Below are 126,190 nucleotides of genomic sequence, written 5' to 3'. Positions count from 1 at the left end.
ACTGAAAATGAATCATAAAACATTTACAATTTTTTTTGTGTAATGCAATCAAAGTTGTGCTTGATTGGTTCTGCTTTCTTGTGATCATTTCTTTAATTTTTTTCATCAGTGATTCATTTTACTCCCTAACAGACTAAAGAGCCAACTGATGTCTCTGGCGCTCAGATGACTTTCTATCGTCCTTCGCCACAAACCTACAGATTTCTACAAAGTATTCTTTGAAAGTAACCTCTGTTTTCTCTCAGAATATATAAAAGAACATAAAAACAATCTTTTCACCATTAATTGTAGTTCGTAACAAATTGCTTAACATTATTATTGATGGTTATGTAATGAGAAATTTCATGATTGTGCTCTAATGTTGTTCGGACTCTGATGACGATTACTGATGACATTGGAATTTTCCTCATTGAGCATGAAGGCTCGCATCTTTTCTCCATCTCAATCCAGCCTCATTGAAGGCCATCACTGAAGGAGAAGTTGTGATGGACAATACTGATGACTTGCCAAAAGTTATGTGCATTCTGTATGGACTTACACACAGCATCTCAACTACCCTAAATCTATGAAAAACACATTCCAGTTCATGCATCAGGTACTGCTCATGATAAAACAGCTTACAATGTAAGGACATGCATGAAGCTGCCTTGAGAAGCCACTTGTGTTTTGCTGTATAAGACATTAAAGTGAGTTCTGTCACTGCATATTAGTGCTGTTAGTGCTCAGTTAATGTGTGTTCACACAACTTTTCAAGGGATATACCATATACAGTATTGTTCAAAATAATAGCAGTACAATGTGACTAACCAGAATAATCAAGGTTTTTCGTATATTTTTTTATTGCTACGTGGCAAACAAGTTACCAGTAGGTTCAGTAGATTCTCAGAAAACAAATGAGACCCAGCATTCATGATATGCACGCTCTTAAGGCTGTGCAATTGGGCAATTAGTTGAATTAGTTGAAAGGGGTGTGTTCAAAAAAATAGCAGTGTGGCATTCAATCACTGAGGTCATCAATTTTGTGAAGAAACAGGTGTGAATCAGGTGGCCCCTATTTAAGGATGAAGCCAACACTTGTTGAACATGCATTTGAAAGCTGAGGAAAATGGGTCGTTCAAGACATTGTTCAGAAGAACAGCGTACTTTGATTAAAAAGTTGATTAGAGAGGGGAAAACCTATAAAGAGGTGCAAAAAATGATAGGCTGTTCAGCTAAAATGATCTCCAATGCCTTAAAATGGAGAGCAAAACCAGAGAGACGTGGAAGAAAACGGAAGACAACCATCAAAATGGATAGAAGAATAACCAGAATGGCAAAGGCTCAGCCAATGATCACCTCCAGGATGATCAAAGACAGTCTGGAGTTACCTGTAAGTACTGTGACAGTTAGAAGACGTCTGTGTGAAGCTAATCTATTTTCAAGAATCCCCCGCAAAGTCCCTCTGTTAAAAAAAAGGCATGTGCAGAAGAGGTTACAATTTGCCAAAGAACACATCAACTGGCCTAAAGAGAAATGGAGGAACATTTTGTGGACTGATGAGAGTAAAATTGTTCTTTTTGGGTCCAAGGGCCACAGGCAGTTTGTGAGACGACCCCCAAACTCTGAATTCCAGCCACAGTACACAGTGAAGACAGTGAAGCATGGAGGTGCAAGCATCATGATATGGGCATGTTTCTCCTACTATGGTGTTGGGCCTATTTATCGCATACCAGGGATCATGGATCAGTTTGCAAATGTTAAAATACTTGAAGAGGTCATGTTGCCCTATGCTGAAGAGGACATGCCCTTGAAATGGTTGTTTCAACAAGACAATGACCCAAAACACACTAGTAAACGGGCAAAGTCTTGGTTCCAAACCAACAAAATTAATGTTATGGAGTGGCCAGCCCAATCTCCAGACCTTAATCCAATTGAGAACTTGTGGGGTGATTTCAAAAATGCTGTTTCTGAAGCAAAACCAAGAAATGTGAATGAATTGTGGAATGTTGTTAAAGAATCATGGAGTGGAATAACAGCTGAGAGGTGCCACAAGTTGGTTGACTCCATGCCACACAGATGTCAAGCAGTTTAAAAAAACTGTGGTCATACAACTAAATATTAGTTTAGTGATTCACAGGATTGCTAAATCCCAGAAAAAAAAATGTTTGTACAAAATAGTTTTGAGTTTGTACAGTCAAAGGTAGACACTGCTATTTTTTTGAACACACCCCTTTCAACTAATTGCCCAATTGCACAGCCTTAAGAGCGTGCATATCATGAATGCTGGGTCTTGTTTGTTTTCTGACAATCTACTGAACCTACTGGTAACTTGTTTGCCACGTAGCAATACAAAATATACTAAAAACCTTGATTATTCTGGTTAGTCACATTGTACTGCTATTATTTTGAACAATACTGTATATAGTACACAACCCAAGGGTTAGGAGTCAAACTCTCTAACCACTGGGCCACGACTTCCCTATATTTTCCAACTATCTATCGTTGGAAAGATCTAAGCATCCCAAAAATATATTTTACCAATGTTTTTTGTTAAAAATTATGTAGGAAAAGTAATAGATTAAATTATGACAAGAGTGCACCCCTCAAAAATCTACATTATAACAAGAGTTCTAAATTTGTTAAAAATAAAGTTTCTTTGTTGCCTTTTTTTTCAGAAATTATTTATCAAATGAAAACTTAAAATCTCAAAATTCATCCTTTAAAACCTTTCATTCATTAATTATACAAATTTTAGTTTGAAACATGCACTATAAAGTCTAGTTAAGGGGTTTTAATTAATATCTTTATTCAACTGTAATCACGTTAAATACAAATTCAGTCCAATTAAGCTGGTTTTTTATTTATTATTTTTTTTATAGCCTACATGACACCCATGTCTTGTTCTTGCCTAAACATATGGGTTTATGATGTTTAATACATTTGGCTGCTTTTAGCCTTACCCTGGAGTTAGTTCACCCTCGGCCTATGGTTGCATTGATAATCTCTAAAAGACATAGACAGTTCATCGCAATCTCACAAATCTCTGTTATAACCAAAGCCGTTGTTGTGGCCAATTTTGATACCCTGCCAAATTATTACCCCCCCCAGTATTGGTCGGTTTAGGAGTGGGTGTGGGGGAGGGGTTAGGATTAGGGGTGGGGTTAGGATTAGGCAATCAGATAGCGATTTGAACAAGGGGGGTAATAATTTGGCAGGGGGTCGAAATTGGGCACAACACCGGCGCCAGACCATACCTAACAGGAGTACGCAATCAGCAACAATAACTTGCAAAAACAAGGCATAAAACCAACCACAACAAATACAATGCAAGCGCGCACACATAGGCTACAACTGGTACAAACTGTCAGTTTATTTTCCAAGTGAAGAAGAAAATCACAAACTAATCAGTATTACCACAATCATGTCGCAACACAAACGAAACAGATTGATAATTATATGTTGTTAACGTTTTAATAGCCACATTTCACATTTAAGCTTACGTCAATTAAATAAACGCATAACTAACATTTTTAAAAAGATGAAGGTGATGCGTTTAGATTTGAAAAATCTGCCTCATTAGCCCTAATCTCCGAGTTTGGGCCAACCAGATGGAGTAGGCGGTCCAGGATGAGAAGGCCTTAAAACACATTAACGTAAACAGCAAAAAAATAAAAATAAATTCACCGGGACAGACCGCGAGTGACCCCTCTTGGTGCCGGCCCCGGTTATAACACAATAAACATATGTATAATAAATCTTTCATAATGTCTACAATTCGTGTGTTGTGATGAGATGATTTGTGAGCACGCAAAATTTCAGCACTGCATTGCTCAACGCTGCAAACACGTGTTATAGAAACTCTGCATAGGATTGTGCCTGTTAATCGTTTATATTAGTTCATATTGCTTTTGGGCATAGATGAATAACAATTTATTTGAGATATTTTACGTTTAGTTATTTCTATTTTGTGAAGTCCCGTGGTCATTATTCCTCTGCATTGCACACCATGTATGTGTGTCTACCCGCTTATATTTTATTATTCTATGGTATTAATCAATTCAATTATGTTATTCTGTTATTTACTGAATATGGTATTATCTTTCTTATAATATTATGCATGACTATGAAAGTAATCAATATACTGTTTAATAGGCTTATTCTCAAATACTTGATGTCTTATTGAGGGTTGGATGTATAAAGGCCCTCCCAGTGGGCAGTACTGGTAGAGTTGAAGAGGATTGAAGAGTATGTACTAAAATAACCCCTGTGTATTGCACCTGTGAACTAAACTAACCCTGTGAACTTTAGGTGATTTCCAAATGCTGACATCAGCAGTAAACAGACTTTGTGGATGGCTCACGTGACCACAGGCAACCAATAGGGAGAGGCGATGTTTTAATCGTTGATTTGGTCGAATTCCACCATTAAAAAATGGACTAGGAGGACTATTGATAAAGTGCTGAAAACTTGGCAGGCAGTGCCAATTAATAACCGGAACTACCAACTTTGGTAAGAGATAATAATAATAATAATAATAATAATTCATTACATTTATATAACCAATGCTGCGTGAACTCAGCCAATCAGGAAGTTTAACGTCCAAGTCCCGCCCCAGAAAGTTCCGGAACTTTGAAAAATCTCACCAGCAGGGACTTTCTGAGGGGCATTTCTTTACCCGGAACTTTATTTAGTTCCTGGTTCCTGCGGTGGAAACAAACCTAGTACCAGACCAAAGTCCCTAGTTCCTGGGTAAAGTTCCTGCGGTGGAAACGCGGCATTATCCACTGGCTCTTGACTCTACAGTGCATGTGCTACATCCTTTTTAAAACCTCTAGATCAGGGGTTTTCAACCTCTGGGCTGCGATGGTATTGCAAGTGGGCTGCCAATTACTATTAAAAGAAATAATAATATTGTTAATATATGTAAAAATTTCTAAGTCATAACATAACACAAGTTCATATATATATATGATTATTTCCTGTTCTTTGCCAGTTCATTCAGTAAATACAGTTAACAATCTAGCTTCCGAGTACTAAGTTATTAACCCAACAATAGCGGGGTCAGTTAATTTTTTTTGCAGTGGGCCGTGCAAACATACATGTTTGGTTGTGTGGGTCACGAGTTGAAAAAGGTTGGGAACCACTGCTCTAGATTATAAAAAAAAAAAATGCATTCTGTCAGCAATTTAACACAGCAGTAACATACAAGCCTCGGCTTGTAATTATACTGTAATTACTATTTTGAAAATTATTAAATTATTCCGTTACTAAAAAAAGTTATAAAATTACTGTAACGTGTTAAGTAATGTTACTGCCCAACAGTGGATCTCAGGGTAGCAAACATTTAAACATTTAACCCATCTGAAATAACTGTATAAATAAATTTGACAACATTTTGTAAAAAGGTGTATCCGTAACAATTTATTTACAAGAATGCACAAAACATATGCACAAAACATGTCAAAACATAAGTTTACATAAAAAAAAAAAGTATCAGTATCAAAAGAGGTAGCTAACAATGTTTTCTAAAGGCACCTTAACTGCATTTGATGGCCGATTTCAGCTCCATTGTTGAAATTCAACTTATTCAGAAGTCAAAATCAGTTTAAAGTACATATCTTTGAATAGAACTTCAGTCTTTTCTCTGTCCTTAATATTTCCAGGGCATGACTTCTGATGTTTTACAGTTCATTCAGATAATTAGGGGCATTTGAAAACATTCTTCTCTAATGTGCCCAGGAGTCTGTGGTTTCCTCTGATCTGGCTGTGTTTACTACAGATTGTGGAGATGCGCCATTTGATGGTGAGATGTTTAGACTTGTAAAAACCTCGTGCGCTGTTTTTCCAAGCATTCCTTGGACGTCACAAACGAAGCGGTAGACGTAACGCTTTCCCGCCGTTTTGTGAATTATGTTTTTGTGGTAGTAGTAGCGTAGGCCACGACTCAACTTCTCATAATTCATCTTTGGCTTGTTCTTACACTGGCCCCACCGCTTTGCCACCTGGAGGATACAAGGGAAACGGTAAGTAACTTCAACCAACAAGACTACTTCAGAACAGAGAGAATGTGAAAATGCCAGATGTGAAGATAACAATTTTTTTTTTGCTTTTTTGTGTTTTAGTTGAACTATGAATCTTACCTCTGCAGGATCTGACATTTTAAACTCCCAGCCATCTCCAGTCCAGCTAATAAACGTGTGGCAAGCAGAATCTAGCAGAAGTTCTAGAAGAAACTGCCAAAGCTGGATGGGTCCGGATCCTATATGCAAAAACAAATTTGAATTATACATCTCGAAAAGAACAAATTATTCTCACTCTCTGTTCTGATAAGTAATCATACTTTAAGAGCCCCTGTAACAATGCCTCACCTGGATAGGCTGACATGGGTGTCATTTCCCCCTCTCTGTCTGATCTTTGAGATGGTGCATTACGCCTTTTGGCCACACGGGGACAGAACTGCTCAGAGGATTTCGTAAGTGGAGGTGATGAAGATGATGCTGGCTGTCCAAGCATGGAAGTGCAGTAACTGGGTGAGGGATAATCAGACCAATATGAAGGTCTGTTCTGCTGCTCTGCCTCATACAAGACATATGTTCTCTCAGTATCACCTACACAAAAAAGACATGAGTTAATACTGACAATATTAAAAATATTAAAGAATTTAAAAAAATACATATGCTACAATTTAAGAAGAATAAATAAAATAATTAAAAAAAAACTATATGCATGCATATTTTCCACAAGCCTATGCGTCTCTAATAAAATGCCTACCCAGATGGTCCAGACTGACGGTACCGGATGCTCCTCTGTGATTTGGACCTTTCCCAGGTTGGTAATGGCTGCTGGTGTCCATCCCTGGGCTGAATGGACTGCTTTGTGCTGGAGTGCATAGAGGAACAAGGTTCTGGTAGGTTTGATTTGTTTCCTGAAAGGCAACCTGCTGCCGGTCCGCTACCATTCCTTCTGGAACTTTGGAGAAATTGCATCGTATGAGGAAATGGCAAATAAAAAAGGATTTCTAACATTTTAAGAAGAATGGGAAAAAATTGAGTGTTGTTATTGACACTTACTGTTAGTATAGGATGCCCAACAGCTAAACTCAGGAAAGGAATCCAGATTAAAGAGTCCAGAGTCAGTGGAGTTGATTGCAAGAGTATGACCTATTAAAACCACACCAGTTTTTTGTAATCATTAAAAGTACTTGTCTGCATTGTGATTTAATATAATAAATAGGAATATGTACATCATAAGATGGTTACCTTTAGAACTGTGCAAATGCTCCTTCTGGGACTCTGAAAATGTTTCTGGATACTGCTGTTGGCCAGGTCCTTTGCTGTCTAATAAAAATGACAGGTCTTCACCACTGCAGTCTGGAGGTACATTATCAAAGATGTCAAATGAATGAGAGCCAAGAGAGACTGTATTCTAGAATGAACAATGGATGGGACCTGGCATAAAGTTTTCTACACCTAGTCTGAACTGTGCTGGAAAAGAGGCTGTGACAGAGTGGTGAAGAAGTGGATAGGAGAGGGAGTGCTAAATCTGTTTGAGGAGGAAGTCTGGAGGAAAGGATTAGGAAGAGAGGGAGGGAGCAGAATAAAAAAAAAAACGGGTGTCTTTAACCAGACCACCCCTTTTTTTCAACATCCCTGGTTGGGACATTCCTAAATCTCAGAGCATGCATATCCTGACATCCCCTCTTCCTGATGAGCTTTGAATTAGTGCACACAAACAAGATGTCAAGGTCTGATTTTTATGGTTTTGACAGGGGTGTTGCAATGCTGGCTTTGCAGCTCAAGGACAACGGAAATGTTTTGCACGGACATTCAGGAAACAAAGCCGGAGAAATACTGAATCCCACAAAATCTGACAGGCTTTACCCTTGAGGGCAAACTAAATGTGATCACTGCAAATGTGGACTTTGATGTTATCATTTACATACTGAGAGTGAGAGATAACTGAAGATTTCTGTTTGGAGAAAAGCATGTTGAAATAAGATATTACCATATGAGCTGAAGTCAAATCCGCCAGGAACCTCCTGAGTTCTGAAGTCTTCTGTGTAAAATCCAGCTTGATACATTTCCATATCTGAAGGAAAAACAGCATAATTTAGATAATTACCCTAATACAATATATTGTTTCACTGAGTTAGTTTTTGTCCTTGTGTCGGCCTAATTATTCCATTAAAAACAGTCTAATTCTCACACCCTGTAGTATAATTTATTAAACATTTCCATGTGTGTAAAACAGTCTATTATTTTCAATGGCAGCCAGTGATTCAAACACTGATTAGAAATCTCAGCTCGAAAATGACGGATTAAAATCTTACTGATTGGAAAACCTCACCTTAAAGTTCTCAAAGTCCTTATGCTACAGCTTCAATCTCTGCCTTCCAGCTCTGTTGACTGTTTCTGCTGGACTCAGGACCGTTATAAAGAGGCCGTGCGCGATGGGGTGTGTCCGCGCGTCTCGTGAAGGAATGCGTCGTGACTGCGGTTCCCTCCTTTAACTCCTCGTGACGTCAGACAGGAGTCACGACCACAGATTTGTTACCCTTCCATTCATAGAAAAGGTGTCCATGGGGAGTAGAAAAACATCACTAGACGGGTTTGACAGACGTCCCTTCAGATTTTTTTTTCTTGAACACGAGACCGTTTGACCTAAATGTTTTGATTAGATAGAAGATTAAAACGGCTTAAACATAACGATTGGTCTAGGAATCTTTCGAGTTTTCGTACATTAAATGAAGTTACAGTCCGTTCAATTGGGCCTACTTCGGTTCTTTAGATAGCCTAATTTTAATGATCTTCACACTAAAAATGGGTCTTTTCTTTTTTTTTAATAACGGTTGACTAAACGATTTTTTTGGTTGTCCCAAGCGGTTTTTCTATGGCATTAATGCGAAAACTCTTATTTGGAACCTCCGAATGTATCGATGATTTAGCTTATTGGTGACAAGAAACTCTGGAAATAACATTGAAACATATCCAAAACAACATTTAGTGACAAGGAACTCTGCGAAACGTGATCAAAATGTGACATTTGACAATCATTAAAAAAAATAAAAAAAAATAATAATCGTTTTGATTCATAAATTTAAAAATGGAATCTACCCTGAATGAAGTCTATAACCAAAAAAGGTAACACTTTAGAATAAGGTTCCATTAGTTAATGTTAGTTAATGTATTAATTAACATGAACAAACAATGAATAATACATTACTGTATTTATTCATCTTCGTTAATGTTAGTTAATGAAAATACAGTTATTGTTAGTTCATGGTAATTCACAGTGCATTAACTAATGTTAACAAGCACAACTTTTGATTTAAATAATGCATTAGTAAATGTTGAAATTAACATGAACTAAGACTTATAAATGCTGTAGAAGGATTGTTCTTGCTTCATGTTAACGAAAGTAGTTAACTAACATTAACTAATGGAACCTTATTCTAAAGTGTTACCCTAAAAAAATTCTAAAGTGTTCCAATTTCCTAATAACTTTTAAAACCAAACCAATTTGCTAGTCCTAATAAAGCTAATAAAACAATTACTAACATTATTATAATGATGATGTGACAGGTCATATTTTGTAAGCTTATAAAATGGAAAAGTAGACTAGCCTACAACAATTTTTAATTTTGGATTGCGTGTAGCCTATCTTTTTTTTTTTTTTTTGAACGAAATGAAATTGGCTACGTAAGAATATAAATTACAGGCTACATCTGCATTAAGTCCATATCTGATGTTACATTAATAAGTGACAGTAAAACAGTTGATGCTAATTTGTTGGGGTCTATATATCACTTACCGATCTAAACAGAACATTTCTCCTCTCGTCACTTTTGTAGGTCTAACTGGGATTTAGGAATGAGATCAATCTGTACCAGCAACTTTGCCTTTATTGAGGAGTTCGTATCTTTAAAAGCTATTCAAGAGAACAATGGCCTGTTAAATTCCGAGTCGAGGAGGCCTGAAATCACGGCGTGAGTGCTTTGGATAGATAAGACCAACCCAAGAGTCTTGTATAAACAAACACCTCAGGCCATTTTCCTCCGGCGCGCAGAAAAAATACATCTGGAAAAGTTGCCAAATCGTGCAAGGCTTGAGTCGTGATTGATGAAGAGGATACAATCAGTGTCAAATTCCCATGGCACCTCTACAGACGCACGCCCTGTCTCCAAATCCACACGAAGAAATGTTAAAAAATACTTTTTTATAGCATAAAAATATTTAAACACTAACATCTCTTCGTATTACAAAAATACTGTTTCAGAATAATTAATTAAACGATTAAGTAATGTTTACTGACTGGACAATCTAGGAACCATTTGCTTTTATTCTTAATTAAAGGAGTACAAAACTATAGGCTATGTGCATAACGCAATGCAATGGATTCTCTTCAGTTCCGAGAGTTTTGAAGAGCTTTTATGCAGCTGATGATTTAGGATGTTGATACAGTGTTGGCTTGTGGTCTGAGAAATCTAACTTAAGGCGCCATTTCCTGCATGTTTATTTTTTATGTTTGAAGATAAGGTAAAATGTATATCTATAATCAAGGTAAATAACATATGTATTAATGCCTGTTATGTTCTTAAATGCTTATCAAAAAGAAATGAAAAGGGTAAAAAAAAAGATATAGCCTATATATAGGCCTACATAAATATATAAACATAAGGGCAATAACCTAAAGGATTAAAAACAAAGATTTAGGTTTAAATGTTCTCACGTAGCTTATAAATTAAGGTTGCAGATAGATTGTCACGGCTAATAAAGAAAAAATAAAACCGTTCTATATTGTTCTTAAATGGAGAGAGGTCAGATTTGAATAGATTCATTACATTACTTTTTAACTGACTGCAAAATCTCATTATAATCAGAGAATTTAAAACAGGAGGTTTTGGTTTCACAAATATTCCGAGGAGTTAGTGCAATAAGAGTTCACCAATAAGGAACAGAGCTAGATGCTTTTGTGTGACTTCACTTCCCAATTTTAGAAAGGAGAGCTCAAAAGAAAAAAAACCGTTGCCATCCGGTTATGGTCTAAGCGAAAATAGTATGGTTTACGCCGATGACTGAATGCGCCTGTGCACACAAGTCGATGAGTTTCAGCTGGGTTATCAAAGCACCTGGGTTTACATAGCTTAAGTTTACCAAAGTATTTTCTTCATGAACTCCACAGAAATCTGCAATGGACTGTACTATTAAGGTAGGCGTTTGATCTGGTTTATTGTCTTGTTCTGAATATGAGTAGCGAGTGCGCAAACACCCACACGGTTAGCGCGACTACTGGTGAGAGAGGCAAGGCGGTGATGCAGGTCCCCACTCTTTCCTTCTTGTACAAAATTTCCTCTTCCTTCCCGTTCGTGGTTGAATGTCGGCTCTTTAATAACAAGAAACCACTACAACATTTAGACTGCGATAAAAACGAAATGGTGTCCACAGCGCGCGAGAGAGGGTATGCACAAATTTGTCTTTACTTTTGTTTTAACAAAAAAAAATGTAACAGTTCTAGGACGCAAAATGGCATATCATCCAAGTCAAGTAAGCTAAGTACATGTAACTAACTTACTTTCTACTTACCATCTTAAGAACGAGGAAAACTCACGCAAATGCAAACTGGAAAACAATGTACCGAATTTCACATATGGCACAATTATGGCGGGGCGCTCTCGAGGCAGGTGGCTTTATGGCGCCAACAACAAGGTAGACTGTAGAGACTTTAAAAAAAAAACCCCAAAACGAAAACGTCTAGTATTTTTTGTTCTTGCATTCTTTCGATTTTTTAAATCTGACATGGCACTTTGCAATAACTAACAGGCTATATTAATGCATATCAACTGTGATAAAAAAGCATATGCTATTTTTTTGTTTTTGTTTTATTTGGATGGTAACGTCATGGCAAGCAACAGTTCATATTTTTATTAATAGATTGTGGCTAAGTGTTTTGTTGGTGCTGAAAAAATTCCAGTAAAGCTACATAAATGTTGATTATTATGAAGATTAGCTACGTTAATTATTCTAGAACCTCGTTTAATTTAATATAGCTACATTCATTCAAAACAAAACAAACAGAACAAACAAACACAGGGGCTAATCACAAAATTATGAAATCCCAGTCGTTATCTGCCTGCTGAAATTAATTTCGATTATAATTAAATAGGCAATAATACTGTTTGCTAGTTGCTGTATTATATTTGTATCATTTACATAAATATTTGAGCTTGCACTTTATTTTAAGGTGTCCTTGTTGCACATGTACTCACTATTAGCTATAATAACAACAACGATAAATTATGTATAATAACATGCAAGTAACTCTAAGCCAAACCTAATCCTAACCATATAGTAAGGACAAAATAGGCTAGTATTGTCCAAATGTGTAATTATACACTTTAATAAGGCCACCTTAAAATCAATTAAATAAAGTGTATCCATATTTTGAAATAACTAGGCCTTTTTTTTTATAGACATGCTCTTAAACGCGTAAAATAATATTTATTTATATAATATTAGGCCTATTCTAATTGCTCACTATATTTGGTGAACAGCTTTGAATGTGACGCATTGGGGTTGTTCTTTTTGTTCATTCTGCAGAAACTGTGTTGGTTCATCTTGTCCTTTTACGCAATGATCCCCCCCCCCCCCCCCCCAAAAAAAAGCTAGAGCAGACGGGTAGCCTGTTGCATTCCTGCATTTCGTGTTTGTAATTATTCCATGCCTGATTTAGTTCTTTAAGGAATAATTTATAGCAAAGTGCTGGGCGCTTGTCAGGTGTCGTTATCAGAGCAGAGCAGGCTTCCGGTCTCAAACCTCAGACTTTCCGCACACACTTCCGCAGTCCCTCCTCGAAAAAAGGCAACAAAGACTGACAAAACAAAATTGCTTCGATAGATGTGCGATGCCAATGCATTGTTCTACATTTCAATTAAATTAGCCGGAGAGTAAACTAAAGCGAATTGGAACGCACTGCGGGTTTTGTTAATGCAGGTTCTCCTCACTGAAGCGCCCATCTCCACTTGCAAGATGTTGCTGATTAAAACTTGTGAAAACCACAAAGTGTTGTTGCAGCTCAGAGCGCAGCTGCGTGTCTCTTTGCAAAATCAGCATGCCTTAACGTCAACTTCTGCTTTCCTTCACTCTCGCAAACTGAACATGACTAACATCATAACTGTGAAAGTTCTAGCTCGAATATGATTCATTAAGCAAATTCTCGTGCGTTAAAGCTTTTAATATATGCGCTCTTTAAAAAAAATAACATGATTAAATGAAATTAGAAATTATAACCTGCTTATAAATATAAAAAAATGTGGTATAGCACTTTTTTGGTTCTAATTTATTTTTATTATATTGGCAAAATTGGGTAGTAACGAATAATTTAACAATATAAGCTATGAGTAGTTAAACGAACAAACGAAAAATACAACTTTATTTCCTCAGTCGTGACGGTTCCTGCGGTTAAGTATATCAAAGCTGGAGGCCTATTTTTGTTTCTTAGAATGCAGTGACTGCAGTTTTATCAGACTTCATGAGCTAAAACCAAAACGAAAAATTACACATTATCTGGTTGGCACATTAAAAATTCTTTCTTGATTATCGAAACAAGCAGCAGATTCACTCAACCGTGTGGAGAGAGAGAGAGGGAAAACTCTTGGGTTAAAAACAGACATTACAAAACATAAACGTAAAAATATTTTCTAACTTTCGTTCATAACTGAAGTGGTGTTCACCATCCCCAGGTTGTGGGGTTTGTTTGCACCCTGTTAAATGAGAAAAAGTGGTTTTAAAACCAAACTAAAATGACATTTTTGTACTATTTTTTTTGTAGTCATTTCGATCATGTAATAGGAGTAGGCTACTATATATTTGTCCACCTTTACGAATTGTCTTATTTAACATTTATACTCTTTTCATAAATTGCCATCATTTATCAGTGTTTAAAATACAAATATAAAGTTTCCATATCTATTAACTGATATTTGAAATATTTCTACAAGTTATTTTATAATAATTTAGTGCTAAATGTACAATTATAATAACCCTGTCTTCCCTAATACTGTGCCTTGATGATATTTTTATATAGTTATTTAATGGGTTTATATGGCAAATAGCAAACATTTTATAAATCATTTATGGATAATAATACTAAGTTAATGTAGTTAAGGAATTGCACAATTAGGCCCCATTCATTATATTTAAAATGATGAAAATAAATAATAAATTAAATCATTGTCAATCGTGACTACATGGTATGTGCATAGTATTTATGCAGTAACAGTATTTTTTTGCATGTCTGATTTCCGCATTTTACTGTGATTTTCACTCTAGTACTTCAGACCAACAAAATAGACTTCACAGCAGCAAACCAACTAGAATATAATAAAGCCAATTGTGACTGAGAAAGAAATATACAGATCAGTGCATGTCTCCCATATTACCCAATGTCCCATTATGATAATAAGCAAAGGGACATTTCATAACCTGATTTCATTACCAAAGATTGACCACATTGCATTTCAGTGCTTCCTGTACTAGCATGCATCAGATTCAAACCTGTACACCTTTAAAAAAAATAAAATAGACTTATTTCTAGATTTACTAGTGGTAATCTAGTAAATCTGTTGGATTATCACAGAATAAGTTTGCAGTGAACTCCGCCCTTTGAGGGTGATAAACTGTGTGATTAGTTTTTGTGCAAAACCTCTGAAACCTAAAAGCACCTAGGTTTTTTTCTGTGCAGCGTTGCTCTACCACAAGTTCTGAGAATTTCTTTCACAAGACCAAATGGAGGTCTGTTGCAATTGACTTGAAAACACTGCACGCATGTCACAGGCACCCAGTGGTGCCAAAGGACGGCACAACAATAGCATGACTGTGTTTACGTGCATCTCTGCGTGTTGTTTTTGATGTGAGATGCACATTAATCTCACTGACCTCGAGTCGACATTTTGCACACAGCATGCAGTTTGTTTGCTAAAATATTGCGTTTGGTTTCTCAAGCAACAGAGACCGATATGAAACTCATCGAACAGGAAGTCAGTTGTGGCCAGGGTAGAGTATGTTTATGTTCATCACTTTGGAGGAGAGAGAGCAGTACTATGTGTGTTGGGTTGCGGTTTAAAAGGTGCATAGGTGCAAAATAATTTTAACTGCAGAATGAAATACCAGCTGTTTCACTGGCGGCAGTTTAGCTTGCTGTAAAAAAAGATGCAGAATACATCATTTATCACTAGCACATTTGCTTTTTGTATACTGATCCAAATTAATGGTTTGAAGTAAGTGAGTGTTCAAACGGTGTTGGACAATGCAATGCAATCTTAGTGCATGTCATCTCTCCTACACAGAGCAGCATCAAGTTCAGCCTCATCTGTGCCACAAGTTAGGGCTTTCAAATGCACATAAACTAGGTGGTGAAAACTGTTTGCGTTGTCAGCTTGGCCTTTGCGCTTTGCTCGCTTTCACTTCTCTACAAGAGCTACAAGTTTTCATGGCCTTTTTAATGGTGTGTGAGAGATAGCTAGTGCTCTTCACAGCTAGCTCAATAGGAATCACTGCAGTGAATTATTACTAGCAAAATTAAGATATCTTAAGAGAAACCAGTAATATTGACTTGTCACTCGGGTTTGGCAATTCACACTGCAACAACAAATCCATCCATTTGCAAGCCCTGTAAAACTGCAAAGCTTTACAAACTTTCAAACAAAGATGCCAACATTCATCTTAGCTTATCTTTTCTGGTTAAAAATTGGTCATATGAATTTCTTTGAATTTGACGTCACTGTAATTCTACTTCCTTACAATTCAAATTCTTATTCTGCTAGTTCAATTAAAATTCAGGTTTTCTTAATTTCTGAATGGACAAAACCCAAAGTAGCTGGTGTTTGTTTGGGCCATAAGAGAACATTCTTTTCTGGCAGTCTTGACCTGAAATATGAATGATATAAAATCCTTTGAACTTTCATCGTCAAAAAGCAATTTTATCAGTAAATGCCAGTCACTTAAATGAAACACCGAAACAGATTCTTGTTACAAATGCGCAAGACTTCTGATCAGGTGAATGCACCCTACAATGCTGCCTCCTCCCTGTTTGGTGACCCTCATCAGCATTCAGAACAAATTTGTTTTTCAGCTTTAAATGACCCACATTTCTACCACTCCTCTGTTTCCTATCTCATACCCCATGCCAAAAGGTTTCACTGCACATGGGGGCCAGATTTCCTGTGAGCCACCGAAAAAGCTCAGTGCTGACGTATTTCAGCTCTAAAGACAATACTAAAACCCTCTAAACAAGCTCACTGAATTCAGCTATAACACAAACATTAATGCACAAACACATACATTTGAATGTTTAAAGCGTCTTTTTGAAGTTTCAAATGGACACACCTAAAACAGAGTGCTCGAGAGCAGACTACCAACACTATACACAGGAAGAATATGCACAGATGTCTCAATTTCTAATTTGATTCTTGTGCCAAGTCATATCTACCTGGGAGTTAAACGCCTTAAACTATTCCGATAAACTTATTTTTCAGTTTCAAAATTAATACCCCCCTGCCCCTGTAGCTGAACAGTAAGAGAGCATATAAGTAATTTTAGTACTAATTTTATAAGGTTTTGGACTCTAGCTAACATAGCTTTTGAGTCAAAAGACTGAATTAAATGATAATTTCTGTCAACTCTACACTCTTAACCTGTTAACTGTCACCCCGTCCCGAATACGGGGTGCCTACGTTGACTATACTATATTACAATCAAATCTAATCTAATCTTGACAAACTATATATCGTTGGAAAGGTCTAAGACTCCCAAATATATATTTTACCAATGTTTTTTGTTAAAAATTATGTAGGAAAAGTAATATATTAATTTATGACAAGAGTGCACCCTCAGAAATCTACATTACAAAAGGAGTTTTGACCTTTGTTTAAAAAAAAAAAAAAAAAGACTTCCTCATTGCCTTTTTCTCTATCACATTTTAGAAATCATCAGAAGTTATAGATCACTTGAAAACATAAAATCTCAAAATTCATCCTTTAAAATCCATTTTAAAATCAGACGTTGCATTACCATGTAAATGGCACATCAAAATCATGAATTATAAAAATTTTGGTTTGTATCATGCACATTCAAATCTATCTTCAAAAACATGAGTGACAGTTAAGGGGTTAAAAATAAAGGTTCCAAAATGGGGTTTTTGCAGTAATGCCATAGAAGAACCATTTTTGGTTCTACAAAGAATCATTTTCATAATAAAAAACACATTTTAAAAACCTAAAGAACCTCTTTACACCATGAAGATCTTTTGTAAAATGCAGAGGTTCCATGGTGTTAAAGTTTCTTTATGGAACAACAGACACCAATAAAGAACCTTTATTTTGTAGATCGTAGTTCCTCCCTAGAGTTTTTTTTTATTATTGTCCAGATAAACCTTAAGTTTGTACCCCAAATCAATTCTTTTGACATCAGTTGCTGATTAGAAAGTCATGTTATTGCGTTAGTAGCGGAAAACCGTAACATCCCTGTTCTGGAATTACTGACAAAATGCTTAAGTGTTATTTCTATTCTTACGCTATGGCTTGTTGTTCAGCTAAATCAAGGACTTTAAGTGTTTTGTTTACATAACCAGTGTGTGTTCTATACTTCACAGGAAGCTCTTTCGGTGGTGAGTGAAAACCAGTCCATATTCGAGTCGCCCTTCAGTGGTCCCCAGGCCATGCACATGAAGGGAGAGATCACGTCACCTGCAGTGTTCAGACAGGGTTCTGAAGAGAGCGTAGAACCCACTGAGCCAGACTGGACCGGATCGGCCACACAGAACCCTGCGAAGAGAGCAGAACACATCAACGGAAACAGGTGGGCCAACAAACTTTGACGTCAGAAGATCCAAGTCTCCATTTATAAACCCTTAAAGTAAAAGGGTCTTTATTGGCATTAATGGTTCCAAGAGGAAACGTTTCAATGATCAATCACTGATCAAATCCGTCAATATGCATTTCCAGGAGGCATCTGAATTTTGAGTTATACTATTCTTTCAATACCATAATGGTGAGCATTTAGAACCAAAACATTTTAGCTCTCCGTTTCTTATTTTCTCTCATGCATGCCACAGCCGTGAGTCCCCAGTGGACTGCAGTGTGACTAAAAGGACCCGACACATGAGTAACAGTGATGGGGGACCATTGGCCTACCAGGCCTCTTACCCAGAGCCACGGAGCAGCCCGCAGAATGCCACCCCACCCAGCAGCACCACCACAGAGGAGAAGAGGGTCATTGTACCAGCGGGTGAGATCTATTGTGAAAGTGTTTCACTGTCATTTCTACAGAAAAGATGCATTACTACTTGGTCTACTAGTTGTATAATTACTCCGTTTATTCAGCACAGAGGCATTCAATCAAAATTGAGAGTAAATCCATGAATTTTGATTTCATATTGACTGTTTTTGTTAAGCCTAAAACATTAAAATGATCAAAAATTAAAACCATTAGTCTTTGCAACTAAAAATGTTGCCTTTGCAATACAAGTACTAAACTAAAAATATAAAATTAAAAGCCAAAATATGAATAAACAAACAACAGTATATAGATGATACTTAACACCTGTTGACTGTAATATGTTCATAAAAAGGGAAGCATTTAAGTACCTGACAGATTTAGTCTGCAGTTGACCAATTTCTAAAACTAGAGGATGTATAGATGTCTAAACAAAGATATGTGGTAATTATGCAGTGGCCACAGGCTCTTGCATCACTTAGGAACTTGTGCTTTGTGGTTAAAAAAAGGTTAGTTTGAAATACAAGTAGTGTTAAAGAAAGAAAAAGCACTAATGTGCTTCCTTCTGGTAGATCCCAGTAAACCAAGTAAACTACAGATGGTTGCACAGATTCTAACAGAGATGATAACTTCTTTCTCCCAAACCAATTAGGAAGTTGAGTTATCTTCAGTGAGGTGTTTTGAACATTATTAAAAGGGCAGAGCGGTGGAGTCGCTCCATGCATTGTGCGACAGAGAGTGTATGGGATACCTCCTCATGAGTCACCCAGCCCAAACAATTATAATGCTCATAATTCTCGGATATGGCGTCATATTTCAAGGACAAATAAGAGAGTATGATGGCTTATAGAAGGAGAACTGTAATATGCAGAGAAGCATTTCCGATAGCATTCCGATTAATCTCAAAGGCAGCTGAACTGTGGCGTCAAAAAGGCAGAGAAAAAAATCCTCTAAAAATAAACCAGGCATTGGTCAAGAATATAATTAGTATATAACACACTTACATATCTATTCAAATATCAAATAAACGTCAATGAATGAAGAAACAACATGCATCCACATCATCCAAACCATGACCCCTTGGCCTAAAACCCTTACTGAAGAACAAAAAAATGTATTAGCCCTAACTTACAGACTTTAAGAGTAGTAACCGAGAGTGCACTGACTCTTTTACCTCATGTTTGAACTCTGATAAATACTGTCACAGCTGAAGCACTTGTTCCTCATTTTATCCTTGCTTCTGTCCTGTTTTAGACCCAGAAGTATGGACACAAGATCATGTGCGGCAGTGGGTAGAGTGGGCAATAAAGGAATACGGCCTTTCCGATGTGGACGTGTCCCTATTCCATACTCTGGATGGAAAAGCACTCTGCAAAATGACCAAAGAGGACATGATGCGTCTCACTACCGCATACAACACAGACATCCTGCTCTCTCATCTAAACTACCTCCGGGAGAGTAAGGAACTTTGCCCATAATTCCATATGAATAATCCATTAATAATTGTTAATCTGGTCAAGAAAACATAAGGAAAAACTATAAAACAACTTTAATCATTTCCATTTCTAAAATTGTGGAAAAGTTTATGCATATTTAAATATATGTAAATTAAGTATACAGTAAATATAAATACAGTAAGTTAAGAGGTCTTATTTTCTTTACTATTGTTTACTCAGGTAGCCCCACTTTTTCCTACCCTGCAACCCCTACCAATACACAACCACAGCCTAGACTACAGGTTAAAGCTGGTAAGTCAAACATTTTACTTCTATTTAAGATAAAATTGGATGAGCTGATTTTGCAACCCCTGTCCGAATGTACACCACATTTTATATAAGTGCCCCAAAATTAGATGTTTTTTGTAACGAATGATCCTAAAGTTATTCCAGTGAACTAAAAGCAATTTTGTGCCTAATGATCTTCTTATTTTATCCAATGCAAATGACATGTACTAAACACTTATTGTATCATAACGTGGTTGAAGCCCTATGATAAGTCACAAGGTTATTTTTAGCTATACTAAAATTCTTAAAGGGGTAGTTCAACCTAAAAGATGATATTTAATTCATTAAAATTAAACAATTTACTCACCCTCAAGTTGTTTCAAAACTTTCTTTCTTCGTTAAATACAAAAGATATTTGGAAGAATGCTGGTAACCAAACAGTTGCCAGAATCCATTAACTTCTGTAGCATGGAAAAATACAAAGGAAGTCAATGGATACCGGCAACTGTTTGGTAGCCAACATTCTTCCAAATATATTTTGTATTCAACAGAAGAAAGAAACTCATACTGGTTTGAAACAACTTGAGGGTGAGTAAATGACAGAATTAATTGTTTTTAGGTAAACTAGATCTTTAAATCTCCCATTAAATAGCCATTGAAAATTTTTATATATATATATATATATATATATATATATATATATATATATATATATATATATATATATATATATATATATATATATATATATATATATATATATATATATATATATATATATATATATTTCTTCAATGAATTTTGCCCCAAGTGTTGCAAGGTTTTTGAATCGTTGCACTTTCAGACAGGAAACAGCTGCATCAGGACAGGAAGTAAGGGGTGTAGAGCTCAGGTTAGGATACAATTGACTATTCTCTGGTAAAGAGAATCAGTTAGAACAAAAGGACAATCACCCTGAGGAATTGTGTGCCATCTTCAGGCCTTCTTACCATTTTGCTGCTGGCTTTGTTCTACCCTGCGTTTCTCCTAAGGGATCTTTAATGCAGGGCTTCCTTCCTTCTGAGGCTGCGCTTCTCCTTACTCTATAAAGCCATCCTTTCCTGTAAAATCTCCCTTGTGTAAACTGCTCCTATCTGACTTTGCCTCGGCACAGAAAACAGCTTTGAGGAGATCGGCAGAAGGAATAGTTGGTCCTCAAGCGCCTTACCAGCTGTCCCAAAAGGTTGCTCTACATTCACAAAAACATCATAATGTTACATAATTATATTGCATAAATATGAAATTAAAAAATAAATAAAACCCACCTTTTTTTATTCTTTTAAATATCACAGGTTCTCCAATCGAACATCAGCACAACACCAGAATTACAGAGCCTCCACCAAGACTTCCACAAGGTCAACAAGTGCACCTTTAAATTGAATACTCTATGAAACTGATTTTAGTTATCTTTTTGTTAAACTACACCTCAAAATATATAATCCGTATTTTACATTTCCATCTTTGCAGACCCCTACCAAGCATTAGGTCCCATCAGCAGCCGTCTTGCAAATCCAGGTAAGTGATTAAACAGAAAACTGTACAAGCATCACTCTCAAATTAACAACAAATGTGGCCTTTTTGGGGTATGTAATCTTTGGATGCACAGACAGGGCACAAAGTTTTGCCCTTTTATAATAAATGAGATTAGACCATATACGTGTTCAGTTATATCAGTTGTATGATAACTGAATAACTGTTGTTAATATATTCTGGACAAATGCATAAAACTGAACAAAATTATATTTTTATTACAATAATTTTTAATATGATAAATTTATCATAAAAAAGTTTGGGGTCAGTTAAACAAAGACATTAAAAGACCAAATGTGACGGTAAAACTAACATTTGGGAAAATAAGAAATCTATTGCTGCACAGTTTCCACGATATATAAAATAATATGCACCTAATAATAATAATAATAATAATAATAATATGTACCAAATCATCAATTTCTGAAGGATCATGTAACTGAAATCTGGAGTAATGGCTGCTGAAAATACAGCTTTGCCATCACAGAACTAAAATGAAACTGTAAGATGCATTTCAATAGAAAACCAATATTATAAGTTGTAATATTTAAAAATATTAAGTTTTTTATTGTATTTTTGAACAAACAAATACAGCCTTGGTGTGCATAAGAAACTTTAAAAACAAAAACATAAAATAAAGAAAATCTTACTGACCCCAAACTTTAGTTAAATTTTTTTAATATTAAGATTTAAACTCCTGTGAAAAAAGCACATGATTAGTATGACCATTAGCATGACGTTTGCCCGACCTTCTTTACACAGAAACGAAACCAATCCACACCAAGATCCGACCGACCAAACACAATTCTAACAACCTGCCCGTCACCAGCACTGACAGGACTGTGGGTAGGTGTCTGACCGACCCACATTCTGTTTCTGTGTACAACATACATTAAAAAGGTCACATTTGGAAAAAACAACATGCCCTAAAAAGCCCTTCCGGGCACTGCTGAAAACCTCTTAACACTTTATTTTCACACAGGCTCTGGTCAGATCCAGCTGTGGCAGTTCTTGTTAGAGCTGCTGTCTGACAGCAACAATGCCGCCATCATCACCTGGGAGGGCACTAACGGAGAATTCAAGATGACCGACCCTGACGAGGTGGCCAAGCGCTGGGGCGAGCGAAAGAGCAAGCCTAACATGAACTATGACAAGCTCAGCCGGGCCCTCCGCTACTACTATGACAAGAACATCATGACCAAGGTGCATGGAAAACGCTATGCATACAAATTCGATTTCCAGGGCATCTCCCAAGCTCACCAAAACCATCCTCCAGAAGGGGGTGTGCTCAAATTCCAGCCTGAAGGGCCATATGTGCAAAGCTACCACAGCCACCAGCCAAAAATGAACTTCATGGGCACTCATTCAACCCCTATGCCCGTTTCAACAGGGAATTTCTTTGGGCCTCCAACCACCTACTGGAACTCTGCAACAGGAGTGGTGTATCCCAGCTCACCCATGCCACGACATCCCAGTACTCACTCGCATTTGAACTCTTATTACTAAATCAGTCTAATTATAAAGCCCTGGATTATATATGAGACAGAGTATAACAAGACATCAACTTTTCAGGAATCCTCATCCAATGCAAATCCTTTGTAGCAATTCCAAACAGTTCTCCATCTCAATGCATGCACATCAAAACAAAGCTGTACAACTTCTGGGCTAAATTGTAAATAGGCCTTGCATGTTTCATACAAGGCATTGAAAAGACTGGTCTGACATTCCCCAAAAGCATGCATACGTATCGGTCTAAAAATGTAATATTCCTTTGTAAGCATGTGCTTTGTACAGTCTTTTTTTTTATCAAATAACTTCACTCTTCTTAATATGTAACATTATATTTCAAACCAATAAAACACGTAGCTCACTTAATGCACCTGTGAATTTTATTATGGTCTTTGAATTGACAATACCAACCATCCATTTACTACAAAGAATATCCTTTTCAACATTTTTGTGCTCAACTATTTTCTTTCTTAGTTTGGAGAACATAAAATAACCTTTTTTCACTACTAAAAACCATCGTGTTTTGCAGTTTAGTGTAGTTTTTTTTTTCATATATTTACAGTAGCTATTCCCAAGGGACAATGGTCTCACACCATATTAGTGATACATTATCAAAACAATGACACTGCAAAAAGCTAAACGTAAAGGGAAAAAAAGCTAACTTCAAAAGTGTGCATCATGTATTTATTAACAGATCAATTGCAATTTAACTGAAAACACTAAATCAAAAAATGTCTTTTTAAATCCTTTTTGTTTAGTCCAATCCAAATACCTCCTCAAATATTCTACGTGGCTCCACAAATTTGTCGACTTCCTCCACCACAGGCACAAAATGTTGAGGTCCAATCTCAGCTGTCTGTGTGGTTATTACATCAACAAAGCCTGTTCCCACCTCTTCTGTCATGAATGGAGATGTTTGCTCTTTCTCGACCATCTCCAAATCAGACTCCATGATCCAGGGCTCACTGGTGATGACCTTACTGGACACTGTAAATTAATTCATAAAATATGGCTTGACGCAAATCTGAGATTCAAAAGTCAGAGAACAGGTTCACTTAAATCTAATAAAACCTCCATGATGTGGCAAGACTTTCCTGACAACTAAACAAGCAATATTGCACTTACTCTCAATGCAGTGCTATGAAAAGATATACAATATATTCCAACAACAACATACCCTGCCCTAAATTGTCCTAAAATCACTTGACATTTCTTACCAGACAGGTCAGAAGACAGACATGTGGAGTCACAGCAGAAGCATGCATCATTTGAACCGTATAACTCTTCCCATCTGAGGAAATGATCCAAATTAGTACTAATTCGGTTCTGAAAACTGCACTCACATCACACCCAAGATTCAATATACCGTTCTGTTGACTGGTTGTAAGTGCAAGACTTTGCACTTGATGTTGGTTTGAAACTTCCGACGGATATTTCACAATGCATGTAAAGATGCTGAGAATAAAATGAACAGGCAACCTCAATAAATTGACTCAACTGATAAGTCAATCTTTCATCAAAAATTATCAGCATGCCATTATAGCTCATTATTTCACCTCGCCCAGCATCCCATGAAACAGAAAAGCATCCAAGGAGAACCGCAAAACATTTCTGTGTCCACTTTGGATGAATTTGGACCACCTACTGCTCTTGCTATCAGTCATGCACCTGAAATAAAAATAGCACACATGTAAAGCCTGGCATGTAATAATAAATGATAATTAGAAAAGTACACCACCCCCACAATGTTACCATTTATTTTACATTTAGACAAAATATAAAAACAAATACAAAAAATTTTGCATGAACATTGTGTGTTACATTAGTCTTATATGGCTCATATAGTACAAAATAGGAAAATATACAGCAAATACTTGAAGGAAAAAAAGTGTAGGTGCAGCTGCTGTTATTTATATGGCCAAAGAGTAAAATAACATTTTGAAAGCTTGTAATGCAAGTCAAAAAAAGATTTGTAAAAGTATAGCAGACTACCTACATAATACAAATAAATACAGGCCCGGCGCCAGAGGGGGGTCCCTCAAACATGCCCCTTCAGACCGAGGTGAATGGTCGGACTTGAGTTTAGCATATATTATAGTCTTACTTATACAAGCGCCTGCTGTTGAATCTGCTTTCATTTAGATGCAAAAGCAGCACACAGCCTCGGTTTTCTTCGTAATAATAGCGTAACAAAATAGATTTGGCAAACAAACCAGTGTATCTTCTTCTTTGGAAAGCATCAAATAATTTTACCGTGCATTTAGGCGAGCAAATGTAGCCAAACAAATGTTTGTTGACTTCTAAAACACAATGGCCAATCAGAAGTGTTTAAGTTGGAATCCACGCAATCACTGCTCCAGTCACAGTTTTTTGTCCAGTGCTGGGCTCTAAAAATCATTTAAAAGTTTCATCATGTAGTCATGTTCATTGAATTTTTATTTAAAATTTTTCTACTTTGTTAGATCGTGATGAATGAGTGAGTTTTTAATTAATTTAAAGGGAGCAGTCTTCGCATGCTGTATAGCCTACAATGTTTTATTCAGAATTTAAATAAAACTTCATGCTTGACAGCCATGTATGACACAGAGAAAGCCAACTACTATACTATATAGAAAAAGATAATTTCAGAAGCATGCGACTCTGCAACCGATCTGGTCCAAACGCAGGATTTAGGTAAGGAAACGGTTATTATTTGTATTGGCTGCCACGCCAAACCATGCACACTTAAAGAGCCAGTAAGATGAAAATTCTAAGCTTCCTATCACTGTTTATAAGTCATGTACGATAGGTTTATATCCATCCAAGGTTAAAAAACATTGTCATTTTGTCAAAATATCATTTTAAAATTACCTCAATTCTCAGAGATCCCCAAACGGTTCGTGCGAAGCTGTTCAAAAGATTCAGTTTCCTTAAACCCCATCTTTCGGTTGCATACTGTGTTCTGATTGGTCAACTGACAAAGTTTTGATTGGTTGTTCCGCACACAACTTCACGGTAAACAATGCGTTAGCATCTGTTTGGGGTGAATTATGTCTTATTCCTCTCACCGCGAAGCAAACAGTAAAATAAAAAACTTGAACAGTCTCACTGCTTTTTCTTCTGTGTGGGTGTATTCAATCCGCGCGCTTCAATTTGAATCTGCTTTTCTGTGTTTCTGTGAAATATACACACACACATTTTTTAACAAGTAATTGTAACACTTTACAATAAGGTTCGATTAGTTAATGTACTACAGTCTATAATTATTGTAAAGTACTACCTAAAGAATGTATTTCGAGCTTTCACTTGAAAAATATTAACATTAATTTCAGGCCCCCTAAAAAAACATAAAAGCTATATATGTCCAATAGTCTCAGCCTCAGACGTCCCACCCACAGAGGTCGTTCTGAAGGTCTGGCTATGTGAGATTATCTCTCCAATAACAGGTCTTAAGATGATATTTCAATGCTTTGGCATATAATTAATCTTTGTAGCTTATATTGTGGGAGTAACACACAATGCAATACAGTGGTGTAAAACTAAACATTCTACAATTATACCATAAGGCATTTTACTTGCTAAAAATGTATAGACTATCATTTACACAACAGAAGGCATGTTAGTAGATTACTGAGCAGTTTTTCCATCCAAATTTTCATTATGTTGAGAATTTGAAGGCCTTAGAAATTTGCTTATCAAAAATAACACAAGTAGGCACTATAAGGGCTTAATATACAAAGTGTTACCCGTAGTTTTCAATGACTGTAAATCTTGGCATGGACAAATGAGAACTGCTGCTGGTCACATAACAGGAATCCACAAACAGCCTCTCGTCCCCAGCAAGAGGGGGTCCGTCTGCCTGGAAGTACATGGGGTGACCAATGGTATACTCTTCGGTGGGCGATAACCGTCTCCACAGCTCTAAAAGACCAGATGATGATGAAGATGATGATTCATTGACTGATATAGCAATGAGTACTCATCTTATTAGTCAAACCTTGCTTACCATCACGGGGTGTGAGTACAACACTGTCCACAGTTCTCAGGGGTTTGAAGTAGTTCTGATATCTGATTTGTGGTATGTAGCCAATTTTGTACGAGTAATGATATCTGGAGAAACAAAAAACGGCTTAGATGGTTAAAAAAAGTAAATCAGCAATTAAAATGCACACAAAGTTGAAACAAAAAGGTCTCGCAAGTAGAACACATTCACATACAGAGTTTATCTTAGTATTTTTGTCTAGTTTCTAGTCAAAATATAAATTCGAAAGACACAGATTTACCTGTTAAAGTGACACTCGACAGGTAGTGAGAAAGGCATGGCACGGCGGATTGGCCCCAGGTCCGTCACTGGAGAGTAGTGCAGTATGTTGGAATATGTTACTCTATTGTTTATTAACTGCATTCAAAAAGACAAAGATCATTTCACAGCAAAGTTTATAAAGTGAAGCCCTGAGTTGAACGGAGCAAAATTATTTTCTGCACCTTGGCGCTATCATGAGTCTCCTTCCTTTTACATTTTTTACCATAACATTCCATCTATACAGTAGTCAACAATTAAAGTGGATCAAAAAAGTTAATCAAAGTTGTCCTAAGACGAGAACTGGTATTGTTCCAGTTTTAGGACAACTTTGACACACACAGCACGCATTTTTATTGTTTTGCTGTAAGATTATAAAATGTTTGCAAAGACTTATTGTGAACGTACTATTTGAAATTATACAAATTAAAAAGCAACAGATAACACACATTAGCTACATTTTGAATGTAGCCTACGTATCCAAATTATAGTTATTATTTAACGTGGTGCGTTATGCTACTTACAGTTTACTGTACTTTGTTATTTAAGATGGAAAAGGGGGAAAAAGACAACTAAATAAATATATATAAGCCAAGCACACCTTTTTCTTACTTCCACACTTGTCCATGTCGTAAATAAACACGTGATAGTATTTTGTAGTCTTGCTGATGTCGCATGTTCCCAGTTTTAACTTTGAATGAAGGCCGCCGATGCCTAAAATGTGTTTGTGAACTTTAACGATCATTTTTTTCATTTGACAAACGACGTTTACTCCTTGTGTTCGCCCGCTGCGGCGGGAGGCCTCCGGTAACGTTACCGCGGTGCGCGGGACGAGGACTTGTTTCGTCTCCTCGGGCAGTTGTTCACGGCCTGTTCCATGCATCGGAGAGAACTGCTTTTTGTCCAAAAGTGGGGTTCTTGAATGCTGGAAAACGGGAAGTTGTAAATATGGCGAGCCGAGACTCTCGACAGCAGATCCGTCGAAATCTAATCCAAATATTTCGTCCAGTGCTGAGGTCGAATTGCTCGCGTGCTTTGACGCAGATCGTGCGGGGTACACATACGTGGAGGACAAGACCAGTAAAGTAAATATTACTGGGAAATAGAGCTTCATATCTTTAAACTGCATCAAAGAAATGGTATTAGTCGCTATTTTACTCAAACAGTGTTGGTAACCATGACATATTTCAGAGCTGAATGGCTAATTAATGCACCTGTCGCCTGTTTCACTAGAAGTGATGGCAGACTGATTCATTTCCACGAATCGGTTCTTTCGAGCAGGTCTCAAAACAGATTCAGCGCATTTTACTTTAAGACGTCATCCCTGAAGGAAATCGGTGACGGAAAGTTCTTTATTTATTGGGTTAACAACAAACATTTTAAAACATAAATACATTTTGAAACAATTTTTCAACTTCTATCAAAAAATAAATAAATTCATACATATAATACATTGATTAAGTTTAGTGCTTTTTAGTGCTTCGGTAAATTCGTGCATTTATCTTTTGCGAGATAGAATGTTTTTAGCTTCCCAAGCTCTATTGCTGGGTATATCATTATTTTAGATCAGTATTTTTTTTTCTGTTTGTGTTTTACATTTCTGAATGTTTTAAATAAATACACCAATAAAATGTAGTTGCTATTAAGATTTGTTGGCATTAGTAGCCATATTCATTCTGGTGATGTCTAATCTTAGTTTTCTCATAATCTAGAGCACATTGGTTTGCTGTGAACACATGGAGACATACAGCAGAGTTGCGTAATCCGACAAGGCATCATAGCCTTGAGGTTACCAAAATCTGTTACCCTTTATTTAATAAAGAATGGCTTTAATGCTCCTCAAATTTACTCTGGTGATGTCTAAACTCCTACCCTAGAAAGCATACTCTACTTTGAACAGCAACAGACATACATCATGATCATCAAATCCAAAAGCAAAGTATTATAAAGTTACCAAAATCTATTACCCCTTTTTATTTTTACACAGAATGGCTTTAATTTTACCTAAATTCACATTGCTGATTTCTGACCTTCTTGGTTTTATATAAGCATTGTTGTCTTATAAGAACAGATGCGGATACAGAGGATTCACCAAATTGGACAAGGCAGTCTAGGTTACCGAAATCTGTTACCCTAAAAATGTCTAAACCTTTTATCTGTATTTTAAAAATGCATTTTCATCTGATGTGAGCAGATACACAGCATGGCAATCAAATTCGACAGTACATAAGAAATTGCCGAAATCTGTTACTGCTTTTTTATTTTCAAATGAGTCTGTTCTCCATATTCATTGTCTAATCTCATCAAGGAATTCTCTTTAGATTTTATTCCTGTGATTTATGAACGCATTTAGACAAAAGATCATAATGCAAATTTTCTTTGTGCATTTTTTTTTTTTTTTTTTTGTAAAATATGACATTTAAGATTATCTCTTTAAGAATAAGTCATTCGAGGCATCTAAGAGGGCAGAGGACTTTCTTTTCAATACAAGTACAGAAATTGTGACCACTTGTATATTGCATTCAGTTGAATCCATAAAGTATGCAGAGACCAAGGTCATTCAAGGTACCAATAAAACGGAAATAAATAAACACTTGAAATTATAAAATGACAACTTTATTATAAATCTTACCTTGGAGACCCTGGAATGACTGATAGTCTCTGATATTTCCTATTTACAAGATTATTTGTAGGTGGTCGTGTTTCAAATGCTGTAATTTCTACACATTAAAAATCCCGGGAGTTAAGAGTGACAACTAGCCCCATTCTCTCCTTTATATTGACACATTTAAGAATGAAAACATTACCGTGTCAGTACCTTGAGGGAGGCATTGACTGGAAACATTATAATGTTTGACTGCAGTGTGTTCATATTTTTTATTCTCCCCTTTCAAAAGTTTTTCTGTGTTAATAAAAGCAGAGTGCTCCAAATCACGTACCCATGATTACAAACAACACTGTGTTGTGGAACAGACTTCGGGTCTCTTGATGCTGTTGCATAACAGGAGTCAACAAAAATCCTTTCGTCCTCGGATATATGTTTATGCACTTCAAAATACATGTGTTCGCCAAGCACAAACCTCCCATTTCCCTCGAGTCTTTCCTAGTGTTCTAGAGTTCACACACGATTAAACAGACCGACGGGCACCAACACTATATGAGAGGTCAAACAAAGCAGGAAATTATACAGAAGGAGAGGAAAGCTTACCATAACACACATAAAGACTAAACATGGCCCTGCGTTCAAAAATCTTGTGAAACATGTGCCAGAGGCAGGAAGCCCAATTTGTAGGAATAATGAAATCTAGAAATAAAAAATAAAAAAGGGATGAGATGCATTTTATATCCAAGTCCTATCTAAACAATTAAATATCACTTTACTAGGATATATTATTGGGAAATATAGAGTGATAACCGCTATGTATATGCATTTTCTGTAAATAGTCTGCTAAACTGTTACAAGTTATTGAAATTTGATCTTCCTTTTTGGCCACATAAATGTCAGCAACTGCACACATTGCATTTCTGCTCAGTTTGGGCCTCTAAATAAACGGGAGCTGTTTTTTCTTCATGGAGCATGAAAAACATGATATATAAAATGTGATATGTTTCAATGGTTGTTGTTTTGTTTTTTTTTGTTTTTTTTTTACATGAAGAGTTCATACATAAAAGCCTCTAGTGTAGTCTGAAATTTTCTTCTAAAATTAGCATTTTCCCTCTTTGTTTATGATCAGTTATTTCACTTTAATGCCAATGAAAAGAACATTGCCACTGATGTGAAATTACTGAACCTAAACACAGGATATATAATGATAAAAATACTAATTTCATATGGCATTTAGAGGCTTTTGCAAATAGAGAACTGCATTTTTATTATTTCATAGCCATTATTTTCATGTTTAAATTTACAGGGTTTACTAGAAATCCAATAAAAGTTCATTTTTATTTCACCGTCCTTTCTATAATCTATAGCTTTCCATGTCTATGCATCTGACAATACAGTGGGTTGAAAAAATGTGAACATATATACATATATACATACATACATATATATATATATATATATATATATATATATTAAAATGTATATTTTATAAACTCCTGACATGCCCATTTAAGACTGGGTTTAGCTTACATAACTGCTTACTGTTAACGAGCTGTCGCAGTCATTGAGGTCGTTATGAAAATAAAGTTTTTTTGTAGTTTCTCGATTGAGCGAGAGACAGGACACGTTCCCAGGTGAAATGAATACGGTGGACTTCTGAAGCAGCAGATTCTTATTTATGCGCACTGAGATCTTATTGTAACCACACCACGAGCATTACGCACTGGAGACACTTGGATGAGCTGAGGGTTCATTTGAGGAAATAGAAGGATAGTCAAACGGTTTTGTAACTGTCTCCTCCCGGACACAGGTCTGAACAGCTCCATGTCAGCGAGAGAATCTGGAGTATGCTGGAACATTGGGAAAACGCGGTATGGTCGCAAAACCGCAGAGTTCTTGATAAACGCACTGTCTGTCCACGGCCTGACCGCGCCCGCCATGGGCTGCAGGTCATGGACTTTCTGCTCAGTGGAGACGATACTGCTATATTCTAGATGAACCCCGGTCTCATACGTGTAAGCTCAGGTGATGTGCAGCATGACAAGAAAGTACAAAGAGACAAACTCATGCGCTCCATAATAACAAGTCTTAAATCAAATGTTACTTGGGGGAAGTGGATAAAACGCAGCTAAGAACGCAAGACGCGCGCCGCAGCCACCTGTTGACTGATGACGTGACGACTACTGATTACTCCCTTAGAGATGACAGTCAGTTCTTTCGAATAGTATATTTCAATAAATCAGATAAAATATACTAACGTCATCACGTAATTCTGCGTCGGCGTACGCAATGCTGTTTATTATGTGGTTTTATAGATTATTTTTTAATTGAAAAAAATATATTTTTTGCGAATAATTTAATAGGCACACACAAAATAACAATAAACTAAAAAAAAGATTAAGCTAATATCGATTTACATTAAATAATACTGAAATTCGTTACTTAGATGCTATATAGGCTACTTTTCCCCGTCTTTTCTATATGTTTATTGTTAATTTGATTTCCTATTTTGAGTGTATAAAACTGTTTTTGTTTGTTACACGTTTGCTATTCGATTATTAAATTAACTTACTTTTCGCCTGGTCCTCGGTACGCTCAGTTTATGATTCACTGAGTCGGTTCGATTCAACCACCACAGGATCCGAGTCAATAAAAGTCTTAAAAGAGTCGAACTATTCATTAAAAAGATCCGAATAAATAAATAAAAAAACTTAAAATAAACTCAGTTGCGGGTTCCTGCATTAGGCTTGATATTGTTTTAAGATTTAACACAAAATATGATTTATAGCTTTAGTTAGAAGCATGTACATTTAAGATCTAAAATAGAATTAAGTGATTGTTTTGGCAGAAAATACGAACTTTATAGGATTTTCTGACTGACTTGTACTTAATGAATCGTTTTTTTTTTTCAATCATACACAGTGATTCTTGTTGTGAGACTATACACTTATCTTCTTCAACAAAATGTGATACAGTAAGTCTAATTCATTCAAGTGATTCATAAAAGACCAGCATTACACATTTTAGATGCAACTTCCAGTAACTTCCGACTTGCAGTACAGCCATTAAAAATTGCATCAGCCAGCTTGTGAGTGTAAGCTATTACATCTACCAAACCAAGAAGTTCCCAATAACATCTGAATTAGCTTTCCCTATGGAATGGTAGTTAAAAATAATCAAACTGATCTTGTGATTATTGCAATTAAAAAATTTGGATGCTCCTCCACTTCAACAGAGGTATTGGCTTGTGTGAGGGTTTTCAAGATTTATTGAGAGGTGACAGAGCAACAAATTGTCCCGGATACTGTTCCCCGCAACCCCTCCTTTCTATATAGATAGATATATTTCCTATACTCTTCAATAATAACTGAATAGACACAAAAATCTGTTCTTTTTTTTTTTTTTTTTTACAAGCAGCTCGGAAACATCTGCATTTTCAAAGTTTATCAGTGCTCAAAGTTTCTGACAATGCATGGTGAGTGTGACATTTCTATTGTGACCAAGGTCTGCTTTAAACAGAACAAGATTGGAGGACCTACAGAGGCAACTCTCTCTTTAATAGAGAAACCAAAACCGATGAGATCATAATACTTCAGACATTATGCTTTCATGAAGGATGGTGTTGAAAAAAATGACAAAGTAAAAAAGCCAGTGAGGCCAATTACAAGTTTTAACTGGTTATTAAGAACATAAAGGACAGCAGTCATCATCACTGATCTGAGCAGAATAAGGTAGTTTGCAGGTCCTGACGCCTCGAAGGTGGCAGGTTCGAATCCCAGTCAATAGAATTAACCTCGAAAATGACATTTCACCCTAACATTGCTTTAACGTTAACTGGATGATGCATGGATGCTATGTACACAGATTACAATGGATGAAGATGTCATCAGTTAATTAAATATATGGTATCGGTCAGTCATACTGAATGACGCTCGCGTCCAATATGAAGTTCTCACATGATGTTTGAATTGTCATGGATTTCTACACAGTTGCATGAGGCTTGAATTTTAGCTATACATATAATAAACCTTGATCAAACTCCTATAATCCTCTTCTGTTCAATTCCGTCCAGTGGCTGATCAATAAATCGAGGCACTTGTTTAATACCATGTTTCCGTTACATAATATAAATGTCAAGCTTTAACCTGTACCAAGAAAGAAAGCGAACAAAAAAACAGCAGAAAACAGATTTTTCTTTTTTTTTTTTTTTTTTTCCTTGTTAAATAGTAATAAATACATGAGATGCAGTGGTTTATTTGTCATTTTTCTGAAGCAGGAGGGTTAAAAAGTTCTCATTTTTATTTATTTATTCATTTATTTATTTATCTGTCTGTTTTCTTTAGCAGCAATCCGAACATGGTTGAGAGTGGAGATAGCAGCCGAGAGAGAAGTAGTTCACTTTTTTTGACTTGATGGCAAACAGCACTCACAGAGTGTTGTGAAGGAGGAAGGAGAGGAGGGGGAGAATAGACAAAATGAGAGGCAGGAAATGAAGTCAGAGTGAGAGGGGCCTCAGTCAGGAGGGCGTGACAGTGTCCCTTCGAAACGAAGTATTCCGCCCTCCCGCTAAATCTCGCCCCAGACTCTTCCTTCCAACAGAAACATGGGGTAAGTATGAAAATAAAGAGAGAGAGAGAGAGAGAGAGAGAGCTACAGCAAGATTTGGCTTAGCATATCCAGAATTAATACAAATGTATTTTCTGTCCAAAACAAAGAGAGTTAAAAAAAAAGAGAGAGGAACCAAAGTAAGAGAGAGGGGTGAGAATCTAGTGAGATGTTGAAGAAGGCAGACTATTTTTTGAAACGAACAACAGGGAAGCATTTTGGTTTTCCTTCTGGCAAAATGTTTTGATGTTTTCCAAGACTTTCCTGCATCACTTCCTCCTTTATATGAAGTCGAGTTATGTTCCCCCTCTCCTCGTGAAAGCGGCTCATGGTTCAGCCTCCTCCTCTAGTTGTTGTTAGTTGGTGTTGCTCACTGTGTGGCGACTAAAAACAGTTTCTGTCATTTGCTTTATTTCATTCGTAGGATTTGTTTCATAGTTTGAGATATATAAGCCAGTGTGTCAAGCGAGATAAAGACTGGAAACATTAAAAAAAAAAAAAGTAACAAAAGTGTGTTTGTGTATGTCTTGCCTGTGTGTTTGTTTATATGTGTGTGGGTTATGCTCAACTAGAAAAAAGCAACCAAAAACACCAAAATGAAGCCAAGAAAGAAAACAAAAAAACCTCAAACCCAGTTTGTTTGTTGTTTTCTATGCATTAAGTATCATGTCTGACCAAAAAAAAAAAAAAACCCACAACTGTATAAATAAAACATTGAATAAATAAACCCACCTCTCAATTTAGATCTCTTTCTAACCCCTCTCCTGTCACTCTCCTTATGTAGTGATTCTTAATAAATTAAAAATATACATATTACGGCAAAACCTCAGGAAAAAACAAAACAAACCAAAAATAAAAAAAGCATAAGGTACTCTCTCCCGCTGCTGTCGTGTTGACAAAAACATTCAATTTTTTTCAACCAAAACTCTCCTCGCCTTAATAAAAATCTCTCGCTGCAAACCTGTCCTGAAATCACAAAGTCAAACAACAATATAAGAATGGTAAAAACAAACGTTCTGAAACCTTCTGTTGCAACTACTTCAGCCGCCGCCCTTCTCCTTCGATAAAAAGAAAAACAAACCAACAGAAAAATAATGATAAAAATAGCTTCAAATCCCTCCCTTGACCTTCTCCCCATGCAAAACCAAAACAACGAAATGAAAAAACGAAACTGACTGTCTGATATTTCACAAGTTTTTCTCTGCGATTCTGTTACGTGTGGCCACACACGCGTATATGTGTGTCGTACGTTTACTACGTGTCACGCGGGCGTGTGTATGTGTACGTGTGCCGCTTTTGTCACCGTTATGTTGTCGTTAAAATTTTCGTATGGCTTTTGGAATTTGTTCAAGATTTATCAAGAGTTGGCTGCACTCTGACCGCTCCCACTCCCGCTGCCGCACACTGCCATCATGGCAGACTCCTCGGAGTCCGGCCGCCCCCCAGCTCCCCCGACTCCCCTGGGTGGAGGCCCCCCGGTGAGCACCCCCCCAACCCCGACGCTTCCCTGCGGTGGGTTGTTATTGTTGTTGCTGCCGGCGTAGCACGGAGGGATGTATCCCAAACCGGAGGCAGCGACCATGCTGTCCTGGGAGGCTGGGGCCTGGGGCAACTGTTGCTGGGAAGCAGAAGGGGGCTGCTGGGGGGCCATGACTGTCCTAGTCCGAAAGGCAGAGAGGCCCAGGTGGAGGTTGGAGGAGCCGTACTGACTGGAGTCCAAGCTCGACGGGGGCGGCTGCATGATGGAAGACTGACCCAGGTGGTGGTGGTGGGTGAGGCTGAGCTCGATGCTGTCCTGCATCTGCGGGGAGGAGATGGGCATCAGTGCCTGGCCCTGCTGGCCCTGCGAGGCCTGGCCCTGCGGCTGGTTCTGCTGCTGTTGCCGGAGCTGTCTGCCGTTGCTGTGGTGGCTGCCGTAGATGGGGTGGGGATGGTGCGGCTCCATCATGCCCCCAATGTTGCCCAGGAAGTGGCGCGAGTGCTGCGTGGCCGCCGGCTTGTGCAACAGCAGCTGCGGGTAGGAGGAGTCACTGCTGCTGTTGGACAGCTGACCCATGCTGCTGTCCCCTCCCGGCCAGATGCGCAACTGCTGTTGAGATGGAGCCTGGAAAGAGAAGAGGCGATCAATATGAGTCGAAACGACTCATGTTACCCAGGAGCTGTGTGGTGCTCTGCAACGATTGCTTACTTGTGGGCTCTGCATCTCGTAGTCCGTGTGAGTGACAGCACTGTTGTAGTACCGGTTGCTGTACCGGTAATTTCTGTTGTCATTGGAAGAACCGCTAGATCCACCTGGATTGGGAGCAAGGACAAAGAACTGATGTAAAACGTGTCCCAGGAAATGCAAGATTATATGAATTTGCATTCCAAAGTTCAAGTCTAGTGAATTTGAAGACGTGTGAGACTCTTAACTGAATTTAAAGAACATAAACTTTATATCTGCAGCGTTGCAGCAAACTGGAATAGAGTGCATGCTTTAATAGTGGCAAACTGGAATAGAGTTTTAGGGGTGTAACAATACACTCACGTCACGATTCGGTTTAATACACAATACTGATCTCAAGAGATTTTGAACATACAGAAACAAAAATGAAAAAAGTGTTTTTTATTAATAAATATATTTTTAAAAAACGTATTGTAACGCATATGGAATATACATATATACAACAGTTAATAAAAAGTACTTCTAATAAAAATAGTACATTTGGTATCATATCAGGAATTGATATGAATCGTCCTATTCCCCCGTGCACAGAAAATTCATGATTCTGAGTTATTATTTACACATTCTTAGTCTCAGACTACATAAAATTGCTAATTATGTATTTATTTATTTTTTTATTAATAATAATTAGTACACAAGGAAGATCAAATTTGCGAACATCTGAGACTACATTATTTGATGTCCCATTACCATATCTGATGCAAAATATGAAATATTACTACATATGATTTTGGCAATACATATGATTTCGCAATACATATCATTGCATTGTTGCATTTTTGTATTGCAATATATTGTGACACAGTTTATTGCAACACCCCTTTTATATGTTTTAAAAAGATGCCACAGAGTGTGACATTGCCAGGTTCATAGAAATGTTGCGAGCTCAAACTCTAGTGTGACCGCTGCATTACACACACTTACCAGAGCTGGAGACGGAGCTAGTGGTGGAGGTGGAGTGGCTGTGGTCCATGGCAGGGCTTGTGGAGGTGGAGCTGCTGGTGTTGGTGCCCTCATCCGTCGTCTTCTTGAAGAAGTTGTGCTGCAGCGCATAAAAGGGTGTGATGCGCGTCTTGGGGTCATAGTCCAGCATGCGCAGGATCAGGTCCTTGAACTTCAGGTAGTCGCAGGGCGCGTGACCCTGTTCTCCAGCTCGCCTCCCCCCTGGACCTCCCGTCTCCACCCCCAGGATCTCGTGCAGTCGTCGTGTGGCAGGTGGTTTATATTCCTGGAGGGACAAAACAACACAGAGGAAGGGAAGAGAATGAGGAACAAATGTGTAGCATTTAGTGCAGATAACAGTTCAAACGTTATTCATTTATATACATTTAAGGAAAATGGATGATGAACTAGACTAGAAACATCTTACATTAATAACAACCAATTTTAGGATTAAGAAATACATAAATCTACTAATATTATTACTTTAATACTATAAAGTCAACATGAAATGTCATTTGCAACCCACTTCTGATTAAAACTTATATGCGTTATTTTATTGGTAAAAAAGTAGCATTCAGCTTGAAATTCATCCTTTGGGAAGTGACTAGAACATGAAAAGTGTGTTCCACATTTTTAATGAAAGTTACATACCCAAATGGAGTATGATGTGAATGCAAGTTTGTTCACGTTAACATTCACCAGCATTAGATTAACATGTTAGCTAGAAAAAAAATATAGCAGTAAATACATTCTTAAAAGATTATTGAAATTGGGAAAACGTTTTTCCTCTCTGCGCATTAATAGACAGAGCACATGTGTACTGCAATTTTGATTTCATGTTGACTTTAATAGGAAACTCGGTCTCAGAAATCATTACTGAATGCAGGTGATGGGGGGCTGAAAGTGAGAGATGTTTGTGGTTTTGTGGGTATAACGACGGTTGCATAGGAGCTCTCAAGAGTCGTATAGGGTTCAACAATGGGACTTTTTGAAAGAACTTCAGTTGAAAGAACTACACACAATCACAAATCTCCATAACCTCCAACTATTACTACAAAATTACAGCATAAAATGTTCAACTACTTTGTTATTATAGTAAGCGCAGTTTATTTTTCTTCCTTAATCATTAATATAAAAAAAGTTTGTGAGAACATTTTTGTGTTGTAGCCAATGAGATTGTTTGTCAGGTCAACCAAAGAAACTTGGTCATCAGAAAATAAAAACCCTTATTGTTGAACCCCGTCATAAACAAAGCTCTGGCCCTTTGAGTCTGACCCTAATCTGTGCCATTTAAATTATACCATGGTCCATAAATACTATAAAAAGACTTCAATGTTCCAGCACCTCCACTGTAAAAGAGTACAACGTTTTCAAATGTTTTAACCTTTTTCTTTATTGTACACACGGAAGCACAGGAGCATTTGAGGTGAGTCTCTGGATGAGTTGGCATCAAGTGCCAGACATTAATCCTGAAAAACAAAGTGTACTAGGACCTCATCCAGACTTTTACCCTTCACCTGCTATCACCTTTTCATCTTAATCTGCGGCCACACACACACACACACACACACACACACACACACACACACACAAACACACTTTCTACAGAATTAACCTGAAGCTACTTTCACTCATCTTCACAGGAAACAGGGTCATTCTAGCTACTGTCTGCACTCACTTAACCTGCGACCCAATGCGTGTCACTGCCACACTAAGAGCTGCTAACAGGTAAAAGGTAGTGCTCTACCAATGCAATATATACATATCAATATATAGGGATTCTTTTCATGAAATATTACATTTATATTTTAAATCTTTACATTATTTTAGCAGCACTTTACAATAAAGTTTTATTTGTTAACATGCAAGTTGATGCACTACTAACTAACACAAATTAACTTTTAATTAACATTAACAAAGATTAATACAGGTAAAATATTATTAACACATGGGACTTCATTATAAAGCCTAACTTTTTTATTAACACTATCGTTCAATTGTTTTGGGTCAGCAAGATATTTTTGTTTTTACATTGATATTGATATTTTATATGCACCAAGGCTGCATTTATATTATCAAAGTAGTATTACAATTTTAAATGACTGTTTTCTATTTTGATATATTTTATTTAATATATTTTTCATCAGCCATTACTCTAGTCTTCAGCGTCACATGATCACTCAGAAATGATTCTATTATACTTATTTGGTGCTAAAGTAACATTTCTATTATCAATTTTGAAAATAGCTGTACTTATTACTTTTTTTCAGGATTGTTTGATGAATAAAAAGCTCAGTAAAACAGCTTTTTGTAATCAAAATATTTTGTACTTCCCCTCTCACTTTAGTGTATTAATATTGCACTGGTATTACTAATGTATTATTTTTTTCTAATATTTCACAAAATATTCATACCGACCCCAAAGTTTTAAAAAGTAGTGTTTGGCCAAAAGTATCTGGACACCCAATCAGATACAGTGTACTTAATGAGGATTTCATTTCAAAACCACTAGGTGGTCCAGTTTTCTAGGATTATATGCTGTCATTGCTTGCTATTGTATATAGTATTTAAAAATGGGTTTCCACATATTTTGGGGCTTTTATTTTACATATCTTGATGTATACTGTACTATAAGCACATCTTCAGAGACCGAATGTGGATGGTTGTGAAAACGACTGTGATGATGGCAATGATGAGGAGAACAGATGCTGTAGGTTGGGGTCTTGATTGACCTCGTGCCTCTGTAAGCAGAGGGGGGTCAGCGGAGAGAGGAGGAGGTTCACTAGCATACAATATAGCCTTGCTTCAATTCCATCCCCAAACTTTTTCTACATCCTCCTACATTTTAGCCCCAGTTTTCTCTCTTCCTCTCTCCATGAGGATAAGGTGAGTGTCTGCGTGGAGCAGGTGATAGTGAGGGATGGGGGTCTTTGGGAGGAAGGCAAAGGTTAAGTAGAAGCAGAGTTTTACTCACGGAGGCTGAAGGATAAAGTACCTTCTTAATGTCCTTGTTCTTCTTGACGGTCCACAGGCCGTCGGACAGCTTGTCGAAGTACTTGCGTGCTTTAGGGGCCTGATCCAGCATATGGTTGGGCGGGACCCCCAGCACCTCCACTATTTTATTCATCTGGTCCACCTGAGAAGGATACAGTACAGTGTTAGAGCAATAACCATATGGACTTTGTTGCAACTGACATTTTAGCAAGTATGCATCCTTTGATATCATACGTATACCAGATGAATACATTTTGAAATGCATTAGGGATATTTCACCCAAAAATGAAAATTCTGTCATTAATTACTCACCGTAATGTCGTTCCAAACCTGTAAGACCTTAGTTCATCTTCAAAACACAAATTTAGATATTTTTGATGAAAGAGAAAGAGAAGAAACTGTTGAATAAAGTCGTCATTTCTTTGCGCACAAAAAGCATTCTCGTAGCTTTGTAACATTAAGGTTGAACCACTGATGTCTATTTTAACAATGTCCTTACTACCTTTCTAGGCCTTGAATGTTTTAGTTGCATTGTTGTCTACGCAGGGTTAGAAAGCTCTCGGATTTCTACAAAAATATCTTAATTTGTGTTCTGAAGATGAACGAAGGTCTAATTAATAACAGAATTTTAATTTTTGGATGAGCTATCCCTTTAAGAAGTTGATTAAAGGGCGTACAGATAGGATCTTGTGTCTAGACCAATATTAATTTCATTTGAAAATAACTAAACCTGGCTCTCGCCATAAACAGCCACAGAAGCTGATATGGTGATCAAAATGTAGAAAAAATATTTTAATAATGGATACATTTTGACAAGGCTGAGAACAATAAAATGTCTTAGCTCCTGTTTGTATGCCTGTTAAAGTGCAATTCTTACACGTGGATGAACGTCAAAAAAAAAAAAAAAAGGCGTACTATAAAGCTTTGCACAGTCATTGTGTGACTAATCCCAGAGCCGTACCTCATTGGAGCCACTGAAGAGCGGTTCGCCCGTGTGCATCTCCACCAGGATACAGCCCAGGGACCACATGTCTATAGCCAGGTCATACGGCATGCCCAGCAACACCTCAGGAGAGCGGTAAAACCGACTCTGGATGTACTGGTAAATCTAATACAGAAAGAAGACAGTAATGAATGACCTGCACAGACAAAGCATGCACAAGTTTATTATAAGCAGACCGAGCTCTCATAGTGACTATTGAGTACATTTACACTTTTCTCCACTAGGGGGCAGTAAACTCTACATGGTAAAAAGGGTGCAGCACTGCTACTAGGAATTTCAAGCAGTAAAATCCATTTCAGCTGTGGGAAAGTCCTCTAGAATGTGCTCTGAATGCACATCCCATCAACTAAGACCACTGCGTTTTTCTTTCTCTCTTACATTTACCATTAAATGTTCAACAAAATTGACATGCAATGCTGAAAATGTAACCATTAAATGTTTACCACTGCATGTCAATTTTGTTTGTTTAAATGCAAGTTCACCAATTACTACTGTTTGTGACTTCATATAAGCCTGCTGTTAACAAACAAGGCTATCTCACCCTCTGTCCTAGTTGGCAGGAACTGCCAAAGTCCACGATCTTGATGGCACTGCGCTTGGGATTGCAAAGGAGGATGTTCTCGGGCTTGAGGTCGCAGTGGATGATGCTGAGCTCGGGCGTGGCCAGGAAGAGCAGCGCCGTGCACAGCTGCTGAGCGAACTTGCGCGTCAGGTTGAGCGAGACGCCGCGGAAGTTGGTGTTACGCAGGAGGTCGTACAGGTTGTAGGAGAGAAGCTCGAACACCAGGCACAGGTGGTTACGGAACATGAAGTGCCTCTTTAAGTGGACTGAATAAACCAAAATGAGAAAAAGAAGTGTGTTAGGGTGGCTGCTTGGCAGCAGTTGGCAAAATGCAGTTCGTAGCAATTCAACTAGACATCCAGGAGATCCAGATCATTCATTACACTCTGTGAAATAGCCTCATGTACTACTTTTAGTCTTGTTTACTTGTTGCTTTGTGGTGGGAGGAAATTCTCTTGCCATTAGGTCAGGGTTATACTACAGAAGACTAAAAGTAGAGTAACAGCTGCTTATATTCATAGTCTTGTGTCTGGTTTTTACCTATGTAGTACTTCATCTCAGTGTCGTGTTTGTTCATGAGCTCAAGAAGCCGCAGCTCAATCTGGGCCTGGTTCAGGAAGGCTTTCTTGTTCTTGATGATCTTGATGGCCACCCACTCCTGCTCGTGGTGGTCATAGGCTTTCACCACCTGCACACAGACGACCATGTTATAGTTTTACAACAGTAAATGACAGTATCAACATATTGTGTGTATAAAATTGAACATTTTAAGTTTCTGTACACAGAGCTATAAATTCTCTGCATTCACTGTAAAAACAATCCTTCTTCTGCCATTTATTAGACCTTTAAAGTCTGGTTTGCTTATAAATAACGCATTAATCGAGAACACAAAGCAGCTTACATTATTTTCATAATTGTATTAGTCTGACTAATGTAACAAAACATCACCAGGGCTTACATTTATGTTTGGTTTGGAGGAGCATATTAAAAACTATTGTTATACAGAAAGCGTTATTGGTTCTCCACCAAAAAGTCCTGAGAGATGAATTTGACTAATTTCACCAATGAATATTAAAATAAAGAATATTATGATACTTCAAAATTGTGTCACTATATTATCATACTTCAACTGACTGTGTGAATGTAAAAAAGTAACTGAGGGCACAGCTAAAACCAAAAAAGTAGATCCAGATTAACTTTCAAATCCGGATACAATACAAAATAGAGTCACATTAGTTCACTTCTTGGTCAATTAGTTTGGAGACAAAACTTCACTTGCTAGTTTGCCGTTTTTAATGCACCCTACTGAACATGAGCACCATTGTTTCGGTTTGATTTTATGCCTGTATTCTTTTAGACTTAATATCTAAGTAGCAGCAATGAGATGTTTGACCAAATTATGTAGTCTTAGCCAATTCTATTCTCATCTCCAGAGTTAAACTAACCTGTCCGAAGGAGCCCTTGCCAATAAGCGAGTCGATCTCGTAGCGGTCCAGCCACTTCTCCCCGTTCTTCACAATGTAGTCATAGTTGTCGTCGTCGTAGCCGTCGTTGTACACCTTGCGCTCTTTTTTGGTGCTAGAGTCCTCGGGGGGAACCTGCTGGGCTCGCCGTTTCTTCTTCGTGTAATATACCTGGAAAGCAAGAAAAAGACTTCATATTTGCACCTCTGTTGCTACTTCGCTAATCACTGGAGTTTGTATGACTGATCTTATTGGGAGTATAAATCTGAAAAGGCCTGCTGGCTCACCTCATTGATGTGCTTGTATGTCTTGATGAGATCGACTGAGAGTTTTCGTAGCGGGGCGCTGGCGGGATCTCGAAAACTTGGGGGAATCCTCCTCTGCAGGATGGTCATATCTGACAGCACCTGGGGAAAAGAAAGTGACACCGAGACGATTGTATGAAAAAAGGAGGGAAAACTGAGGAACCACCATAACAAAAACCACAAGGTTAGAGGGTGAGTGTGTGTGTGCTATATATATATATATATATATATATATATATATATATATATATATATATATATATATATATAAATATGTCATGGTACCAGGTTTCTTTAAGTACCGGTGGTACCGAGGAACCCGATCAACCCGGTTCTTAACGCATACAGCGATATGATTTCCGCGAAGCAAAAAACGCGGACAGATTCTCAAAATCCAGTCATGAAAATTAAACTTACATTTGAATTTGTCAAAGTTAGCATAAATTAATCAAATCAAATCTCCAAATGGACCAGTATCTGTAAATGTTAAGCCACAAAAGTTGTTTGAAATTTGAATCCTGCGTGTTCTTTGTGAATGAATGAATGAATGGCAGAGACGTGCGGGTTTGTTTACTACATAGACTGAAGCACGTGACCCTTGCAGTTATTTCAGGATCTGCGTCTCAATGAGGACATAAATACATAAACAACATCACCAGAACTGTTCTGAGTCACTTCACAAGCATTTTACTGTAGCATTTGAGTAAAACCAGTGTCAATTTAAAAGTATTCACAGTAGCCCATCAAAATAAATGTTCATTTTTACATAAAGGCATTGTGCTAGAAATATAACTATTATTTAGTAGAATGTATGTGATACTGTAACTACTGTTGAAAAAATTGATAAAACTTTATTTTTAAAGAAATAAATCACAATATATCTTCCTTGTTTTAATTTTAATAGCAAATCCCCTTTATTTACCAAGAAATAAAATGTGTTTAAATTTCACATAAAAATTTGACAAAAAAACAAACTTATTTACTGTGAAACTTATTTACTGTTTTTCATAATTATATTACTTGTAGAAAAACTTCAAACAAAATTGTAAATAAGTATAAAGAATGGTATTGGTTTTATTTTTAGTGATAAAAGGTTTTTTTTTTTTAGCATATTTTTGTGATTTGCTTTGGTACGGGAATTGGTACCGAGAACCGTGGATTTTCACTGGTATCAGTACAGAATACTGAAATTTTGGTACCGTGACAACACTATATGGATGTATACATAGACCAATAATGAAACATTGCAGAGTATAAGAACCTGTATCCTGGATAAACAACCCATTACTCTACCTCAGGCAAATAGATAAACTCAACTCAAATGCATAATTTAACTGTGGACTGCAGGCCAGTAACAGACAATTTTATATAGATCCTTATACTGCCTTCTGCAGTCACTTGTTGTAATGTCTATGCAATGATTTAATAGTCAAACACAATAATGTCATCTTCATTTGAGGCCTTTCTCAGCAAGTTTTTAAACACAGTGTATGCAATTGCAATTAACCTTTTAAACACCAAGTAATTGTGTTTATTTAAGCTTATTTTTTGTTGCTATGACTGGTGAAATCCAACCACACAATGACAATGATGCTTTGAATATGGGTTATATCATAGAATTTAATTGCAAGGAAGCATGATTCTGGTACCTGCTGCTGGTCGGCCATGGAGTGGATGTTACCGAAGGAGGGGTGGCTGTGCTGGCTCGACATGGTTGGCTCAGCGGGGGAGAAGCCCAAGGCGGCAGGCTGGCAGAGGGTAGAGGAGGGGGGCTTGCATCCTGAGCTGCTTCCGCCTACATAGAGAAAATGGGGAAAAAACGAGAGAGGTTTCAGAAGACACATTGCTAAAGAGCCTCACACATGCCAAGCAAATACTGACATGGGTGTGGGGAGAAACACTGCACTGCAGGGGGAAGTAGAAATATGAACACACACACACACACCATATTGGAAGTCAAACTGAAGGCATTTTCACAGTCTCCAGCTAAAAGATCTTTGAAATCTCCTATAATAGGACGGAATAGTGATAAGAATGATCGGCTTTCCTCTCAAGAAGCTCCAGTTCATTTTGGCTGAGAAATTACAGCACTGTTCCTCAGGTCAGCATGACAAGCGTGCGTTGGAGGTGGGAATACACTGCTATACACCTTCAAAGACCTGAGAATGGTTTCCAAATCTGAATAATTCTCTTAACTTTCTAAGCAAGATGTGTTTTTCCGACAGCTACCAGCAGACAATATACAAACGCCAGAAAATCATTGCACTATATGTCACTGCCAACCCAGTGGAACAAAGAAAAACTGCTGTATGACATTGCACAGCAAAATCTCTGTGGATGATGGGAGTGACTGGGAGGCAAGCAGAGCTATCCATGGTCCTGTGCTGCCACTTGTTGGCCAAAAATATGCTTGCTGCTATTGCTTTCAAAAACCGGCTGCACATTAGGCTGCCTGCTATAGTAAGGTCCTCAAATTATAGGTACATCATGGTGAAAATGTCCCATTTCAATTCCAATATCCAAAGAAAATATATTTTGCATATTTATTTATTAATTTTTTTGTTAGTTCACGATGCATTTTCAGCTTTTAGCATTAATTTTCATTTCCTTTGTATTGTGCCCAAACATTTTACTTATATACATATAAATAATAATAATCTATATTGTATTATATGAAATAATTTTACAATTTTATTTTAAACAGCAGTACAATGAATAGTTTATTATAATAGTAAATCAATTATTTAAGCAATACTTAATATATTATATATTATTATATTTAATATATTATATAATAAGTAATTATATATATATATATATATATATATATATATATATATATATATATACACACACACATACACACACATATAATACTACACACACACACACACACACACACACATATATATATATAGTAATTTATGTAACGAGAATGAAAATTGTTTGCATGAAATAAATTAGTAAATTCGTTTTTGCACACAATAATCCACTAGAACATTGAACATTCATAATGCACAAAGAAAGTAACAGACATCCCGGGAAAGAGGCAAGAATGTGTAGAGAGTACAGTAATTAAGTAAGATTGCTGAGGACGGAAGCAGGGACGTGAAATATGAAATGGATGAGCTATTCCACGGTGAATGCTTTTATTGCTGCTTTCAGGGGCATGTGACATGTGAGGAGTAATGGGGGGTGAAATTTATCAATGACACATTACAACTTGAAATAGCCGTCCGATCAATGGCCGTAGCTTAAACAAAGTGCAAAACGACACATCTGAACATAATCAATCCCACGGAGTGATGGCAAGCATTGCTGTTACATGCCCATAGGAGGAGTCCCAGCACCAACTCACGGACAGGAAACCTGCCTGGATATACATATGTGACTCATCTCCAACTGTTTTCAGTTTTTCTCAGACCCTGTTGCAAATGACTAGACAACTCAATCAATGCCCAGTACTGCAAAACATTTTCAATTCATCTGACAAAACGACGAACCCACACAATGATCTCATAAAAAAAAAAAAAAAAGGGGCTTGTTTATTTCAATTCATTTCCTCCTCCTCGTTTTAAGAGGGAAATGATGACTAAAAGAGCGTGCGACCTACTGAGCACCAGGAAAAAATGTCACACTGTGCCTTTAAATGCTGAAACGATCACATTGAGAACTTCCTGAGTGTGACACCCCCCTTCCTCTGCTCTGATTGGCAGAGGCCACCTGCCTCTCTCCTTCCCGATTGGCTGCTGGTATCCAAGGGCTGGGCGGCGAGGTCTCTATAAATAAACCTGGTAGCTTGTGCTGTATCAGCAACCCTTCCCACAATGCCGCTCTCACCCTCCCTTTCCCTGCCTGTTACCTCTCTTCTTTTCCCCCTTCTCGCTCTCAATCTTCGCCGATAAAAGCCATCCCCGAAGGTGTGAATATTAACAAAATATAACAGGACACATGCTCCTCTATAGACACAAAGGTGCCTGGGTAGAATTTACTGTCACATACGCAAGTGTCACATGGCAGCAGTTAAATATATCAGGTGGTGTATGAAATAATCATCCACTGCAATTAACCATGCAAAGACCCCCCCTCCCACCTCATTCCACATCCCCACAGCTGACCAAACACAGCTGCCAGCTGCCAATCACAGTGTCACAATAGCAACAGACCAGCCTACTCCCTGTCTCTAAGGCACAGGAAGAGGATGGTTTTGTGTGCATGCGAACAGCTGAACAGCCCCCCCCCCCAATCACTCCCACCTCACCCTTCCCATGTCCGTACTGACCCCCTATCTTATTCCCTGTTAGGGTAATGGGAACACTGGTGCTACTGAGCCAAAGTTGGACACACCATGATTGGCATGAAGGGAAAAGAGGACAGGGAGGAAACTCAGGTTATTATCCACAACTTATCTGAAAAAAGAAACAGGTGTTGAACAACCACCGTAAACGGTGACTCGAGAGGCTCCGTAACTCCTGTTCATCATAAAATCAAGTATCCAATGCAGGAGATAAAATCTGACCTTAGTATGAAGCAACAAGTTGGTGTTGCTTGAGCGCGTGTCGGATAAAGGACACTGTAGACATACAGTACATAGAGGTGAATAAGGCGAGGATGTGTGCGTCACATCATGCCCCCAGTCTAATGTGCGCTTGCGTGCCCGCAGATGACACGGTTAACATGGATGTCATGCCCCACATTAGAGGACTTCTGGTTTCAGAAGCTCTGAAACTCTGCCCAACAATATTATGGGTCATTGTGAGCAGGTATGGGATTTCCAATCTCACATGAACCTGAAAGAATTAACATGCGGGCACATCTTGCTGGCAAAAAATCTTCTGTCAGTATTGCAGAACTCAACCTAAAAGTCACTTTCAATCCAAGCAGTTTTCTGTTGGGCAACGTGGGAAATTTGTTTGACAAACATGACCATTTGCAATACCTTTGGCCCTCAAATGAGGTTTCCAATCGAGTCTGATCCTATTGAAATTAATCTATAAAACAACAACAACAACTAGGGTTGGGCTGATGCCGATGGCGATTCACAATCTCTTTTTAGTTTCAGTAACATCTAACATGGACATCGCCCAACCATACACCAAACAATGTTAAATGTGACTATAACTTTAAGTCTTCCCAAAATCAAGTTTGATGAAAGATTATTTATTTAAGGACTGAATGATCTTGTGCCCACTTTTGATTCTCAGAACTCACTTCTTTGCAAGAGAACACCATCCTCAGTGGGGTTTCTGCAAAACTTTCAACCTTTCCACTAAGTTCAGCACCTCTCACAGTGTTATGCGATATAACCCCGTCCAACCTTTCCTTGGCTGCCAAATCCCAAACAGTACCACGGAATACTTTAAACAGTCAGGCCCCCATAGCTGAGTCAGACTCCACACTATTAATAAAAAGCCATCTGGGTGGACGCCTCATACAGTGACACTGGTAAACTGAGAGCTCACACTGGGCATTAAAAATAAAATAATCCCCCTACCTCAAAATACATCATTAGCTAGATGTACAACGACTGTCCAAAACAACAGCCAGCACTAAAACAAGCACATTACTGTCTGAACGTTGGTATTCAACCAATGCTGATATGGACTTTTCAATTGCTTCTAAATTCACTTAAAACATTTGGCTGACAGTAGATTTTGCACAAGTCAAAATTTTTGGCCAATCAAAGATGGATCTGAAAATGGTAATATAGGAAAGGCTATTATATGAGTCAACCACTAAAACATTTGCCATTTCTCAACACCAACTGCCTCTAGGGCAATGCGCTGACATATAGTGCCGTTGGGCTGTCCTGAGTTCGAATCCCAGCTTGAGGACCTTTCCTGATCCCACCCCCTGTCTCTCCCCAACTTCCCTTTGTGTCATCTGTACACTGTCCTGTCATAATAAAGGCAAAAGCACCAACAATAAATCTTTCAAACAGTTACCATTTCTTTCTAATCACCATTAAGTTTCAAGTCCGCTTGCCATAAACAGATGCACGCTGACTGCTGTCATACACAATGCTGAATCTCCACCCTTCTTTATCCTTGCGTTTTAAACATGAGCCATGGGACTCTAAGGAGCTTACGTACTGATCTCTCGGTGAGACTGTACCTTCACAGCTCAAAGCGACTGCGAGCTCACATTAACACCAGACTGGCTAATCTAAAGTGACCAGCACTAATCAAGCGCCCCTTGAGTAATGAGCCACTTGCTCCAGTGGAGGTGGATGTTGACACAGAGCGAGGAGTGTAGCCCTATTCGCATTGTTTACTTTCTTTCTTGGAAAGACCACAGCAAGGATGATGTGAGAGTGAATCAGGAGACACAAATACAGAGAGAACGAGAAATGTGAATATCTGAACAAAAATTTATGTGAAATGGGGATATTGGGAGATTTCAGTGGGAAAAGATGCTTCAATGTTTCATTTGATGAAGCTGAGCTGGTGGTGGTGGTGTGTGAGGTGGGGGGATTGGATAGATGCTGGATGGATAGGGTAGAATAGCCGCTCTGGGCCTGCAGGTACACTGTGTGTGCATCTGGTGAACAATAACATGTTTTTGTTCTGATTCAGGCCCACCGTTAATCCAGCAGGAGGCGGGGAGATTAAAAGCCAATGAGAATGAAGGGCATTTGTCACTTTTTCCTCTGAATATGTGAAACAACAGATTTTATCGGCACACAAAGATGAAAAATATAGGCAGATATTTTTCCACAATGGTTTATGTACTAGTATAGATGAATTTAATAAGACTAGAATAAGAGGAGCATTGAAGAGAATTATTTGTGGTTATAATTGAGCCACAAAAAGTTTTTATTGCAAGCTACATAAACAGCTATAAATGCTCAGAGGATGTTTGGAAAAGTAATTTCACTGATCTGAATCAAGAGCTAAAACATAAATGGTTTCAGCAAATAAATAGTTAAAACCAAAATAAATCCATTTATCATTGAGCTTAAAAATACAGTTTCTTTATTGGCATCTTTGGTTCCATGAAGAACCTTTGAATTGCACGGAACCTTTCCATTCCTCAAAAGGTTATTTCATGTGGAAAAAGAATCTTTACATTTAAAATTTTATTCAAACTGTTCTTTTAAGCACGGTTTACAAAAAAGCTCTCCTGGTTCTTCTATGACATCGCCTTTCAGACAACAACCCCTTTACAGAACCTTTGTTTTTAAGAGTGTGAATGTTATAATATCAGGAAAAAACTGCTGTATCAATATGCTACATCATCAGCAACATCCTATATTCTGTGTTAAATGAAACTTTACATTTACCCAAAAGACAATAATTATGGATTTCAATGGATTTCATGTGGCAAAATTGTGCATTTCACCTTTAGACTGAAAACTAGTGAATAAACAAACATGAAAGGCGGCGTGAAAGGGGCAAAGGGCAAGGAGTGGAGGTGTTGTTTGTATGAACGCTGTGACTGTCGTTCTCTCTTACACAGTCCAAACTCCATGCACCTTGATTCGGGGCTGCGATTCTCTGCTGATATGATGTCTTTAGATGCCCTAGGAGCTCTTCTCTGTGTCTCATATAGGTGGACCAACAGAACAGAATTATTCCTGCAGCTTTCCCTGAACCCAATGGGTTACATGCAGGAATATCTATCTTTAAAAGTTACTCAGGCCTCTGAAAGGCAGTTATACACACAGTGCTTGACATGCCAGACTGGGGTGGGGGGACAGAAATAGCAACAGGAGAAAAGTCAGCTGGATACACAGATAAAAATAAAAATTTTAAGCAGAAAATGCAACACTCTAAATATTCAGATGATTCTGTTAATGCTCATCCCAAAATCCTTTAACCATTGCTTCAACAACAACAACACATAAACTATCATCCAATTGGAAGGAGGTTGAGGTTAAAGTTGAGACAGCAAAACACCTGACAGTCTTACGACTCTACATATTTAGTCTCCATCAAGCCTACTGTTCAAAAAGAGTATGAATTTTCATTGCAAACGTTGGACTTTTGGACTCTTGTTTTGAGTCATTTAGAGCAAACTTAGTGTATCATAACAAGACTCAAAAGCTGTCAAATGACAAGTTTATGAATGGTTCATAACATCAACTTTGTGCCCAAAGTTGAATTGGAAATTGGAGTTTAAAATTAAATCCAGATTTGTGTGGTGTGGGGTTAGTACTTTGCAGCCTCAGTAGATTACTTGTTTGGAAACATTCTTGAAATGGGCCAATTAAGCAATTATATCGTAACTGCATTAAGCAGCTTAATGCTTGACGGATAATTGAGTCCTTTAATTCCAATCCTGAACTAACAGAGAATGGGAGGGATGACAAATAATGAAGGTTGGGCTAAACAAGCCTGTGTCTATTAAGCCAACTGCTACTGTACATTGGTATATAACCAAACAATGAGCTAATGATCACTGCACTTTCGTGCACTTTTCGTGGCCTAATGGTTAGAGGTTTGGACTCCCAATCGAAGGGTTGTGGGTTGTGGGTTCTAGTCTCGGGCCGGACGGAATTGTGGGTGGGGGTAGTGCATGTACAGTTCTCTCTCCACCTTCAATACCACGACTTAGGTGCCCTTGAGCAAGGCATCAAACCCCCAACTGCTCCCCGGGCGCCGCAGCATAAATGGCTGCCCACTGCTCCGGGTGTGTGCTCACAGTGTGTGTGTGTGTGTTCACTGCTCTGTGTGTGTGCATTTCGGATGGGTTAAATGCAGAGCACAAATTCTGAGTATGGGTCACCTTACTTGGCTGAATGTCACTTCACTAAGAATGTCACTTCACTAAGAAAAAATTAGGGATGCACTGAATGTTCGGCAACCAAAATACTTGAGCTGAAAATAGCAAAAATAGCTCTTTCGGTGTTCGGAAGAAAAAAGAAAGAATACAGGATAAATTTTACCGAACAATGACGTGACGTGATCAAACAGAGACGCACACTATTGTAGCAAACCTGTAGGCAGTGTGAAAGTATTTAAGTGTAAGGGAAAGATGCTAAAATCATTACAAGCACCGACAGCAAGAGACCGTTTAGTACTGCATTAACAGAATTATAAATATTTGAATACACACAAATTGCATGTATTCAATCAGAGCGGCATGAGCTTGCAGCGCCAGGGTTCAAAATCTGAAGAGCAATGAAAATCTGTGCTCACTAACATTTTTACGCATAAAAAAAAAAAAAAAAAAAAAAAAAAAAAAAAAAAGGAATACAATGATAATAATTACAAAAACTTTAATGGATTTATTATAGTCACATGTATTGTTCAATTCTCTTCTACTTCTTGTACAGTAAAAAGAGGTCTCAAAAATGGCCAAAAATTATATTTTACTACGGTAACTTAATTTTAAGTTAAATTGCATTTTGGTATAATGTCTGCTAGAATGTTAAAAATGTTCAGTGTTAAGTAAATATTTTTTATTTGAAAAGCTAGACAAAACAGTAAAAAGCCAGTTTGGATGTTGGTGAAAAATAAATTCCAAAATATATTGGGAAAAAAATCAGCATCAGCCAAGAAAATACTTTCGGTGCATCCCTACCAAAAATATTTACCACTGCCATCTTGTTTCGTCAACCAATTATCACTTACGGTGAGGTCTTTATTTTTCAATTTGGTTTGCTTTCATGTGAGCAAAATAGTTTACTAGATGATGATTAAGCCCTTGTTCTACAAAATCATCAAATGCAACAATAGTCTTTGACATAATATTTTGAAATACTGAATCCATGTAAAGAATGAAACAAAAAATTACAGGACAGCAAACTGATACCACTACCAGTGGAAAAGCAGAAATAAAAAAATTATCAACTGCCTTTTCGTGTCATAAGTCAGAGTCACAGTTATCTTTATCATTAAGTCTTAAAATATGACTAACAAACCAAGAAAAGCAGTTTCGTGACATACATTGTGCACAACACAGTACATGCTGGTCTACAGAACAGCATTCTGCTGCAGCTCTAAGATTCCCAGCAACAGAGCAATCACTGTGAGCTCACACCTCACGTAGAGCTCCTATTGCACACTGCACAAATTACAGCGCAGAAGTGACGCAAAGATCAAGCAGCCTCTGAAACCATTCGAGAATGTGCCTATTCCCATGATTGTTTGAACAACTTATGTTAAAACAATGATGGGAAAAGGAGTGCAGTTCTGCAGGGCTATCTGAAGTGTGTGAAACGTTTGACTCATTTATGTCCGGTCTAAAAGGGAAATGTCCCTGGGTGGGCTAATTTTTTACCTTGAATAACCCAAAATTCATAAATAAACAGCATTGTACTGATTTTTATTAGTTTATCATATAAAATGATGTACATCGTGCCAAGGCTTAACTACATTCCCTGACAAAACATAGAGAATTAAAAGCAAGGATGACTTTCAATGTACCAAGCAATGTTTTGACCAAACTGTATTTACATTCTCAAAACCCAACTGAAAGCTTATGTACTTCCTCAGATTCCAAAGACCTGTCAACACAATTTGCTTGCTTTTCCCTCAACATTCCATGCAGTTTTGGGTGTTGTTGACTGGATTCATGCTGTCAAGGACAAACTGTATTTACGCTAGGATTTCTAATGTTTACCATTGACCAAAGGTAAATATGAACTTCAACAGCCACTAAGGCTGCACTTGGCATTAACATGCGATCACCGTGATCCAATCAAGCAGATCAGATCATCAGTCAATCAGAACACAGTGCATTTACATTTGGCAACATCAACTGACTTTTCTATCCGGATAACAGATCAGATCTGTCTTTCCAGTGCAATATTTAAGTAAGACTGCAAAGAATGGCCCAGTGCAAAGTCAACCTGAAGTGGTGGGTTTTCTTTTGAAAAGCATTTTCAGTCACGGGACATTTTACAAATCAAAGATAAGTGTAGGAGTCTCACTAGTCTCCACACGGATGTTCTCTGTCTTTTTTCTGACAGTTCGCGAGAGAGGAGGCGGCGTTTTGCGTGATGTCGACCTGCGAATGCAGACACGATGGCGGGATTGCATTTACATTACACTGAGATCCTATCACAATGGGTCGTTGACTACCTCTGGACCAGGACACGCTGATCGAATAACATTCCGATCAGAAGTGCATTTACACTCGTCTTTTCAATGTGTATGTGGACAACATCTGGTTACAGGTCTCATGTTGATGGCAAGTTTAAACGAAACCTAATGCTTGACAAATAACTGGATGTGACATCATTACCCAATACACTTGACTTGAACGAACGCCTTTCATTTTTACTTCAACAGAACATTATTGCTATAGGATGAAATCATGCATGAGCGCACACAGATTTCCCAACATCCATGCATGTTCATTCTCTTGTGCAGCAAGAACTGGTGTAAATTTGCTATAGATGAAAAAAAGAGGTTGTACTAACTTCTTGCAGGCTTCCGTAGTAGGTGTGACTGGGGTAAGAAACGATTCTGATCTGGGGTGCCAATCCAGGATTCGGTCGGCAAGTTTGCGACCATTCTGTTAGAAGGCTGCGGCTTCTCCTCCACAGACGAAGTGATCACCATCTGAAATGCTTATTGGTGGGCCCGTGATATCCAAAGAATGACTCTATTCACGTTTGCTGGAGATCCCAAAAAGTACCGAAAAAGTTGCTGACATCAAGTATAGAATAATCCTTCGCACATGCCTAAAACTTCAGTAAATAATCCAGTAGGATACATCCAATGGTAACTAAACTCAAGTTTGAACCTTGAAGGCAAGTTATAAAGATTAGGATTTAAATTTAAGCACAAAAATATTAATTACTTGTGAAATCCTGAAGTGACAGACAGAAGAAACTGATGAATGAAAAAGGCACCATTAAGTTATTTCAAACACTGTTTCAGTTCTGTCCTTGCTATTCCTTTTATTACTATAATATTCTAAGGCAATGGATTGGGTTTCAGGCAACAATGATCAATTTTGGCATAAAAATATACATATTCTATCTATGTATGTCTTATATACTTCATAGAGCTATATATATATATATAAATATATATAGAGAGACACACACACATATAGATATATTTCTTGCTTTATACGGGGATTAGCTTATTTGGTTACAATTTTTTTTTTTACTTGTACTCTATCTAGATTTATTGTCCCACAATACTGAGTAGATTCCATTGGACAAAACAGCAATAACTTTTGGAGAAACTGTTCACAATTGTGGGATAAGACTAAGATCCTTGTTGAGACAGGACCCCCCACTTCAATTTTCCAAGCCAGATAATTCAGCAGCTGACAAGGAAACCAGAGCTAAACCTGGAAGTGTTGGTAGCCTTAAGGGTGGGGGTCTCAATTTTCAACACCATTTACCCCATCACTCTTGCTAAAAATAGCAGGCGTTACTTATATTCTGTCTAGGTATCCTACAGTATCTTAAATTAGTCAAAGGCGGCAGGTGCGCTCGGCAACAATGGCTGTGCTGCCACTTTCTTCAGTTATACTCTGAATCCTGATAAGCGAAAAAATGCAGCTCCAGGTAAGAAAGGTAACACTGACTTCCTTATTGGGAAAAACGAGTTACCCTTCCCCTTGAACGCAACAGGCAAAGTCTGCAGGTGTACAGGCGACCTTATTCGCTTGCAAGTCAAAAAAAAAAGAGGGAAGGAGGGAGCCAGGAGCTCAAGACACGGGTGACAATGTAAAGCTTGTTATAAATGTTTTCGTGGGCTGCAGGATCAAAACAAACACGTGCATGCAACTACGACGAGTCAAAGTGCTGAAGTGCAAGTTACAGGCACAAAAAATGCACCACGTCTGGATAGGGGAATAAAAACGTGCCGCTTTCACTGATACTTTTTCACAATACAATGAGGGTGAAAAAAGAATTTAGTCTCAATTATAGAGTGCGACCGTCAAACGAATAACATTAGCCTGCGCTTCCAAGGGCACAACCTCTTCAGTTCTGTAAAGAGACGTTTCGGTTGCGTGAATGTGCTTGGTATTTAAAAAGAAAACGAAAAAGATATCCAGAAATAAGTCCAGACAATCCCAGTGTCCCGTTCTCTGGTCAAGCCGTGAGAATTCAGTCAAAAGTAAGGATTATAATGGTCGCGCTGTTTTCCAACCTTGTGCTGTCAAGTCGCCTCAAAGAACAACAGAGACCGTTTAGTTCGCGACTGACAATTTAAAATATCCTTCGACCGTAAAAATAGAACTCAAAGCGTCAGCAAGTGTCTTCGTGAAAAACATCAGCTGGCGAACAATTTGACGTTACTTCCATCCTGAGCTGTCACCGCGACGCAATTCCGTGCAGTTTGGTTGGGCTTCCGCGTACACTTTCACAAATAAATTTGCTGTTGTGACTCCAGCTTTTGGATATCGACCATCAACCGTAGCCCTCCTTCGTTTTAAAGCTTCTCCACGATATTTTAATTTCCTCCGAAAAGTCGTTATTTTTCAGTCAGTCTTAAGTCATAGGCTCTGCTTGCCCGTTATTACTCCTTGTTGTCGTGCCTCTCTGGCCGGCACTGGATCCACACCCTGCAACGAGGATTGTTCCATCCACCTTCAAGTGGAGGGGGGAAATAAAAGAGCCACTCTGTGGAGGAACTCAGTTGACGCAGCTCCCAACGCTTCAATGTTTAAACACCAAAAGTGGAGGACTGCCATGAGAACCATGAAACACGTTTCAAAAGGAGTGACGCATGATTATGTGCTTATTTCAGATTTCATCAGATCAAACAAGGCTGCAGCACAAAACACATTCACAAGCATTTAAAAGACCTAGCATCCCCCTTTACAGTTTAGTAGCGCCACCAAGCCGCTTCTCTCCATTTATAGTAACTCCGAAGATATAGATATTCACACAACGCTTTTATTGGAATCATACCACTAAACACAGATAAAATAATATTATTTGCCATGAACAATTGCACATCAAACAAAAACAGCTGTAAACACAGGCCTAACTTTTGTAACGCTCTAAACAAAGTCATTGGAGGTTGAGCCCTCACACGAAGGTTAGGAGGGTCAAGGCCTTAAAAGTATGTTAAAAGTATCTAATGTCTGCTTTATTTGTCTAATATATAATCTTTCTATATATATATATATATATATATATATCCATATATACAGGTTTTAGTAAATACAAAACATAAAAGCTAAAAAGAAAATGACCAAAAGAAATAGCATAGTAAAAGTGCCTTCTGAAAATTTTCTTCTAAAATATATATATTTCTCATGTTTCTCAAGTTATTTTACTGTAATGGCAAAGAAAATAACCTATTAATAACCTAATAAAACACTGACATTATTTGAAACATTTAATTATACTTGTAAAAAAAAAAAAAAAAAAAAAAAAAAAAGCTTTGGCAACACTGTGCGCACATGATAAATAAGTTATTTTTCTGTGCCCATTAAGTTTCATCAAACTTTTCTGTGCTAAAGCGCGCACACACGCCGATGTTCCCTTCCATGGAGCTGCTCCTCAAATCTCCCTCCCTCCCTTTCTGCTCGCACGCGTTCAGGGGTGCTACATTCTCCACCCCTTGTGCGCGTGCGTGGTGTCTGTTGCTATCCGACGCCGCGGCAGCTTACACGCGATTGGTCAGAAGTGATCGCCATGGCTGTTTGGATTGGTCAGCCTGGTATGTGGGCGGAGAGGAGACAAGAGACTGCCCTTTCCCCCAACTCCTTGTTGTCTCCAAAATACGCCGCGGAAACAGGATGACGTGCCCGCGGAAATAACACAAGATTTCAGGTAGATTGATATGGAGGGAGAGAGAAGAGAGAGAGATAGAGAGAGAGAGGAACTGTCATCGCACGCGAAACAGAATCTGAGAAGTGTTGCATTAGGGCAAACCTTAAGTGATCATTAATTATTCATATTACTCGTTAACTAAGTTATAATAACAGTTATTAAAATTATACCGTGATAAGGTTTGAGATTTAACAAATAAGAAATGGCAAACAAAACTAGAGTCTTTTAACTTAAGCTTCAAACATTTATCCATGTCATTTGTCATTGATTGTATACAAGCTCTAATAACAATTTGATTAACTTATCAATAGTCTTAAAATCCTTAGAACGGGTTCGTTATTAAAAAAAAGAAAGAAAAGAAAACCTTTTATGGTATAAATGGCATACAGTTTCAATCAAGTTTAATCTTTACCGTTTCAGTTTGCCAGCATTTCTTCTAAACTGGGATTTGTGAGGAAATAAAAAAATATTGCTTGGCTAAAACATGTAAATACGATATTGAATGTTTGATATTTTCTAATTTGACCATTCTGTGGTTAGGAATCATGTTTTAAAACCCTATCGCGTGCGGGTTGGTAATTCCTCTCTGTTCTCCCATAAAAGTGTATGGGGGGGGTGGGGGTGCAAAACGAGGTTAACCATGCCGTCATTCATCCTCCATGACTCCACAGAAGCTCGTTAATATGCATTTTTTCACGTATCTTTCTCCTGCTAAGAGAAAATGATCGATATGACTATGTATAATCTTTTTATACATTCAGTTATCATGTATTAAAATAAATATTTTCGCTTAAATTGTAATATGGCCAACAATTTTCGTGAACAAATAAGAATGAATAAATTGAACTAATAAACTAATAAGAAAACATATAAATGTCGAATTTATATTCAGAAGCATTAAATTAATTAACTTTTTTACACATTTCTTAACGTTATTAGCTTGCTAAATTCATACAACTATAATACTTTTGAAGTATTATAAAAATACGTTTATAAAATAAAATACGTTTTAGGGTTTTATTGTCGTTTACTGCGAAATAGACTTCATTTAAAACTTCAAGAAAATTCAACTTTCCTCTTTTCTCTCCCCCGCTACAGCAGTGCGCGCGCCTGTGACAGCTGCGGCAGCCCCTTATGTGTCACATTATTGTTTTGGTTTGTAAAGCATAAATGCACAGATAAACGTCTACGTGTACAAGTGAGCTGGTTCTTGAGAGGAAATGTGACTCGGTTCCAATAAATCACCTCTGCAAAGCTCCAGACACCCGAGATTAAAAACGCAAGGCGAAGATTCCGGGACTCACGTGCCTTGCAGCAAAATTCCACCCGGCAACTACACATTGTACCATGGTAACAGCCCTGCCATTGGTCCCGGGTGCGTTTTGAAATGACCAATGGGAGGGCCGGCAGCGGGTGATGCGTGTTGCTAGGTAAACATGATGCAGTGGGAAGATACGGTAGTCGAACTTCACTGAAGAAGCTAGCAAGCGCAAAAGAAACGGCGGGGTAACACAGCAGCGAATTACAATTACACTGCGGGGAGGTTGCCGGGGTTGTGTTTCAGCTCTGCTCACGCCAGAGATGTTTTTTTTTCTTCTTCTCCATTTTAAAGAGTGCATTACAGAGTTACATTTGTTTGTTTGGACACATGCAAGTTGAATAAGGCAAAAAAAAAAAAAAGAAAAGAAAAAAAGTGGCTTTCCACTAGGAGCAGAAGATGAGGAAGGCATGCTGACCAAAACACATCATATACTGCTTTATTTTCAACCTTCTTATTGACAGGCAGAACGGCCAGATATACATCACAGCACTCCCAGCAAACACATCCCATTGGCAACTGGCTTGTCCACCAACAGTGAGATATTTAAGTAAAGCTGACCTCCTAGTCCCTAAATATTTAAAATAGCCACCTTAAGTGTGTGCTTTCTTTGGACCATGTCGATTCTGTATATCCAAGAGCAGTAAAACAAAACATGCCAATTATGGAACGAACACTTAAACAGATCAGGAACAGAACATCTAGCTAGGATTGCAAAGTGCCCTCTGACATTAAAAGGACAAATAAGTGACCATGAACAATAAACAAACATTTAATTTAGGATTCTTATGTTAACAGTAAACTAAGTTTTAGTGCTTTTACTTTCATTTTTTTGTTTTAAGTGAGCTAGGCCACTCTGTTGTTCTCAGTAATTAGATATCCTACTAGTGGTTTAGTGATGCCACTCTGTAGCAGGGTATGAAAGCACATGCGCAGAATACGATGCTGTAAAAAACTTGTTTCCAAACACAGTTGTCCTCATTACACTTAAGTTACCTGTGACAAAAATGGCCCAATGTTGCTAGTGCCATGAAAGTTCTGCCAACAAACCTAAGACGGGGTAGGGTCAAGTTTACCATTACAGAAGTTTGAAGTTTCATCTATAAATAGGTTGCATGAGGTGCCATGCTTGGAAGTTATGGATACAAACGCTAAAGATGTCCAAAACTTGGGACATGGTACCAGCATTTCTAAACCACTCTATTAAATCACAGCAATAGCTTTAAGAATAAAATACTTTAAAATAGCATCATGCATGATAAGACACAATTTGGATAATACATTTATTCCACAGCTCTCAGGAATACTTAATTCTGATTGGCCAATCACAGAATTTAACAGTCAAATATTTCTGAATAATGGCCTCCAAACACGGCATCACTGTATAAATGATTGGCTGTCCGAGAAAACCATTTCCTACAAAGTTGTAATGTGCTGACTGTTTGCACTCTCTCAAATAAGATATAATAAAAAATAAAATAATTTAAACTCAAATGTATATTTTCCATTGATGCATTTATTTGTTGAGTACACTGTAAAAAAAAAACTAATTTTCGAAGTTGTAAATAAAACAAAGATTTCTGGAATATGTTTTACATGAAAACATTTCATGTAACTGTGTAATAAGAGAGAATGTAAATGTCAGCCAAAAAAAATCATGTATTAAGTTGAAAAAGTTTGTTTCAACTTCAGTATAACATTCTAACACATTACATGTAAGAATAACAGGGAAAAAAGTTAATTCTTTTATTCTGTTTGTCTGATGAAGACACATGTTTGGAGCTGTGGTGTGCCAACCTTTCTTTTTACCTATTGTTTACAACAGAGGTAGATTTTGCCTGTTAAATCTGCAAATTTTTCAGTTTTCTTTTTTTGTGTGTGTGGAAAAACTTTTATTTCGGCCTTTTTACAGACATCATAATAATGAAGTGATTACTACAGGCACATAATGCTAAATTAAATATGTTCTGTAATAATACACCCATGTACCTGACGATTGGGAAGAGACAAAGCTTGACAGTATCTGCCCACACGTGTCAGTGCACTAACACCTGACCCTTTCGTGGAGCGAGATGCAGGAGAATCCCCACTGTTAATCCCTGATGAGCCTTCCCTCCACCCTGCCCTCCCTTCCGCAGCACGACCTTTCACCTGAAAACCACACATCTAAAACTTACACAGGCAGTCAATGAGAGAAACAGTGAGGACGCTGTCATCCAGGCCACACCTCTTTTTGATGCAATTAATCTTCAATTATTTATCCGGGGTGATTTTATTCTACAATGATTAATGTATGCATAAGTCTTTCTATATATAATGCACGGTCAACAATAGAGGGATTAGGGCTTATTTTCTCTCTTAAGAGGTCAGGGAGAGTTTATAGGAGAGATCCGGTTGCTCACGGGCCATTCCTACAGGTGCCACTGGGAGCCTTTAGGTGACATAACAATAAGCAGCAATATATAAATATTGCATAATTTTACACACACAGAAATAAAATATAAAATAACAAATCAAGTTACGAAAAGTATACTAAAACAAACAAAAGAACAATTTATTACACTATATATTTGGTGATATTAATGCATTAACTGGGATTAACAGAAAAAAAGCATGCATAGAGCTCTAATAATTGAGAAGGTACTGGTGGTGCCTCCTCTACTGCCTCTAGTGGCCAAGATAAATCACTGCAGCAATGGAGAAGAAGCTCTGGCAGAGGGAGAGAAAAAGCCTTTTTAGATCTGCACTTGGTGAATCTAGAAAATCAAGGGAAGGTTGTTACTAACAACAACAACAAAAAAAAAAAAAAAACAAAAAAAAATAAATATATATATATATATATATATATATATATAATCTTGCATGTTGTCAGTGCAGCATTATTACATCTTAATGTTTAAAACTGAAATAAATATATAAAAAATAAATAAAATAAAAATATATTAAAGCTAAATAGAATAATATAGAAATACCAAAAGCACCTAACGCACCTTACAAAAAAAAAAAAAAAAAAAAAAAAAAAAATTCAAAATACTATAATAGTATATAAATAATAGCAGATAACACAAAGTTTAAGATGGAGAATGCAAGGCAAACTTTGGATCGCATGAAAACAAATGTGCACCGAACTATCATTTACAAATGCACTTTAAAAAAAAGTCTCTCCTCTCTTTATACAAATTATGGCAGTAATGATGGCATCTAGCATGCAAACTAGTATTTTGTCTGCCACTTTTTTTTCAAGACTATGTAGTATTAAGTTTTACAAAAAAACAAACAAAAATACCAGCTTTGAACTTTACATAGACACAGAAGTTGTTGAACGTGATCTAATGGCAGGACTGGAATAAACTAAGGTCACTGGACTTGCCAAAGGACAAACCATTAAAACAAATCAATGTAAAAAACGTCAAATATATCTCCCCATTACAAGGCATGAGTGCTAGACAATCTATTAGAGAGGAAATGCGGACATTTCCGAAAAACCTATAAAAGTTCAAATGCTTTGTCTTTTACCTTCGTTTAGATTTCAGCAGCCAAATCTTTGTGAGTTTCGACAAATTTATTCAATGAAATACTAATCTGCAAAGCAAGTCAAACCACTAGTTACAAAAGTAGTGATTGATGTGTCTAACTGACATGTTTCAGGGTGGCACCCATATATCTTATATCCTTTGATCAGCTAAACAATAACAGATGTCAGGGTCAACATCACCCTCCTTAACATAAAGATATCATTGTGCATTTAGCTGAGGGTATTTAACTGATGAAAAGGCTTACACTTAACAGCTTCAACTATTACTGCTCACATCACTGTAAAGTCTAGGGTGATTTCTGGGACTTCTTACTCTTCCAAGTTCTCTTGCCCAATTGAGTCAATACTTTTTCAGTAAGTTTGTCTTGTTTCATAGATGTTGCTGCTAAGCAGAAGGAAAGTGCATGGTAAAATAAGTAGCAGTCCATGCATGCTGCAGGTATCATTTCATTTTAAAGGAGTAGCTCACAATTTGCTTAAAATGTATTCATCCTGAGGCCATCCAAGATGTAGATTATTTTCTTTCTGTATTGGAACAGATCTGGAGAAATTCAGCATTACATCACTTCCTCACCAATGGATCCTCTGCAGTGAATGGGTGCCGTCAGAAGGGAGTCCAAACAGATGTTAAAAACATCACAATAATCAACTCCACCTCCATCAGTTAACATCTTATTTAGTGAAAAGCTGCGTGTTTGTAAGCAACAAATGCATCATCAAGGCATTTTAATGTTAAATGTCACTTTTCACCCAAATATGACTCTATAATCTATAATAATGCTTCCTTTCAATGTTACATAAAAAGTCCATCCCCTGTTGTCCTCTCAATCCAAATTGACTTATATAATTGTTTAGATGTTTTTATCAAATTAGACGGCACCCATTCACTGCAGAGGATCTATTGGTGAGCAAGTGATGCAATGTTAAACTTTTCTGATTAAGACTCATCTACATCTTGGATGGGCTATGCCTTTAATAAGACTAAACATTCAAGGAATCCAAATTCATAGTGATTTTTCTTTCCCTACCTCATATATAATCTAAAAAAAAATCTACATTTAGGCTAAAATATTTTACATATTTTACATACATTTAGTAATATTAAGATCTAAAAAAAAATTTAAATAATCAAAGATGATTTAGCAGTTAGTCCAATGACTGACCATCCTCACAGAAATATTAGCATAAACAAATTTCAAAGGGTTTTGAAGAGCATCCCAACCTGAATCACCCTCTGATTAAAACACCCATTTCAATATGCTTTACAAAATATGTTAAATTGTAATTAGGCCTAACGATACCAAATTACAATCTGTATCAAAATACTCAACAAAAAGCTGAAATGAAGTAACTATGGATTTTCTTGATGATAATAATAATAATAATAATAATAATGAATAATCATTAAATATATTAAAAAACATTAACTTTTGTTTTAAAAGAATCGGAAACATTCTTGTCTTCTGTAATCTTCTATTAAAATGTAATACCATTCTCCATGTCTGAAATTATTAACACTTTTCTGCTAATGTCACCATAAGCAGCATCGGTGGGTAAAATAATTCTGATTAATAGCCAAATAGCATTTTTTATGCAGCATTTTATCATTCATGTCTGATATACATTCACGTTCCACACGTAAAGTTGTTGGCAAATTTTACTTTGATATGATGTCTGGATATAGCTTGTTTTGGGTAATAATAGCCATATAAGCATAAAATATATGTATTATTACTTTAGACCAAGTTGAATTGTCATTGGTAGCTGAAAATTTAAAGCATCAAGTTCAAAGATTTCTATAGTTATAGTACAGGTGGTTTTCAAAAGCAGTGCTACTGAACATACAAAGACCATAAGGTCGACAGCTGTTTTCCACCATGCTGCTTTTTGGATCAAATATACCCCTGACATTTGAACTGTTAAAACAGCAATCCTCAGGCCTCGGTCGGTCCACATGAACACATAATGCCCCTCTTGCCACCTCTCCTTCTCTTCTTCCCTCTGTCTGCCCCATTCCTCCTATACCGCACATACTATGTGATTAAGCTTCTGTTAAGCCAGGCATAATCTCTAGAAGCTCTGGCTATTTAATTCTTGCTGTGCCAGCTTAGAGCAGTCATGGAGCCTGGTAAGGGATGTGTGCAGGCATGCAGGCACACAGACAGGCACTTTGGCTGTCACACTCATTGCATGAAGCAGTCTTGCACTCCCATGGTGACAACAGGGCCTTCTACATGGACACATGCAGTTTACTAACTATGGGCTTTGAAACAGGCATGTTTCAAAAATACCAAAAAGCACATACAGATGTTTAAGGACGGGCACATGCACGCATCTAGAGATGCATGCATGTGCATAGCCAGTCAGCCTCTTGCAGTCAAGTGATGAAGCAGACTGGCAAGCTTGTTAGTATTCATTTTGACAATTTGTGGAACCCATGTATGCAGTATGAGTTATCTAGGACAATCCGGATGGATGTTGAATGTCTATAGGTGGGCCAGCATGTGAAACTAGGATCACCTCAACTACATTCATTGCCTTGGGGTTAGGGTTTCCAGCTACAGCTTTCCAGTAATATAAAATAAACAGTTTCTGAATTGCTGAATCACCTACCGGTTCATGTTTGCAACATTTAAAATTTTATAATTGGCAAAAGGAGCCCCAAAAGAAAGTTGGAAATTTACATAAGATGGTGCCAAACCTGATGGCAAACTTTAGACTGACTGCATGAGTTGTCTTTGGACAAGACCAGTGTTCTTATTGTTAACTAACCACTAAAACGGTTTAAAACATTATACTGAAATAAAGCTGATAAAACCTACAAATTAGATATAAAAAAAAAAGATGTTTTTTTTTTTTTTTGTTAATTACTCACCCACTTGTTGTTTCAAACCCATAGACCTTTGTTCATCTCCGGAACTCAAATGAAGACATTTTTTATGAAATCTGAGAGCTTTCCGACCCTACATAGACAGCAATGCAACTGAAATGTTCAATGCCCAGAAGGTTAGTAAGGACATCGTTAAAATAGTCCATGTGACATCAGTTGTTCAACCATAATGTTAAGAAGCTACTATAATACTTTGTGCACAAAGAAAACAAATACATTTATTTAAACGATTTCTTCTCTTTCAATTTTTAACGAGGGTACCATGACGCATGTGTGTGGCACTGCTGATGCAGGAGCCGGTGTTCTGATGTAAAACCTGGATGTGCTATGGCTTGTTTTCAACACATGCGTCATGGTCTTCTCTTGAATGCACAGCAGAGATTGACATGTAAGAGAAGAAGTAGTTGAATAAAAGTCATTGTTCTTATGCACAAAAAGTATTCTTGTAGCCTCATAACATTACGTTTGAATGACTGATGTCACACAGATTATTTTATGTTCGTCCTTACTACCTTCCTGGGCCTTGAATGTTTCCATTGCATTGCTGTCTATAAAGGGTCAGAAAGCTCTCAGATTTCATCAAAAATATCTTAAATTGTGTTCTGAAGATGAACAAAGGTCTTGCAAGTTTGGAACAACATGACGGCGAGTAATTAATGACAGAATTTTTATTTTTGGGTGAACTATCCTTTTAAATGAAAATTGTTGAAATTGAAGTACTTAACCCCTTAACTGCCACCTCTTATGTTTGAACATAGACGTGAAAGTGCCTGATCCAAACTTAAACATTTTTATAATTCATGAACGAAAACATTTTGTAAAATGATATTGATGTATCATTTTCATGGTAATGCAATGTCTGATTTTAAAATGGGTTTCAAAGGATTAATTTGGAGATTTAAAACACAGTCCTAAAACGACATTAATAGCAGTCCATACCTTAACAATAACATACATTTTTTTCTGCATTAATGAATGATAAGAACATTGACAGCCAATCAGAATTAATTCTGCTTTAAAGAGCTCAAGCATTTAAAGTGGCAGGCGACATATCTGCAGTGTGTGCTTATTGTAAACAGAACGTTATAACATGAGTTGATGTGGATGCTAGGGGTGTCAAAATTTATCGTTGCATTGCGATGCGAACGTGGACGATTCTGTATCGATGCAGTAATAGACCATAATCAATTATAGCCCATGACATCATTCACATATGCACTTGTTACACAAGTTTTAAAAATGCAGTACGTAATAGATACACGAAACTCACATACTGACAGACTCTCATGTGTGCCTTGAGCTTGTTTGTCCTGAAGCTCGTAGCCTTGTTAATTGCACCTACATTCGATACTTAAAGCACTCCCAAATACTGAAAGTGCTTTACGTTTATCACTTGTAATCACCCCCCACTCGCCCTTTATTATATTTTTCTTATATATATATATATATATATATATATATATATATACACACTTGTATGTTTTGAAGTTATATTTACTTTTAATTCTTGACAGTTATTAATTATATATTAATTTACATAATTATTTTTAAAAGTAGCCTGCTTATATAATTTAATATAAATGCACTAAATAAATTTGATATAATCTTGATATCGAATTGAATCGAATCGTTGACATGACAATCATAATTGAATGGAAAAACCAATGCCCATTCACATCCCTAGTGGACACTAATATATTTATCTTTCGAAATGTAAACAGCCTTTACTCCATGATAATAGGTCCAATGTTGACTTTTTAATTTCTTATTTTTTGTTTCACAAAAGTAAGTCAAATGAGTTAAGAACGACATAAAGGTGAGTAAATGACAAACTTTTCATTTTCATTTAACTATCCCTTTAAACTGTGGTTTAACTGTGTTGCCCAGGACTACTGTCACCCCATCACGTGATACCAACTGATGCTACATTCTGACATAATTACAGAATAAGCGCTGAACAACTAATCAGCACTGGTGCAACAGACTAAAATAAAACTCTGTGGCATGTTCTCAGTTGCTCCTGATTTCGTTCCTTCTCCTCTTTTCTCCTCTCATCTCTTCCCCCAGTCCTGACCCACTTTCATCTCCCTTTGAAGAGAGAGTGACCCAGCAATGTCCCTGATGAGGATCCTATACTGTTCTGCCCTGCACTACCCCCACGTCACCGTATCCATAGAGACATGGGCCATGTAAATACATGCCATATTCCACGACATACAAGCCTATTGAGTGCTGCCATACCATCCCTAAAGCCTGTGTACGATAGAGTGAAACTCACAAAACTCTGGTCATAATAAATGCAATTTCCTCTCATTAGTTCACTGATAGTGAGGCAAGTCATGTCACACACAAATATGAATTAAAAAAAGTTTCTAAATGTAAAAACAAGCCTTTATAACAATGCTCTTCAGTGTCAGTTGTTGGACCATTATGTTGATGAAGAAAGCTTAACTTCTAACTTCTAGTAAGCAGTAAATGCAGTACTAGTGAAGCTGATACCATGCTGAATTCAATCAGAACACCGGGGTGAAACAATCTAAAACATGGACGTCATCACAAAAATAACTATTATAACGAAGCTAAAGCTACATATAGCCTAGCTCAAATTACCAAGATCATCAAGCTCCTATTCAAACTGGCTTTTTGCAGTTCAACTAGTATCTGCCTAGAGATACATTACAAAGTTGGTAATGCATACAAAGTTGGTAATGAAAATCTTAAGCAAATGTGCTGCTCATGCAGAAGATGCTGGTTCCAATCAAACATCCGGTTCCAACTCTTCATCTATAAATATATAGACATTAGAGCTGTGTAAAAAAAAAATATATATTGATATTCTCGATATTAACCGATTATCTTTTTTACAGAATGATATCAATTCTTAAATCCCAAGAATCAATTAGTCTAGCATGTTTTCAGCTAATGGATGGAACATTGAAGGGCACTTCCCATCCAATAAATCCCCGCTTTGGTGCTTTATTATGAAACAAAGTCTCAGGTTTCAATTTATATCCATTGTATTGCTTGCTGTATTTAAAAAATAAATGCCATTTTGGCATTGCTTAATGTTGAGTGACAGATTGCTGTAGCGCCTTAATTCAACAGACAGAGCGCATGTGAACTGATCATCTCTACCACATTAATACCAGTTTCAGCACAAAATAATCATGATTACACATCCAAAGGTAAGTGGAGAGAGTACAACTTAAAAAAAAAAAAGTACAACTTTACAATCTGTATCTTGTCTCATGTAATGGCTAAATCAGTGTTTCAGCTGCGCAAAGACGTCAATATAACAGCTTGTAAACAATGTCACATCACATTTACCTCAGAAACAAACATATTCGGTGACCATAAACTCATTAGTCAGCCAAAAGGGGTATTTCACTAAATATATGCACCATATAATATATTCAGTATCATTTTGACTGTTCTTATGTTTTAAAAAATCCATACATTTTTCATGACAGCCACCATTTAAATATGTAGATTGAAAATGTAAACTTTGTAATGGCCAAAACTATGTATTGTGCATGCATCACATTATAGTGCGGTGTGCATGAAAATAATAACAAGGCGGCAGAGCGAACTTATCATCCATAGTGCTTCTCACTTTAGACCAAGTCTCTAAAAATTCAAGAATTTACAAAACACTTACCAAACAGCCTCAATGGAGAAAATAATTCAGAGTACGTGAGAACCACTATGGATGATAAGTTCGCTCTGCCACCTTGTTATTATTTTGTCTTTACTTTATTTGTAATGCCAAGAGTTAACCTCTCATGTTTGAAAAGAGCGCGTTGTCGTGTACCAGCCATTAAATGTGTGGGACACCAACTCGTTTTCTATCTCTTTCATTTCATGGATTTAATCAAAGCGTTACAACTTCTTCAGCGACAGGCTTTTATCCCTTGTGCGCATGTCACTGTGTGTGAAATAGCTGGGCAGTTTGATAGCCCAATTACAATAGGCCGCCTAATAAAAATAGTTATTATTATAATCTAATACATTAATAGGAGAATGAGCCCAATCTCGTCTTGATTATCGACAGAGAAATCTGCTTATGTCGATATCTCGGACTATAGTCGATACACGATACTATTGTCTATCGGCACAACCCAAATGTACATTTTACAGCTTTAGTTGAGAGATTGTACCTGATATATATCCAAAATAATCAATGCTGAATCGAATTGAAAGCCTAAATCAAAATTGTGGAATTTGTGTCAAAAACCCAGCCCTTATAGACAGAATCAAATAGTATGGAAATTCAACTCACAATAGCAGACTAGAAATTGCAGTACATCCCATAATAGTTTGTTTACATTCAGTTTTAATATACAACAACAATAAAACAATGCCTTTTTCACCTTGGGAACTAAAATGAACTCAATGTTGTGGTCATGTCACGCACTTGACTTTAAATGCCTATTCTCTCATGGTGCAGGGATTTGCACGGAATGGATAAAGATTACTAAAATGATGAAGAAACGTCTATTTTGGGAGCAGCTCGTAACATCTTTATCTCATCCTGCTCCACCAATGACTTTCTCGCTCTCTCTCTCTCTGACACACATCCATCTCTACACCTTTCCTTTTAGTCTTTCGACTGAATAGGAGATCCATTTATATTGATTTATCAAGATCTTCCTTTTACCTTTCCCGTCTTCCAGACTCGTTCCTCCATGCATTTCTACTCAGTCACCCTCACTCTCTCTCAGAGCTGCGTTAAGCAGGTCAGCAAGGCAGGGATGCTGAGAGGGAAAAAAGATCACCACGAAGATGAGCAGCTCCCTCTTATCGCACACATGCACAGAGGATGTTAAAGCACACATGCATTCTGACCAGACTCCCACATGCATCACAATAACTTTATTTCTCCACACAAAGCAAGCTGAAGGCTTAAATTACAGCAAAAAGGTCTAGCTTTTACAGGTTTGTTTCCAGAACTACTGCTCTTGGATGGTTCTCTCCTGAACAATTAACTATATGATGGGACCCATGAATGTTGTCTGCAGACTTGTGTGGATGTCTACTCAGATCATTGAAAGACGAGTTAATACAAAATGTCTGTGCAAAATTTGCCAGGGAGTTGCTAAGGCATTACAAACCATTTTTAGCATGTTGCCATGTTCTAAGGTGTTCTATGCTAGGTGCATACTTGCAGGCCTGAGTTCCACAAGTCTCTTTGGCTTTGTTCATATGCAGGGGAAATCTGATTTTATTTATCTAAACCCAGATTTTTTTTTAAAATGACCATTGAAAATGCATGCCATTGTTTTTTTTTTAAACTACAGTTGTTTTTCCTATTTGTCTAATAGTAATACAACATTTTGTAGATTGACCATTTACGAAGGTGAATCAGAAAATCTGATTTCATTTTTTTTTTACCCATTCACAACAGAATTTTTTTTTATTTCAGTCAAATAGGCAATGTGTGTGTGTGTGTGTGTGTGTGTGTGTATATATTTTTTTTTTTTACAACATTTCAAATTGCATAACAAGACCTAGCACATAAAAAAAGGATTAGTTAAATATATATCTTCTGTTCAGACTGCTAGAAGGCCAGGTATTACTGACAAAACTAACAGTATAGTGATTCACTATGTATTTACAAAGGTGAATAAGAAAGTCTGCTTTCGTGTTACGCTTGTCTTATTAAGGCTACAAAAATGCATTTGAGTCACACAGGGAATGTATAAATGTAAAAAAAAAAAAAACATTTTTGCTGCATGTGTGAATAAGGCCTATTGCATTCTGCTTTCTAGATAAGCCTGAGAAAAAAAATCTAAAAAGTTAAATCACTTAGAAATATAGTAGTATATCACATATAGTCAAATGATGTAAAGTATAATAATTTACAACACATCCACAACACAACACATACAATACATACTGTAATACTGTTAGGGGGCTGTGCTTTAGCAAGCACCATTAATTATGTTCTACAAATAATTAGCTTAACCATAGTACCTTGAATGTCTAGATGGAAAACACAGCATCTGCTCAATGAAGTGCATTGCTGAAACTTACAGGGTTTCTGGCTCAAACACTGACCAAGACTGCATCGTGTAGAGGTGGGGACTAGACCAGAATGACTCACTCTCTCACACACACACACACACACACACACACACACATTACTGCTGCTAAGGGGTGCACCTCTGCAAGGCAGGCTTCTCTTTGATATGTGCATGCAGTGGTCAAGAAAGAGTGCACAGACAGTAACGGACATAAGCACTGAAACTCTCCCTACAGGAAAACATGTCCACCACACAACCAGCACCAAGCCAGACTGAGAAAATGTATCATCCATACTGTTGCAAAAGAGATTATAAATTGGTCTGGATACAGAAGATGTCCCGTGTGATTTCTGTAAGAAAATCTTATGTGCTTTTATTATTGAGCTTTCCATTTCTCCCTACCGCCATCATGTCACCAACATCTGGCTAAAATACAGCTACTAGTCTCTCTCGTACCCTTTATCCACCAGGCCAGTTCAACATCTACAAAGCCACGGTGTGATTTTCATTACCACTTTATGAGCCAATGGGAAGCTGGAAGAAACTACATTAGGAAGGCACAGGTGGCAACAGCTTATGGAAGGAGCTAAGATGCTCTTGACCGGAAGTCTGCTCTTGTATGCCCTTTTTTATGGGTGGCAAACATTATTATTCTGCTTAAATACAGGGTCACAAAGACCTGAATTAACTTTTGGTCCTGCAATGTGACTGAACTGCAGGGTTGACTCTAAAATCTTTAAAAAAAAAAAATCTATCCATTTCTCATGTGGTTGGCAAATGACACCATGAGAGATCCATTCAACTTGTGCTGACAACTCATGAATCACGTTGAATAAAGTCTACATAATACCCCAAATTAAACATGTACTTTGCAGAGTATGTAGGACTGGCTCATGTCTATGTGTTTTTTTTGTTGTTTTTTTTTATAACTTCAATAATGACATCAAAGTGACCTTTACTACCAAATGGACAGGTCACCAAACTGACAACACTTAAGTGTTTGAATGAGTTTGGCGAAACAGTGGAAAATGCTTTAACTAAGATCCCTTACAAGACAAAGCAATTAACGTTTAAGATGGAGTCTGTAAACACTGCTACATTTTCCGATGCAGTTTCCCTGTAATGCCTCAATTTGATATGTAAATGAATTACATTTCTGTGGATCTCCTCAAATGAACTATTTCTGGTCTTCGATTCAAGTCAATGAAAAAACTTGACCCAGGTCACCAAATCCTTTGTCCAGCTGGCAGTTTAGATAGTGATGAGCAACAGGAGCAAGTCTGTACTCTAAAAATTCAAGAACTTACAAAACACTTACCAAACAGCCTCAATGGAGAACGTACTTCAGTATAAACTGTTTTCATCCACAGAGCCACATGTTGACCCCACACACGCAAGCCATGCTTTAGAGGAAAAGCTTGTTAGGAGCCACATCCAAATCGATGTGTTAGGCTATATGCCATCTGATGAGTGAAGGGATTTGTCCTGATAGAGTAAGGGCAAAGTCACACAGGGACAGACGGACTGAAATACTGATAGGGAGGTGGGATATGGGAAATAAGCAGCACATTTCTACTCTAGTTTTCACCATGAGTTTACAGAAAGAAAAGCAAGAAGGGCCTAAATGCAGGTTAATATGCTCAAACAAGTCTATATAAACTGTTTTTGCAAGAGCGTGTGTGTCCTCTCCTTCCAGAGCTATCAAATTTAGTAGTAGGCCTGTTGCAAGATGAATGGGGAATACTGCCTTAGGTGGTCTTCGTAAAGACCAACTAGCTTGTGTCCATCCCAGTTTGATTTATGTCAGCTACAAGAATTGAATGGCAACTACAATGGATGTTCTCACAGAATACACATCTGAAAGCGGTTGATGCTATACAGAATATTGTGTCCATTTGAGACAACATGGTAAAATTTGAGTTTGAGGCTTGATGTAGTTCTAAAGTTTAAAAGTTAAGAGTATGAGCCATGCAAGACCTTGCAAAATACCTAATATTACAAGTAAATCACTGGCTATCTCTTTAAATGGAATGAGTTTTCAATAAAAATACTTGAAAGCCCCTTTATTATAAACCCACAGTATGTTTACAGTTGTTGCAATATTTCATAAAAATGAAGTTAGTCTTTTCAGAGCTCCGTGTCACTTTGCCATGGACACCAAAAGAAATCCAAAAACAGAGCTTGTCACACATTAAAAATAAATAATGTGGTTCGAGAGCACAAAAAAAGCATGTAAAAGTTTAAACGATTCCGGAAAGGGAGATAAAAGAGTCACTATTTTAAGGGACAGGTGGCTCCTGCATTGCAACTGAAAGTACCGTGCATCAAAAGAGACGATCACTTAACATGCATCTCTTTTTTCCCCACCTCAAAAGCCTTAATCCAAGATTCACCTTCAATCCAAATGTTTCCACCCATTTTTGGTTCTGAAAAATAATCAAAGTATGAATCCTAACTAACACAGTGGCAATAATATACCTGTTTAAACATTCCTAAAGGTGACAATGTCTAAGATTGCAGTATAATGGCTGATCGAGATGGCAACATGCAGAAGAAGAGCAGAAGTGTGTCCATTTTGAACCGGCATTGCTACTTCAGCACCACAGCAGAAGCCTTGCAGAAAACGGTATGGAGATGAAGGGTGTAGGCATAGCCAGATTCATCCACACACTGGGCGAAATAGAGACCTGGGTAAATGGGCCATATCCAAATGTATTACAGAATTGATTGTAATAAGAATTGGCCATATATTTCCCTCCAAGCATCACGAATGTGCACGTATGAACATTATAAGGAAAATTGTAACGTCACCCAATATATTAAGATCACTGGAATAAAGTCGAGGTTTTATTCACAAAAAAATTCCTAGCACGGTCATACGTTTTGTTAAACGGTAAATGCGTTAAAAACCAACCAGAATCTGTCAGATTTCGATAGCTTTCAGGCATTCTGTGCACAAGATTTGCATCCCATGCAACACCGCAGTTTTGCATTAATGTAATTGTGGCCGAGCTGATGCTCGGGGATTTTTTTTTATATCTTTATTTTTTATTTTTTAACAGCCATTACATGACGACTGGATGTCTAAAACAAACGTGATGGGCTAACCTGACTCATCAATCTGAGTAATGAAAAGCGGTGATCGAAGGATGCATTGAAGGTCTCGCAGTCGAACATGTTCATGGGTGCATGGATGCAAAAGCCAGTCATGCAATGGATTTGACTGTTGCTTATTTTTTACATATCGCACAGAATGAGCGGTTTAATACTCGAAATGGCTGAAAAGAGATCGGGGAACATATAGTGCAGGGTTTTAATCATTGCAAATCACATCCACTGACAAGCAAGCAGCCTGTCTGCCATGAGTTGAGCCGCTACTCCCTGGATGGCACAGGAGGGTAACTTAACGTTTAAATACCTGCTCGTGGTCTTTTGAATGTGACCCAGTTTACATGAACTAACAAACCGAATATGTTCCCCGAATATGTCCCCAAAGTCCTGGCCTGTGCATCAGGCATCTTTGGGAACACGGTGTCTTTGAAAGGAACGAGGAGGGAACAGGCAGAGATCATCCGCGTGAAACAAACGACAGTAAGTTAGGGGTTTTGCGTGTTGAGAAACCAACTGTAACGTTAGTCTTACCTCAGCTTCGTGTCCAGCTTCCCGAAGCAGCCATTAGCAGTATTCCCCCTTTACCGTCCGATCATCCGCCACACAGGTAACGTTACCGGGGCGGACCGAAAACCCGGCAAAACGACCCCCTCCCCCCGAACCGCCACCCCTTCGGACGGGTTTCTGCGATCGTCTCCCGAAAAAAAAAATACTAAACGCGCAGGTTATCGTCTTGTCGTCGATCTACAATCCCTCTTCAGCACATCTGTCTTTCTTTTCACAGTCCCCCAGAAGCACAAATGAGCGCGGCAGGAGCATCTTCAAACCCCCGGCGCGGCCAACCGCCGATCCGGTGAGCAGCCGCACATGCAACGGTGACAACCGCCTCTCGGTGCTCCGCGTTATTCCGCCTCGACGTGGGACAGAAATCGCTGGAAGTAGCGGTGATGGTAGTGTGTGGGTCTCGGCGGCTAGCGCTCAGGCTAACCGCGATCACATCGCCTAGCAGCGGCAGTGTAGTAGCGCGTCGCTCGTGATGGTTTGCAGCAGCAGCGAGAGGTGGTGGGGTGAGAAGAAGAGTGATTAAATTGAAAAAAAGGAAAAGGAAAGAAAAACGGATGAACTAAATCGGGGTTTCACCGTCGCACCGCTACAAGTAGCGATGTGCATTCGCCAGGGACCCCCCCTCACTGCCGTTAATCTCGGATCGGCTCCGAGGCTGCTCGTCGCTAGAGAGGGTCTGCACGGTAAAGCGCGTCCCCGCTACAAAGCGCGCTCGCCTCGGTGTGTGTGCAGTGTTCACAAAATGGCCGCCTAAACAAACCCTACAACGGACTGCGCCCAGCGGCTGTTAGCGCGATTTGCCTCGGCATTTGCCTGTACAAGGGAGGAAAACGATACTTTTACGGGAACGATGATTTAGAAAACGCGCGCTGGAGTGCGTCTTTCAAGCTATTAGATAAAGTGATAGGTTGCTTGAAGCCCAGGCAAACGAACAATGCCGAGGCTGTGGAGATATGAAGCAGTTTACTCACACAGAGATAATCTGCGACCATAAATGGTTGACTGAGAAAACCTTTTATCTTAATTTAGCTCGACGTGTGTATTTCAGCACAACCGACGTGGGACATGACAATAATGAAGTACTTGGGCCCCCCCCCCCACCCCAATTTTTTTATTTGTTAATTTTATTAAGTTAACAAGTTACATTCCCCCCGTTCGAAAACCGTTTAAGACCGTTTGCTGGTCTCAGTGTTTTTTTTTTAAAGAGATGTTTGGGGCTTTTTAGACAATTTGGTAAGAGGAGACCAGTTTAAACACAAACAAACCAGTTTAAGCTATTATTTTTCTGCTGAAAAGTAACCATGCGTCCCATTACCTTGATTATAGATTTTTAATACTTTGAATGATACTAAGGTCTAAATATTTTGAGCTTTACAAAGCACAACTTACTGCAAAGTTAGGTTTTAGGCTTCATAACCGTTAAAACAAACGCCACCGCAGTTATATATCGTGTAATTTATTTAGTGAAACCACTTGTCTCTTCTGCGATACACTTCATTCGATTTGGTTAGTTATTTGATAGTGCTCAAATATAAGTCACTAATGCCACTAGTTGATAAATCAAATATATATGTAGTTATTCAAGAAAGTTTTATCGAGGAAGGGGTTGTCCAGTGGATGTGGAACTGATTAAGTTAACCGAGGTCTTTATTTACATCCTCTTTCATCATCATAACATGAATTCCTCATTGTTTCAGGCCGAGGGCACCATTTAAAACCGTCTGAATGTGCCAATGGGATAAAAGACAAGGTCACAAATGTGCCCAGCTCTCCTCACACCAAACATATTTATAGGTGTCTTTTTCCCTAACCTTTTAAGCTTTAACATTTACACGTCTGTAAGATTGTGTGAGGAAGTGAAGACTGAAATAAAGTCCGTCAGAACTGACCCTTGCGTCCCCTCTAGTCTTTATTCATGTGTGAGACCTACCGTAGTTTATGATAAAACGCAAAAGTATATATTTTTAATTGGATATAAACGAATTGAGCCACCAGGTCAACCTAGCTTACTTAAAAATGTAAAAATGCAGGAAGTTCGTCATCAAACTCAAGGTGAAAGTTCATACCTTTACCTCTGACAGAGATTGACGACATCTAGTGGTTTACAAAGATACAACAGCGAGTTCAACAGCGTCGAAAACCAAAAACATGCTTTTCAGGTCAAGTATACTGTTAAAATGGTCAGTAAATACATAATTTTTTAAATAAATGATGTCAGTAAATACATAATAATTTAAAGAAATCAATACATATTAAGCAATAGATCAAAATTGATATTTAAAGGTATTTTCAATTTTTTTTTGTAACATTCATTAAAGACTCCTGAAAAAAGAGATTGCGGTTTCAAACACAAAAATATCAAGCAGAACACCTGTTTTCATCACTCATAATAATAATAATAAGAAACCTTTCTTGAGGGACAAATCACTATATTAGAATGAATTCCGAAGACTGGAGTAACGGCTGCTGAAAATTCAGCTTTACAGCACAGGAATAACGTGGTTTTTAAAATATATTAGAACAGAAGACTTATTTTAAATATTTAACTTATTTACAATATTACGGTTTCACTGTATTTTTTTATTAAAAAAAAAAGCTTCCTTGGTGAGCATATGAGACTTCTTTCAAACACAATAAAAAAATCTTACCAAATGTAAACTTCTGAACAGTGCTGTAGAGACGGAGCTGGGACCCCTGTATGCATAATGCAGAAAATTTGTAAGGTTACATTTTAAGCTTGGGCACTAATAACATGCAAAAATGTTAATGTATTGACATACTTATGGTGCTTACCTTGCTTTACTGTAGAGGTTAAGTGATAAAAGCATAAATCAGGTTGACGTTAACATTATAACAGTTTTTCACTGCAGGAGAGAATTTAAGTGAGGTATGTTTTGCACCAGAAAGAATACAAAGCAACATTTTGTACTGCTTTATGAAAACTGAACATATCCAGGAACAGTTCTTCAGGTGTTTTATTATTTGTCACTGCATGCATGAACATTTTATTTTAAAACTGCATTTCTACAATAAGCTAGAATTGATTTTCTTCTGTGGAATATTGTTCTATGAAGAGTCACCGTGTGTCTTCTCCAGTTCCACACACCAGTTACCCTGATCATGGTAGCTCCTAAGCACTTTAACAGCTGTCACACAACAGCACATCTCTTCTAGCTCTCCCTGCTGGAAGACGTGATAGTAGCGGTGGAATACAGGCCCCTGACTCGTGTTCTCCAAGGGGCCCTTTGTGCTTCCAATCTGCTCTCCCTTGGTCTTATCCGCATTACATTTGAGGTGCCACGGCACCAGGAGATCTTGGGAAAGGAAAGCGGTGCGGTTTGTATGGATGTGGATTCTGGGCTGTGTCACATTCTGCTCCTCTGTGCATTTCATGTCTGAGGCAGTTTTCCCATCATGCTCCTCCTGTTGGTTGAACATGTTTTCTTCTGTTTCAAGCTCACCGCTTCTCTCCACACTAGCCTCAGTTGTTCTTTCTTTCAGATATTTTGATTTCTGCTTGTTGTATTCCTGCTCCATGGCCCAAACGTAGATCAGAGCTCTTCCTCCCACCTTTAATAACCGAACCAGCTCTCTGACAGCAGCCTGTCTTCGCTCCTAACAACACATGCACTTAGTTCAGCATCATGTACAGATTTGCATGACTTTTTTTTTACATTTATGTATTTAAAAGATGTTTTGATCCATAGTGATTTATATTGCATTTAAAATGAATATTTTGTTAATTCATTAAACAATGAACAACTTTTAAGAGACAGAAGAACGCAGGAATCATTTTAAAAATATTTTTATGAGATTAAAATATTTAGGAGAAAAAACTATTTATTGAAAATAAGCTGCAAAAATACCCAATTCACAATTAGATCACAATCAGATAAATAACTTTCATGTGGAGGTAATAAGAAAAACAGAGAGATAATTATTCCTAAACACCAGAAAAACGAATGATTACATTATCAAAGTAAAATGTATTAAAGTTTGTTAAAAACACACTACTGTTTAAACGTTTGGGGATTTTTTTGTGTTTTTGAAAGAAGACTTACTGCATTTATTTGATTACAAATATTACAATTTACAAATTACATTTTTAAATGTCAAATTTATTTCTGTGATTGCAAAGCTGAATTTTTTAGCAGCCATTAATCCAATCTTCAGTGTCACGTGATCTTTCATAAATCATTTTCTGATGTGAGGCTCAAGAAACATTTCTTATAATCATCAATGTTCAAAACAATTGTGAATATTAATATTTTTGAGGAAACCATGATAGATCTTATGTTTTTGTTTTTTTAAGCAAAAAATTCAAAAGAACATAATTTATTTGAATTTGATTTTTTTTTAACCAATGTATTTACCATCACATTTGATTAATTTTATGCAGATTCCTTTCTGAAAAAAGTATGATCTTTTTTTTTTTTTTTTTCTTGGAAAAGCTGTAGCCTTTATGTTAGTTGACCAAAGCACTGGTGCTCTATGTACAAATAAGTGTTATTTCTCTCACAGCATCATGTTTCATGTCACAAAGTAGGTGGAAAATGGTTGTGAAAAACTAAATTATGAAAGACAAATAACATTATTACAGTGCAAGTGGACTTCAGAGGAAGTTCCCATGTGACCCTGGGCAACAAAACCAGTCAACTTTTAGAAATTGAGATTTATACATCATCTGATAAGAAGCAGAATAAATGAGCTTTTCACTGATGTATTGTTTTTTTGTTTTTTATTAGTAAAGGACAATATTTGGCTGATATACGACTAATTGAAAATCAGAAATCTAAGGGAAAAACGCTTTTAAAGGTGTGCAAATTAAGTCCTTAGCAATGCATATTACTAATCAAAAAATTAAATTTTGATATATTTATGGTAGATAATTTACAAGATATCTTTATGGAACATGATCTTTACTTAATATCCTATTTTTGGCATAAAAGAAAAATGGATAATTTTGACCCATACAATGTATTTTTAGATATTCCTACAAATATACCCCTGTGACTTAAAGCTGCACTCTGTAACTTTTCTCGCTCTAGTGGTTAATAAACAGAACAGAGTGCGTCTTGCAAAACAATACTGTAGTTGGAGCTACTTCTCTCTGTTTATGTCCATGACGACTCACGCAGGTACTGGGCTACTCTGCAGGGTTAACTACCCAAACCAGCCTAAAATAGTCCAAATACAAACTCTTATTATAGGTGAACAATACTGATTCATGGTGTACTTGCTTATTATATACATTTTGAACACAAAAAAGTTTTGAACTGCAGCTTTAAGACTGGTTTTGTGGTCCAGGTTCACAAATAATATTAAAATAAGTTGTTTCCCCCTTAATTACACAGTATGCTCACCTGTGTTGAGAAATGATGTATGACTGCAATAGAGATGCAGGCATCACAGCTGCCACTGCGAAGCGGGACAGACAGTGCATCTGACACGAATGCCTCATAACCCCGCTCAACACAGATCTGCACTAGATTAGCACTGCGGTCACAGCCCATCTACAAATGGACAGACAATAGGTGTTACAGCCCAGATCTCTATTAGTGAAAGAGTTAAAGTAATGGAAATCATCATAATTGTAACTAATAACCACGACCTGTCAGACCAAGTCCATCTTACTTCCTGGTACATTACTTACAGATATAACTTCAGGGTTGATCCCCAGGTATTTGCCATTGCCGCATCCGACGTCTGCCAGAATACTTCCAGGCGGCAGTGACAGTAGGAAATCTCGCACGCGGGGCCACGGTGAGTGTCGTGTGCTGCTGAAGTGGGAGGAAATCTCTTCATAGACCTGATGAACATACTGCTCCTCTAAATGACACGCATCACCTTCAGCAACAGGCACAGTAGGTGGAGAAGGCGGCCGCTGGCTATCACATACAGATGGATAGGCTACAACAGGAAATAAAATGATTCTTGTCATGAATTCACATGATTTAAAAAAATAAACAAATGCAGAATGACCTTCATATGTCATTTATATGTCTGTGCACTGCCAATCAAAGTTTGGGCTTGGTATGATTTTTTTTTTAATATATGTTTAAAAAAAAGGTCTCTACTAAGGCTCTATATATTTGTTCAGAAATAAAGTAAAAACAGTAATACTGTGAAATACAATAAGAACTTATAACGCTGAAATGCTGTGATGAATTTTCAGCAGTCTTCAGTGTCACATGATCCATTCAGAAATCATTCTAGTATGCTTATTTGTTGCTCATGAAACAATTCTTATTATCATCAATGTTAAAACAGTTGTGCTGCTTAAGGTTTTTGTAGAAACTGTGATATATTTTTGTAAGGGATAGTTCACCGGAAACATGAATCATTAATTACTCAGCCTCATGTTGTTTCAAACCCATATGACCTTCGTTCATCTTTGCAACAAAAATTAAGATATTTTTGAGGAAATCTGAACGCTTTCTGACCCTGCATAGACAGCAAGGTAATTACCACGTTCAAGGCCCAGAAAGGTAACATCTAGGGTAACAACAAATAGTCCATATGACATCAGTGGTTCAACCGTAATTTTATGAAGAAATTGATGAATAAGGTCTTTTTTTTTTTCTTGTCACACAAAAAGTAATCTTGTTGCTTCAGAAAATTAAGGTTGAACCACTGATGTCACATGGACTATTTTAATGATGTCCTTACTAGCTTTCTGGGCCTTGAACCTGGTAGTTGTGTTGTTGTCCATGGAGGGTCAGAGAGCTTTTGGATTTCATCAAAACTATCTTAATTTGTGTTCTGAAGAAGAACAAAGGTCTTATGGGTTTGAAATGGCATTAGGGCGAGTAATTAAATGAAAGAATTTTCATTTTTGGCTAAACTATCCCATTAAAAATAACAGCAATTATTTAAAATAGAAATAAAATACAAATCTTGCTACTGTCACTTTTAATGCATCCTTGTTCAAATAAAAGTACTAATAAATTAAAAATAAATAAATAAATGTAAATGGTACTGTACTTAGACATGACAAATATTTGCCTGCCTAAGCAAATACTTCACATGCTCACCACAGTTGCAGGGCACATGTCTGATTTTGCGGAACGTGAGAGATGTCCTGGTACCACGACGGTTCAGGGTCAGATTACTCAAGTCAGAGGTCATGACCCCTGACCCTTCAACCTCCGACACTGGTACCACATCAAACTTCCGAGGTGTTATGCTGACATGAAACATATAAAAAACATGATCATCTCACCCTAAAACAAAGGATTTATAATATAATACTGTATAATATAATATACTTTAGTAAACATTGAATGATAATAAATTTATAATGATGAAACAAAATCAAACAAAAATCCAAAGAAAGTATAGGTGTTTAGTGTTGTCTGCACAAATATTTTGGGACATATATTGTATTTAATGTATATGTACAAAAAAAAGATCAAGTTTCTCACCCGTGAGTCCACAGATAACGGCTCTCTCCTTTCATCACTAGCAAACTCCGCTCTGGCAGCACCACAGCGACTGAACGCCCGTCAGGATGTTTAAAGTCCATTACTGTCTAAAGGAAAATAGCACGATGTCTTTATGTATCCATATAAGAAAATCATGAGGTTAATTTTCCATCTCCATCTTTGTTTTGACCAAGGAAAATCAGATAATCAATAATGTTGCTGCACCATGACCAATCAATAAGGCTACAAACAGGTCTGGTGTAACAGAACACCCTGACCCAACAATGTGTTTCATGCAAATCTATAAAAAATGTAAACAGAAACATATCATATCATATTCCCAAAAATAAACATATTTCTGGTAATCCATAATTACTGACATTTTAGTGCTTAATTTATTCGTACCTTTGCTCCGAGACTCAAGGAAAGGATGGGATCCTCAAAAGCAGAGTGAGTGTCCACATGAGGGGGAATCCCTGTACCAGACAATAACATTTAGTCCTAGAGGCAGACGTAAATCTCCCATCGGCTGCACAAATACATGATGTACTACCTTGTCCACTTTGGTATTGGTTTACAGTGAGCTGGTCTGGAAGGACACTTATGTGGCCATCAGCCAAACATCTTTGTAATAAAGCATCACATTCTGCCGGCAGGCCTGAAATGACAGGTGTCTATTCAATTTTAGAATTATGACATTTAATAATTAGATTGTGTGTAAATATATACACTACCATTCTGGTATTTATAGAAAACGAACACTTTTATTCAGCAATGATGCATTATGTTGACCAAAAAGAAACAGTAAAGACATATTATTTTAAATAAATGCAGGTTTTGTTGTTGTTGTTTGTTTTACTTTTTATTAATCAGAGGATCCTGCAAAAAACAAATGTAGCATGTTTTCCACTGAAATATTAAGCGGCACAAATGTATTCAACATTGAATGTAATAATCATGACTAGAGTAAATGGCAGCTAAAAATTCAGACATTACATGAATTAATAACATTTTAAAACATTAAAATAGATGTTGTCTTACATGTTACATTTTACAATATTACTGTTTTTACTGTGTTTTTTTTTTTTAAGTAATAAGTGGGTATTAGAAACTTAAAAAAATATTTCAAAAACACTCATCACAAAAAAATAAAAGTGATGCAAAATTTTTTAGATATTTTCATACTTACCACCTGTTAAGGGCTTATCTTTGTCAACGTTGTTATTATCATACCGAAACTCATACCCATAATGCTTTACTCGTCTGTGTTTTAAAGCTTTCTGCACTGCAACACAAAAATAAACATTATTATCATTACTACTATTAAATAAGTCTGCTATATATGAATATGTGACAGAGGATTAAACAAAGTAATGTTTTTCTTTTTTATTTGCTGATTTACACGAATTCTTACCGAGGCTGTCAAGTATCTCTTACCTGTGACATCATCAGTATGTGGCATCCAATCAACAGCCTGAAGCAGCTGAAGCTCCTCCTCTGGAGACACAAAATCCTCCAACACAGACAGACCAGGAGGCAAAGCACAGGACACACTCCTGTCACCGTCCACTGACAAACAAAGTTGAGATCCATTACAAACACTTTGTTGTAAGGCTCACTGAATAGATTATATATAAGACTCACGTGACATATACCTTTCTCAACAAAGCTGAAATAAAGCATCACAGTCTGATCGTGACATTGCAGTGCTCGTCCATTGAGGAGTGTGCATGCATTCTGGCCTGCTTCGGTTGAAGAATATGTCACAAACGCATATGGTTTCGCTGGAGGGGTGAGGAGAGACTCGACAGGACCTCCCTCTTTGAGGACCTCCATTAGTGACTCTCTGCTCACTCCATTCCCCAAACCTCCATTAGACACCACCAGATGCTACACAACAGACAATCACGAACAAACACATTACTGACTGCCTTTATGAGCCATTTATGCCGAGCGATGAACTGCATGTTTCACCATTTGAAAGAATGGGGAGTTTATACATTCAACAAACTTAACCAAGAGACTTGTTACTGAATGAAATATGCAGAAGCATGCAACTTTTATCAATTATTAATTCATAATTACCATCAGCATTCATTTACAAAAGAGTACGTAGATTCAGTGTTATCTCATACATTTACAGACTGTAATAAAAACGTATTTCGTATTCAAATACACACATATGATGACCGATATCTAACAGTGCTGGCTATTTAAACTCAACTGTGTGATTTGATCGATCCATATCCCACTGACAATTCATCAAAAGGAGCTTTTTAAGTACCTTTGTGGGATGGGACGCTGTGCTTATACCCTCGTGCTTCAATAAAGTGTGGCTGGCTTTAATTTGCCTTCGAAGCAGTTTTTTCTCTTCTTTAGTTCTTCTCACACTTCTTGTGCCGTCCATGCTGCTGTCTTTTGTGCAACCGCCTATTTGGTCCCCTCACGCAAGATCTTGATACTTGGTTCCTGTTGTTTTTCTGAAATTTTAGTTTTGTTTCCATTCTGCGGAAACGATTTCTACACAGAAAAACGTATCGTTTTAAAAGAACGTGTCAGAAAATGAATGCCTTTCTTTACGTTGTGAGACGTGATGAATAATTTGGTGGATATGATAGCGATAACCAAAGTCTTCAAATCAACCCATATCTACCATTTCGCTTCCACGAGTCTTTTTCAAATCTCAGTGCAGCATTATCAGTGTTTAAACACTTAAGCCCTTGATCAAAGTGGTGTAGCTATAGCTTGATTTGGCCATCAACAATTTGTGATAACTGCACGTGAGAATTAAGATTATATTCTGTTTGAGATCATGACGATTTACTTCCTATCTAGATTTCTAGAACTTAATTTTTTAGAAATGAACTGAAAAAATGTCATGCTTTTTAATATATATATTTTTTACGTTTTATAATTACCTGCTTGTGATCACAGAACTTCTGTACAATTAAGCATCTGAACCTTTAGTTCACTAACAATACAGTTCAGATTACTAACCATTACCCTAGCAAAGACATGCCTCACACAGTGCCTTGCAAGAAAAAAAAATTAAAAATTTAACTAATCAAAAGCTAGTTTGAGGAATCCAGGTGCTGCAGAAGGGGTTCTGGGTACTTGTCAGATGATTGTGCTGAGAAAACAGCATACAAAATTAAGACTGGCTTAACAAGTACACGTATTAAAGGCCGGTGATATGGGTTTATACTAATGCATATGAAGTTTTGAATTACCTTCTTGAAACATTCTTTTAGAGGTACAAACAAAACAAAGAATTAAAAATGATACATTTTCTTTACTAAAAATATTCAAAAGAAAAACAAGCTATAAGCAAAACTGTTGATTTATTTAACAACACATCTAGCTTCCAACAATTCTTACAAGCAAAACACAAAATTCATAGTAGATTACTACATGACAGATGATCATAAAAATAAAAAAAACGGGAGCAGAGTTACTCTCCATAAAGAATATGTTGCCTGTTCCAATCAGGTATAAAGGGGTACACTCCCAACCCTGAGGACAAGAGAAAATGGTTCACTTTTATCAGTCTTTTGTCATCTGCAAACTGTGGGTCCATCTAGTGGCAGAAGCGTATATTTCAGGAGAAAGAAGGATGTGACTAGTGATGAATTTCCAGAGAAACCCTACTTCTTCTGCTTGGGTGGCGGTCTGCAAAAAAATAAATAAATTTTAGGCACAACTTAATTATAAAAGAAAAATTTCAGACTAGAAGGTATAGGAATCTAATTGCTTTCTTGAAGTATGAAAGTTCCTTCATAGTTCTCGTAAGTTAATGCATCAAGATTCACCTGTAGATTCCCACAACAACTGCGTGATCTCTCTCATACGGCTCCAGTGTCAGCTGCTCCTGAGGTTTCATGTTCTCAGAGCTCATCTTCTTAACCTCTGATGCAAACACTGCCTCTGGAGCGGCTGTTGAATCAATGCAGTTAGCCTGAGGAAGAAAATACGACAGTTAACAACTGAAGACTCGCAGAAAAAAAAAAAAAAAAAAAAAGCAGGATAATCATTTGCTTCTTTTACCTTGATGGAAATAACAAAATGTCCTCCATTCTTCAGGAAATTGTGTGCATTGAGGGCAACAATTCTTGTTTGGTCAGGCTGAGCAACATCAGCAAAGATGACGTCCACCATACCTGAGAGAACAGTGCAGTGCTTTATCAAACTGCCTTGAAATGTGCATTCTTTACCTTTCGTATGTTCACATCACAGGAACTTACCAACAAGCATGCGATATTTGTGTGGGTGTCGTGCATCTTCAATGATGGGAATAATGTTGGTTCTCTTTTTGGCCACATTCAGCAAGTCTCTGCCTGATCTGTGGGAGAACTCCACCGCATACACCAATCCCTCCTACGAGAAGAAAATAAAAAACTGAAAATGTCAATCAGTGCTTCTAGAAATTAAACTTAGATTCACATAAATAAAACAGCATTAACTAAATTCAAAATAATTCAGTAACTGAAAATGCTAAAACAGATTAAAACTACAAAATGTAGAAAAAAATTACTGAAACTACAACAGACAAAAACAAAGATAACACTGCTATTGGAATAATTAATTGCAATTAATTTGCAATTTAAAAATGCCATTCCAACTTTATATTTACACAACTATAGCCCCTTTTTTCCACGGCAGGAACATTCCACAGGAACTAGGGACTTTGGGCTGGTACTCTGTGTTTCCAGCAAAAGAATCAGAATCTAAGAATCTAAAGAAGTTCCAGGTAAAAATCTGCCCCTCAGAAAGACCTTGTTCACAAGGTAGTACTTTTATAAAGGTCCAAAACGTTTTGGGGCGGGACTTGGGCTCTGAACATGCTGATTGGTTGAGTTCACACAGCATTGCATTTAAACCACCATTTATTTGCATAATGTTTTTTATTATACTGTCATTGTTTCATGAAATGTAGTTTTAAAATATTTCAGTTTATTAATAGCCTATGCTAAAATGAAAACGAAAAGAGTCAGTTTTTGATATCACATTTCATCTTACGTAAATACAGAGAGGAAAATAGCAGTAGCCAGACTATCAGTATGGTACTTTAGACCACAATAGAAATGTAGACACCAACAGGTCTGGGGTGAAATTTTGGTGGAAAGCAGCTTATATTATTACAATACACAGTATTATGCAGAAAATACACACTTTGTATCAGTATATTATATCTGGTAGTGATCTGTGCAGACATGGACTTTAACAATTATAAAAAGATATACACGTACCGGTCCAACGATGTCAGAAACATGGGATACAGTAGTTCCTGATGCGGCTCCTAAGTACATGACCTTCGCTCCTGGCTTAATGTGGATCTGGTCAACACCTCCTAAAATGGCTGCGGCCAGCTTCGACCGGAAAGGATTCCATGCTCTGTACTCAATTTTAGTTTCCCCTTCCTTACATCAGAAAAAAATGAACATGTTATGAATACAGTGCTTTCTAGAGGTACTCTAGTCTAGTGTTTCCCATTTTTAGATAGCTAAATTGTTCAAATAAGCATCTATTATATAATATCCATTTCTGATGTCGCCAATAATTAGAGATGCACCGAAATTCTGGCTGCCGAAAATTAGTTTACCGCTCAGGTTTCACTTTTACATGGTATGACACACTGCCCTCTCATTAATTGAGCTGCTAGCTGCTATGCTCACATTTTCTAATAATGATAGCTTTCTAGGACTAAACATGAATTGGATAATTGGTATTAAAAAATAAATAAACCTAAATCTCTTAATAGCCCAACTGTTAGACCTGAGGCTGAGTAAAAAACTATTTCTTTCATTTAAAGGCTTATCATTATGTTTTATCTGTTGCATTCTTTTATCTGTGCTATTAGCAATTGGCTTGCCATTTTTAATTCAATTCAATGTTTGAAATCAAGCCATCTAGTTCTACTGCAACAAAATTACCCCACTGTAAAATCAAAAATACATTGAGTGAGCAAAAATTGTGAGATGGCTAGATATAATGATTATTGAACAATGTTTAAATATGAATAAAAGCCTACATTAAAATCTGTCATATAAATTTGGTCTCTTCATTAGAAATTAGCCTACTGATTGCCACCATTGATGATTTTTATAACATTAAAAACATCTGTATCTATATTCTGCAGTTCTTCCCTGCTGTAATGAATATCTATGCTTTTCAAAGTATCATATCGAAGTTACAAATTCAAGTATTGGCAATTAATTTTGTAGGGTGCTAAAAATGTGTTAATATCCAGAGGGTGCCGCTACTTAAAAAAAAAAAAAAAAACTGGGAAACACTGCTCTAGTGAACATTAAAGACTTCTATAGGCTCACCTCAACATTTATTCTCTTTTCTCCGTACACAGATTCTCCGACCACCATGTTCTTTGTGACCAGAGCGTCCTCTTTACCACGGCAGATAAAAACCCCTGCATTTTTAAACAGAACATGGTCATTCAACACATTCACAGAAACCACAGCAACTCAAAACTGTGACGTTGATGACCCACCTTCATGTCTGTGGGGCTCTACAGTCACCTGTTTGCCCCCTCTGAACCCTCCTCGTCCTCCCCGGCCCCTAGGAGTGCCACGTCCGCCCCCTCGTCCACGGAAGCCACCATCACCTCCAGGGGACCGGAATCCTCCACCTTCATCAAACAAGAGATACAGAGATTAAAATGAATGGAAACACAATGTCACATTTTCTTGCATACTAAACTAGAAAACAAAAAGTATATTTAAAAGGACAGAAATATTGATTATACACATATATTTAAATATTTAGTATAAATAAAAAGCAGTATACCTTAAATTATATAATTTAAAATACTGCTTTTCTATTCTAATGTACTTTAAAATAGAATTTATTCATGTGATGCAAAGCTGAATTTGTATCATCATTACTCTCTCAGTCTTCAGTGTCACATGATCCTGCGGAAATCATTCTAATATGCTGATTTATTATCAATGTTGGATGCTGTGATGCTTCATTTTTTTGAACTTTTGGCGACTTAAAGGTTCAAAATGTAAATATTTTCTAACAATCTTAGGAATCAAGCTTATTTATTCAGCTTTCAGATTACAAACAGTTCTCAATTTAAAAAAATTTACCCATATGACTGGTTTTGTGGTCCAGGTTCAAATATGTGTGTTTAAATACATAAACACACACACCAGCTAACGCTAACACTTCCACGTATTAGCCAAATGTTACAAACAATAACATAGAACACCAGAATTACACATATAAAAGGAAATATAATGAAAAGATTATAAACTTGCTTACCGCCACCACCTCTACCTCCTCGAAATCCTCCTCTTCCTCCACGGTCTCCTCCTCCTCTTCCTCCAAATCCTCCTCCTCTTCCTCCAAAACCACCTCGGCCACCTCCTCTAGGGCTGAAACCTGTCAAAAGAAAGCAAATATATTAATTCACTGAATGAATCACAGTAAGACTTTATTTCTGGCTAAACAAATATTACACCATATTACTTTAGATAGCGTCAAACTGTATGTTAGTCAGTTTTAACTAAAGTCCCCAACCACTAGACTCCACAACTAACTGTATACAAAGTTAAATTCCATTCACTGGTACCTTTAGTTTGTGTGTATTATAAGGTTTTGTTACATGTTGTCGACTAAACCAAAATTATTAGTTTTTACTTGGGTTTCCAGATGCACAGTCTGCCAAACAATATATAATTTCCTAAGCCCACGTGGTCCTCAACAATGTGTGAAAACTCGACGATGAAAACAATCCTGTGCACAATGTCCAGACAAAATAAAACGGAAAGAAAAACTTGGTAAACTATTGTGATTTTAGAAACAAAAGCTGATTTGGTGAAAAGCCATGTGGTTTTCCGCTCCGCGTGCGCAGCGTGGCTCGGTCGCTCAAACGCACAATGTTATGCATCGCAAAAATATTATAGCCTAAATTAAAACAACGAATTTTATAATATGTTATACGTAACACAGTACGACCACACTAATATGTTTAAAGAAATAAAAATAAAATAACAAAGTCTTATTACATTTCAGAGAAAGAGCGTTTAGTGGTCTTAAACTTAAAGCGCGTGGCTAACTTGGTCGGCATGCTTCCCCTCGAGCAAAACCAATACTTCTAAACATTAATATTTTATCGCCAGACAATGAAAACAATCATATATGTATAAAATAAACTATCATTGACTTACCTGGTCTCATTTTCCTTTATTGTGTATGGATGGATAATCCTGTTTTAATGATTCAAACAGCTGCCGCTGATAGAGTCCGGTTGCTTTTGCTCCAGACACGTTCTGCTCTGATCAGGGGCCACATGTGTGCGATGCACGTCTTTTCCCATAATGCACCTCCAAAAAAACGTGGCTCTTGCTTCTTTATTCCGCCATCTAGTGGGAGACTTCGCAACTACAATAAAATCATGCAACTGCAGGGGTTCAAGGATTACTATTTTATTACAGTCGATGCAATACCACACATAAACCAGTAAGATTTTTAATATTGTATAAAGAACTCTCTTCTGCTCACCAAGCCTGCATTAATTTGATCCAAAGTACAATTTTACTAGGCTATATAAATCAACTGTTTTCTATTTGAATATATTTTTAAAAGTAATTTATTCCTGTGATTACTACAGTCACATAATCCTTCAGAAATCAGTCTAATATTCTGATCTGCTGCTCCAAAAACAGTTATTGTTATTATAATGTTGAAAACTATTATAATAATAGTATATTATTTTTTTCAGGTTTCTTTGATGAATAGAAAGTTCAGGAACATAATTTTTCTGAAAAATAAATCTTTTGTAACATTATATTGTAACATTATCGTCACTTTTGGTCAGTTTAAAGCATCCCTGCATAAAAATATTAATTTCTATAACCTGACTCCAAGCTTTTGAATGGTATATTGAGTACATTTACAAACGTTTTTTTGTTGTTTGTTTGTTTTTCTCAGATAAGAGCTAATTTTCTATTCATTAAATAATCCTGAAAAAAAGTACATATATTCATAATAATAATATATATAAATAGAAATTACATATATTAAAATTGAAAGCAGTTATTTTATGGTAACAATATTTCACAATATTACTGATTGTGTTGACTTCTTTCCAAAAAAAAAAAAAAAAAAAAAAAAATCTTACTGTTCAAAACCTTTTGACTGGTATGTGTTTTATACATATCAAAACTGAAAGAATACCATGTTTTGTCCAGACAAATAGAACAAGCTAGGTCTCCACAGACTTTAAACCAAAACTCAAAGGACTCAGGCTTAACTAACAAGGAATCACTTTACAAAGACGGACGATAGGAAAGAAATACAATAGTATATAAATACAATAAGGCAATGGTGGTGACTATAACTTCATGCTGAATTCTGCAATTAAATTGTTAACAAAAACATTTGTTTCAATATTAAGGCCAAACCATGTGCAGTTGCTTATTAGCTCATTTTTTAGGAAAAAAGTTATTGTTTCCAGTTTCTGCAGCAAGAAATTTCTTTTGAGGGAGGAGATAATGTAGACGAATGTACTTTACATTATACAATATTCCTTAAAAGTTCAGTTCTAGTAGTTTAGAGACCAGTTAATCTCACTCTTAAAACCTTTTTTTTCTTTCTTTTTTTTTTTTTTTGAAAGGGGTTGTATATATTGTCTCACATTATAATTCTTATTTCATATTCTCATAGAAGTTGAGAAGAATAATCTTTTATTTTAATCACTTTATTGTAAAATAAAACAAACATTTGATTAAATCTTCAAAATAACAAAACAATAAAATAGAAATAAAATAAATAAAATAAAATAAAAACAAAGAAGAGCTATAAATAACAGTGAGGGTGTTTCTCAAGCAGAAATATTAATGATAGACAGCAGATATGAATATGACTAAATGAACCAAATAGCAACAGTACATTTCAAATAAAATGAAATAACAACAATTACATTGTGCGTTCTGTTTGTTGGGAGTTAATATCCAACTTTTAGTGTTACATATCTGTCATTCGAAGAAATTAAATAATTATTTCCAACAATTAAGCCTTTGGCAAAACTCCGTCCTTCCGTCTGGTCGTTTGTGAGGTCCGCTTACAGCAGAGGTCGCTGTTTGCTAACACAGAAAATCTACCGGTACTTGTTTCAGAAATCATATTCTATAGTTTTCTACATAGTTTCAGACATGATGTGCAATTTTTATGTGCATATTCAACACATCCTTTATAGAGAATGCAATGTCCTTCATTAATGAAATGAAAAACGTGTGTTTGTTTTTTAACCAGCAGTTTCACACAGAAAAATCTGTCACGAGATAAATGCAAAAAAAAAAAAAAATATCACATAAATTCAGAAATCTCAAAAATCTTTTTTATCCCTTGCAATTCAGAGTTTATGTCTTACAATTTTGAGTTTACATCTCGCAATCCAGTTTGTTTTTTATTACATCTTGCAATTCTTACTTTTTTTCTTGTAATTTCCAGTTAACACCATGTTTCTTTTCTCCTCAGAACTATGAATTTATATCTTGCAATTCACAGTTTATATTCAAAATGTGAGAAAGAAGTTAGAATTATGAGTCGCAATTACAAGCATCCATACATTATTTTTGGTTTGTTCACGGAATAAAAATAAAGTTAATTGCAACTTTTTATGTTATTTACTTATTTTTCCTAAGAATCTCACAATTCAGACTTTATAGCTCACAATTCTGACTTTTTTTTCAGTTGTCAGTTGTGAGATGAAGTCTCAATTCCCTGTGTCATTATCCTGTGGCAGAAACAAGTTTTCATAAAATGAAGTAGTGTAGCTATAAGCACCATCTGAAATACTTTTAAACCTCCAAAGCAATGATGCAAGCTCAGTAGCGTGTTAAGCAATCACAGCACAAAGCTGTGAATATATACATCTTTAAATAAATTCAAGATGAAGGAAGTTTTGTGCACCTAAAGTTTAAAAACTTTACCATTATGCACGTTATTTTCTTCTTGGAAACAGTTAATAACAGTACCAGTGTGGGGTCAACGATAAAATGCAGACCTATAGATTTTTAACTATTCCTCAGTTTATATGGAGTTTATGCGGCTGAAGTGAGTTTTTGTATCTCCTTATATTTCCATCTGCCACACAGGGGCAGCAAAAGACTGGAAATTGCGATGCATGAACTCATTCTTGCACACACTCCATTCTGTTCAAATCACCATTGCTAACAGTATCTTCTGCTTCTTCTTCTTCTGCCTTGGTCTCCTCCTCAGTCATCTCCTCTGGTCTTTGGGGCTCTCCCATGTTTGCTGGAGGAGAAATAGGGGGCAAAGGGATAGCTTCCCCTTTCTTTGCCAGTTCGGCAAGCTCCAGAGCAGAACAGGAAGGGGTTGGAGTGGGGTAGGTGTGGTGGAAAGTGTCATAATCCACCTCGTAAAATCCCTCCTCCAGCGACAGCACAGGGGTGAAACGTTCTCCCCAAAGCACCTCTGAGTTCAGGTATGAGCTGCGGGCTTGACATGTCATTCCTGTGGGAAAAACACGGTTGTGAACACAGAAAAGTCAACAAAAATAGCAGTAAAAAGAGAGGAGGCTGATTCCAAATGAATATGGTGTGGACAGCCATGAATAGTTCATGCATGACACGAAAATTAGAGACATGAAGAAGCGAGACTCTTGATGAATTAAATCTAAAGTAGGACAAAGAGCAACATTTGGAAAGTTCATTATTTTGAGCAATACTTGAATATATAGTGGTCCTAAAATGAACTGAGACACTTAAAACATAAGCCTAGTTTTATAAATGTATGTATAATGTGTAAAAAGCTTTGCATTAGATAAAAAAAAAAGATTCATTTCAAACAGCAACTGCTTTTTCTTCATTTTTCCCTTTCATATTAAACACCAAATATTGTTTACAACCTAACAAACCTTTTTTTAGTAAAACATATTGCTTGAGAAGTGTGCTTGTGACATATTTCTTTAACATTTAATATACTATAGGAAATACTATAAATATATACATGTTAGGTAAATATTAGATCTTATTAGATATAGATTTTTTTCATCAACTGTTATCTAATGCAATGATGTAAACAATGTTTGATGTTACTTATGTTTATAATATATTAAAAGTTTAGATAATTATAATTATGTAATAATTATTATAAAAATATATAATTATATAAAACATAAGATAGATAAAACATAAGATAGACAGACAGACAGAGATATTTATATATATAATATGGTTATGTATTTACTTTGATTAGTTCAGTATTGGTTATTAAAACCACTTTTATAACATTTCCTGAAGAACTGTTTTATGTCTTTTTCAAATATCTAAAGGTCACTGTTTAATTGTGCTTTTGACCTTTGAAAGTAAGTAAATGATCCTTTCAATATGCCAATAGGAATGTTCTTAAGCTTAATTAATATTATCATATTTCCGGTGAAACGTACAGACATGCATGCACATGCACTGCTGCATATTTAAGAGCACAGTGCCAAAAAATAGAACACTTTCTCATCATCTGCTGAAGTGAACCTCCAATAACCGCATCAATAACTCCAGAGACGTGCAGTGACAAAAAGCAACAAAACATACTTTCAACAAGCATCTCTTTTACCACCGCTTTCAAACACACACAAGTAAACACACACAGAGTGGTAGAGGCTGTCATAATGAATATAAATGACATCTTGGAAACTCAGCAGATATCATTCATCAAACACATCAAAATTCATGAGATTCCCAGTGTACAGTAGTTCAATAACCACACAGGGTATGCATCCAACTATATAATCAATGAAAGCTACTGCAAGAGAAGCTTCACTTTCACTGATAGTGCTCTGCAATTGACTTAAACGCCTCCATACAGACATTTTAAACCGCTCATTTACAAACCATTTCAATGTGAACAAAATGCTTTGTTAGCCACCCAGGAAAAATCTAAGACATGAAAGTATACTAGAACCCAAGCAGAAGTACAACCAAAGCCTCACTGGAACTGAAGCATTAACTTATTAAAAGAAAGTGGTTTTAAAACATCTCAAAGCCTCTGAGGGCTGCACCAAACAGGTTCTGCTAAGTGCAGCACCCTGTGGGCAGTTTAAAAAGCTTTATTTAAGGGACTGTTGCAGGTTTAACAGATGTTAAGCTCTCTCAACAGCATCTGTGCAATGATATTCACTATCATTTCTTGCCCGAGTTTATAAAAACATGTCTTAAATAACGGAAGTCTATGGTGCAATAAAAGTCGAAATGTGCAGCTTGATTTTTCACGTTAATTGTTTCATACAGATAGGTTATTAAAGCTGTAAAGTTGTCTGAATCATATTTTTAGTATTGACACTAATGTTCTAGGTGGGTGGTTATGTAAGTCATTTCTTCTGTTTGGTCATGACAGGAGTAATATAACTTTGCACAGACAAGATTAATAAGAATTTCTATAAAGCTTAATAGATATAATGTTTATGTTTTTGTTTTTACTAAAGAAACAATAAGTGTATTTTAGCCTTTTTGTCCCAGTGCAACAGAGTGATGACCTTTTTGTCCAGTGATGGGCTTTTACATTTGCTGCTCATATTAAGTAACACTAAAGTAAAGCAAAAGCAATGTAACATTACTTTCCATAAAAAGTAACTAAGTAACGTAATTAGTTACCTTTTTAAGGTGTAACCCAAGTAACTTTCCCCAACACTGTTTTTTTTAGGTCAAACCAGAAGTTAGCATCACCCTGGTTCATTCTGACAAAAACCTAGTAGGATTTTTTCCATTGGCTTTTAGAAAAAAAAAGTGTATTATTCTTACAGGTACTGTTCATGATAATCTTCACAAATTAACAACTTTTCTGAATTTTGAAGCCTCAATACAATCGGCAGAAGTAAAAGGCTAAACATACACTATAAACAAACAACACCACAGTCACATGACTTTAACGTCTTCACCAGTAAGCTTCCATCAACTCTTTATTTTAAAAACATTGTTCCTGAAAGTTTGAATTAGAATAGTTTGCAAGAGTGAGATCAGAAACACAATAATGATGTGAAAGTGGACTAGTGAGTAGATGATCTTTTTCTGTTCGGCTTGATGTTGTCTAAATGCCCCCGACAACCTCTGTAGCTGTAGGAACTACATTTTTTCAAGACACATAAAACCTGTAAAAATCACTGTTTTATTTTTATGTTGTAGAGTAAATGTGAAAATGTCTGGCATTTTAGGCATTTAACCAAAAAAGAAAAAATAGATAAAATTTGACAAAATGGAAATGGAAGTGCTAAAATGCAAAAAAAATTCTGAGTTCTGGTCTATAAAAATATGTCATTCATTCAACCCCCTTTGCTTTGTCCAATTGACTTCATGTTTAAATGCTTCTTTTTTTTCAGTAACACTTTGGTAAAGGGACCAATTCTCACTATTAACTATAGTTGCTTATTAGCATGCCTATTAAAATAATGGCTTATTATTAGTACCTATAAAGCACATAACCATATTCCATATCCCTAATCCTACCCAAACTTAACAATGGCCTTACTCATTATTATTAAGCAGCTAATTAGGAGATTTCTTCCTGGGTTTCAACAATATGTCATCTGTAATACAATATTTTGGACAAGTGTTATGAGATTATTTTTAATGCATATACTGCTAAAATCAAGTCACCATTAGCAAACTCTTACCATTAATTTTATTGCAGATTTCATGTTAATTCTTATGACTGCAGTGATGTATTGGAGGCTGTGAGGATTGATGATTGTGTCTCTAAACCCCAGATTAGATTGGATGATTTTGTCAGGGCTTTTAAATGTCTTGACATTACAAAGGCAACTGGGCCGGATGGTTTTTCTGCTTTTTTACTGAAAACCTTTGCAAATGAACTATCCTCTGCATGGTGGACATCTTTCAGAGGTCCGCTGATTTAAACAGGATTCCAGATATTTATAAAAAATCAATTATAATACCTGTTTCTAAGATACCCAGTCCCCAAGAGTATGACGATTATCACCTAGTTGCCTTGGCTTGTGTTGTGATGAAGTGTTTGGAGAGGATTATGGTGTAGAAGCTTAAGGAATAGGCTAAGGTTCATCTTGATCCCTATCAGTTTCCTGTCAAGTTAATAGGGGCACTGATGATGCTGTTCTTACTGTGGTGCATCATGTTGTAAAAGGATCCCAATGCTAATGCTAGGTTGTTCTTTCTTGATCTGAATTCTGCTTTTAACACAGTGCAATCACACCTTATGCTCTCCAAACTAAATAGTATGGCTGTTAATCCATACAATGTTCTTTGGTTTCATTTGTTTCTCACAGGTAGGACCCAGCAAGTTAGAATCGGACTCTTTCTGAATGTAGGTCTACCAGTATTGGAGTTCCCCAGGGGTATGTTCACCATTGTTATTTACACTGTACACTAATAAGTACAGGAGTCACCATCCTGGGAATGTTGTTGTAAAATTTTATTTTATTCTTGGTCTTCTGTATTGGGATAAGTGCATTCAACATTATGCCAAAGAGACTGCCAACTTTGTTACGTGGAGTAAAGAACACAATCTTGTAATCAATGTTAGATAAATGGAGGACATCTTTTCTTACCCTAAGTTGGTGTGCAACCATTCACCTATTATGATTGAAAATGAGCCCAAAAGACAAGGTTATCTTGTACAAAAATATTTTATATCGCACTACTGTCTTATCTCTATATTATTAGCTCCTACAGCAGCCCCAAAAAGTATTTGGAAACCTACACTGTAAAAAGTAATACCTAGATCAAACTTATAAAAAGTGAGGCAAGTGGCTGCATTGGATGTTTTAAGTTGAGTCAACTTGCAGCCTTTTTCAAGTATAATAAACTCTGTAAAATTACTTAATTCAAACACAACAAAATCAAGTTGAGTTAACTAATAAGTGCTATATTAGTCAGTTAGATAAACCTAATTTTCTTGGTATATGTAACGTATTTATGTGTTGCTACAAGTAACCTGTACTCATTTTAGTTAGGTTTTATGAACTTTATGCTCATAGTAAATTTAACCTAATCAAATGTGAATAAACATTTTAATTAAGTCCTGGCTATTACCTCAGAAAATACATCTAAATGTCTATATTCTAAGCAGTACAGTAAATCACTTTACATAAACAGACTTTATCAATAACAATTACAAATTCAATTGAAGAAGAAAAAGATGGGAAGACAGATTAAAGACAATAACATTTATTCAATGTCAACTAGTGTCACTTTTAACAGTGCCTACAAAACATACAAAAGTATGCATAGGGTCCAATCCCACAAAGAGCCTGTGATATATCTCAGAAGTATACACCAGATTTGAGTGATATTAGAGGTTGTGGGCATAGACAAGTCCAAACAGGAGGTTTTCTACAGGTTTGGCACACCTCTGACCATGGGCTGTCCTTCAACTGTGATAATCACAATCGTGTTTGGCTGATGGCACGTGTATATTTTCAGTGGGGAACTGCCAAGCTCAGCGTGCACCTCTGTTTCATCATGACTCTATTGGGGAGACAAAAAAGAATCAAGAGTTTGGTCAGACAAACAGGTATTGAGATGAATATAGCAGACTGGTAGAAGACAGATACGACACAAAGTCAAAGTTGTACTTTTTAGTTGCTTAAGGTGATGGATACTAGATGGATACTTTGACTAGAGCATGTGACCAGAGTGAAGTCTACCATGACAATGTCATAGAGTGTTGGTACTATACTATCATGATCTACTGTAGCATGAGTGTTGTCTTTTCTGGTTCAAAGGATACATTTCAATAAAACAATGCAATTTTCCTTGCCTGTACCTTATTGGTCATCACATTACTGTATTAAATATATTTCAAGAACAAAGTAATTACCCCATATCATCACAATAGTAATAACATACAGACAGAAATTAGATAAGTAGCTTTAAGCCCAGTACATACATGGTGGACACTGATGAGGTCTTCCTTTCCCTCCCATATGTACTCAATCAGGCATCTCAGTACCACTTCTCTCCTTTTCTCCACATAGCCAGACGGATCCTGTCAACAAGTAAAATCTGATCAAAATTCACTGCCTGATGACAGTATCACAAATTAGAGAACCTCTGTATTTCAACCATGCAATTGATGTAAAAGGTTCTACTATACATACACCACTACCACTGTACTGTAAAAGATCTCACACTATCACCAGCATCTCACAAAATTGAGATTTAACTGACCATGTAGGCTGTATTTATCAGTATGAATCAAGCTTCTATTAGTGCAGTAGTAGGAGGCAGAAAGGTGATCATATCTGCCTTCTATTGGTGGTTGGTACATAAAACCTATTTCAGAAATGTAATTGTATGGAGCCAACACTATTGTTTGCAATTTTACCTATGTTTTACTTACCTGGGAATAATTATAGCTTTAACTGTATCTATTCTGAAGTTTTTCTTACCTGTATCTGAAGACCCCAGGTAACAAAAACGCTTGGTTACCTAAAGACAGAAAAAATATGCATGTTAGAATAAGTTTAAAAACAAGTGGTAAATGTAAAATATTTAAGTAACAGGTTAAAAATAGTTTTATGGTTTTGAGCCAGTGCTATCAAATGCACTTACAACTCTGCTTGCTGATAACACAAGGACCCCACGACAGCTGCATGCCCCACCGGAGACTGTGTTATTAAGATGAAATTAAATAAGTCAAGTCACCTTTATTTACAGTACACAGCACTTTGAAATATATATATATATATGTCTTCTTTGTTGCCTTTTTCTCCATCACACTTTAGTTAACATTTGTACATCAAAATCATGTTACAAAATGTTTTCAGTCGTGAATTATAGGTTTGGATCATGCACTTTCAAGTCTATGTTCAAAAATGTGAATGGCAGTTAACAGGGTAAGTTAACGCTAACTAACGATTAAAAGTGATATTATTGGTAAAATTAAAGCCAAAGTAGTCTTAAAACATAATAGGCATTACTAAAGCACTTGTTTAATTTCATATTAACAACACGGTCTTAACTGCTGTTGTCTTCTGATCGTTGCATACAAGACTTCACTGCTTAGCACTGTGTAGCCAACTTAGCTTGCCATGTGTGCAGGATAGCTAGCTATACAGCACAATTTGCAAACCTTACTTTAGCTTCCTAGTTGAGTGAACGATTTTTCGTGACTTTACATCACTAATAAATTGCCAAAACTTGCCAAAATCTTACCGTGTTAATCAGTCAGTGAAATTTAGATCCGCTGCAGCTTTCAAACAGTTGAAGTGCCGAGGAAGCATCTGCCTTGGAAAGTCCCCGCCAGTGAAAAAGGGATAAATCCAACTTAATTTTTATGTGTTTTTTATTTCAAATATTTAAGTTTGATGAACACACATGCCACATCGACAGCTGCTCAAATAAATTGTGTATTTCAACTCACTTTTATAACATTTCTTGTACACAACAAACTCATACAAAAAGCTACCCAAATAAATTGCTATTGTTTTACTTAAAATATATTGTTATGTAAAAAGTGATATATTTTAAGTAAAGAGGAAGTATATTTATACTTTTTAGTATAAAACAAATAAAATAAACTAGATTACAACTATTTAAAATATATAAAACCTACTGTGTGGGTGTAGCACTTTTTACAGTGTATTTATTTATGACTAGCTTTCATGGGAGGTGCATGTAGATTATCTGTGTTGGAAAGTGAATTATTTTTATGGAGGCTCAGACTTTTTGGGGTTACACAAAGGGTTATGTTAATGTTTTGCCTGTATCATGCCTGTATTGAGTCTATTTTGTTGTATGGGTGGCCTGGTTTGGTAACCTGACAGTCTTCTTTATCTGAGGTGAACCGCTTGGTGCATACTGTAATTAAGGTGGTCGGTATGGGGGTTTATCCACCTCTACAATCTACTTTTAGCAAAATTGTTCCCAGGCAGGCAAGGAAAAAGGCTTTTTGAACCATGTGCTTTATGCAGAGTTTGAACTATTTCCATATGGTTGTTGTTACTGCACGGAGGTTCAGATATATACGCTATAAGAAGTATTTTGTTCCTTTGGCAACGGGATTATTAAACTCAAATGTGAAAGACATAAGGACACAAACACGATTGCTTTCAAATGCAGGAATATTGTTACGTGGTCTATCTGTATTGCCCCAAAAAATTTCCCTCATGAGGGATATGTAAAGATAATAATAATAACTAGAATTAAAAGTTAGAGAACTAACTTTGATGTTGGCTTGGCCATCTTGGCCATGGAGCAAAAGAGCCAAAGTACTTGTGTGCCCAACATTGAGTTGCCCCGCTGCAAAATTAATACACATAATAATGCCATAAAAAATACACCTGCAACAGTCTTTTTCCATGCTCCCTTGCTGTTTTCTTTTTTTAATAAAAAGCCTGGGCTATGATAACAGCTATGACAGGGTTGTCTAGCTGGATGTGAAATAAGTCATGCCTATTTTTCTCGTGTATGTATTTCACAGTCCTGCCACCGTTGCGTTGTGGGCAACGACACACAAGATTACTGAAACAATGCATTTTAAATCAAGGAGATCATAAGGGGTCCAAGCACAATGGTTTGTATAGATGATGCAGTTACACACTGTTTAAAATTGTTTAATTTGTACTGTATGTTCATTCTATTTATTTATTTGTGCTATTTACATAATGTTTACTTTTTTTAAGTTTGTTTTTGTTAATATAAAATAGCACTGCATAGTCTTCACTGTAAGATAAAATACACAATCAAACCAAAATGTATTCAGACACCTTCAACATTTCTCACATAATCACAGTTTATTTGCTGTAGTTTAGAAACTGGTAATAATATATGACAATAACTCAGAACAAATTCATCTTGATAATGTCGGATAACTTTGATAAAAAGATATGTAATGGAATCAACCAAAACTTCAGACTGTCAGTATGACAATATTTACACAACTATCAATACTTTGTTGAACAGTTACCAAGCAAAAAATGCTTAATTTGGTTCAGTCTGTGGTGTGAAAAGGTTGCATTAACAATTAAAGAAAGAAACACTTAAGCAAAACATGGGCAGGTCCTTAATTATTATTTTTTTTAAATCAATTTCACTGGTAGCCTACTGTATGAAGAATTAGTGGGTATAATATTTCACAGATCACTATTTTGCCATACTCACTTACATAAATGAACTAGTGGCCTGCACCCACTAGTAAAACAATTCTATCTTATTTTTGGATTGACTTTGGATAAATTCTTGTACTACAAGGTAATTCAGTCAAGAGCAGTGAGTGATTTACTTTCATTTTCATACATTAAAGACTCTGACAGCAGAGCTAGTAAATTAGGCGCGGTCCCTTTAAGAGACAAACGCATCCATTATGATGATACACATCCGATTTTTTTTTTGCAAATCTTTACTTTCACTTAAGACATAACCACATACTTATTCGAACACACTTTCCAACACGGGTATTTCGACATATTTTGTATGTATTTGTTGTCGGTACAAAAGCAAGAAGACTTTGAGACGCATCTGCTCCCTGAACAACACCGCGCTGCTGAATTGAGCTCTTTTGCTTTTCGCTCTTTTTTCTGTTTATTTAAACTGCGATTTGAATTTGTTCGTTCAGGTCCAGGAGGAAGTGAACGTCCTGAACGACAGCTCTGTTCAGTGTTGCTGTCCCTGTCCGCGATACGCGCGGCTCTCTCTCGTGCACACGCGCCATCAGCTGCTCAGTTCAGTTTCCCGCAGCGCGGGGCTGAAGCCAACTTGATGTGTTGAATGCTCGGAGCACGTTATAAAACGTATTCTTAAAATACACATTTCTGTTTTAATAAATGGTCATATTAAATCATAGCATAACACATAAGTAGGTACAAAAATAATCAGTGATGCATGCGACCCTTTTGGTCTCAGTGTAGCTCCCTGCTTTACCATGTTATGCAACGCTGAGCAATTGCTGCGACGTTAAGCCTGACAGAGAAATCTCACAAGCACATATAAACACTCATTTTCATATGTGTAATATATTCTTCTAATTGTTTTGTGCCGTTTCGCTGCAGTGTTTTAATGTGAAAGGCTGTAAATGTGTACTTCAAGTGTTCAGAGAAATACATCGCTAGCTCATCTGTGACGTTCAGCATGATGATTCAGTTAGAAACCAGCTAAGACCAGCGTGACAGTGGCCAAAACTACTTTAAAACCATATAATATATTATTCTAATTGTTTTGTGCCGTTTCGCTGCAGTGTTTTAATGCGAAAGGCTGTAAATTCTCTGTGGACTTCAAGTGTTCAGAGAAATACATCGCCAGCTCGCGGACATTTGGCTGCCGCGAATATATCATGTTATTACTTTAAACAGTTCAGAAACATCTGAATTTAGCTCTTGGTGTGTTCTAACGTGTGGATTGCGTGCAATCGCCGTTTTAAAAGGTCTTAAATAAGAATAAATTCGCTCGTTGTGAGCTCCGTGGAGACAGCCTGAGCTGAGCAGCCGTGATTCTTCTCTCGTCTTTCTGACTGCTCTCTGCCCAGACATCAAGTATTCATAAGCTGTATCACGCTGTCAAATTATATTTCATTTTGCCCACATAAACAGTTAAAAAACACCTGAATTCTGCTATTGTTGTGTTCTAATGGGTGGATTAGTGCAATTCGCTGTGATATTATTTTTGGAAGCCCTTAAAAAATGCTGATGAAGGGCTCATTTCTCTCTCGTCTTTCTCGCTGTTCTTTGGCCAGAGACATAATTTATAAATGAGATCCGACCCGGTAATAATAACATATGTTGGTTTAGCTTGTCAGTGTGAATGAAATGTGTAGCCTCTTATTATTTGTCCGATCTTGCCCCGAAACGCGGCTGTCATGTGGACTTCAAGTGTTCAGAGAAATACATCGGGAGCTCGCGGACATTTGGCTGCCGCGAATATATCATGTTATTACTTTAAACAGTTCAGAAACATCTGAATTTAGCTCTTGGTGTGTTCTAACGTGTGGATTGCGTGCAATCGCCGTTTTAAAAGGTCTTAAATAAGAATGAATTCGCTCGTTGTGAGCTCCGTGGAGACAGCCTGAGATGAGCAGCCGTGATTCTTCTCTCGACTGCTCTCTGCCCAGAAATCAATTATTAATGAGCCCTAACCCCTGTAATAATCAGATATGTTGGTTTAGCTTGTCAGTTTGAGGGAAATTGTATTATTTACTTGGTATTTTTAACCGGTTTAAAAGTGAAACGAAACCCGACTCCTCCCTTTAATCTCGGTTATTGCAACTAGGGGCGCAATTTTTCTCAGACAATGTAAGTCTATGGGTAATGTATTTTGACATTTAAAAATTAATAAAAAAAAAACTTTAAGTCTGATCAGTCTGAAAAGATATAGCAACCAGCACCGCTCTATCCCGCAGGTGTCTGCCGAGTTTGGGGCTTGTGGCTTTAAAGCCCTAGGAGGAGTAGCGTTTAGAATTTCTGTCAGAAAAATAATAATAAGAAAAAGAGGAAAAAGAAGAAGTTTAAATAGCATAACAGTATGTTGGCTTGTTGCCAAGCCAACATAATAATTATTATTATTGAATTATTGAAATTATTGAATATTTACTCACCTTCTAGTTGTTTGAAACCTGTATGAGTTTCTTTTTTCTGCTTAGCACAAAATAATTTATTTTGACATTGATGGTAGCAATTGACTTCCATAGTATGGCAAAAAATATTATGGAAGTCAATGCCTATTAACTGTGTGGTTACCAACATTCTTCAAAGTATCTTTGAAAGAAACTTGTAAAGGTTTGGAACAACTCAAGGATTTTTCAGTAAACCATCTCTTTAAGAATGAGTTGTTGTTCAGGTTGAGATTCAAACTAGAATAGCTATGAGAACAATTATATTTGTTATTTGACGTGGACTCTCTGTTCATTACTCGTCTCCCTGATGGTATTACCATGATTGGCAGAACTACCAATCCTAAACCTCCATTACGTATCACTTTAAAGCCCCAAAAGGGCTTTATTTATGAAACCAATAATTATTCTTTATAATTTTCCAATGTCGTTAGCCTTGAGGTAAAATCCTGACCTGAATACTTTGGTATCATTTTCGAATACTGATTCTTTTACTGTTATCCTGCTTTTTTCTAATAATAGACTGGTTAAACCTATATCGACTGAAAGTGGGATGCTCTTGAATGTCAGATGTGAGACAAAAAAAGTATAACTGCACTAAACAAGTGATGATTGTGGACTGAATCAATCTACTCCATCTACTGCATCCCACTCCTGAGCAATAATACATTATTTTAGATGTAGGAGAGAGTATGTTTGTGAGCATGTGTGTGCATTTATGTGTGCATGAGGTTGAATTGCATTATAATTCTTTCAACTGTCTTCCACTCGCTAATTTCCCTGAGGGTTTACTATTGACAGGCCATGAGCTTGTCTTACTGAGAGACATCTCAAGAGTCCTCCATCCTTCAGCTCCACGCAGGCAGCAATATCTGTCTATACTGACACAGAGCACAATGCAAAAGCTAATTAGCATAGTGTAATTGCAACTGCTGTCACATGAATTCACTGTCAATATAATTAGTGAATCCCATGAAAATACCACATCACGCCCTGCTGTCAGCATTGAGTTACCAGGGGAACGGTTGTAAATCTGGTCACTTTTCATGTCTGACTTGCAGGCAACACCCATTTAAATACTCCTGACTCATCCAAAGAGCTCTGATATACCTGGAGAGAGCCATCCATTCCCATTCATCTCAAAGGCAGTAACTTGGCCTGTGCATCCAGCATCACTTTAGAAAACATTTACTCACAGTCATGTTTTTCCATACTCTATAAACTTTTTTTTTCTACCATGGAATACAAAATGAAAATTTTTAAAGAAGATTCTGGGAACCCCTTTCAGTATAATGAAAGTAAATGAGGACTAGGGCTGTCATTTGTAGTTGGTAACTATAATATCCCTAAATGGCAGTCAAGGGAGAAGTTTATGTTTACACTTTAAACTGAGCATTGGTTAAAGACAGATTATAATAATCAAATATTTGTGATCTTGCTTGCAAAAATTATTATATTACCAAAAAACATGTCAGCTGTTGAATGGAGGTCAACGGAGAAATGTTTAACTGTGTAACATTCGCCCCTTCACTCTCACATTCTCCATGATCTACTCTCACCTGTAGCCTCCACCATTCCTTCAAGAATGACCACTATTTCAAACTCTTCTCGCGCCAGTTGCTCCTGAGAGATGTCCCAGAAGGGGCTGTTATTGTTGATCTCATGGCAAATGATCAGCGGTGACACCAGGAACAGCCGATCGTCCCCTGTGTCAAAGCCCATGTTGATGTCCGTCTGGTTTAGGGGGATAAACTCTCCTTCCTTGGTCTGCTTAGAGCGGATGAGCTTTGCCCTGATGGAGGCCTCCACAATGTGCGAGTTACGCAAGTCACCAACGCGGAACATCAAACACAACTTGCTGTCCCGCATGGATATCACAGCTGTGTTAGAAAACATGAGCGTTTCGGCACGTTTCTTTGGTTGTGAGATTTTCACAAACATGCAGCCCACCATGAAGGCATTGACGATGGAGCCTAAGATGGCCTGCACCAGAAGCAAGATGATGCCCTCGGGGCATTTGTCCGTTATGACACGGTAGCCATAACCAATGGTGGTCTCGGTCTCGATGGAAAAAAGGAAGGCTGAGACAAAGCCATTGAGGTTATAGACACATGGTGTCCACTCGTTGTCATCAGCGTGGTCCAGGTCTCCACGGATGTAGGCAATGAGCCACCAAATGAAGCCAAAAAACACCCAGGTGGTGGTGTAGACCAGTGTGAAGACCAGCAGATTGAAGCGCCACTTTAAGTCCACGAGTGTGGTGAAGATGTCCGTCAGGTAACGGTAGGTTTCGCGCACGTTTCCATGGTGGACATTGCACTTGCCGTCCTTTTCCACATAGCGCTGACGCCGTTTTCTCGAATGACTTCCTGGGGGATCGTTAGTGTCTCTTCCTCCCACAACCATCGTACGGTCTGTGGGGATCTACCATCAAGAATGGAAAAAGAAGTCAGAAAAGAAACAAGTTTGGCTAAAAGAAAAGATTAAACAATAGCAGTTAACATCATAACCCATCAGCACTACTGTAAACAACACTTACTAAGACAAGGACAAGTAACTAAAAGTAGTGACACTACTATGTTTTTGGTATCATCTATTGTTTAGGTTTTTTTTTTTGAAGTAGAGTAGCTTTTCAGAAACAAGCTTTCCAGCAGCTGAAGCAATAATCAAACACTTTTCACTAAACACTAAGTTCATATTTTCAAGTTTGCCATTACACACTTTTATATTGTTACAAAAGTGCTGTTCTTTTGATCTTTCTATTCATCAGAGAATCCTGAAAAAACAAAACAATCATTGTCTCCCCAAAAATATTAAGCGGCACAACTGTTTTCAACAATGATAGTAATAAGAAATATTAATTGAGCAGCAAATCAGCATTTGAGGGAAGATTCTGAAAATCCAGTTTTGCGTCACAAGAATAAATTACATTTTGAAATATTTAAAATAAATTCACTTAAACTGTAATGATATTTCACAATCTCACTGTTACTATTTTTGATTAAATAAATGCAGCCTTCTTGAGCTTAAGAGAATTCTTTCTTCAAAATCTTACTGACCCGAAACTTTTCAATGTATTTAGCTACTTTTTGTTACTGGTTAGCTTGAATGTAGCTAATCTATTGTAAACTATGAGTAGTTGCTTAACAAGTTACAGCTACAAAGAACATTCCCTAAAAATTTTTCACTGGTAAAAAAAAAAAGGAGTAAATGTGAAACTGAACTTACTTTATCATTGGAATCAATCCATTTTCTTGGCAGCTTGATGCCTTGTTTTTCCACATCCTGGCCCTTAAAACTACTCATGGCCCGGAAGCCGTAGACGTCGTCTTTGATCCAACACTGTAGCTGGAGCTCTCCACCTATTAGAAGAAAACAGATGAAAGCTAGTAAGTGAAACTCATAATGGAGAGCAAAGTTTAGAGAGTAATTTACCACAAACAGTGAGATAAATGTGCCTTCAAGCGGTCTTAATTAAAATCAGAGTATTAAATTATGTTGATCTACAGTGTTTGCTTACCTGCACACCACATTTACAGTTAGTCCCTGAATCCGTTTTACAAATCAGTGCATTTGTTACAGCACTGAATACATTATGAATAATTAAAAGGCAAGTGTCATCACTAAAAAAAGTTAGTTTTCACCAAGTCAGCTCTGATATTTGTAGGAATAAATTCACAGAAACTGAAATGAATGCATTAAAACATGATAAATATGATTTAATTGGTTTGCAAAAAGGATTAGGATTATCATTTTTGGTGAACTATCTATCTTAAATTAAAAGCCATCCTTCATTATTATAAACACAACTATTCTGGGCCATCAGCCCAGACCAAGACTAAACAAGCTGTCTTTACAGCAGAGGTTTTTCTATGAGTATTTTGCATACAAAAATAATGATCACAACCAATGGCTTTATTAGCCAAAATTGAAAGAAAACGCTACAAAACCTACAAACGATACATCCTCATCTCCTCTCACATACATATAATGCTTTATTTCCACATTATGGATCATGAATGTTGTATTCCACATCTGTTTCAACATGTTGTCCATTAGCTCAAAGTCTCTAAAGACATTGTGTCTCTCCCTCTCTGCCCAAGCATCACCCAACAACACCGACAGCAGGTGCGGGTGAGAACCAGTGGGCTTTTTTCATAACACACATTTGAAAGCGATATTAATGATGGCAAGCTCCGTGGGGAACATGGATCAAGGCAGTCTGAGGCAGATGGGGGCAGACGGCACCCGCTAGGAGATCTGATCAGATATGGTCCAGAGAGAGAGAAAGTGAGAGATGATCGAGCGAGAGAAAGAGACAGATTGAGAAAGTGACAGATAACAACGCAAACGCATAAACTCTACATAAAATGATTTACTGTGTGAACTGATGAATTATTTATACAGTGCTGATATCTGGACTTGTGTGTTTTGCCATTATTTTGGCTTGACAGATGTGCTGTGAAATAAGAGTGTGCAAGAAATATCTTTAGGAGCCAAGGAAACAAACTGTCCCTATTTAGCAAGACCATAAACAAATTAAAACAAACTTTATGTAGGCAGCTGAATACTTTCTTCAATGTGTCCTAACCAGGTGCGATAAAGCGGCAAGAAATTAAAAGTTCTTTCATTTAAATTTTGCTAGCAACTTGCAATCAACACTTAGCAGGTTTTTTTTAAATGAATCAATGTTTATAAATGAACAAATCAGTTGAATTAATGATTCAGTGACTCACTTGCCCCAGCTGTTGTATGATAAACATTAAATATTTTCTAATGTTCAACAAGCTAATGTATTAATATGATATATATAAACTAAATACGAATAAATACACTACCAAAGTCTACTAGAGAAGTCTCTTAATGCTCAGCATTTATTTGATCCAATATACAGCAAAAACAGTAATATTGTGAAATAGTATTACACTTTAAAATTATTTTTCTATGTTAATAGTAATTTTTAAATGTAATATTTCTTGTGATGGCAAAGCCGATTTTTTTGCATCATTACTCCTGTCTTCATTGTCAAGAAACTTTCTTCTTATTATTATGTTATATATATAATTTTTTTTGTGTGGAAAAGGTGATACGTTTTTTTTGCAACAATGTCTTTACTCTCTGTTACATTTGATGATTTTAATGCATCCTTACTTAATAAAATTATGAATTTCTTTAAACATACGTACATACATACTAACAAATGTTTGAATGGTAGTGCATATTTTGACAAACTAGTTAAAAAAATGTGTTAATTGATTTAAAGTCTTCTACATCAGTTTGAATTTAAATTACATTCTGGAACTAATTTGGAACTGAACAACATGCTGAAACGGCGCACAAACCCTGTTGTCCCACCTGTTTAGGACTCTGGCTTATTGTTGTGATTGGCAGGATTGCATGAACAAGACCTGAAATCCATATACCAGACCACTGAGTCCAAATCAGAGGAGATGCCATTAAACAGTCACAACTTCAGAAAGCTGAACTAGCAGAGGAGAGAGAATGGTAACTTTGGTCATTAGCCTTTGCCATATAATTGGATAAGTGCTGTGGGCAGACACTACAGATGACCACCCTGCAGACACAGCAGCGATGCTTTTCATGTCTGTGGAATATCCTCAGGTCCAAACAAAGCTCTGCAGATTTCCTCGCAATTGAAATGCCTTGCATATTCACTGATTTAATATTTTGGCTATTTTAATCATGCTTTCATGCATGGGGAGTGCAGTATTTTCCCTGCAGACCAGAGCAGAAAATAAAATCCTTTTCCTTATTTTGAACAAATCAGGATCCCAGGAGGCTGAATCAACCAGGATGCTGTCGTCTTTGACCCAGACACATTTCGCAGTCAAACACCCTGCAGCTCAGCCACAACTGTGCCACTGTCACTCTGTCTGAAGTGTTGCGTCATCACAAACCAGAACACTGGACAGCACCAGGGGTCAGTGTAAAATGTCACCAACTGGAGTGAGCAGCAGGAGAGCACTCTTGCTCCTCTGTGCCTTTCAACGAAACGGAGCAGAGCGAACAACCACGACAAGCCACAAGAGATTTAATCATGGTTTAATTATCTCATAAATCTTTATTAAGCTTTTCAATTCTATTTAGGTCAACATAAAAAAATAAATAAATGTTTACATTTTCTTAAGAAATGTAAGTTGTACATGCAAAACTGGCTCACTTTCATGGTGCTTTTTATTATTTGTTCTGAAACAAGAACAACTCCATATCTCAAATTATCTATTGTGTCTTATAACATTCTGTGTTGGAACTGGCAAACTCACAGCTAGAATTTTATATATGCAAAATATAATTAATAATTCTTCTGCAATTTTTGCATAATTTGACTAATTGGAAATAACACAGAGAGACATAATAAAATATTCTAGATATTATGAAATTTACTTTAATTTTACCTCATATCTAATCTCACGTGTAATATAATGTTTTTAACACAATATAGGGAGGAAAATAGGGCAAAAAATTGTTGTAGTGGAACCAACACCAACTAGTAAATGTTATGGTTGAAAAATGTATAGAAATTATTTTCACACAATAAATATTGAAATGGTATACTTAATTCTGTGTTATAATTATTTATAAACAATATATATTTATGAATGAATATAATTATTAAAACGATTTTCATAATTAGTTTCCAAAAGTTTTAAGAATAGATCAAAGGTGGCAGTTAAAATATTTATAATGCTAAAAATTATTTCTGTTTCAAATAAACAGTTCTTTTGAACTTTCTATTCATCAGAAAGAATCATGAAAGAATCATTAAAAATATACCAGTTTTCACTAAAATATTAAGCCTTATTTCAACTTTGAAAATAATAAAAAAATGTTTCTCTATCAAAGGAAAAATTATTTCTTTTGATTATCTTTATATATAATACATAATTATTAATTATTAATGTTTCATTATTATTTATAGCCTATTCATATTCATGAAACTCTCCATTTAACAAAAAGAAAAAGAAAAACACAAAATCTGTTGATTTTAATAAAAATCAACCCCCTGGAAATAAGAACTAGCAACACCACTAATTAGATGACACTTTATACAAGGTCACCTTTAAAGGAAGAATATCAGAGAAATGGCATATAAGTTTGGCGCCGAACATGACATATTTCAGTCAGCCTTCTATAAGCTGAATGCTAGTCTCCAGACAGCACTGTGACAGATGGAGAAGACATAAAAAGGACTACAATGCTAAAATACATTAGCCGGCACTCAAGGAAAGATCCATTGAGATGGCTTAGACTGATCTTCATCACAGGATCTGACCTTCACGCAACCTTTATCCGCCGTGGTTTAAATGTGCAATGTCTTACTTCACTCTAAAAATGGCTGGGTTAAAAATAACCCAATTGGCAACCCAGCACTGGGTAAATATTGGACAGAACACATGCTGGGTTAAAGTAACCCAGCATGCTGGTTTACACATTTTAACCCAGCATGCTGGGTTATTGAGAAAACCCAAGATAGAGTCATTTTTACCATTTGTGGGTTTGCATTTTTATGATTCTGGGTTATTCTTGCTGGGTTATTCTCATAATTTCACTTTTGCTTAACAAAGCAATCATGGATTAATAAATAATGAAGAATACAGGTTATTTAGACTGTTAAAAAATATTTTTAATGCCATCTGACATTCAAAAATTTGTACCAATGACAAACAACATGGAATTTTCCCTTTTTTTGTTTCCAGCAAATGCAAAATAAATAAATAAAAATCACAGAAATACAGTTGCAATAAATAAGAAAATTATTTCTGAATGACCTGTGTCTAGCTGTTTAACTATTACATTTTGAGATTTTTAGCTATTTAAATACACAGTGAAATGACATTGACAATTAACATTCTTTAAATTTAAATGTAAAATCATTTAAAGATGTCCTTAAATTTATATCAAGTATATAAAGACTACTACGTAGGTAGATGTGCACTACTTAGGGTAGTTCAACATATAGTTCACTCAAAAATGAAAATTCTGTCATGTTATGTTATGTCGTTACAAACCCGTAAGCCCTTCGTTCATCTTCAGAACACAAGTTAAGATATTTTCGTTGATATTCGAGAGCTTTCAGACCAGGGTGAATAATTAGTGACAATTTTCATTTTTGGGTGAACTATTGTCAAACACTTAAGCTCTGAAGCAAAGATCTACACCTGAGAGCAGTGTAGTCTGCTATAGAGCCTGTCTATGGAAGGGACAATTTTCAAAAGGAATTGCTAATCATATTTTCTATTGCGTTTTCCACATGTGACAAATTGTGACAATCCAAACACAATTGCAAATCTTGAACAAAAACACTGTTTCAAAAACATTGAACAAAAATTTCGGTTTCAGTTTTCATGAATGCACAGTGACTGCCAAATTTCAAATGGAAAAACAAAGTCAGTTTGTAGCTGTATTTTCCATGTATTATGAGTAATAAGCCTGTCATATTGATCAAATACTGCATCATAGCAGCTTTACAGTATTAAATAGGAAAATAGTGTGTAATAATGCAAAGAGACAACAGTAAACACTCAGTTTTCAGTTAAAGTCAATTCGTCATTGATTCAGTGATGTATCGTCCCTCTGTGCAATCAAGTGAATGATATCGCTTGATATTAATTGTCCCCAACTAAAGAAAAACAAGGAACCAAAACTCCATCGGTGACAGAATGGAGAAAAAACCTTGGGAGAAACCAGGCTCAGTTGGGGGGCCAGTTCTCCTCTGACCGGACGAAACCAGTAGTTCAATTCCAGGCTGCAGCAAAGTCAGATTGTGCAGAAGAATCATCTGTTTCCTGTGGTCTTGTCCTGGTGCTCCTCTGAGACAAGGTCTTTACAGGGGATCTGTATCTGGGCTCTAGTTGTCCTGGTCTCCGCGGTCTTTCAGGGATGTAGAGGTCCTTTCTAGATGATGATCTCCATCTGGTCTGGATACGTACTGGATACGGGTGGCTACGGTGACCTTGGAATAAGAGAGAAACAGACTAATGTTAGCATAGATGCAACATAAGAACAAGTACATGAGGTTTTATGAATTACCATGTCTGTTTTTTCACTGTGTCGCACATGTTACCTGCCAAAACTCAAATGGAATCTTTAGCATCTGAATTTCCAATGCCTCACATTGAAAACTGTCAATTTTTGTCAGAGGTGGGACCATACTATGGAGAGTGTTTGTATTGGGAGGTGACGTCACTCAAAGACAACTGTGCAAAATGCTTTGAACAATGGAGGTTAAGGCACTACTAAAGGCAGCTGCCGCTCCGAGAGATGTGTGATAAAGAACAGACAGTGAAACCCGGATCTTCCTATATTCTTGGCACCTCACACAATAAATAATTCTGTCATTTTTACCCCAAATGCAGCTACTATCACCTGCTAACCGTTAGAGCCACATGGTACTATTGGTCAATATTCACCATTAACCAAATGCTTTTCACCTGAGGTATAAAATATAGGGTAAGATGCAGCTAGGTAAATAAGAGTAGAACTGCAATGTTGTTTGCTGACGTGCATCAGAGTGCAAACAGTGAGAGATTTGGGGTAAAAACTGCAAAATATCTCCCAATACAAACACGCCCCATAGTATAGTCCCACCCTTGACACAAATTGACAGCTTTCTGTGTAAGGCATCTGAAATACAAATGCTTTTCAATTGAGTTTGGACTATTTCACAATGTATATGTCCACATGTGGAAAAATACAATTAAATATACAATTTGCAATTCCTTTTGAAAATAGTGCAGCATATCCTTACCTGTCCATTGATTATGATCAATGCCTGAGAGATCTGCTGACATTTTTAAATCGCCATGACAATTGGATGGGGTTTTGTGGACTCTGCTCAGTTAAGGAATTCCATGTTTGTTCCAACCTTTAAAATAAAGTTTAAAAAGAGAAAAAATACAAATTGTTTTAATAACAGTGATTCAGTTCAATTAACTGTGTGAAGTTAACCATGAAATTGACCCATCATGATTATGAGTTAAATTCACCTATGAGTTGGTCTACAGAAGCAGAATTTGCTCTAGTGATTGGCTGAAAGATGTGCTTTCAAACTGTTTAATCAATGGGATGTTCCAGTCATTATAAATCACAGTTTTATGTTAATATGCTGGCTATATCAAACACACACAGTCACTGGCACAGATAAGGGAGATCACACTGCATGCGCACACAGACATTTCTATGACAAGTCACGTAGGTAAAACAGTCCATATATAAAAACTTATAGATGTACCAAAGTGATGAGGACAAGTCAAAAACACGATCTGGAAAATTAATATATGATGTTTACGCTCATAAATTAGGTACATTCTGGTGCAGCTTTAACTATAGCACGAAATAAAAATATATGTGCGTTTAAGTTACGTGAGGGTTAACGTTAGTTGATTATCACAGACAAACAATTATGTAAAATGTATAATAAACACGAACTTACCGTTAGACGCCTCAATAAGACTGCACTCGACGAGTTTTTCTCTCACAAATGTATCCATGCGCTTTTCTGACAGGAAAAAACACATTTTGAATTATAATTTGTATGTAAAAAGACTTTATAAACCACAAAATCTGAACCTCAAATCACTTCACTAACGCGGCCAGCGTCACTCGCTGTGCGTGCGCGCACTTTGAAATGCCCTGAGACGTCGATTCTTTTCCGGGAATCACTTTGTTCGAGAATTACTGAACCGGTTTACTTGAACTGGGTCGTCGGTTCTTTTAGACCTGCGGTCCGACTATATTGTACGTAATTTGTATGATTTAAATGTCGATATGGACAACTGCAGTTGTTTACATTAGAGCAGAAAGTCGTATTCACTTTTTGAACTCATTTGACTCACTTAAATATCAAATTCGCTTTTCAGTATCAGAAACTACTTTTTCCTCTATTTTCACAGGTATTCGCATATTTCAGCCATCAGTCACTGTCTGAAACTTAATAAAACTTTATTAATCTGTCGCCTCAGATACCTTAACACGATTATGCGAGTCGCGTAACGTAGGTTGGCCGTTTGAGGTAAACAGTTCATCATTTAACGTAAATAATGTTGGCCTTTAGACGTTTAACAGTATTGTTGCTGCAAAAAAAAAGTTATAATTCTGCCAATTTAAAATAATTATTATTGAAAACATTAAATAAACTTACCTTAAAACAGTAGAAAGCCGTGGCTTTGCCCCGTTGTTCTTCCAAAGTGACAGTTGGGGAGCGATTTAAACATCTTCAAGGCGCGTTAAATAACCCAGCGCTGGCCTGAAACAACCCAGCGATGCAACCCAGCAGGTTTAACCCAACACCTGGTAAATTGAAACTACCCAAAAGTGTTTAAAAAGAAATTAAATAACCCAACAAAATGACCCAACAGACTCAACCCAGCATTTTGGGTTAAAAAATAACCCAGCCGTTTTTAGAGTGTTTATTTGCTTTAAAGAATTGTGCAACATTAACCCTTACAAATACAACTCATTACATAAACACTTTAAAAGTAACAGACGAAATCGATTTTTGTGAAAGATGTTTTCTCTGTTTTGGGAGGATGATCATTTTTAAATTATACCCTCTTTATTTAATCAACATTTGTTACTATTTTACTATAGTTAGGGGTGGATTTTATCAGCTGTTTATTATTCACACAATACATATTACTGTTGTAGTTTTTCTTAATAACATTGCTATATAGCTGATAACATTGTTTAGTGTTCTTATGAATGTTTTTAGCATGATTTGTGAAAAATGTATCTACTGAATAACATTGACTTCTTCATGGCTAGTGTTTGTGTATTTCATTTCATTCTGTAACCTACTTGTTCTACAGATCTGTGTACTGGTGTTAAATGCTACTGTTTTTGACAATGTTTATAATGTTTCTGACAGATAATATCATGATATAATTTTTTTTTTTTTGCGTTTCCCTTACCAAATGTGCTATCCATTCAGCAATGACCATTAACAGCAGTAATTTGATTAAAACGCAAAAAAAAAAAAACATTATTTCAAATCTTTTGCAATTAAGATAATAAAACGATATCGCTGTCCCTAAACTGCAACGTCCTACTTTATGAATTTTCTAAAGTATCAAATTAAATGGAAATACATGTCCAAAAACAATTATATTAGCTGGATCTGGCAACACTAGCGTAATATGAAATTATACATGTCATGCAGAAGTTAATACGAGGAGTTTAACAGCAAATGAGTAATTCAAAATTTTATATCTGAACATGAAAAATTGACCAAGGTCCGGACATCGGTGACCTCATACAGACCTGTAAGCAAAGGTCTGACGCTCTGGAGGCTTGTCTGGTCATTAAATTGGATTTAATAAGCTTTGATATGTCACACCGCTGAACCCTGCACCTCACAGGAGGGAGACTAATGGTTTCGCTTACTTGTGATGTGTCTTTAAAAGCCGATAGCAGTTGGCACAGATTTTCAGAGTAGCACAACATGCATCAGAGTATAGCAGATGCCTTATTTAATATGAGAAGAATCAAAACAGTGCTGTGAGGGATAAACATACAGTCTGTTCAGTATGTTGTATATTCTGATGTTGGTATTTTGACAAACATGGATCATAAAAATGTAAATGTTAAAGTCTCTTCTCTTATCTCAGATTAATATGCAAAAATAACTACAAGTAAGAAATGTACAGGTTGATTTCCTCAAAGTGTTGCTGCTTCGTAACAGTTAAACTAACTCAACCAATAATGTGAGGGCGGGGCTAACTGTTTGTCTGACCAATGACAGAAGGGGACATGTTCAGAGAAAAGGGAAAGAAAATTAAATGAAACATTTCATAAGACGAAATATCGGTAGACTTGATTAAAGGGATAGTTCACTGAAAAATGAAAATTATGTAATTAATAACTCATTCTCATGTCGTTCCAAACCCGTAAGACACAAAAATATTAAACAGCACAACTGTTTTCAACAGTGATAATAGAAGGATATTTTTATTGAGCATCAAATCATCATATTAGAATGATTTCTGAAAGATCATTTGACAATGAAGACTAAAGTAATTATGCTGAAAATTCAGCTTTAACATCACAGTAATCGGTAATAAATTATATTTTAAAATATATTAAAATAGAAAATAAATTCCCCAGTATTACTGTTTTTACTGTATTTTTATTCAAATACAACCTTGATGATTATAAGAGACTTAAGATTTAAAAAAATCCTATCAACCCCAACCAGTAGTATATATACACTATGTAATATTTGCATACAGCAAAAATATTAATAACAAATAAGTATGGCAAGACCATCATGTAGGCTCTCAGAATTAGATGGCCTTTCATTATGCACTTGTGTATTTACAAAGCCTTTTTATCAGCAGCGGAGGGCATCTTCATCTCAAGTGATAAAATAATTTGCTTGTGTCTGGCAGCTGTCTATTCTCTGTGCAAAACAACACACAGGTAAGTGGAAAGGAAAGAAATTGGCCAAAAATAGACCTGCATTTCCAAGGCTTTTGGTTTACTGCACCACTCCATTATGGTGCTCATGTAGAGCAGGTAAGGGTTTGGACATCATAGTTTTAAAGATACCATCTCATGCATCTTTCAATAAACAAGGAGAAAGAGAAATCAAAGTCTTTAAAGGGAGTAAGGTGGTCAGGGGCCTCTAGGCTGCTCTTTGTGTGAGGACCCCACCACTGCCCCCTTAATCAATATGCTTTACTGGAGAGATTTATTTAGTGCCATACATGGTCCACATGCAAATAGTAAGGTAAACTGTCATACACACACACTGACACGGCCAATCATACAGTCCCAGTGTCCCCACAGGATTTTGTGAGACTTTGATGGGTGCACAATGGATCCTCTAGTGAAGTGAGTTCTGCGGCTATAATTTTTTTTTGTTCATTTTACATTTAAATGCATAAATCTGGAGCATTTTGAGAGCAGAATCAAGTGACTTACCAGATCAGTGAAGAAATAGGCCCTATGTGCTTTTTCTTAGTAGTAGTCATTTATTTATTGGTTGCATAGATGTGAATGTGATGGAAGAATTTACACAATGTAACTTCTTATAAAAACTACAAATGCCATTCTGTCTTTTCATCTATTATTGTTTGGTTATCATCAATGCCGACACTTTCAATGACAAAATACATGACTGGAAAAATTAATTTAACTAATCATCTTGTAATGAATGTCATATCAGTTCTACTATTTTGACTATGAATTTTCATATACAGTAAAAACAACAAGACTGAAGCACTGCATGCACTTTTTTTTTTAAATGCGCTGAAGAACTTATGTATAGCTATGTTTATAGTGTTTATAATGTTCATACATTATTTCACTTTATTTGGTATCATTTCTGGTATTTCTGGTTTTATTACACTCGCTTCAAATGTTCCGCTGATCACAAAACAATAAGCGGTAAGCACCAATCAATTAGAGTGAGTTTGAATTTAAGATAGCTTATTGGTCACATGGTCAAAAATATGTTGAGGACCAAAAGGCTACATAACCTTTGAATACATCTACAAACACGATTCACCTGCGCTCACACTTACATGCATGCACGCACAGTCAAGATCTAATGCCAGACCCTTTAAAAGAATTACCAGAAAGAAAAAATCCAAAATCTGAGATTTTCCTCAACCTTCCGCAAAATATCTTCTGATCATACAGTATTGGAATGACATGAAGGTGAGTAAATGATGACTTTTTAATTTCTAGATGAACTATTCATATTTTTCCCTCACAGATCTGAAACCCTTCTAAGATTTATTTGAAAATATTTGAGTCTTAGGCTTCCCTTGGTAAACTGTCTGTCCACTGGGAAAATTGTGTCCTGTTTCATTTTGAGTTTTATTACAGCCTTGGGTTACATCCTATTTCTACATTACATCTCAAATGAACAAAAGTGCACTTAAGAGGACCAGGACCAGGCCTTATCATTTCCTCATTAATCTATAGAGCCGGAAGGTAGTCCATTACATTTATGAAGCACTATAGATCTCTTTTAGCCTGAGGTGCAATCATTACCTTAAAAAATGATGCTTGTCTCCATACAAATGGTAATTAACTGGGACTATGATGGCATATAAACATTTATATGAGATTTATACATCATCTGAAACCTGAATAAATAAGATTTCCATTGATGTATGGTTTATTAGGATTGGATGATGTTTGGCCGAGATACAACTATTTCAAAATCTGGAATCTGAGAGTACAAAAAAAACTAAATACTGAGAAACCACCTTTAAAGTTGTCCAAATGAAGTTCTTAGCAATGCATATTACTAATCAAAAATTAAGTTTTGATATATTTACGGTATGAAATTTACAAAATATTTTTAGGGAACATGATCTTTATTTAATATCCTAATGACTTTTGGCATAAAAGAAAAATCGATCATTTTGACCATTACAATGTTTTTTTGGCTATTGCTAAAAATATACCCCAGCGACTTAAGGCTAAGGTTTTGTGATCCATGGTCACATATTGCTCATTATTTCTTTGACAAGTTCAATATACCAATTTTTGGTAGACGCATGGGTGGAATTTTGAACTTTTAGAGCTAACACTATTAGATTCGAGAAAATAACGACTTGAATTTTGAATCTTCCATCTCATAAAACAGTCCCTGTGTTCTTCCCAACCACAGTTCACACTAAGAGTGTAACCATGTTTCACTTAAGTTCACAGCTGCCTGGGAGTTTGGGCTACATCATAATGGATTGTAAGCTGTGATCTCCATAAGTGAGAGGCTCTACACGCACCAGAGGAGATGGGCAGCGCACATCACCCCAAGTCAACCTTGACACAGGCAAAAACAACATCAGCATCAGCTGGGATGCTGAAGCAATGAAAGCTACAGTGCTTGAGCCAATCTGCACTGCTGATGTTGAAGATTTCATGGTTATATGTGGGGAAAGGGGCAAAGTGTCACAGCTTTCCCTGAGTAAATCCATTACCCTGCTTTCTGACAGAAAACTACTGCTACTTTGGCTGAGTTAATATGAATTTATGGATCCCATTGTATTATGGATTCAATCATTGTATTATGGATCTCTGCTGTGTTTCATGTATGATGCAAGTCTATGTTACATTATGTGTTTATCTCTAAGTACTTTACAATCATAGTGCTGTGCATCACTGTGCTTAAAAAAAGGAAAACGTAGAAAATAACTTTGGTTCTTGTGGGAAAAAAATACTAAGTGTACAAAGCCAAGAGATCAGAATCTCTCAAGACTTAAATCTCTCTCAAATAGCCTTTTCATAGCTGTGAATAACTTGCTTTGGTAGTCTAAATCCACTTTATATTTCTATGCATATGTCTGAATATAAGATTAATTATTTCAGTAGGTTAGCTATGTGTATGTTTATGCATGTTTAAATACATAACACCATGTTCCTGTGATGCTTAACATTTCATTCCTTCATATGTCTCCATATATGGTGGAATGGCAATAAAGCTCACTTGAACTCAGAAAAGTATAGATGTAAGCATTCCCATGCACCAGAATCTAAGCATCTTAATACACCTCACAATCCTCACAAGGCTGGATGTTGTTCACCTTTGGAATAATGTTCCCTGAACCATAAAAACATATGCCACTGGACTGACTAGAAGAAAAAAAAAAGACAAAATTTGCCTGTAGGTCTGGTGAGACTTTGCCTTTTTGAAAACATTAATATGAATTACAGGGCGTGATGAGCTCACAGCGCCTGAGGCCGCTCCCTGTCAGTTCTAGAACAATGATTTATTCAATAGCCTTCTAGAAGAACGAGCGACAAATGGCCAGCTCCTGTACGCCCAAGAAAACCATGCTCAGGTTTATGTATGAATTAATCATTCATGCATGTCAATTATTTAGGCATGCATGTAATTTGCACAGCGAAAGCCTCAACATTTTTCAAAAGACAGCTGTAAACCACATGTAGTAAAGTGGACAAACAGCTGTCTTGCATACTGGTAAGGAAAAAAATCCAGTTCAAGTGAATAAGCACTTTAAATCATATACAAATGACTGAAACAATGTATAACTAAATGTATAACAGAAAGGGAAATTGGGGTGAGAAACCAAAGGTCAAGGTTTAGCAGGTTAACACTGGCTCCGTTATAACCCCTTCTGGAAGATGCTGTAACTACACCATATTTCTCCATTAAAGGTTATTCAAAAATATCTGTATTCTGTGATATTTAAAAAAAAAAATAGTGGTAGATAGTACATATTTCACAAGTGCCTGATCATTTTAGGAGGCTCTAAAAAAGGTGTGAAATTGATATAATTTTCCCTGTCTGCTGCCTTTACCGTTATAGCTCAGGATAGTCATAAGTAAATGGTTTGGGACAGTACATTTTCTTGTAGTGTCATCATTGTCATGATGTAATGTTCATGCTGTAAAAAAAGAAAACAGGCAGTATAACTGAGCATCCATGAGCTAAGATGGGATCCTCTGCCAGCTGTGGTGGAAACAAAGTGCCACTGAAATAAATGGATACACTAATAACTAGTTAGTCAGTTACCAGTTCAGCCAATCGAAAATGAGCTACAGGGGTGAAATCACTACCATACATGATCACTACCCTCCGGAGGTGACAATGTGTACAGAAACATACAAGACAAAAAATTATTTCAGTGTAAGCAAGTCACATTTGTAGCCTGACATATAATGTGGTTTAAGACCATATTAATCAGTGTCTCATCTGAACAAGCAGGTTCTTGCAGTCGGTTTTTCATCTACATTTTAATAGCTGACCAGCCTGAGAAAGGTTGTAACACTTTCCAAATACTTTGTTATACCCACAAAAATGAGATCGTGTATAGATCTGCCACACACACTGTTAGCATACTACGGTATATTTGCTTCCAGACTTTATTTGCTGATTAGATTAAAATTTTTCATTTTCATTTACCTTTATAAATTAAAATGTATTTGTATAGCCTACCATAATATTTATTATTATTATTATTATTTTTTATTTTTTACAAATGACCATGCCATTCAATAACAACACAGTAGGTACTGAGGTATGGTTTAGGCTACTTAGGGCAAATACTAGGTTTATAAACTACTTTAATCTGAAGCAGACCAATATGGTAATATTATACAAAAACACGACACAGTGCAAAAACATATGGAATTACACTGACAACCGATTATCTGTCAAAATCCACAAATGAATTATAATAGTCTTAACGTATCAACTAAACAATCACGAAACAAATAAAACATTCAATAAAATGAAAGCGTAAAACTCACTTTCGTAGTTCTAGATAGTTCCTTGCTTGGGTTCCCAGTGGCTCTCCAATCTGAGCTCATCTGAAGCGAAGCGCGCACGCCAGTGTTTGCTTTAAAACATCGCCTCCAAGCGCAGAGAGAAATATTGTGACGACAACTCGTATGTCTTTAAACCGTTTCGCGTTAAAAGCACGTCCCATGAAGTCAGATGAATTAAACAACGACTCGCGCAAAGCTAACCGCGAGCAAATCCACAGAAGAAGGTGTGCTGGAGATCGTAGTGTCAGTGCGCGCGTTCAGTTCGCGGGAACAAATGTGCATGATGAGGGGGAATTGACAGGCGAAACACAGAAGCATGAGGGAAAGCGTGATACACGTCTCCTCCCCCAGGTCCTGCCTCACTCCAAGCGCGTGCGGCACGCTCATGCATTATATCGCTCATTTCATCAATGCATTTGACACGGGATGCTGCTCAAGATATCATGTCGTTGTAAATAGATTCAGGATAATTCAGTAATCCACGGTAAGATCAATGACAACCGCTTATGTCTCAAGTCAAGGGTCACATCAAATGCATGTTTAACATTATAATGATTTTTTTGTTTGTTTGTTTCTGTGTTTGTTTTTTTGTGCATTTTATCCATTATGTAAACTACATAAAATATGAATATATTAATAAATACAAACAACACTGGTCTTGTGATTTTAAAGTTATATAATTAAAAAAGATTATATATATATATATATATATTATTGACACATTTACATACCAACATAAAGGTTATATATATTTAGGCCTATTGTAGTTTTTTTTTTTTTTTTTGCACTATGCAACCTACATAAATAAAAACAAGATAGATAGATAGATAGATAGATAGATAGATAGATAGATAGATAGATAGATAGATAGATAGATAGATAGATAGATAGATAAATAGATAGAAGCAAGAAAGTTGAAATGCACTTAACTTAAAAGTAAAAGTTCTGTCATTATATATACTCAGCTTTATCTGAAGGCCAGTGTTTCTTAAATATCTTTTGTGCTCTGGAAAATAAAGTCATGAGAATGAGTAAATCAAGACAAAACTTTAATTTTAGGTGAACTAACCCTTTGATAACAAATTAAGTAAACGTCAGTTAATGTTACTCTTATACTTAGTTTACACATGTATTTCTAAGAGAATATTATTTTTTTCATGAGCCACCATCTCACACGGGTTGTTCTATGGTTAGAACATTAATTGTCACTGAAGTTCAACAAGTATGACGTTACCTGTGAGTGAAACATGTTAATGAGAATAGCTTTGGTGAACAGCTGCAGGCTATCTGAGAAAGAAAATATTTATAATTCAGAAAATGAGGACACTATATTTGGAAAGAAAAAATATTAATCAATCATCTTAAATGCCATAAACCTGAAGTGTTCTAATAGACATTCCTATAAAGTATATCTGCTTCCATACTCTGTGTGTGGAATGTACAAATTTGTGTTGCTGGGGTACATATGCAGAGAAAACTATTTGACATTAAATTGATTAACATTGTACAATATGCAGTATTGTTTCACTGGGACACAAAATCCCCCAAAGTGTAGGAATGACCCAAATGCATTAATAACAAATGTCCAAAAAAAAAAGTAAACACACTTTTCAGTCAAAGATATTCCATCTTCAGATAAAAGCAACTGCTGACACCAGCACTGGCACTGTAAAGTTGTCCTGCACCATGCTGCACATATTAAAGTTATAAGAGCAAACAGAGGAGACAGCACAAATGGACACCATGGGGCTGAACTCCGCAGGGGCCCAGACAGGGC

At 36.8% G+C, this 126,190-nt stretch overlaps 7 protein-coding genes and 1 long non-coding RNA gene across 16 annotated transcripts; 1 reads left to right on the top strand and 7 right to left on the bottom strand.

Moving 5' to 3' along the window:
* Positions 1-5,466: 5,466 nt before the first annotated feature.
* LOC113115895 (protein c-ets-2-A-like) lies at positions 5,467-8,713 on the bottom strand. Of its 4 annotated transcripts, none has more exons than XM_026283616.1 (8): positions 8,326-8,713; positions 7,984-8,067; positions 7,239-7,316; positions 7,050-7,124; positions 6,751-6,948; positions 6,348-6,587; positions 6,120-6,238; positions 5,467-5,981 (listed from the first exon to the last, which is right to left on the bottom strand). In XM_026283616.1, the coding sequence occupies exons 2-8, from the start codon at positions 8,063-8,065 to the stop codon at positions 5,706-5,708; spliced, it is 1,068 nt and encodes a 355-aa protein (XP_026139401.1). In that variant the 5' UTR covers positions 8,066-8,067; positions 8,326-8,713; the 3' UTR covers positions 5,467-5,705. The 4 variants fall into 4 exon arrangements, with proteins under 4 accessions (XP_026139401.1, XP_026139399.1, XP_026139400.1 ...); XM_026283614.1 differs by having other exon boundaries at positions 7,239-7,349; positions 8,326-8,709; XM_026283615.1 differs by having other exon boundaries at positions 7,050-7,139; positions 8,326-8,709.
* A 2,456-nt stretch (positions 8,714-11,169) lies between these two features.
* fli1rs (Fli-1 proto-oncogene, ETS transcription factor-related sequence) lies at positions 11,170-23,416 on the top strand. Of its 3 annotated transcripts, none has more exons than XM_026283607.1 (10): positions 11,170-11,187; positions 17,626-17,831; positions 18,088-18,260; positions 19,503-19,706; positions 19,925-19,996; positions 21,126-21,194; positions 21,304-21,366; positions 21,479-21,526; positions 22,304-22,387; positions 22,524-23,416. In XM_026283607.1, the coding sequence occupies exons 1-10, from the start codon at positions 11,170-11,172 to the stop codon at positions 23,045-23,047; spliced, it is 1,461 nt and encodes a 486-aa protein (XP_026139392.1). In that variant the 3' UTR covers positions 23,048-23,416. The 3 variants fall into 3 exon arrangements, with proteins under 3 accessions (XP_026139392.1, XP_026139394.1, XP_026139395.1); XM_026283610.1 differs by lacking the exon at positions 11,170-11,187 and adding an exon at positions 11,231-11,436; XM_026283609.1 differs by lacking the exon at positions 22,304-22,387 and having other exon boundaries at positions 22,524-23,047.
* zp3d.2 (zona pellucida glycoprotein 3d tandem duplicate 2) lies at positions 23,416-28,576 on the bottom strand. 2 transcript variants are annotated; one of them, XM_026283611.1, is made up of 8 exons: positions 27,931-28,576; positions 27,313-27,428; positions 27,036-27,139; positions 26,776-26,950; positions 24,607-24,718; positions 24,417-24,505; positions 24,268-24,341; positions 23,416-24,037 (listed from the first exon to the last, which is right to left on the bottom strand). In XM_026283611.1, the coding sequence occupies exons 1-8, from the start codon at positions 28,456-28,458 to the stop codon at positions 23,805-23,807; spliced, it is 1,431 nt and encodes a 476-aa protein (XP_026139396.1). In that variant the 5' UTR covers positions 28,459-28,576; the 3' UTR covers positions 23,416-23,804. The 2 variants fall into 2 exon arrangements, with proteins under 2 accessions (XP_026139396.1, XP_026139397.1); XM_026283612.1 differs by having other exon boundaries at positions 27,313-27,379; positions 27,942-28,576.
* A 4,894-nt stretch (positions 28,577-33,470) lies between these two features.
* LOC113115892 (dual specificity tyrosine-phosphorylation-regulated kinase 1B-like) lies at positions 33,471-76,897 on the bottom strand. 3 transcript variants are annotated; one of them, XM_026283606.1, is made up of 11 exons: positions 76,136-76,897; positions 45,682-45,827; positions 44,015-44,134; positions 43,710-43,898; positions 42,805-42,952; positions 42,244-42,530; positions 41,661-41,807; positions 40,680-40,841; positions 37,688-37,991; positions 36,728-36,831; positions 33,471-36,643 (listed from the first exon to the last, which is right to left on the bottom strand). In XM_026283606.1, the coding sequence occupies exons 2-11, from the start codon at positions 45,742-45,744 to the stop codon at positions 35,897-35,899; spliced, it is 2,271 nt and encodes a 756-aa protein (XP_026139391.1). In that variant the 5' UTR covers positions 45,745-45,827; positions 76,136-76,897; the 3' UTR covers positions 33,471-35,896. The 3 variants fall into 3 exon arrangements, with proteins under 3 accessions (XP_026139391.1, XP_026139389.1, XP_026139390.1); XM_026283604.1 differs by lacking the exon at positions 76,136-76,897 and adding an exon at positions 55,401-57,812; XM_026283605.1 differs by lacking the exon at positions 76,136-76,897 and adding an exon at positions 55,401-57,805 and having other exon boundaries at positions 40,701-40,841.
* Positions 76,898-79,125: 2,228 nt separating this feature from the next.
* On the bottom strand, positions 79,126-86,064 carry alkbh8 (alkB homolog 8, tRNA methyltransferase). Its single transcript, XM_026283602.1, has 11 exons — positions 85,877-86,064; positions 85,248-85,482; positions 85,030-85,161; positions 84,782-84,877; positions 84,146-84,250; positions 83,998-84,068; positions 83,593-83,699; positions 83,203-83,354; positions 81,822-82,078; positions 81,532-81,681; positions 79,126-79,783 (listed from the first exon to the last, which is right to left on the bottom strand). Exons 1-11 carry the CDS (start codon positions 85,997-85,999, stop codon positions 79,235-79,237), a joined length of 1,977 nt encoding a protein of 658 aa, XP_026139387.1. The 5' UTR covers positions 86,000-86,064; the 3' UTR covers positions 79,126-79,234.
* Positions 86,065-86,914: 850 nt separating this feature from the next.
* On the bottom strand, positions 86,915-91,931 carry LOC113115889 (rRNA 2'-O-methyltransferase fibrillarin-like). Its single transcript, XM_026283601.1, has 9 exons — positions 91,779-91,931; positions 90,871-90,990; positions 90,095-90,232; positions 89,919-90,013; positions 88,839-89,009; positions 87,834-87,966; positions 87,637-87,749; positions 87,402-87,547; positions 86,915-87,261 (listed from the first exon to the last, which is right to left on the bottom strand). The coding sequence occupies exons 1-9, from the start codon at positions 91,786-91,788 to the stop codon at positions 87,237-87,239; spliced, it is 951 nt and encodes a 316-aa protein (XP_026139386.1). The 5' UTR covers positions 91,789-91,931; the 3' UTR covers positions 86,915-87,236.
* Positions 91,932-93,414: 1,483 nt separating this feature from the next.
* LOC113115887 (G protein-activated inward rectifier potassium channel 4-like) lies at positions 93,415-124,735 on the bottom strand. Its single transcript, XM_026283600.1, has 4 exons — positions 124,396-124,735; positions 109,378-109,511; positions 107,709-108,573; positions 93,415-95,088 (listed from the first exon to the last, which is right to left on the bottom strand). Exons 2-4 carry the CDS (start codon positions 109,453-109,455, stop codon positions 94,745-94,747), a joined length of 1,287 nt encoding a protein of 428 aa, XP_026139385.1. The 5' UTR covers positions 109,456-109,511; positions 124,396-124,735; the 3' UTR covers positions 93,415-94,744.
* On the bottom strand, positions 99,758-101,042 carry LOC113115890 (uncharacterized). Its single transcript, XR_003293954.1, has 3 exons — positions 100,997-101,042; positions 100,495-100,593; positions 99,758-100,073 (listed from the first exon to the last, which is right to left on the bottom strand). It is a non-coding gene; the product is annotated as an uncharacterized LOC113115890 (long non-coding RNA).
* Positions 124,736-126,190: the final 1,455 nt, after the last annotated feature.

This window comes from Carassius auratus, chromosome 16 (genome assembly GCF_003368295.1).
Source record: "Carassius auratus strain Wakin chromosome 16, ASM336829v1, whole genome shotgun sequence".
In the NCBI taxonomy this organism is placed as follows: Eukaryota; Metazoa; Chordata; class Actinopteri; order Cypriniformes; family Cyprinidae; genus Carassius; species Carassius auratus.
Note: the sequence above shows the minus strand (reverse complement) of the source record. Positions and strands in the feature narration are given on the sequence as shown.

What these genes read in the sequence shown, in the direction of transcription:
- LOC113115887 (XM_026283600.1), bottom strand. Translation starts at nt 109,455, where the DNA reads ATGAGTAGTTTTAAGGGCCAGGATGTGGAAAAACAAGGCATCAAGCTG. An exon ending in GGATTGATTCCAATGATAAA is followed by an intron (nt 108,574 to 109,377) that starts GTAAGTTCAGTT and finishes TCTTGATGGTAG; the next exon opens with ATCCCCACAGACCGTACGAT. An exon ending in AGGAATGGTGGAGGCTACAG is followed by an intron (nt 95,089 to 107,708) that starts GTGAGAGTAGAT and finishes TTTTTCCCACAG; the next exon opens with GAATGACATGTCAAGCCCGC.
- alkbh8 (XM_026283602.1), bottom strand. Translation starts at nt 85,999, where the DNA reads ATGGACGGCACAAGAAGTGTGAGAAGAACTAAAGAAGAGAAAAAACTG. An exon ending in CAGCGTCCCATCCCACAAAG is followed by an intron (nt 85,483 to 85,876) that starts GTACTTAAAAAG and finishes TCTGTTGTGTAG; the next exon opens with CATCTGGTGGTGTCTAATGG. An exon ending in TCAACCCTGAAGTTATATCT is followed by an intron (nt 81,682 to 81,821) that starts GTAAGTAATGTA and finishes GTCCATTTGTAG; the next exon opens with ATGGGCTGTGACCGCAGTGC.
- zp3d.2 (XM_026283611.1), bottom strand. Translation starts at nt 28,458, where the DNA reads ATGCAGTTTAAAGATATGAAGCTCTATTTCCCAGTAATATTTACTTTA. An exon ending in ACAGTCATTGAAAACTACGG is followed by an intron (nt 24,719 to 26,775) that starts GTAACACTTTGT and finishes TTTTTATTTCAG; the next exon opens with GTGCATGACTGATAGCAAGA. An exon ending in TTCATGGGATGCTGGGCGAG is followed by an intron (nt 24,506 to 24,606) that starts GTGAAATAATGA and finishes TTTTATTCTCAG; the next exon opens with CATCTTTACATGCATTGTGA.
- LOC113115895 (XM_026283613.1), bottom strand. Translation starts at nt 8,065, where the DNA reads ATGGAAATGTATCAAGCTGGATTTTACACAGAAGACTTCAGAACTCAG. An exon ending in GCATTTGCACAGTTCTAAAG is followed by an intron (nt 7,140 to 7,238) that starts GTAACCATCTTA and finishes TGGTTTTAATAG; the next exon opens with GTCATACTCTTGCAATCAAC. An exon ending in CGTCAGTCTGGACCATCTGG is followed by an intron (nt 6,588 to 6,750) that starts GTAGGCATTTTA and finishes TTTTTTGTGTAG; the next exon opens with GTGATACTGAGAGAACATAT.
- LOC113115892 (XM_026283604.1), bottom strand. Translation starts at nt 55,542, where the DNA reads ATGGTGATCACTTCGTCTGTGGAGGAGAAGCCGCAGCCTTCTAACAGA. An exon ending in TCTTCAGTGGCTCCAATGAG is followed by an intron (nt 40,842 to 41,660) that starts GTACGGCTCTGG and finishes TATCCTTCTCAG; the next exon opens with GTGGACCAGATGAATAAAAT. An exon ending in ACGAGATGCAGAGCCCACAA is followed by an intron (nt 36,644 to 36,727) that starts GTAAGCAATCGT and finishes TTCTCTTTCCAG; the next exon opens with GCTCCATCTCAACAGCAGTT.
- LOC113115889 (XM_026283601.1), bottom strand. An exon ending in AAAAGAGAATAAATGTTGAG is followed by an intron (nt 89,010 to 89,918) that starts GTGAGCCTATAG and finishes TTCTGATGTAAG; the next exon opens with GAAGGGGAAACTAAAATTGA. An exon ending in ATTTTGTTATTTCCATCAAG is followed by an intron (nt 87,548 to 87,636) that starts GTAAAAGAAGCA and finishes TTTCTTCCTCAG; the next exon opens with GCTAACTGCATTGATTCAAC.
- fli1rs (XM_026283607.1), top strand. An exon ending in CTTACCAGCTGTCCCAAAAG is followed by an intron (nt 21,195 to 21,303) that starts GTTGCTCTACAT and finishes TAAATATCACAG; the next exon opens with GTTCTCCAATCGAACATCAG. An exon ending in CAGCCGTCTTGCAAATCCAG is followed by an intron (nt 21,527 to 22,303) that starts GTAAGTGATTAA and finishes TTCTTTACACAG; the next exon opens with AAACGAAACCAATCCACACC.